This window comes from Bos taurus, chromosome X, assembly GCF_002263795.3.
Source record: "Bos taurus isolate L1 Dominette 01449 registration number 42190680 breed Hereford chromosome X, ARS-UCD2.0, whole genome shotgun sequence".
Taxonomy (NCBI): domain Eukaryota; kingdom Metazoa; phylum Chordata; class Mammalia; order Artiodactyla; family Bovidae; genus Bos; species Bos taurus.
This window is the reverse complement of record NC_037357.1, coordinates 22992980-23137158: the sequence shown is the minus strand read 5'-3', so window position 1 is coordinate 23137158 and position 144179 is coordinate 22992980. Positions and strand designations below refer to the sequence as shown.

Below are 144179 nucleotides of genomic sequence, written 5' to 3'. Positions count from 1 at the left end.
TCTTTAAAAATGATAATGAATGAAAAGATTTCTGTGGAATTTCCTGAGGAGGGATTAATTTTAAGTCATGTCCAGCAGGGCCTGGGCTCAGATCAGTTAGTTTATAATATTTTGGAGGTCTGGTGTCAAAGGGATGTCTCTATGTTCAACATGCTTTTGTGGGTTTATGCATACATACAGAAGGTGCCCTGATGCCAACCCAGAATTAGATGAGATTATGTGTTAGCATATTAGTTGGGTTTGTTTGGTTGCAAATGAAAGAAATCCAATTGCAAATAGTTTTAAGCACAGAAGAAAATGGCTTTATCTGTGCAACTGCAGGCTCTCTTTGACTCTCAGACTTACCTCACTCTTAGAACTGACAATTCCAGCAAAGATTTACTCTCCCTTTCACTGGCTCCAGAAAGTCCTGGGATACTATCTTACTGGTTTACACCTATCAAAGTGGCCAAGGAAACAGAATACACTGAGCTACTAGGCCTGGGTCACCTTTCCACCCTGGAATGGGTGGTGGGCATGAGGTTACTGGCAGTCTTATGTGCACCACGTAGATTTAGAGTGGAACAGGGATGGTTCTGCATAGAAATACTGAAGTACACAGGTGCTAAGCAGACAAAAATAGCAGATACACCTTATTGTACAAAGAAAAGAACCTATCACAGTGTGCAACTTGATACAGTCCGTTGTATAATATAATCACATCTAATCTCTACACTATGGACAGAGGTTCATGACATTGTACAGGAGACAGGGATCAAGACCATCCCCAAGAAAAATGCAAAAAAGGCAAAATGGCTGTCTGAGAAGGCCTTACAAATAGCTGTGAAAGAAGAGAAGCCAAAAGCAAAGGAGAAAAGGAAAGATATACCCATTTGAATGCAGAGTTCCAAAGAATAGCAAGGAGAGATAAGAAAGCCTTCCTCAGTGATCAGTGCAAAGAAATAGAGGAAAACAATAGAATTGGAAAGACTAGAGATCTCATTAAGAAAATTAGCGATACCAAGGCACATTTCATGCAAAGATGGGCTCAATAAAGGACAGAAATGGTATAGACCTAACAGAAGCAGAAGATATGAAGAAGAACAGGCAAGAATACACAGAAGAACTGTACAAAAAAAGATCTTCATGACCCAGATAATCACGATGGTGTGATCACTCACCTAGAGCCAGACATGCTGGAATGTGAAGTCAAGTGGGCCTTAGAAAGCATCACTACGAACAAAGCTAGTGGAGGTGATGGAATTCCAGTTAAGCTATTTCAAATCCTGAAAGATGATGCTGTAAAAGTGCTGTACTCAATATGCCAGCAAATTTGGAAAACTTAGCAGTGGCCATGGAACTGGAAAAGGTCAGTTTTCATTGCAATCCCAAAGAAAGGCAATGTGAAAGAATGCTCAAACTACTGCGCAATTGCACTCAAGGAAATGGCAACCCACTCCAGTATTCTTGCCTGGAAAATCCCATGGACGGAGGAACCAGGGATCGCAAAGAGTCGGACACAACTGAGCAACTTCACTTTCACACGTTAGTAAAGTTATGCTCAAAATTCTCCAAGCCAGGCTTCAACAATATGTGAACTGTGAACTTCCAGATGTTCAAGTTGGTTTTAGAAAAGGCAGAGGAACCAGAGATCAAATTGAAAACATGCACTGGATCATCAAAAAAGCAAGAGAATTCCAGAAAAACATCTATTTCTTCTTTATTGACTAGGCCAAAGCCTTTGACTGTGTGGATCACAAAGAATTGTGGAAAATTCTGAAAGAGATGGGAATAGCAGACCACCTGACCTGCCTCTTGAGAAATGTGTATGCAGGTCAGGAAGCAACAGTTAGAACTGGACATGGAACAACAGACTGATTCCAAATAGGAAAAGGAGTACGTCAAGGCTGTATATTGTCACCCTGCTTATTTAACTTAAATGCAGAGTACATCATGAGAAATGCTGAGCTCAAGGAAGCACAAGCTGGAATCAAGATTGCTGGGAGAAATATCAATAACCTCAGATATGCAGATGACACCACCCTTATGGCAGAAAGTGAAGAAGAACTAAAGAGCCTCTTGATGAAAGTGAAAGAGGAGAGTGAAAAAGTTGGCTTAAAGCTCAACATTCAGAAAACTAAGATCATGGCATCTGGTCCCATAACTTCGTGGCAAATAGATGGGGAAACAGTGTCAGCCTTTATTTTTCTGGGCTCCAAAATCACTGCAGATGGTGACTGCAGCCATGAAATTAAAAGACGCTTGCTCCTTGGAACAAAAGTTATGACCAACCTAGACAGCATATTAAAAAGCAGAGACATTACTTTGCCATCAAAGGTCCTTCTAGTCAAGGCTTTGGTTTTTCCTGTAGTCATGTATGGATGTGAGAGTTGGACTATGAAGAAAGCTGAGTGCCAAAGAATTGATGCTTTTGAACTGTGGTGTTGGAAGAAGACTCTTGAGAGTCCCTTGGACTGCAAGGAGATCCAACCAGTCCATCCTAAAGGAGACCAGTCCTGGGGTGTTCATTGGAAGGACTGATGCTGAAGCCGAAACTCCAATACTTTGGCTACCTCATGTGAAGAGTTGACTCATTGGAAAAGACCCTGATGCTGGAGGGATTGGGGGCAGGAGGAGAAGGGGACGACAGAGGATGAGATGGCTAGATGGCATCACTGACTGAATGGACATAAGTTTGGGTAAACTCTGGGAGTTGGTGATGGACAGGGAGGCCTGGCATGCTGCGATTCATGGGGTTGCAAAGAGTCAGAAACGACTGAGTGACTGAACTGAACTGAACTGGGTAACTAAGAGGCTGTGTGGTACAACCAAAAAATTAAAAAAAAAATCAGCCATGACTGAGCCACTGAACTGAACTGAATCTCTACAGATTGTGAGGTTGCTATTATTCCTATTCTGCAAATGAGTTTTTATTTGGTAATCCTCACACATGTCAACAGAACATCTCAAAATCAAAGGTAGTAAGAAGCAACTAAGGGCGCCTTTGAATGTCTTGTCCCCTTCCACTTTCAGCATTTCAGAGATTCTGGTTTCTCAAAGCCTCTGCCTAATTTACTATTCCTGTTACTCAGAGACATTATTTTGCTAACAAAGGTCTGTGTAGTCAAAGCTATGTTTTTTTCAGTAGTCATGTATGGATGTGAGAGTTGGACTGTAAAGAAAACTGAGCGCCAAAGATTTGATGCTTTTGAACTGTGGTGTTGGAGAAGACTCTTGAGAGTCCCTTGGACAGCAAGGAGATCCAACCAGTCCATCCTAAAGGAAATCAGTCCTGAATATTCATTGGAAGGGCTGATGCTGAAGCTGAAACTCCAATACTTTGGCCACCTGATATGAAGAACTGACTCATTTGAAAGGACCCTGATGCTGGGAAAGATTGAAGGCTGGAGGAGAAGGGGACAACAGAGGATGAGACGGTTGGATGGCATCACTGTCTCAATGGACATGAGTTTTGAGTAAGCTCCAGGAGTTGGTGATGGACAGGGAGGCCTGGCGTCCTACAGCCCATGGGGTCTCAAAGAGTTGGACACGACTGAGTGACTGAACTGAACTGATTTGTGTTACTCAGATTCCCTCTGTTTTACCTAGAATGGGTGAGATTTATGGATTTAGGCAAATGGGATGAAAGCTTATCTCATCACTGTTATTAGAGAGAGGAATTTGTTATAAGCCTAGTTCATCCTCAGCCTTCATCCAAGGACATTAAGGAAATACCAAATGACCTGATTTCCAATCATATTCTATTGTTTGACCTGTAGCAAGGGCCCCAACAATTGCACCTAAGAGCAGTTGCACGAAGGTGGATCTGAATGTGTTCTGCAAATTGAAGAATAGAGTCATGCATTTTCTTCTTTTTTATTGAAATGTAGTTGATTTATAATACTGTGTTAGTTTCAGATGTGCAGCATAGTGATTCAGTATTTTTGCAAATTATACTCCATTAGAGGTTATTATATGATATTGGGCATAATTCTCTGTGCTGTACAGTAGATTTTTGTTGCTTGTCTATTTTATACATACTAGTTTGTTACATTTTCTTCTTTTAGCCTTGAGAAACCCTGAGATTATGTTTTTTCCAGTAATGGTCTACAGTAAATTAAAAAACTGTTATTCATCCATTATTACTTTATTCACCCATTCAATTAACTGATATTTCAAGTGTCACCTATATTCCAGGCCCTGGAAGACAGTGCTTAATAAGCTCTTTTTCCTGTCCTCATACTGATGAGAATCAGTGATAGGACAAAGGATCGTGACAGAAGGGGAGTGGCTCAGAAACTGTGGCCAAGCTTTACAGAGGAGGTAATGTGAAGGAGGTAGTCATTTCTAATGACTGTGGAATCCATGGTATGGATGACATACAAGGAGCTCATGTAATCCCAGCCTTCTCTCTCTTTTATCAATTTGCTTGGCTGGCTGTTTATCTTCTGATCATCTATCCATCTACCTACCTACCTACCTCCTCAATGTTTCTTCCAACATTTTCTCAATGCTTACAGATGGCATGCAGTTGAGATTACAGTGTATATTCACTTTGCATACAGACAACCCAATCACCATCAGATCATGAATGTTTTCTCATGGTCTGAAAAATTCCTCAAGGCACTTCCTGGTGGTCTAGGGTTTAAGAATCTGCCAGCCATGCAGGGTACATGGGTTCGCTTCCTGGTCCAGGAAGATTCCACATTTCTCGGAGCAACTAAACCCATGCACCACAGCTATTGAAGCTGCAACTAGAGAAATCCTGAGCACAGCAACAAAAACCCAGTGCAGCCAAAAATAAAAATAAAATAAATTCTTCAAGAATGTCAATTTGAAAAAATGAGAATTTTTATTTGAAGATGATTGTAGATCTATAAGCAGTTATAAGAAATAATGCAGAGAGATCTCATATACCCTTCACCCAGTTTCCCCTAATGACAGTATCTTGTAACATTATTGTATGATATCACAACCAGCATATTGACATTAGTACAATCAAGATACAGAACAGTTCCATCTCAAGGGAATGTCATTTTTGATAACTGCATAATTGATTTTGGAATGTATCATAATTTATTAATCTTGCTATTGTTTGAAATGTAGGTTGCTTCCAATTTGGGAATATAATAAATAATGATATAGAGAATGTCTTTGTATATAAATCTTTGCCAAAATCTCTGATTAATTCTGTAGGGGAAATTCCTGGGAGATTTGCTGAGTCAAAGGATATGTACATTTTTAGGGTCTCAATACTGATTGCCAAACTGCTTTCCAGAAAGTTTGTGTCAACTTACACTCCTGTAGTACATGAAAGTGCTTGGCAGGCCACATTAACTGATGATGTTCAGTATTGTAAAAATCTTTGCCAATTCTGCAAGTGAAAATGATATTTTGAGACTTTTTTGGTGTATTTTTACAAATATGAACATAAAAAATTTATATATATATATGCTTATGTATATATTAGGTTTAAAAATTTTTTAGAGTTATCTCCTATCTTTTGACCATTGCATTTTTCTTATTAATTTATAAATACTCTTTACATGTTAAGGATATTATTTTTAACACCTTTATTGAAATAAAATTAAAATACCATACATTTTGCTCACTTAAACTATACATTTCGGATTTCCCTGGTGGTCCTGTGGTTAAGATTTCACACTTCCACTTCAGGGTGGTTCCCTGATCAGGAAACTAAAATCCTGTCCATCAACAGAGGAATGGATAAAGAATATGTGGTATATATATATGCAATGAACTACATCTCACATAAAAAAGAATGAGATTTTGCCATTTGCAACAACATGAACGGACCTGGAGGGTATTATGTTTAGTGAGATGTCAGACAGAGAAAGACAAATACTGTATGTGAAACCTAAAAAACTAAAACAATATATAAAAAAATTAAAAAAAACAATATACAAAAAATATAATAAAACTCACAGATATAAGAACAAACTATAGTTATGTGTGGGGAAAGGTAAGGTGGGAGGGGAACAATAGGTGGGGGATTAAGAGGTACAAGCTATTATGTATAAAATAAATAAGCAACAAGTATATATAGGGAACACACAGCACAGGGAATATAGCCAATATTTATAATAAGTATATATGACATATAATCTATATAATTTTTGAATCACTATGTTGTATACTTAATACTAATATAATGTTGTAAATCAACTATACCTCAAGAAAAATAGTTCAATGGCTTTTAGCATAGTCACATACTTGAGCATCCTTCTGCACAGCACAATGAATTTTGAAATATTTCATCTCCCGAAAAAGGAATTCTAATCCCTTTAGTTGTTACCCATACTCCCTCCATCCTCCCATTCATTGGCAATCATTATTCTATTTCTGTCTTTATATATTTGCCTATTCTGGACATGTCACATAAATGGGATTATAAAACATGTGGTTTTTGGGACTAGCTTCTTTCACTTAAGCATCTTGTTTTCAAGGTTCATCCTCATTGTAGTATGTACAAGAATTTCATTCCTTTTTAAAGCTCAATAATAATCCAGTGTATGGATATATCACATTTTGTTTATCCATTCATCTATTGATGGACATTTAAGTTGTTTCAACCTTTTGGCTATTATGAATAATGCTGCTCTGAACATTCATGTACAGCTCTCTGTGTGAACACTTCTTCATTCCTCCTGGGTAGATTCATGGGTGTGAGATTGCTGAGGTTATATGGTAATTCTATATTTAACTTTTTGAGGAACTGCTAGACTGTTTTCCACAGTGGCTGCACCATTTTACATTCTCATCAACAATGAATGAGGGTTCCATTTCCTCTACTGTTTTACCAATGCCTGTTATTGTCTGTCTTTTTTGTAATATAATCATTCTAGTGGACTTGAAGTGGTATCTCATTGTGGTTTTGACTTGGATTTACCTGATGGCTAATGATGTTGAACATCTTTCCACCTCTTTCTTGACTATTTGTATATCTTCTTTGGAGAAATGTCTATTTAAATCCTTTGTCCACTTTGAAATTGGCTTGTCTTTTTTATCTTAGAGTTCTAGGAATTGTTTATATATTCTGGACAGTAGACTCTTGACAGATACATGATTTCCAAATATCTTCTCCCATTCTGTGAGTTGTCTTTTTATTTTCCTGATAGTATCTCTCTCTCCTTTTTTTTTTTTTTTTGGCTGTACCACATGGCTTGTAGAATTCTTAGTTATCTAACCAGAGTCTGAACCCACCCCACAGCAGTGAAAGCCTGGAGTTCTAAAAACTGGACTCCCAGGGGAGTCTCCCTGATAGTGTTTTTGAATGATGATTAAAAAAAAAAATTATGATACTTAGTTTCTCTGCTTTTTTGTTGCTGTGTTTTTGGTGTGATATCTAAGAAACAATTGCCAAATTCAAGGTGATAAAGATTATGCCTCTGTTATTTTCTAACAGTTTTGTAGTTTTAGCTTTTACATTTAGATCATTAATATACTTTGAATACTTTTTGTATATGATGTAAAGTACAGGTCCAAATTCATTCTTCTGCTCATAGATATCCAGTTGTCTCAGTACCATTTGTTAAAAAAATTTTTTTCTTTCTCCATTGAATTGTCTTGGCATCATGGTCAAAAACAAATTGACTCTAGGTCTGGGCTTCCCTGGTAGCTCAGTTGGTAAAGAATCTGCCTGCAAGGAGACCCCAGTTCAATTCCTGGGTCAGGAAGATCCCCTGGAGAAGGTACAGGCTATCCACTCCAGTATTCTTGGGCTTCCTTCATGGCTCAGCCACTAAAGAATCTGCCCCCAATGCGGGAGATCTGGGTTAGATTTCTGGGTTGGGAAGATCCCCTGGAGAAAGAAATGGCAACCCACTCCAGTATTCTTTCCTGGAGAATCCCACGGACAGAGGAGCCTTTCGGGCTGCAGTCCCCAAGGGGTCGCAAAGAGTTGGAGCCAACTGAAGCGACTTAGCACTTAGCACTAGGTGTAAGGGTTTGTTTCTGGACTCTCAGTTATATTCCACTGACCTATAAGTCTGTTCTAATGTTGGTATCATATTGTTTCCACTTTATTATTGAAGCTTTGTAGTAAGTTGTGAAACTGGCAAGTGTGAGTCCTCCAACAGTATTTTTTTCAAGATTGTTTTGGCTATTCTATATCTCTTGAATCTTATTGTTTTGGAAACTATGTCTTTACTAAAGACTTCCCATTTGTGGTTTGACTTTTTTAATGAGTTTTAATTACACAGAAGTTTTAAATTTTATGTCAGTTTATTGATCTTTTTATTTTTAATGATGATGATCCTTTTTTTCTTCCAGTTTTATTGAGATATAATTGCCATGCAGCACTATATAAGTTTAAGGTATACAGTGTAATGATTTGACTTATATACATCATGAAATGATGACCACAATGAGTTTAGTGAATATTCATCTCATATAGATACAAAATTTTAAAAACAGAGAAAAATATTTTTCCTTGTGATGAGAACTGTTAGAATTTACTCTTTTAACAACTTTTTATGCAACATATAGCAGTGTACTACCTATGTTTTCTTGTAGGAGGTCAGGTCTTACATTTAAGTCTTTAGTCCATTTTGAGTTTATTTTTGTATATGGTGTGAGAAAGTGGTCCAGGTTTCCCAGCACCATTTACTGAAGTGAAGTGAAGTGAAAGTTGCTCAGTCATGTCCGACTCTTTGCAAGCCCATGGACTATACAGTCCATGGGATTCTCCAGGCTAGACTACTGGTGCAGGTAGCCTTTTCCTTCTCCAGGGGATCTTCCTAACCCAGGGATCGAACCCAGGTCTCCTGCATTGTAGGCAGATTGTTTCCCAGATGAGCCACAAGGGAAGCCCACCATTTACTGAAGAGGCTCTTTTCTCCATTGTATATTTTTGCCTCCTGTGTCATAGATTAATTGCCTATATAAGTATGGATTCACTTCTGGGCTCTATTCTGTTCCATTGATCTATGTGTCTGTTTTTGCATTAGTACCATAGTGTTTTGATTACTATTGCTTTGTAGCATAATGTGAAATCAGGGCATCTATTCCTTTTATAATTAGAAAGTTCTTTTTCATTGTTAATTTTCTAATACCCTTCAGAACCTAAATTTATTTTTTTGTTTCCTTCTTTATTTAGAAAATGTGTTACAAAAAAAAATTGCCCATTGTGAAAATTTTAATATAATTACCTATGAAGCAAAAAGTGATAGCTCCCCGTAATTAGTTGATTCCTAATTTTACCCTCCGGAGATAACTGCTGTTAGCAATTTGTATCCTTCCTAACCACTTTCTAAGCATAAACATAGGTATAGTGTTTAAGAAGTGGGATCAAACTATAAATATCTTTTTGCATCTTTCTTCACTTGACAGTACAGCAAGGCATCTTTCCATATGTGGATCAATCTCATACTTTTTTTGTTATGCTAAGTAAAGCCTTCTCCACCCTATGATTATAAAAAATATCCTCCTATATAGTCATTTTAGTAGTTTTAGAAACTGCTATTTTTATTTATCTTTAACTTAGTTATTAAAATAAAGTTGTTGTAAAAGAACAACTGTGGTGTCAGTGTAATTCTTAATGTCATCTTGTCCACAGTGTAGAGGGGGGACGTCTCCACACATTCAAGAGAGGGGCTGGAAAACATTGTGCCTGTTAACTTGACACATTTAGATAGAACTTAAACTGCCTAGAGGAAGAGGGTGTGTGTGTGTGTGTGTGTGTGTGTGTGTGTGTGTGTGTGTGTGAATGTGTGTATATTTGCCTTCCTTTCGTAACTCTTGCCTTTTGTATTTGGCTGCACGCATTCTCAAGAGGTGTAGATCAGTGATTTCCCATAGAGCCTTTAAAAGATGGACCAGGAATAATTGGCCTATGTAATATCAGACCACTCTCTTGCCAGAACATTTTGAGAAGAATAAGGATTCAACAAGAAAGAAATGGCAGTTGCAATTCCCATAAAGACTTGTAGCGCTGAAGCAAACTCGTGGTGAATTCCAATGGCACTAACTCAGTTTCAGACTTGCAATTTTTATGCTGACATCCCCAGGCCTCTCCCCCAGTGGCCACAGCTTTCTGAGCAGCAACCGCCCCCACCCCCGCCCACCCCGCCACCCCCCACCCCCACCACGGCTCTGCGGAGTCCGGTAGTTCATCGACCCCATCTCCGGGGGCTTTGGGACAAGGAAGAGGTCGACTCCTTTCCTTCCCACTTCTTGCTTCTTTAAGGGGTCGCCTCCTCTTGCCTTCCGGTTTTCTTCTGGGTTCCGGAGCCCTCTAGGACACGCCAAGATTCCAAAGCCAGAGAGGGATGGCAGCCCAGGTATCTCTACAGGGCGCTTCCTGAGACCCCAGCGTTTGAGAATCAGGACTCAGGACTTAGCACCCCCAAGGGGGCGGGATGTGTGGGTGTGGGTGTTTGCGTTGGGGGTGGGGGGGAGGGCACAGACCCGTTCAGACCCTCCAGGGCTATACCACACTCTTGGCTCCGGCAAGGGTAGGCAATCTTGGCAGGGCCACGAGCAAGCTTTCTCATTGAGCCACTCCCGCGCGTGGCGAATCTGTCTTGGCCAGGGCTAGCCGGATGGGATGCTAGAGTTTCAAGAGTTACCCTGGGAGTGCAAGGCCGGGCCGTCTCCTCCCACCACTTGTGCTCGCCCCGGCCGCCTCCCCTCCCCCGACAATGGGCGTCTCTGCAGGGGTTCTCCCTTTGGGCTACCGGAGTCCCTCCTCCACATCCCCGCCCCCCATCCTTCGGGAAGCTAAAAGGGGGCGTGTGTGCGTTCCCGGGAGGAGTCGCCCTCTGCGGCCACGGCCAGAAGCGCCCCGCTGGAGCCCCAAAGTCCGAGCAAGTTCCCGGCCTCCGGGCGCGCCGCGCTCTCAGCCTCTGGCGCCCACGTCCCCACGAGAGGGCTCGGGGTCGTCGGGCTGTGGTGGCGTCGGCAACGAGCCGGCGGGCAGCTGAACGCCCCCGCCGGAGCCCGGACCAGCGGGGCCGGACGCACGGTGGAGGTCGGCGGCGGCGGTGGCGGGCCGGGCCAGCTGTCCCAGTCGAGCTCCCCGCTGAGGATGGCGGCAGCGGCGGGATCCCGGTACCACCTGGGCACGGCCCCCGGGCACGCGCTGGGGATACCGGAGCCCCGGACCCTGGCGCCGAGTGGCAGTACCTGGGAACTGCCCCGGAACCGGGACGGCGGCGTGTTAGTGCATGCTACCCAGGACATCCCTCTGCAGGTGGACATGTCCATGGCTCTGCGGCGCGTGCGGATTTCAGATAAGTACAGCAAGAGCTACTTCAGCCTGCTGCAAGCAGCTTCCGTCGCAAGTAAGTTCCCCCCTAGCGCCCGCCGCCCCCCGCCCGGCTCGCGCGCCCCTCTCCTCGCGCGCTCCAGCCCCGGCCGCCGGGCTGCCGGGCGCACTTTGTCCTTCCTCCACTGGCGCCCGATCGCTCGCCCTCCCCTGCCGCCCGCGCCCTTGGCTGGCCCGCCGTTTTCCTCCGGCCCGGGGCTGCGCTGCCGCGGGACCGTGAGAAGGTCCGGGTGGTGCGAGGACGTCTCCGGGGCGGGCGAGGAGCGGAGAAGGGACCTGAACCAGCCCGCCGGGGGAGGTGGGGCTGCGCGGTATCTTCCAACTCCGCATCCCGCCGACCAGATGCTCCCCGCCCCCGCCTCCCGAAAGTGCATTTCCTTTGTATGAATGCTGGAAAAGCGGGGCTGGGGGTTGGATCTCACGTTTGGGGAAAGCAAATCCAAAAAAAAAAAAAAAAAAAACCTCGGATTCGGAGACCTTTGGCACCGCGCTGGGAGGGGGCGTTGTAGAGAAAGCGTGCCGCCGGTGCCTTGGCTTTCTCACTCGGACTAGTGCGTCCTTACAGCTGGGTCCACGAGTTTCCTGTCTCCCCGGGGTCCTCACTATAAAGGCAGAAGTTTTCGTCTGCCACTTCCGCGGTGTGGGTGAGGGATGAGAGCGGCGATTGGGGGACCGTGGACGCGGTCACTTGGCGGCCGTGGTGCACACACCGATGCACACGCGTTTACCCCGCCAGAGGGGCCCTGCGATGGGGAGGGTGCAGCTCTGCTATCTTACGTTCAGCCAGGGCTTTTCAGGCAAGTTTTTGAGGTACTGCAATTCACGGATGTGTCTTCCTCGGCAGCCCGTGGTGCTTTTGCCTTAGCAGGTGCTCAGCCTGGCCCAGGAAGTTTTGGCATCCCCAGAAATAGACTTGGAGACAATTTTCTGAAAAATCAGATAGCCGCCACACATGTTCAGAATACTCTGCCTCCTTCTTCTAGGCCAACCCCTGTAGTTAGACTGCAGTAAGCCAAGGCAGCAGCTTATTCTCTTTCAGAAGCCCTCCACGTTTGATTTTTGGGGGTGGGCACTATTGGTTTCCGAGTCTTTCCAGGTGGCACTAGTGGTAACGAACCTGCCTGTCATTGCAAGAGGTGTGAGAAACGCAGGTTCCATCCCTGGGTCTGGAAGATCCCTTGGAGGAGGGCATGGCAACCCACTTCAGTATTCTTGCCCGGAGAATCCCTATGGACAGAGGAACCTGGCGGGCTGCAGCCCTTGGGGGTCGCACAGAGTCCGGCGTGATTGAAGCAACTTAGCATACATACGTACTATGGGTTTCCAGGTGTGATCAAGCAGTAAGGGGAGTGTGGTAATGGGGCACGTGCTCCTTCTTCAGGTGTTGAGCGTCTGAAATGGCTTGAAATGCTTACACCAGACCCTCACTGGAACCTGGGCAGCTCAGGAAAGTGTGGGGAGTCCTTTGTGTCTTGTGTTTGCCTCTTGCATCTTCCTGAGAGTGAAAAAAAATCTCCATAGAAGAAATGTATGCTTTCTTAACAAACATCAAATTAGCTGTGCTATGAACTCGAAGTTGACATTTCTACTCCAGTGATTTCTCTGTTTCTATAGTTGGGTGCGGTGTTTCATCCTCCTTACCTCTGTAGGCTCTAGCATGTTGGCAGGCTTCTGTCGCCTCAGCATTATAAGTCACAGCACCTGAATGACACCGGTTGCTGTGCTGTGTTTTTACACGGGCAAACGGTGCTGTTTTGCCTTTCAGCATTTTTAGTAGCTGGCTGGACCAACAGAACATCCTGGGAGTGGTCTGTAGCTAGCTTGGCTGTTAAGACATACACCCTAGGATGATAGTTTTATGTGTGGAAAGGATTTCATCTATTTAAAAATTATTCATCCATTTAAAACATATATTTACAAGGCTTTTCATCGCAGGACAGAACTTTCCAAGAGATCATTTCAAGGATGATCATTTAGAGCCTGCTCGCTACCAGGATGTGCCAAGGTGTAATAAACAAATTACACCTGTTTGTGCAGGATCCGTTGTGGGGTAGCCAGAAAAGGCTCTGCTGACTCGACAGAGGAAGTTAAGGGAAGACTTCAGGGAGAGGGTGAAGAAGGATCTGCAACTTTAAGGATGCAGCCAAATGTCCAGGTGGATCGGAGACTGAGCACGGAATGTGGTGGGGAAAGGTAGGGAGAGGTCATCTAGGCAAAGGAGGAAATAAGATGTAGGCAAAGGAGGAAATAAGATGTGGCCAAAAGAGTAGAAAGGGGACAGCATCGTAGGTTGGGGGAGTCTTTTTTGTAATGATGGGAGTGGAAAGTGTGGGAAACACAGGAGATCAATTTGGAGGAGTAGGCAGAGGCTGGATCAGGCATGTTAAAGGGCTTTACTTTGTAGGGCAGTGGGGAGCCGTCAGAGCATTGTGAATAGAGGAATAGAGCAAGGCTGCTGCATAGGGTTGTACGGGCGCACAGGGCGCACAGTAGTGGGCTGTATTAGTGTGTGGTAGAGCTTCTTACTTTTGCAAATATGACTCTGGAGGTTGTAGGGAGGACCCAGTGTGTGGCATATGGAGCAGAGGAGGAAGTACAAAAATAGGGCTGCCAGTTAGAGGGCAGTTGGAACAAGCTGGGCGAGAGTGGACGAAGGCATGGACTGAGTCAGTTCAGGGAATGGGGAGAAGGAGAGAAGCTCAGTTCAGTTTAGTCAGTCGCTCAGTCGTGTCTGACTCTTTGCGACCCCATGAATCGCAGCAGACCAGGCCTCCCTGTCCATCACCAACTCCCGGAGTTCACTCAAACTCATGTCCATCGAGTTGGTGATGCCATCCAGCCATCTTATCCTCTGTCGTCCCCTTCTCCTCCTGCCCCCAATCCCTCCCAGCATCAGAGTCTTTTCCAATGAGTCAACTCTTTGCATGAGGTGGCCAAAGTACTGGAGTTTCAGCTTTAACATCATTCCTTCCAAAGAACACCCAGGGCTGATCTCCTTTAGAATGGACTGGTTGGATCTCCTTGCAGTCCAAGGGACTCTCAAGAGTCTTCTCCAACACCACAGTTCAAAAGTATCAATTCTTCGGCGCTCAGCTTTCTTCACAGTCCAACTCTCACATCCATACATGACCACAGGAAAAACCATAGCCTTGACTAGAAGGACCTTTGATGGCAAAGTAATGTCTCTACTTTTTAATATGCTCTCTAGGTTGGTCATAACTTTTCTTCCAAGGAGCAAGCATCTTTTAATTTCATGGCTGCAGTCACCATCTGCAGTGATTTTGGAGCCCCCAAAAATAAAGTCTGCCACTGTTTACCCATCTATTTCCCATGAAGTGATGGGACCAGATGCCATGATCTTCGTTTTCTGAATGTTGAGCTTTAAGCCAACTTTTTCACTCTCCTCTTTCACTTTCATCAAGAGGCTTTTGAGTTCCTCTTCACTTTCTGCCAGAAGGGTGGTGTCATCTGCATATCTGAGGTTATTGATATTTCTCCCAGCAATCTTGATTCCAGCTTGTGCTTCTCCCAGCCCAGCATTTCTCATGATGTACTCTGCATATAAGTTAAATAAGCAGGGTGACAATATACAGCCTTGACATACTCCTTTTTGGGAATTGAAAGAGTAGAATTGATTTGACTTGGTGGCTAGTTGTGAGGTTTGAGGAACAGTGCAGGAGATTAGGTCGTTGCAGGTTTCTCATTAAAGTGATGAGGCAGGGAGAGAGAAAAGACCAGGAATGGAGGAGGGAGAGGAAATTTGGGGTTCAGTTTTGGATATGTGGTTTCTTCATTCAGGGAGAGTGAACCCATAGGTCTAGAGCTGGGAAGAAGTGAAATTATTTCTTATAGTCATCCGTGGCACCCATCAAACAATTCCTGGCATGCAAGTTCTTTCCTTAAATGACTTCTTTGGGTTATCTTCATCACTCAGAAAATCTAGCCTAGATGGAGCCCATACTTAGTATAAAATTACCTTTTGAACTTGCCCTTGAATAGAGGTGTCTTCCCCCCTCACACTTTCCTTACCCGATGACGGAGAAAAAAAGAAAAAAAAAGAAAGAAATGTTTTTCGTTCCTTGTAGTCCAAAAGAAGGCAAACTGTCTCTGTAACAGAGAAGTAGTTGTGAAAACTTGTTCACTGCAAATTTGATTTTGTCAGAGTTTAGCTGTGTAAATCACAACAACAAAAAAGATCTGTAAATCACAACAAAAGTTAATTATTTAATATACGTTGCAATATGGTATAAAATGGATTCCAAATGATAATGGGTTACTTACTGCTACTGCTACTGCTAAGTCAATTCAGTCGTGTCCGACTCTGTGCGACCCCATAGGCGGCAGCCCACCAGGCTCCCCTGTCCCCGGGATTCTTCAGGCAAGAACACTGGAGTGGGTTGCCATTTCCTTCTCCAATGCATGAAAGTGAAAAGTGAAAGTGAAGTCACTCAGTCGTATCCGACTCTTAGTGACCCCATGGACTGCAGCCTTCCAGGCTCCTCCGCCCATGGGATTTTCCAGGCAAGAGTACTGGAGTGGGGAGCCATTGCCTTCTCCAGGGTCACTTACTGGGTAACACTAATTTCTCAGTGATTCCACATAAATGATTTTCTGGGTAACTGAAGTTTCAGCACTTTTAGAGCTTGATTTTTTTCCCTCTTTCCAATCTAACCATTTTAGATGGAAAGCTTTTCAAAAAGATTATTTACCTTCCTGACTCCTGAACCTGGAAATAATTGCATCTTTTCCTGATGTTTCAAGATTATCCTTATAATAGCATTAGTTATTTTAATTTGTTCTATATAGTGTTGCCTCAAGGGCTCCTAAACCGTGATGGGTCTGTTTGTCCTCATATTAAATTGGGCACAGATTGTTCTGCCTCTTAATTTGCAATGCCTGGTTTTCTAATCTTTCCATATATCCCCTCTCTGTTAGCTGCCGTTTCTTTTTCCTTCTTTTTTTTTTTTTTTTGAGGCGTAGTTGCCTTACAATGTTGTGTTAGTTTCTGCGCTACAACAAAGTGCATCAGCTATATGTATACCTATATCCCCTCCCTCTTGTGCCTTCCTCCCACCCCTCATAGCTGCCATTTCTTGCTGCTGTTATTTTAACTGTTTCTACCAGCCAGCAGTTACTGCCTGATCCTCTAATCTCCCTCCTTCATTGCCCATTCTGGTGTGTTATGAGCTAGAAAACGAGAGAACCACACCTGTTAGTGTTGTTTGCAAAATATGAGTAAATAGACTATGAGTACGGTTGTGGGGATTCTGCTTCTATTAATAGTAATGTATATGAACTTTAGTATGATCTCTTCAGGTTGCATAAAAGCTTTTTTTTTTAAGATTGAAGTATACTTGACTTATCCAATATTATGTTAGTTTTGATAGTACAACATAGTGATTCAGTATTTTTATAAATTATTCTGCAAATAAAGTTATTACAAAATATTGGTTGTGTTCCCCGTACTGTACTTCTTTTATACCTAGTACTTTGCACCTCTCAATCCCCTTCCCCATCTTGCTCCTCCTTCCTTCCCACTCCCCCTGGTAACCACTAGTTTACCTAGTATCTATATCTGTGTGTCTATTTCTGTTCCTAAAAGCTGTTTGTTTTTTCCCTAGTTCTTAGTTGTGTCCTGGAGGGTTGAGGCTGTTAAATCAGTTATGACTGAAACCTGTGTTCTCTTACAATTTGAACTATTACAATTTGTGAAATTGTAAGTTTACTTTCTTATAAAGGAAACAGATAAACATATTAAAAATCCATCAGAAAATTGAGATTCATTTTATTCATTGCATTTCTTGGGCATGCCTGCAAATGCTTGGCACTAGGAGGCATTTCAGTCTTAGGAGTTGCTCCCAAGGATTGAAAGCAAAAGTCCCTCTATGGTATCTTCTCAACCAAGCACTCTCTGAAGGCTCAATAAAAAACCTGCTCCTCACCTGCTCCAGCACAGAAGCAGAGGTCGGCCCCCTAAGAGAGATACCTCCTTTCTGATCCAGGTCTTATTCCGAACCCAGCAAGAGGCCGTCCTCTCATTTCTTTTTCACCCAAAGCCCACCCCTCACTGTGTATGTATGGCGAATGTAAGGCTTTGACTGGCTTCTTGTTCATTTCAGCACTGGCAAGGTGACAGTGAACAAAGACCTAAGAGAGGGTAGGATGTCACCAGAGGGGTCTGAGGGAGTGTTCTAGGCAGAAGGGACAATAAGTATAAAAGCCTTGAGATGGAAAAATACTGACAAATTCAAGGAATGGGAAGAGAACCAGTGTGGCAGAAGTTACGTGTGTGCGTGTGTGTGAGAGAGAGAGACAGAGACAGAGACAGACAGAGATGAAGCCAGAGAAGTAACAGGTCTGAATCATAAAGGGCATGGTAAGGACCTTGGCTTTTACTCTGAGTCACATGAGGAGCCATAGGCAGGTTCTGAGCAAAGGAGAGACAAACTTACCTCACATCCAGAACAAGTTCACCAATTTGGAGGCTGCAAAGATTGATGATGGTGGGTTGAACCAGAGAGGTAATGATGGAAGTGGTGAGCGTCTGGGTATATTTTGAAAGTAGACCCAAAATTATTTGCTCATGGTTTGGATGTGGGCCCTGAGAGCAAGGCTGCATCAAGGATGACTGAAAATTTGGGCCTGAGCAAGCGGATGGAAGGAATTGTCATCGATGGAGATGCCTGCAGGTGGAGCAGGGTGTGGCGAAATCATGAGGATTAGAAGTTTGCTTTGAGGGGGAATTCCCTGGTGGTCCAGTGGTTAGGACTCAATGCTTTCACTGCTATAGGTCCAGGTTCAATCCCATGAGCCATGTGGCACAGCCCAAAAAAGAGTTTGGTTTAGGACCTAATAATTTTGAGGTGTCTATTCAGTGTCCGTGCAGAGTTGTTGAGTTGGCAAATGGATATAGAAATCTGGTCTTCAGGGAAGGGATCTGGCTTGGGGATATCAACTTGGGAGTCATCAGCCTCGTAGGTGGTATTTAAAGCCTGGATGAATGAGTCTAGAGATCAGTGAGAAGGGACAGTTGTTTGTTTCCCTCAATAAAGACTTGGGGATAACCTTTTCCCCAGATCTTATTTAATAGAGCACAAGTGGAAGCCATGCTCCAAAGAGTCAAATCATTTCTGTGGTTTGTTGTTCAAATGTTTGCACTGTCTGATTTGCTCACAGGTCACTTTGACTCACGTTCCTTTGCTCAGAATCTGGAACCAGAATAATCTATTCCTGGAGGTAAAGAAGTCTGAAGGCAAAAGGAGAAGGGGGCGACAGAGGATGAGATGGTTAGATAGTATTACCAACTCAATGGACATGAATTTGAGCAAACTTTGGTAGACAGTGGAGGACAGAGGAGCCTGGCATGCTACAGTCCATGGGATCGCAACTCTTACAGTTCTAAGAGTCAGACATGACTTAGTGACTTGACAACAACAAAGAAGAGGTCTAGGAGAGCTCTCCAAAGAGAAACTACAATTTCAGTGCTGCTGCTGCTGCTACTAACTCACTTCGGTCGTGTCTGACTCTGTGCGACCCCATAGACGGCAGCCCACCAGGCTCCCCTGTCCCTGGGATTCTCCAGGCAAGAACACTGGATTGGGTTGCCATTTCCTTCTCCAATGCATGAAAGTGAAAAGTGAAAGTGAAGTCGCTCAGTCGTGTCTGACTCTTAGCGACCCCATGGGCTGCAGCCTACCAGGCTCCTCTGTCCATGGGATTTTCCAGGCAAGAGTACTGGAGTGGGGTGCCATCGCCTTAATATTTATGGGCATAAGAAATCTTCAGTTTAGTCATTCGTGACTTAAATTCCTGAGGCAGATGAATTCCTTCCCATATTATTCTTTCTTCAGCAGAAATACCAAGGAGCCACTATTGCTTTCCAATTGAGAAGACCTTTATCAGTTACTTCCTATCATTTTCAATTCATGGTATAATTTTTTAAAAAACAATCATATGTTAATGGAAGGGCTTCCCTGTTAGCTCAGATGGTAAAGTATCCACGTGCAATGCAGGAGACCTGGGTTCAATCCCTGGTTTGGGAAGATCCCGTGGAGTAGGGCATGGCAACTCACTCCAGTATTCTTGCCTGGAGAATCCCATGGACAGAGGAGCCTGGCAGGCTACAGTCTATCGGGCTGAAAGGAGTCGAACACGATTGAGGGACTAAGCACATGTACATGCACGTGTTAATGAAAAAATAAAAAGCTCATGGCATATTAGAAAGAAGGAACAGTTTATACTTACAATAAAGTTTGGGGCTTTATAAAATAGTTGAATTAGCAAATATAGTGACATTTTAATATGCTGAAATGTACTTCGAAAAGTAATTATCTCCTTTCTGACTTTCAAATATTTACCAGTGATATTGCTGCCTTTGCCAGGAAGAAGTTAAGTTGTCTGGTTCACCCCGCAGATACTGGGAAACCAGACTTATTAACAGCACTTATAATTTACATTTGTGTATTCATCTCTGGAAAATTATGAGCCAGCAACTTAATGGAGATTTGTCTGCTCCGTTTTCAGATAATTTTTGCATTAATCTGAAAAGGGAAGGTGGAAAAAGTTTTGTCAGCAAGAGGCAGATGGGAAAAATAGGATCCCTTCTAGTTTTTTTTTTTAAACAGCGTTAAGAAAGATAGTGCTAAGTCGTGTCCAACTCTTGTGATCCCATGAACTGTAGCCTGCCAGGCTCCTCTGTCCATGGGATTCTCCAGGCAAGAATACTTGAGTGGGTTGCCATTTCCTGCTCCGGGAGAACTTACCGACCCAGGAATTGAACCCAGGTCTCCCTCATTGCAGGCAGATGCTTTACCAACTGAACTATGTGAGAAGCCCACATGCCATACAATTAACCCACTGAAAGTATACATTTCAGTAGGTTTTAGTATAGTCACAGTCGTGCATTCATTACCACAAGTTTAGAACATTCCCATCACCCCCAAAAGAAACCTTCATGCCCATTAGCCATGACCCCTCATTTCCTCCCCTCGGCCCTTCCCACCAGCCCCTGGCAGCCACTCATATCCTTTCTATCTTTAAAGATGTGCCTATTCTGGACATTTCAGATAAATAGAATATATGATCTTTTGTGTCTGGCTTCTTTCACTTAACATAATGTTCTCAAGTTTCATCCGTATTGTAGCATGTGCCAGTATTCATTCTTCTGTCTGACTGCATATTTTAATTATCGGTTCTTCAGTTGATGGACATTTGAATTATTTCCATCTTTATCTGTTATGAATAATGTTACTATGAATATTTTTATACAAGTTTCTGTGTGGACATGTTTTCACTTCTCTTGAGTATATATGGAGGAGTGGATTTGCTAGGTCATAGAGTCACTGTTGAGTTTTATCATTGAGGAACTCCCTGACTTCCAAAGCAGCTGTAACATTTCATTCGTATCATCATTGTAGGAGGGTTCCATTTTCTCCACATCTTCTGAGGACTTGTTTGATTCCAGCCATTCTAGTGGGTGTGAAGTGGTTTCACATTGTGGTTTTGATTTGCATTTCCCGAATGGCTAGTGAAACTGAGGACATTTTCATGTGTTTATTGGCCACTTGTATGCTGTATCTTTTTTGGATAAATGTGCAGATTCTCGGCCCATTTTTAAATTGGGCTATTTCTCTTTTTACTGTTTAGTTGTAAGAGTTCTTTATGTAGTCTGGATTCAAGGATCCTTATAAAATATTAATTTGCAAATATTTTCTCCTGTTCTGTGAATTATCTTTCATTTAATTGATGGTTTCATTTGAAGCACAAGCCTTTTTAACTTAGGAGTCAAATTTACCTATTTCTCTCTTTTTTTTGAGTTTCTGTTTTCAATTCTCTTTTAAAATTGAGATATAATCGACATATTAGTTTCAGGTATATGATATAATGATTCAGTAGTTGTATATTTGGAAATGATTACCTAAATAAGCCTAATTAACGTCTATCACCACACTTTGATTTGCTCTGTTAGCAACTTTCAAGTGTGCAGTAAAATGTTTTTAACTATAGTCACTCTGCTGTACATTACACCCCCATGACTTATTTATTTCATAACTTACAATTTGTACCTTTTTACTTCCTTCACCCACGTCTCCCACCCACATTCCATCTCCCACCTCTGGCAACCATCAGTCTGTTCGCTTTGGTTTTTTTTTTTTAAGATTCCACATATAAGTGGAATCATTATATGATATTTGTCTTTCTCTGTCTAACTTACTTCACTTAGCATAATACCCTCAAATCCATCTATGTTGTCTCAAATGGCAAGATTTCCTTCTTTTCTATGGCTGAATAATATTCCATTGTACATATATACCATAGCTTCTTTATCTGTTTATCCATTGATGGACACTTAGGTTTTTCTGTCTTGGCTATTTGTAAATAATGTTGCAATGAACATGAGGGTGCATATATCTTTTTGAGTTGTTGTTTTCATTTTCTTTGGATAAATATCCAGAATTTATCCAGAAATAAAAAATCCAGAATTGCTGGATCATATGGCAATTTCATTTTTAATTAATTTTTAAAAATTTTTGGTTGCACTGGATCTTCATTGCTGCGAGAGGGCTTTCTCTGTTTGTAGAGAGTGGGGGTTACTCTGTAGTTGTGGTGTACGGGCTTAGTTGCTCCTCAGCATGTGGAATCTTCCTCTACCAGGGATCAAACCTATATACCCTACATTGGCACATGGATTCCTATCCACTGTACCACCAGGGAAATCTTCATTTTTAATTTTTTGAGGAACATCCATCCTGTTTTCCATAGTGACTGCACCAGTTTACATTAACACAAGGGTTCCTTTTTCTCCTCATCCTCTCCAACATTTGTTATTTCTTCTCTTTTTGATAATAGCTATTCTTACAAAGTGTGAGGTTATATCTCACTGTGGTTTTGATTTACATTTTCCTTGTGCCTAGTGATGTTAAACATCTTTTCTTGTGTGTACCTGTTGGCTTGTTTTTTTCTCTTGTTTTTTGTGCTTTGGGTGTCATATATAGTATTACCTAATCATTGTGCTGTGTTACTTGCTCAGTTGTGTCTGACTCTTTGCGACCCCAGGCTCCTCTGTCTATGGGATTCTTCAGGGAAGAATACTGGAGTCGGTTGCCAGGGGATCTTCCCAACCCAGAGATTGAATCCAGGTCTCCTGCATTGTAGGCAGATTCTTTACCGTCTGAACCACCCGGGAAGCCCCACCTAATCCTAGATCACAAAGAACTCCACTTATATTTTCATCTGAGTTTTATAGTTCTAGGTCTTACATTTTGGTCTTTGATAGATTTTTTTAGTTGATTTTTGTATACGATGTGAGCTATGGGTTCAATTTCATCCTTTTAACCATGTGCCTATACACAGGTGTTCCTAGCACCATTTATTGAAAAAAACATTATTTCCCCGCTAAAATGTCTTGGTACCTTGGTTTAAAATGAGTTGACCATAGATGTAAGGGTTTATTTCTGGACAATTCCATTCCACTGATCTATCTGTAAGTCTGTCATTATACTTGTATCATACTGTCTTGATTATTGTAACTGTGTACTCAATTTTGAAATCAGAAACTGTGAGTTTTCCCACTTTGTTCTTTTTCAAGATTGTTTTGGCTATCTTGGGACACTGGCATTTCCATATTAATTTTAAGATTAGCTTGTCATTTTCTGCATAAAAAAACTAGCTAGAATTTTAGTAGGGATTGCATTGACTCTATAGATCAATTTAGGGAATGTCTGAATCTCATTTTTGTGTTGTGCAAATTGAGGTTTCCCCCCAATGTAGTGCATTCATACTTAAGATATTTGATAATTATGTACTCTAATGCTTTTCTGGCCTATCAGTGCTCACATTAGATGGTTATTCATGTGTAGATTTTCAAGAATTTAGTTAGAGTTATGATATATTAATATGATTATTAATATGATATATTAATTCATTCTTATTATGGTAATTCTAGAGATCTTGCTAACAGTTTAAGGAGCAAAAAAAGAAAAAAAACATAAATATCCACAGGAGTTCTCCTGAAGAAAAAAAAAATCACAATGAAAACAAAAGCAACAACAAAATATAATCACAAACTCAGTTGCCTTAGTGTTTGTGATTCAGCATTTGATGTGTGCGTTTGTGTGTGACTGGAGTGGGTTAACATAGGGAAAATGAGAAGCATGTGTTTTTATACCATATTGACCAGGAATCTGCAAAAGACCTTCTCATGCTGGACAATACCATTTGTCCATCAAATGTATAATCCACTTCCCTTGGCAGCAGATATCTTTTAGGAAAATAGATTGCAGTGGCTGGACAGTTAAGCTTGTGCCAACTCTGCCATGGATTTGCTGATGCTTTAAGCAGGAAAAACATTTACTTATCCATATTTTTACATATAGTTCTCTTTATGGTAAGATTCAGTCCCTCTCAAAATTTACCTATATGTATTGGGTTCCCAAGTAATGAATTGACTAGGCCTTGATCCTTAGGCAGGTTCCCCAGACAATCACAGCTCCAGCTGTTGTACTAGGAAAATGAGCAGTCTCTGTTGTCAAAGTGGGCTTCCTTGGTGGCTCTGTGGTGAAGAATCTGCCTGCCAATGCAGGAGACATGGGTTCGATCCCCAATCTGGGAAGATCCCACATACCATGGAACAACGAAGCCTGAGTACCATAACTATTGAGCCTGTGCTCTAGAGCCTGGGAGCCTCAACTACTCAGCCCGTGTGCCACAACTGTTGAAGTTGGCACACCCTGGAGCCCATGCTCTGAAACAAGAGAAGCCATTGCAATGAGAAGCCTGGGCACTGTAACTAGAGAGTAACCCCTGCTTACCACAGCTAGACAAAAAGCCTACCCAGCAATGAAGACACAGCAAAAATAAATAAATAAAATTATAAGAATAAGAATTATAAATTATAATTATATAATATCATGATTCACAATTTTTAAAAATATTTTAAAAATGAAAGTTATTATAGAATACGGACTCTATTCCCTGTGTTGTACGATATATCCTTGTTGCTTATCTTATCCATAATAGTTTGTTCCTCTTGATCCCCTAAGCCTATATTGCCCCTCCCCCTTTCTTTCTCCCCACTGGTAACCATTAGTTGGTTCTCTGTATCTGTGGGTCTGTTTCTTTTATTATATTCACTAGTTTGTCTATTTTTTAGATTCTACCTATAAGCAATACCATACAGTATGGTACTGACACAAAAAAAGACACATAGATCAATGGAACAGAATTCAGAGCCCAGAAATAAGCTCATGCACCTATGATCAATGAATCTACAACAAAGGAGACAATAATATACAATGGAGAAAAGACAATCTCTTCAATAAGTGGTGCTAAGAAACTGGACAGCTACCTATAAAAGAATGAAATCAGAATATTCTCTAACACTATAGACAAAAATAAACTCAAAATGGATTAAAGACCTAAATGTAAGAGGAAAAACCATAAGACTCCTAGAGGAAAACGTAGGCAGAACACTCTTTGACATAAATCATAGCAATATTTTTTTGGATGTCTCCTAAAGTAAAGGAAATAAAAGTAAAAATAAACAAACGGGACCTAATTAAACTTAAAAGCTTTTGCACAGCAAATCAAGAAGGCAACCTACAGAATAGGGGAAAACATTTGCAAATCATATAACCAATAAGGGGTTAATATCCAAAATATATTGAGTTGGTCAAAAGGTTCATTTGAGTTTTTCCATAGCATCTTATGGAAAACCCAAATGAACCTTTTGGCCAACCTAATGTAAATAGCTCATACAACTCAACATCAAAAAAAAAGAACAACCCAACAATCCCATTACTGGGCATATACCCTGAGGAAGCCATAATTGAGAAAGACGCATGTACCCAATGTTCATTGTTCCACTGTTTACAATAGCTAGGACATGGAAGCAACTTAGATGTCTATCAAGAGATGAATAGATAAAGAAGTTGTGGTATATATGCACAAGGGAATATTACTCAGCTATAAAAAGGAATGCATTTGAGTCTGTTCTAATGAGGTGGATGAGCCTAGAGCCTATTATACAGAGTGAAGTAAGTCAGAAAGAGAAAGACAAATATCATATATTAATGCATATATATGGAATCTAGAAGGATGGTGCTGATGAGCCTGTCTGCAGGGCAGCAATGGAGATGCAGACATAGAGAACAGACTTGTGGACACAGTGGGGGTGGAGGGGGTGGAACGAATTGAGAGAGTAACTTTGAAACATATACTTTACCATGTGCAAAATTAGATAGCCAGTGGAAATTTGCTGTATGACTCAGGGAACTCAAACTGGGGCTCTGTAACAACCTGGAGGAGTGGGGTGGGGAGGGAGATGGGAGGGAGGTTCAAGAGGGAGGGGACATATGTATACCTATGACTGATTCATGTTAATGTATAGCAGAAACCAACACAATATTGTAAAGCAGTTATCCTCCAGTTAAAAATAAATAATAAAAAAAGTGAACAACCTGATTAAAGAGTGGGCAGAAGACTTGAATAGACATTTTTAAAAAGAGGATGTGCAGATGGACGACAGGAACATAAACAGATGCTCAACATTGCTAATCATCAGAGAAATGCAAATCAAAACAACAATGAGGTATCACGTCACTCCTGTCGAAGTGGCTATTGTCAAAAAGACCATGAATAACAAATGTTAGTGAGGATGTGGGGTACTGAGGAAAACGGTATGGAGGTTTCTTGAAAAACTAAAAAAAAAAAAAAAAAAGAATTACCATATGACCTAGCAATTCAACCCCTGGGTGTATATCCAAAGGAAACAAAAATACTAATTAGAAAATATACATGCACCCTCAGTGTTCATAGCAGCATTATTTACAATAGCCAAGACATGGAAGCAACCTAAGTGTCAACAGATGAATGGATAAAGAATATGTGATACACACACACAGACATACACACACTGGAGTATTACTCAGTCATAAAAAAGAATGAAATTTTGCTATTTGCAGCAAAGTGGATGGACCTGAAGGGTATTATGCTAAGTGAAATAAGAGAAAGAAATTGTCTTTGGTTTTTAAGTTATTTATAAGCAGTCAGTTTGGATGTGTGGACATTTTTTGTGGATGTAGATACATAAATTCAACATGAGTAGATCACCTCCTGTGTGCTAGGTACTGTTGGGGTATTTCAGTGAACAAAACACAAAAATCCCTGCCCACAAAGAGCTTATTTCTAAATAAATGATGAGAAAAACAAAGAATCCATGTATGGGTCTTCCCTGGTAGTCCAGTGGCTAAGACTCTGTGCTCTCAATGCAAGGGCGTGGGTTTGATCCCTAGTCAGGGAACTAGATCCCTCTTGCTGCAACTAAAAAAAGATCTCACATGCCGCAACCAAGACCTTGTTCAGCCAAATAAATAAGTAAATAGTTGTTTTTTTTTAGAAGAGCTAACTTAAAAAAAATAGAATCCATGTATATCTGAGCATTTTACCAAATTGTAATCGTCCCCCTTATGTTGAACTGTGACTTGAGTTTGAATGGGTTTACTTAGAAGTGATTTCATTATAAAATGTGTGATACACACAGGAGTACAGGAAATATAAGATATATAAAATCCTGTTGTTATTTTTTTTCCTTTCATAGAAGACAGGCTTCTACACATTCAAGGCAGTGGGTTCTCTGTTCATCAAACCTTCACTTGTACTCCTGTGCCACTGTTAGTGAAGTTGAAGAATTAGCTGCTCAATATGCAGCCTGAAGACAAGAAAAACCATAGGAAGTTAGTCTTTGATGACACTGAAAAGTAATGTGTGTATTTGCAGGACTTCTTTGTGTTTGTACGTGCCAGCCTGATCATGTGATTAGTCACAGCGCAAAAAGCAGCCGCCCTGGTTTTCTTTGCCATTTTGTACTTGTCAGTTTCCAAAAAAGGGTCAATTTTACTTCCTTCCTTTTACACTTTCCAAGGACCATTGACAGATGTTGTGTGTTTTTTTTTGCATGCCTTATAAGCTAAAATAAGTAATCGTAATTGGATTTACCATTGCAGATGCTATGTATTTCAAAATTAGATTTTCTGAACCTAAGAAGAGATGAATAGCCATGGAATAGGAGATCTGGCACTTAGTCATATGCCTACATGGATATTGTGAGTTTTGACATTAGTGGGTTGTCTTGTCTTATTTTATAGCTTGTGCTTTAAATAGCTGCTTTCGAAAGGCCTGATGTTATAATACAAATTTTAAAAAGAGGCTAATTTAATATTTACCTGTTACTAAGCCACTGTGTTTAGAATTATCTAGTGGTGGCAGTGACTGTGGTGGTTGGGGACTGTGATTTGATTTTAAGCTCATGTTCTAACCTGTCCCTGATCATTTGCACTGTGGGTACTTGAATGAATATGATTTAGATGAATAAAGTGATGGCCCTTTGATTTACATGCTTTTTTTCCCCCAAAATTTCTCTTGCTAAGAAATAATCTGGAACATTAAAATTGTGTGATGAAGAGGTTTTTTAAAATTTTTTTTAAATTTAAATTTATTTATTTTAATTAGAGGCTAATTACTTTACAATATTATATTGGTTTTGCCATACATCAATATGAATCTGCCACGAGTGTACATGTGTTCCCAATCCTGAACCCCCCTCCCACTTCCCTCCCCATACCATCCCTCTGGGTCATCCCAGTGCACCAGCCCCGAGCATCCTGTATCCTGCATCGAACCTGGACTGGCGATTGGTTTCTTATATGATATTATACATGTTTCAGTGCCATTCTCCCAAATCATCCCCCCCCCCCCACAGAGTGCAAACTAGGACAACTATGGAGAACAGTGTGGAGATTCCTTAAAAACTGGAAATAGAACTGCCATACGACCCAGCAATCCCACTGCTGGGCATACACACCAAGGAAACCAGAACTGAAAGAGACACGTGTACCCCAATGTTCATCGCAGCACTGTTTATAATAGCCAGGACATGGAAACAACCTAGATGTCCATCAGCAGATGAATGGATAAGAAAGCTATGGTACATATACACAATGGAGTATTACTTAGCCATTAAAAGGAATACATTTGAATCAGTTCTAATGAGGTGGATGAAACTGGAGCCGATTATACAGAGTGAAGTAAGCCAGAAAGAAAAACACCAATACAGTATACTAACGCATATGTATGGAATTTAGAAAGATGGTAACGATAACCCTGTATGTGAGATAGCAAAAGAGACACAGATGTATAGAAGAGGTTTTTTTTAAACCTGTGCTTTCCAAAGTACTCATGGAAGCTAATTCTTAAAGACATTTATTTTCATGACAGGTAATGTATAGTTTTGAAGATGATGTAGAATTGTATAAAACATATATGAAAAATGTATATAATATATATACCCATGGCCAATTTAAAGAGCCCTTTACTAGAGTTCTGACATTTAGCAAAGATCTTGTCAATTTTTATGGAGTGTAAATTTTAAAAGGCACATGATCAAGTCACAAAAGAGCTTTCACAGTGGAGAAGAGTAAATAAAGGCTCTACGCTGCAGTTTTTAACATTTTCTTATCAGTGTAAGCCTCTTCATATTGCCTATCGACTTTACAAGTGATTTGGTTTTTTTTTTAAATTGGAGTATAATTGCTTTACAATGTTGTGTTAGTTTCTGCTATACAACAAAGTGAATAAGATACACACACACACACACACACACACACACACACATTCTCCTCGCTCTTGAGCCTCCCTCCCGACAAGTTATTTGAAAGATGCTAGAATGACCTTTCAAAATCAGCCATTTTAATTGCATACTTATTATTTCCAGTTCTGTGGACTAGACGCATGTGCAGAAACATGTAAATATTGGTGTTGACAAAAGTTACAGAAATGAATGGCTCCCCTTCATTTATCTTATCCATGACAGGATGAGGGAGCTTGCCACCACTTACTCTCCTCCTTGGAAGCAGGTCAGAGACCATCGACCTTGGTATAATGTTGAGTCATGACTGCAAACTGAACATGCTGAAAATGAACGCCAGGAGGTATTCAGCATAGGTTAGGCCACAAAACGTTTTTTTTTTCCTCTCCCATTTTTCAGACACGATCTATTTCATCAGTTTAGTACTCCATGTCATTTCTCTGTGTGCTCACGCTGTCCTGGGCTCCACGCTATTGTAACACTTAGTACTCTGAGCTGTCACTGCATTCTCGCAGATGACGAGGGCCCGAGGCAGGGCCAGTGAGTCACTGATTTTGTGTGTCCCCCATCGCTGCACAGGGCCTGGCAACAGATGGGAGTCTAACAAAAGTTTGTTGAAAGAAGAAATACACAGATGATGAGAGTGGCTGGTGCCTAAATGAAGAAGGCACTTAAGTGGTTTTGCAATGTGGATTCCTCATTTATATCCCCGTTTTCTCCTTCCAGCCTCTCATTTCTTCCTTCCCTTTCCTGGCTTCCCTTAGAAATCCACTTTGTGTTACTAGGGGTTGGTATAACCCAACGATCTGTACTTTTCTGGGTGTGATAGCTTAGGAGTGAATATGATTTGAACTTAATGCCTTTTTACAGAGTGTCAAATTCAGAACCAGACAGACCCATCTCCTGACCCTAAATGTGGTCCTAAAGTGAATTGCTTGAGGAAATTGGATCCCAAAGATTATAGGTGGGGAATTTTGAAGTGTGTCTATTTCCATTGGAGATCAGAGAAGCCCAACTAAAAGAATTGTGGACTAATTGACATGACAGCTGTGGACTGAGCAAGACTTCTTTTTGAAAGGACTGTCTTATCTTGTTTTTGACATTGGAGGAATTAAGGTGATTGGCAATGAGAACATGTGCAATTCCTTAAAAGTTTATTGACTTAAATAATTTTGCCTATGTTACATATAATTAAAAAGCCCCTATACTTTATGCTAAAATAAAATTTTTGTTTAAGCATTGGGTATAAAAGATTATCTTACTGTCCTTGAAATTTGTATTTCACACTTTACAAATGTTTTGGAAGATCTTTTCAAATGTTTATTGACCATTCCTCTTTCGTTTTCTGTGAAATGCTTGTTCCTGTTATTTTGTTTTCCATTTTTCTGTCATGTTGTTTGTCTCTTTTTAAAATTGACTTACAATCTTTTATATATCCTTGATATTATTTGTCACATATGTATTGAAGTGTCTGCTTGTAATTTGTCTTGTCATCACTTTCTTTGTGATGTCTTTTGATGAAAGAAAATTTTACCTTTAGTATAGCCTAAAATATCAGTCTTTTCCTTTAAGCTCTGTGCTTCTTGTATCCTGTTTAGAAACCTCTATCCTACCCATAGATTATACACATTTTCTCTGATCTGATTCCCAATGCTGAAGGCTTTGACTCTCCATCAATGCATGACCATTAAAACCAGGTTTTAAGTCACCTGTGGTTTAGCAGCTGCCCTGGGGCAACTACTATTCTCTGTTAGATTCTCTCAGGATATTTGCCCTCATAATGGTTTTGGCCTTTGAAGATTTCCTTGTCTTTCCTGCCAACTGAGCAGAAAAATAAATTAGGAATAATTTACTTTTGTTTTTTCCACTATGTTTTTATGTTTTGTAGCAAGAAGATTTTTTAGGATTTTTAGTCCCCCATGAGACCAATAAGGGAAAACTCCTCCCTGTTTTTCAAACTCGAAAGTTCCATTTTTATATTCAAAGATGATACCATCTCAGAGTTTTCCTTGTATACAAAACCCTAGATATGGATAAGGAACCGTGACCTACTCCCCTATTTGCAGATGAACTGAAAGATGGAAGTGGTATTCTGGCCAGGAACAGCTGTGGCTATTTGGGGAGGGGTGGGAATGAAGCTCTTTGCAGAACCATAATGCTAACCTAGTTATTATCTACCACTGCCTGAATGCTCACTTGTACAGTAAAACTTTTAAATTGTAATCTTATTTTTTTTCCTCTGTAACAATGGCCAGCATGTATTGAGTAATTACCATATATTAGACACTACTCCAAGACTTTGCATATTAACAACTTTACTTATTACAATAACACAATGAAATAGTTACTGTCATTTTTCTCCATTTTACCAATAAAGGAAATTGAGACACTGAGAGTATAAGCAGCTTGTCCTTGGTGATACAGCTTGTAAGTGGTAGAGCTGGAATTGGAATATAGACAGTCTGCCTTTGAAGCATGCACTCAAAAGTACTGTGCTATATTAACTCTATAAGAAATATTTGTGTGTATGAAAGTATCAGAATTTTATATTTCTATATCACCCAAGATAATAATGAAATATAAGCACTGTGTGAACTTACTGATTGTGTGATGTCATTGTGGTTTACCTTTATGCACAACCTTTAACTTTTGTAAAAAAAATCCCTTTATTGTTATTATTATTTTGCTTAGTTGCTTAGTGGTGTCTGACTCTCTGCGATCCCGTGGACTATAGCCCTCCAGTCTCTTCTGTCCATGAAATTCTCCAGGCAAGAATACTAGAGTGGATTGCCACTTGCTTCTCCAGGGGATCTTCCCCACCCAGGGATCAAACCCAGGTCTCCTGCATTGCAGGCGGATTCTTTACCATCTGAGCCACCAGGGAGGCCCCACAGCCTTCATCTTTTTTCCTTAACACACGTTTTCAAAAGTTGAACCCACTTCTATTTGTTTTTCCATGTTCAAATTCCTTTGGAAGGAGAGGTAGAAAACAGGCATCCTTTACTCAGATGATTCAAATGAACATTTTTCTTACAAACAATGATTCTTTCCTTGATTTATTATTTTTTAACAACTTTATTACAATACACTTAACATACCATGGGCTTCCCTGGTGGCTCAGCTGGTAAAGAATCTGCATGCAATGTGGGAGACCTGGGTTTGATCCCTGATTTGGGAAGATCCCCTGGAGAAGGGAACGGCTACCCACTCCAGTAATCTGGCCTGGAGAATTCCATGGACTTTATAGTCCATGGGGTTGCAAAGAGACACGACTAAGTGACTTTCACTTCACTGACATACCATACATGTAATGTACCCATTTAAAGTGTTAAATTCAATGTTTTTAGCACATTCAGATTTGTGTCACCATCACTGAAACCAATGCTGGGGCACTTCATTATAGAAGAAACCCTATACCCTTTGGCTAGGATCCTCCCAGTTTCTCCATTCCCCAGCCCTAAGCAACCACTTTAAGAAACCAGGATTTCAAATCCTGAAAGATGATGCTGTGAAAGTGCTGCACTCAATATGCCAGCAAATTTGGAAAACTCAGCAGTGGCCACAGGAAAAGGTCAGTTTTCATTTCAATCCCAAAGACAGGCAATGCCAAAGAATGCTCAAACTACTGCACAATTGCACTCATCTCACACGCTAGTAAAATAATGCTTAAAATTCTCCAAGTCAGGCTTCAGCAATACGTGAACGGTGAATCCAGATGTTCAAGCTGGTTTTAGAAAAGGCAGAGGAACTAGAGATGAAATTGCCAACATCTGCTGGATCATCAAAAAAGCAAGAGAGTTCCAGAAAAACATCTACTTCTGCTTTATTGACTAGGCCAAAGCCTTTGACTGTGTGGATCACAATAAACTGTGGAAAATTCTGAAAGAGATGGGAATACCACACCACTTGACCTGCCTCTTGAGAAATCTGTATGCAGGTCAGGAAGCAACAGTTAGAACTGGACATGGAACATCAGACTGGTTCCAAATAGGAAAAGGAGTTCATCAAGGCTGTATATGGTCACCCTGCTTATTTAACTTAAATGCAGAGTACATCATGAGAAACACTGGGCTGGAGGAAGCACAAGTTGGAATCAGGATTGCCTAGAGAAATATCAGTAACCTCAGATATGCAGATGACACCACCCTTATGGCAGAAAGTGAAGAACTAAAGAGAAAGAGGAGAGTGAAAAAGTTGGCTTAAAGCTCAACATTCAGAAAACTAAGATCGTGGCATCTGGTCCCATCATTTCATAGATGGGGAATAGATGGGGAAACAGTGGAAACAGTGTCAGACTTTATCTTTTTGGGCTCCAAAATCACTGTAGATGGTGATTGCAGCCATGAAATTTAAAGACACTTGCTCCTTGGAAGGAAAGTTATGACCAACCTAGACAGCATATTCGGAGAAGGCAATGGCAACCCACTCCAGTGTTCTTGCCTGGAGAGTCCCAGGCACGGGGGAGCCTGGTGGGCTGCCCTCTATGGTGTTGCACAGAGTCAGATGTGACTGAAGTGACTTAGCAACAGCAGCAGCAGCAGCAGACAGCATATTGTAAAGCAGAGACATTACTTTGTCAACAAAGGTCCGTCTAGTCAAGGCTATGGTTTTTCCAGTGGTCATGTATGGATGTGAGAGTTGGACTATAAAGAAAGCTGAGCACTGAGGAATTGATGCTTTTGGAGAAGACTCTTGAGAGTCCCTTGGACTGCAAGGAGATCCAACCAGTCCACCCTAAAGGAGATCAGTCCTGCGTGTTCATTGGAGGGACTGATGTTGAAGCTGAAACTCCAATATTTTGGCCACCTGATGCGAAGAGCTGACTCATTTGAGAAGACCCTGGTGCTGGGAAAGGTTGAGGGCAGGAGAAGAAGGGGACGACAGAGGATGAGATGGTTGGATGGCATAACCAACTCAATGGACATGGGTTTGGGTGAACTCTGGGTGTTGCTGATGGACAGGGAGGCCTGGTGTGCTGCAGTTCATGGGGTCACAAAGAGTCGGACACGACCGAGCCACTGAACAGAACTGAACTGAAGCAAGCACTAGTCTACTTACTATCTCTCTCTCAATGCCTATTCAGGATATTTCATAAAATGAAATCTTAGAATTTGTGGCTTCTTTCACTTAGCAAAATGTTTTCAAGATCCATTCATGTTGTAGCATGTATCAGTCCTTTACTACTTTTTATTGTTGAATAATATTCCATCACATGGATATATCACATTTGTTTACCCATTCTTCAGTTGATAGACATTTCTGTTTCTACTTTTGGTTTTTATGAATAATGCTATTGAGATTTCTGTACATGTTTTGTGTAGATGTTTTCATTTCCTTCAGGTATATACTTAGGAGTAAAGTTGCTAGGTCATATGGTTTAACTTTTTGAGAAATTGCTCAACTGTTTTGCACAGGGGCTCAACCATTTTACATTCTCTTGAACACTATTAGGGTTTCTAATTTGTCCACATACTTGCTAACTTGGCTTCCCTGGTAGCTCAGCTGGTAAAAAATCCTCCTGCAGTGCAGGAGACCCTGGTTCGATCCTGGGTCAGGAAGATCCACTGGAGAAGGGATTGGCTACCCACTCCAGTGTTCTTGGGCTTCCCTGGTGGCTGAGCTGGTAAAGAATCCGCCTGCAATGTGGGAGACCTGGGTTCGATCCCTGGGTTGGGAAGATCCCCTGGAGAAGGGAACAGCTACCCACTCCAGTATTCTGGCCTGGAGAATTCCATGGACTGTATAGTCCATGGGGTTGCAAAGAGTCAGACACTACTGAGTGACTTTTACTTGCTAATACTTGTTATTGTCCATCTTTTTTCATTATTGCCATTCCTGTGGGAGTGAAGTGTTATCTGATTGTAGTCTTGATATGTATTTCCATAATGAATAAATGATGTTGAGCATCTTTGCATGTGCTTATTGGTCAGTTTTATACCTTCTTTGGAGATGTGTCTATTCAAATCCACTTTGCCCACTTTTAATTGTATTTGCCTTTTTATTATTGATTACTAAATGTTCTTTATGGTTAGCTTTCTGAGATTTTGGTTTTTGTTCTGGAGGCTGTGAGATTGTAGTTCTTGCCTCTTCTGTCTGCCCGCTCGTGGGTAAGGATAAGAGGCTTGTGCAAGCTTCCTGATGGGAGGGACTGGCTGTGGGGAAAACTGGGTCTTGCTTTGGTGGGCAGGGCCAGGCTCAGTAAATCTTCAGCCCAGGTTTCTACTAATGGGTGGGGCTGTGCTCCCTCCTGTTAGTTGTTTGGCCTGAGGCAACCCAGTCCTGAGGTCTATAGGCTCTTTGTTGTTTTTCAGTCACTAAGTTGTATCCAACTCTTTGAGACCCCATGGACTGTAGAATTCCAGGCTTCCCTGTCCTTCACTATCTCTTGGAGTTTGCTCAAATTCATGTCCATTGAGTCATTGATGCCATCCAACCATCTCATCCTCTGTCACTCCTCTCTCCTCCTGCCCTCAATCTTTCCCAGCATCAGTGTCTTTTCCAATGAGTCGGCTCTTCTTATAAGGTGACCAAAGTATTAGGGCTTTAGCTTCAGCATCAGCATCAGTCCTTCCAGTGAATATTCAGGGTTGATTTCCTTTACGATTGACTGGTTTGATCTCCTTGCTGTCCAAGGGACTCTGAAGAGTCTTCTTCAGCACCACAATTCAAAAGCATCAATTCTTCATCACTCAGCCTTCTTTATGGTTCAACTCTCACATCCATACGTGGCTACTGGAAAAACCAAAGCTTTGACTAGACAGACCTTTGTCAGCAAAGTGATATCTCTGCTTTTTAATGTGCTGTCTAGGTTTGTCATAGCTTTTCTTACAAGGACAAGCATCTTTTAATTTCATGGCTGCAGTCATTTTGGAGCCCAAGAAAATAAAATCTGTCGCTGCTTCCACTTTTTCTCTATTTGCCGTGAAGTGATGGGACCAGATGCCTTGGTCTTAGTTTTTTGAATGTTGAATTTTAAGCCAGCTTTTTCACTCTCCTCTTTCACATTCATCAATAGGCTCTTTAGTTCCTCTTTGCTTTCTGTTATTAGGGTGGTTTCATATGCAAATCTGAGGTTGTTGATATTTCTCCTGGCAATTTTGATTCCAGCTTGTGACTCTTCCAGCACGGCATTTCACATAACTCTGCATCGACGTTAAACAATATACAGCCTTGATGTACTCCTTCCCCAATTTTGAACCAGTCAATTGTTCCCTGTCCAGTTCTAACTGTTGCTTCTTGACCTGCATACAGATTTCTCAGGAGGCAGGTAAGTTGGCCTGGTATTCCCATCTCTTTAAGAATTTTCACAGTTTGTTGTGATCCACACAGTCAAAGGCTTTAGTGTAATCAGTGAAGCAGATGTTTTTCTGGAATTCCCTTGCTTTTTATATGATCCAACGGATGTTGGCAGTTTGATCTCTGGTTCCTTTGCCTTTTCTAAATCTAGCTTGAACATCTGAAACTCCTCAGTTCACATAGTGTTGAAGCCTAGCTTGAAGGATTTTGAGCATTACCTAGCTAGCATGTGAAATGAGTACAGTTGTACAGTAATTTGAACATTCTTTGGCATTCCCCTTCTTTGGGATTGGAAGGAAAACTGATCTTTTCCCAGTCCTGTGGCCATTGCTGAGTTTTCCAAATTTGCTGGCATATTGAGTTCAGCACTTTAACAGCATCATCTTTTAGGATTTTAAGTAGCTCAGCTAGAATATACTATAATAATATACTATACTCTTGTTGAACTTGCTTATTAATACTAAAATGCTTTATTGTTTTTGTGTCTGTGTATGTTAATTTCTTATTATTTTCTACATTCAAGTCATTTGCAAATAGAGATAGTTTTACTTCTTCCTTTGGGGAAATGACTGTGTGTTGGGTATCACCAAGACCACTCCAGGTTTAATCACTTTCTAGGCAGAATCACAGGACTCAAGCTTATTTTGTGCTCATAGCTGGTGTTTATTACAACAAACAGATACAAAGCAAAATCAGCAAGAGGCAAGGCACACAATATAAAGTCTGGAGAAAACCAGGCACAAGCTTTCAAGGGTTCTCTTCCAAGTGGAGTCACAAAGAATGTGCTTAAATAGTTCCTCCAGCAACAAGTTGTGACACATATGAAATGTTGCCCATCAGGGACTCTTCAGAGGCTCCTTGCAGGGTTGGTAGTGGTGGGTAGTCACATAGGCACTCTATCACTAGCAGGTACCAACATTTCCTTGCTCCCTAAAGGAAAGCAGGTGTTTAGCATAATCCGCATTGTTTACTTCCTGAATCAAAGTTCCCAGATGCCAGCCAAAGGCTTACTTTGCAATTCTGCCTTTCTAAGGATAAGCAGTGGAGGCCTGCTATGTTAACTCTTTCTGTACTGGCTTCTAATGCTACAGGGATTCTTTTTTTTTTCCCAGAAAGTTTTAAAAAATTATTTTGAAAATTTGATACAATTTTTCTATTTACACCTATTACAAAATACTGGATATATTCTCCATGCTGTACAGTACATCCTTGAGCCTATCCTACAACCAATAGTTTGTACCTCCAACTTCCCCACCCCTGTATTGCCTCTCTCCCCAATAGCCACTAGTTTCTTCTCAAGGTATGTATTTCTGCTTTTTTTTTGTTTTAGACACTAGTTCATTGTATTTTTAAATTTTTTATTTTTTCTTGTATTTTCTAGATTCCACATATAAGTAATATCATATAGCATATGTCTTTGTCTGACTTATTTCACTTAGCATTACCCTCCAAGTCTATCCATGTTGCTGCAAATGGCAAAAATCTCATTTTTTAATGGATGATTAATATTTCATTTTATTTCATATATATATATATATATATATATATATCATATATATATGCTGCTAAGTCACTTCAGTTGTGTCTGACTCTGTGCAACCCCATAGATGGCAGCCCACCAGGCTCCCCCATCCCTGGGATTCTCCAGGCAACAACACTGGAGTGGGTTGCCATTTCCTTCTCCAGTGCTTGAAAGTGAAAAGTGAAAGTGAAGTCAGTCAGTCATGTCCCACTCTTCGCGACCCCATAGACTGCAGCCTACCAGGCTCCTCCATCCATGGGATTTTCCAGGCAAGAACACCGGAGTGGGTTGCCGTTGCCTTCTCCGATATATATACACACATACAAATCACATCTTCTTTATCCATTCATCTGTTGATGGACATTTAGGTTGCTTCCATACCTTGGCAATTGTAAATAAGGCTGCTGTGATCTTTGGGGCTTCCAAGGTGGCACTAGTGGTAAAGAACCCACCTGCCAATGCAGGAAACATAAGAGACTTGGGTTCGATCCCTGGATCGGGAAGATCCCCTGGAGGAGGAAATGGCAACCCACTCCAGTATTCTTCCTGGAGAATTCCGTGGCCAGAGGAGCCTGGTGGACTATGGTCTGTAGGGTCACAAAGAATCAGGCACAACCGAAGTGACTTAACACATACACATGAACATTGGGGTACATGTATGTTTTCTAATTAGTGTTTTAGTTTCTTTTGGATATACACCTTGGAGTGGAATTGCTGGGTCACATGGTAGTCCTTTTTTTTACATTTTCATTTTTTGAGAAACCTCCATACAGTTTTCCACAGTGGCTGCACCAATTTACCTTCTTACCAATAGTGCTTGAGGGTTCCCATTTTTCCACATCCTCACCAACATTTGTTATTGGTGTTCTTTTTGATTATGGCCATTTTGACAGGTGTAGGTGGTATCTCACTGTGGTTTTGTTTTGCATTTTACAGGATTCCGTTTTGAAACGATGAAAATGTTCTGGAGTTAAATTGAGGTGATGACACAATGGGGGAAAGTGAGCGTGGGATGAACTGAGAGAGTAGCACTGACATATATACACTACCATGTGTAAAGTAGATAGCTAGTGGGAAGCTGCTATACAGCACAGGGAGCTCAGCTTGGTGCTCTGTGATGACATAGAGGGGTGGGATGGGGGGTGCTAGGAGGGAGGCTCAAGAGGGAAGTGATATATGTATACTTATAAGTGATTCATGTTGTTGTACAGCAGAAACCAACACAGCATTGTAAAGCAATTATTCTCCAATTAAAAAAAATAAAAATAGCAGTGACGGTTTCAACATTTTTTAAATATACTAAAATATACCGAATTGTACACTTTAAAAGGATGAATTTTTGGTATGTGATTTATAGTTCAATAAATATAAATAAATATATAATTAAAAAGTGATTCTTTTCAGGCTCATAGGGAATATTGACCACAATGTACCACCTTAACACATTTAAAAGAGTATAAATCAAATAATGGCTGTTCTTAGACCACAGTGGAATTAAACTAGAAACCAATGTCAGAAAGATAACTGGAAAATTCTAAAATACATGGATATTAAGAAAATACCTCTAAATAACACATGGGTCAATGAAGAAATCTCAAAGCAATTTTAGAAAAATATTTTGAATTAAATGAAAATGAAAACACAACTTATCAAAAAAGGAAAATAGAATGGATAAATAAAAAGTGGTACAGCCAGGGAATGGAATATTATTCAGTGCTAAAAAGAAATTAGCTAGCAAGCCATGAAAAGACTTAGAGGAACCTAAAATGCATATTGCTAAGTGAAAGAAACCAATCTGAAAGGGCTACATACTGTATGATTCCAACAATAAGACATTCTGGAAAAGGCAAAACTATGTAGACAATTTAAAAAACCCACTGATTGCCACGGGTTGTGTGTGGGAGAGATGAATAGGTGGACACAGAGGAATTTTAGGGCAGTGAAAATACTCTGCATGACACCATAATGATGGATACATGTCATTATACTTTTGTCTAAACTTATAGAATTTACATCACCAAAAGTGAATCCTAATGTAAACTATGGACTTTGGGTGACAATGATGTGTCAGTGAAGGTTCATGAGTTGTAACAAATGTACTTTTCTGATGAGTGATGTTGATTTAGGGGGCTATGCATATGTAGGGGCAGAGCGTATATAGGAGATTGCTGTACTTACCCTTCAATTATGCTGTTAACCTTAAAACTGCTCTTAAAAAAGTGAACATGATCATTACCCCAAAAAAGTGAAAAATATACCAAAAAAAATTTTATGGCCCAGAAGAAAAGCCCTGTTACATTGAAGTTAGTTTTTTTATTTATTTTTTTGTTAATTATATAGATGACATCATACTGGATAAACAGTTTTGTTAAAAATTGCAGTATAATTGATTTACAATGTTCTGTTGGTTTCTGGTGTAAGGCAAAGTGATTCAGATATACAAATATGTACATACTTTTTTTCATATTCTTTTCTATTTAGTTATCACAAGATATGAAATGTAGTTCCCTGTACTATACAGTGGGTCCTTGTTTTTGTATTTTTTTATAGATTCTTTTTAAAAAATTGATTAATTTTTGATTTATTTTTTGGCTGTACTTCGTTTTCATTACTGTGCGTGAGCTTTCTCTAATTTCATCCAGTGGGGGCTGTTCTCTAGTTGGCCGTATGCAGGCTTCTCATTGTGGTGGCTTCACTGGTCGCAGAGCACGGTCTCTAGGTGCATGGGCTCAGCAGTCACGGTGAACAGGCTTGTTGCCCTGCAGCCTGTGTGATCTTCTCGGACCAAGTCCAAGTCATATCTCCTGCATTGGCAGGCAGATTCTTAACCACTGGACCACCAGGGAAGCCTCCTCTTGTTTTTTAAAATCTATTTTATATGTAGTAGTTTGTGTCCAAACTCCCAATCCAGCCCTCCCCCATCCCCCCTTGGCAACCACAAGTCTGTTCCTGTTTTATAAATAAGTTCATTTGTATCTTTTTTTTTTTTAGATTACACATATAAGTGACAACATATGATACTTGTCTTTCTCTGGCAAACCTCACTCAGTATGATAATCTCTAGGTCCATCCATGTCGCTGCAAATGGCATGATTTCATTCTTTTTTTGTGGCTGAGTAATATTCCATTGTGTGTGTATTTATATATGTGTGTGTATATATAAATATATATATATATATATATATATAATATATATATATATAAATACATATATAAATACACACACTACATATATACACACACATATATAAATATATATATATATATCTCTATATCTCCTGCAACATCACAGCCTGCATATGACATTACACACCCTGTGTGCATGCATGCTAAGTCACTTCAGTCATGTCTGACTCTGTGTGACCCTATGGACTGTAGCCCACCAGACTCCTCTGTCCATGGGATTCTCCAGGCAGAAATACTGGAATGGGTTGCCATGCCTTCCTCCAGGGGATCTTCCCAATCCAGGGATTGAACCTGCATCTCTTTTGTCTCCTGGATTTGCAGGCAGGTTCTTTACCTCTAACGCCACCTGGGAAGCCCATCTTGGACTATATGACATCTAAAATGACAATTGTGAAATCTAATGATGTATATATGTCTATACCAGCTACAAAGAGTTTTGGAATTAATTTTTAAAATTTTATTTCTTCATTTTATTATTTATTTATTTTTGGCTGTGCTGGGTCTTTGTTGCTTTGCATGGGCTTTTTCTAGGTGGGGTGAGGGGGTCTATTCTCTTTAGTTGCCATGCACGGGCTTCTCATTGTGGTGGCTTCTCTTGTGGAACACGGCCTCTAGAGCGCAGGCTCAATAGTTGTGGTGCACTTGCCTCACAGCATGTGGAATCTTCCGGAGATCAAAGCCATGTCCCTTCCATCAGCAGGTGGATTCTTATCCACTGCGCCACCAGGGAAGTCTGGGAATTAATTTTTTTAATTTCCTGTTTTTCCTTTTACGACTTTAATTAATTTGTTCTAAGGTGCTTAAGATTGGGTTTGGGGTAGAAGAATGAAAAAGAGTCAAATGTGAGATTTCAAAATGTTAACTTTTGAAAAAAAAATGGGCATCTTAGTACTCAGGCCAAGTTTTCTTTGGAGTTTATACTACAGGAGAGCGGGCCTTGGACTTCCCTTTCCCTTTTCCTTCCTGCACGTTTTGTTGCACACACGCTTATCAACAACCTGAGTCTTGGGGCATCTTGAGGTTATACCCAGACTTGGTAGTTGACTCGAGACTCTGCCAGTTTCTCCAGCCCCACCACTGTGTTGTAGGTGTTGCCTGCTTGGAAAATACCTTTGTGCTACGGCAGAGATCCTGGATCAGAGGCATTCCAGAAGCTTGCTCTCCACTGGAGGCTTGGAAAAGTTCTCCACTTTTTGTTTCCAGTCTTGCTGTCTGGCTTTAGTTAGATTATCCCATTCTCTGAACTCAACCCATATCAAGACATATACAGTCCATGATGCCTTCACCTACTCCTGTGTTGGTGCCTCATTTCTATGTCATTTTTTATTCCCCTGTCTGTGTATTTGAATCCCACCCAGTTTTCCAAGCTCAGCTCAGATGTCACCTCATCTATGAAATCCTCGTTTTTCTTTTTTTTTCTTCCTTTTTCTTAATCTCTCAATTTCAATGCAATAATTTCTCCCTTCCTTTACTCTATATTGTGTATTTCTATTATAGCACATACTGTACTACATATTATGGCCAGTTGTTTAGATGTTGTATCTTCTGTTAATTTTTAAGCTTGTGGTGAGACACTCTTTCATATTCCAGTGGGCCACAGCACCTAGCAGGAGGAACAAATAAAAACCCAGTAGATGTTTGGTGAGTTGAATAAAATAGATTGGAGAATGTTGTGAGCAGAGGGGTTTAGCAAGAATCTTGGTTTTCCTTCGTTAGTGCAGGATTATGTGAGTCTTTTATACTGTACCTTTATGGCAGAAATGGACTTCCCTGGCTCAGAGGTTAAAGCATCTGCCTACAATGCTGGAGACCCAGGTCCGATCCCTGGGTCGGGAAGATCCCCTAGAGAAGGAAATGGCAACCCACTCCAGTACTCTTGCCTGGAGAATCCCATGGACGGAGAAGCCTGGTAGGCTACAGTCTGTGGAGTCACAGAGAGTCGGACACGACTGAGTGACTTCACTTTCACTTTATGAAACAACAAAGTACTGCATAGTTTGTTCTACTGTAGTCTAATGGGAATTCATTTTGTGATGGTTTCAGAATTACCCTTTTATTTGTTCCACCTTTTAAAGCATAACACTTGTCAAGACAGCACTTGAATTTGTTGCATGTCAGAGTCATTACATTTACAGATGGTACAGTATATCTGATGTTCATATTGAAAGGAAAGAATTACACACATAGACTCCCATCTGCCTTGCAACAGGATTTAGGACTCAAAACAAAACCAAGTTTTATTTGAGTCGTGAAACCAGCAATAGTGAACCTTCAAAAAGAATTTCAGTCTGTAAGAATAATGGCATTTCTGGCAAAAGATTGTGTTATAAACATTCCTGATATGGTTTGGGATGAAACTCTTCCTGGAAGAAAATGTGAGGTTAATAAACCATATCTAGTTAGTAATTTGCATTAGAGCTGATTGTATTCTTCTGCCTGTCTGAAGGTTAGGGAACCAAATGGATGACACTGTGAAAACTTCTTCTGAATCTTCTACTAGGGTCTGAACAGTGCCTGTGCCTAGCAATTGTTCTGTGTGAATTTCTTAAATAAATAAGTGATGAATGGGAGCCTCTCGGAGCCTGTTACTTCATCTGTAAGGTGATGGTTTTAATATCCATCTTGGAGGACTGTTGTAAGATCAGAGAAAATGCATACAAAGTACTTTATGCATACTTCGCAAGTACTGTGTATTAGTCCCTCAGTCGTGTTAGGCGCTTTGCGATCCTATTGACTGTAACCTGTCAGGCTTCCTCTGTCCATGTGGTTCCTGGTGTCTCAGATGATAAAGAATCTGCCTGTCAAGCAGGAGATGTGGGTTTGATCCCTGGATTGGGAAGATCCTCTGGAGAAGGAAATAGCAAGCCATTCCATTATTCTTGCCTGGGAAATCCCATGAAACCTAGCAAGTACTAGGTGCTCAGTAAGTAGCTACTTCTAATCATTCACAGCACTTTTTCCCTCTATTTTCATATTGGTGGTGGCAAAGAGATTATAACTTTCTGGTTGACATTTCCTTTATTTCCTTTTCTATTTTAATTTGTTTCCCATTTTAAAACATTTTTTTATTGAAGTATATTTGCTTTACAATGTTGTGTTACTTTCTGCTATACAGCAAAGTGAATCAGCTCTCAGTCAGTTAGTTCAGTTGCTCAGTCATGTCCAACTCTTTGTGACCCCATGGACTGCAGCACTCCAGGCTTCCCTGTCCATCACCAACTCCCAGAGGTTGCTCAAACTTATGTCCATTGAGTTGGTGATGCCATCCAACCATCTCATCTTCTGTCGTCCCCTTCTCCTCCAGCCTTCAATCTTTCCCAGCATCAGGGTCTTTTCAAATGAGTTGGTTCTTCGCATCAGGTGGCCAAAGTATTGGAGTTTCAGCTTCAGTATCAGTCCTTCCAATGAATATTCATGACTGATTTCCTTTAGGATTCACTGGTTTGATCTACTTGCAGTCCAAGGTACTCTCAAGAGTCTTCTCCAGCACCACAATTCAAAAGCATCAATTCTTTGGCACTCAGCTTTCTTTATAGTCCAACTCTCACATCCATACATGACTACTAGACATATATGCCCTCTCTTTTGGATCTTATTTTTCAGAAAAGATGAAAGCAGAGGTATCTGCTGTTTTAAGCAGTTAATATTTGCCCTGGTTCTCTGGTGCTTGGACAGAATGGCATATTATGCAGCATGGTTCAGAACTCATATTCTTCTATGGGATAGGAACAGAACCCCCAGGGAAGGGATAAATGTACATGAGAGGATGTCACCAGGAAGTAAAGCTCAATGGCTGGAATTATTGCTGTTATACACCAGAATCTGGAGTAAAAACGCTTTCTATCAAATGAGAATGCTTGTAGATATCAAATAAACCATCATTTTTCCTGTAAGAGTCAATAATAAACTCAGTAGAATTTAAATGCCTTGGAATGGTGGCACACATTCAGTTCATGGAGGCATAGACTCTTGGAGAAGTATGACACGAAAGATCATTTACTCAAATCCACCTATATGCTCCACTGTTCTCTCTAGTCTCCTTTCTACAGAGTTGCTTGGCCCTTGTTTCAATGCTCTTAGTGATGGGAAAGGGCTTCTCTAGCTACCATGGCAGTCGTTTCGTCTATGGAGTGTTCTGACTTTTAAAACAAGTGCTTTACATGGAGTCGGTGTAGCTCTCTGTTGCTTTCTGTTTGTCTTCTCTTTTACTCTGAAGGGAAAAAACTAACCAACTAACCAATCAACCAACCAACTATCCAACCAACCAACGAAAGAAATACCTGAACGAATAGGTTTGGGAAACACTGCACACATAGCCCATACCCAAGGAGGAGTTGCATGCAGTGTGTTTGTGTTTCCTGGGGGATGTTGCAGTATGCTTAAACCCCAGTAGTTCACAACATTTTTTAATTGTAAATCTTTACTGTTACCCAGAACATCTGTCCACAGTTTAGAATAGAATCTGGCACTTAGTAAGTGCTCAAGAAATATTTGTTTTTAAAAAATAAATGGATGCAAAAGAAATCTTTAAAAACTATAAAGGGCACCCTGTATTAAGGTGACAAGTTTTTTTTTTTTTTTTTTTTTTTAATGCAAGTGACACCACCAAAATGAATCAACTAATTGGATGGGTTTACCTTCCTCCTCTGCAAACCATCCTAAATATATTATTTATTTCCACACCTTTTAGGGCTTCTAAAATTCTTCATATTTGAATTCTGAGCTTGTATTCTCATTTGCACAACTACCTTTTATATTATAAAAGAAATATTAGAGATTGAGTTTGCACTTGATAGCCAAGGCAATAAAAGCTTGCTCCTGTTGCTTCCTGATCAAATGTGTGGAATGAACGAGATGACAAGCACTCTCTTTGTCTTGTCTTCAATTTGTCCTTGATTGTGTTTGACTTTGCAATTACATGGTTCTTCAGCAGAGCTTTTCAAGGAAGACTGTTCCACGAGGGTGTTTTTGAGGGTGTTTGTCAAATTACCTATTGAGTTAAAGTTAAGTGAAGTCGCTCAGTCGTGTCCAACTCTTTGAGACCCCATGGACTATAGCCTATCAGGCTCCTCCATCCATGGAATTTTCCAGGCAAGAGTACTGGAGTGGGTTGCCATTTCCTTCTCTAGGGGATCTTCCCGACCCAGGGATTGAACCCAGGTCTCCTGCATTGCAGGCAGATGCTTTACTGTCTGAGCCACCAGGGAAGCCTGTTGAGTTAGTGCCCTTTTAAAAAAAGTTTTTTATTGGAGTGTAGTTGCTTTGCAGTGTTGTATTGGTTTCTACTATACAGCAAAGTGAATCAGCTATAAGTAAATATACATCCCCTCTTTTTAGATTTCCTTCCCACTTAGGTCACTACAGAGCATTGAGTAGAGTTCCCTGAGCTATACAGTAGGTTCTCATTAGTTATCTTTTTTATACATGTGCTGCTATGCTAAGTAGCTTCGGTTGTGTCTGACTCTTTGCGACCCCATGGACTGTAGCCCTCCAGACTCCTCTGTCCATGGGATTCTCCAGGCTCCTCTGTCCATGGGATTCTCCAGGCAAGAATACTGGAGTGGGTTGCCATGCCCTCCTCCAGGATTTTATACATAGTAGTGTATATATCGGAGAAGGCAATGGCACCCCACTCCAGTACTCTTGCCTGGAAAATCCCACAGATGGAGGAGCCTGGTGGGCTATAGTCTATGGGGTCGAGAAGAGTCAGACACGACTGAGTGACTTCACTTTCACTTTTCACTTTCATGCATTGGAGAAGGAAATGGCAACCCGCTCCAGTATTCTTGCCTAGAGAATCCCAGGGACAGGGGAGCCTGGTGGGCTGCCGTCTATGGGGTTGCTCAGAGTCGGACACGACTGAAGCGACTTAGCAGCAGCAGCAGCAGTGTATATATGTCAATCCCAATCTCCCAGGTTATCCTGTTAGTGCCTTTTGTTTTGTTTTCCCAACCAGTCCTTTTGGGGTTTCATAACTAGTCCAAAGTAAGGAGAATGCACGCCTTTCATTTTTGAGCAATTGAATTTTCCCACATGGGGCAGCTCTGCAAGTTTTATATCAAATATAAATCTGGTCAACAAGGAACACGCTGTAATGTGGATCTGATCCAGCTTTAGTGACCTAGGCTTTTATTTCTCATGCTCTGGAGTAAGAGTTTAAAGGGTCATCAAGAAGAACATCCTAAACCATCTGTTCTCATTTTTACATTTCTGAGGGAAATCTGTGTGGAAATTCAAGAGGTTAGAATGCAAAGTTGGGTTTAACTCAGTGTCGGCTTTCTCCTGAACTCTATTTCTTTGTTCTTACCAATAAGCCCACCGTGTCTTTTGTGGCTGCTCAGTGATAACCTCGTGGCTTCTCTTTCGTTTTCCTGCTATCTCCTCTCCTTCACCCTGTTTTTCAACCGAGAATGTGATCATTCCCTAAAATGTTGGGGTTGGCTAAAAAGTTTCTTTGGGTTTTTCTGTAAGATGCCATGGAAAAACCCAAACGAACTTTTGACCAGCCCAATAGTACCATCTCTCTTTTAACCATTTTTTTTTTATTGAGGTGTAGTTGATTTATAATACAAGTTTCAGGTGAAAAATATAGTGATTCACAAATTTTAAAGGGTATACTGGGTATACTGCATTTAAAGTTATTATAAATATTGGCTGCATTTCCTGTGCTAATTATTTATTTATATACATACTGGTTTTTACCTCTTAATCCCCTCCCCTCTGTTGCCCCTCCCTCTTCCTCCTCCCCACTGGTAACAACTAGTTTGTTCTCTATCCTGTGAGTCTGTTTCTTTTAACTATTATTTTGTCCTTTTGTGTTAGTGTTGAAATGTGATTTTGTCGGCACAGTTGTGGAAGACATTTTATGATAGAAACATCAGGGTGTTTTCCTTCTGTCTATGGATTTTACCTGTTGTTGAATCTCAGGATGTCTGGGGCCTTGGAGTACTTGTTGTATTGCCTGTGGTGGGTAATGAGTGAGGGTGGAGGTAACTTGCCCCAGACTCTAGAGCTGCTCAGTGCCCGAGCCAGCATCAGGTCCAATCCTCCCACTCCCAGCCCTCAGCCTTTTATTTTATGCCCTGATGCCTCTCTTACTACATGAATGGATTTTTTAAAAAATGTAGAGTAAATAGACATAGTTTCTGTAACTATGGCAACAGCCTGAATGATATGGGAGGAATCAGGTTGTAGATATTAGTGTTTCCAGATCTGCCACCTGACATCAAATTTATCCATTTATCTTGATAGTTATTTCTACTGATCAGAGCAGGGAGGAAATTGGGTCTTATTATGTAGGAATATTTAATGCCTAATCAGTTCAGTTCAGTTCAGTCTCTCAGTCGTGTCCGACTCTTTGCAACCCCATGAATTGCTGCACGCCAGGCCTCCCTGTCCATTACCTAACTCCCGGAGTTCACTCCAACTCACGTCCATCGAGTCGGTGGTGCCATCCAGCCACCTCATCCTTTGTCGTCCCCTTCTCCTCCTGTCCCCAATCCCTCCCAGCATTTGAGTCTTTTTCCAATGAGTCAGTTCTCATCTAAATGATAGAACATTGCCACTTGTGCAGGCCTCTGAGAGGCAGAGAAAGTTCTAGTCCTCTTGCACTATCTCCCATCTCATCCTTCATTGGAAGGACTGATGTTGAAGCTGAAGCTCCAATACTTTGGCCACCTGATGTGAAGAAACTGACTCCTTGGAAAAGACCCTGATGCTGGGAAAGATTGAAGGCAGGAGGAGAAGGGGACAACAGAGGATGAGATGGTTGGATGGCATCACCGACTAGATGGACATGAGTTTGAGCAAGCTCTGGAGTTGGTGATGGACAGGAAAGCCTGGCGTGCTGCAGTCCATGGGGTCACAAAGATTCAGACATTGACTGAGCAACTGAACTGATCTTATGAAAATAAATTGGTCAATGCATTTCTTTATGTTTCAAATTTTTGTATGTGTGTGTATGGCTCTGTAACAGAGCCCCTGTTCCATTTTCTAGTGTGGGTCATTTGAGAACTTGTGTGTGCGATGCCCTTGAGCAGGATGGGCCTGGATACAAGCCCTCCATATGCTATGATCTGAAGAGCACCAAGAAGGGGAATGTGTCATCAAGCCTGAACACCATCAGAGACCAGGTCTTTAAAGGCCCTCTGTATCAGTGAGCAAGGGGGAAAACATGGTTTCTCTGAGAAATGTGGAACCACAGGCATTAAAAACCAACGATCCAGAATAGCTGAGTTTGATGGCCCGTTTTCTTTGAAAAAAGTTATCCTGGCTCATGGACCAAGAGGCAGGTAGTAGACTTTGATCTGGGGCCCCTGTGTAGTTCACTAGAATTGAACATTACAAATTAGCACTTAAGATCTGGGACAACTAAAATATATTGAAGATCACATGGATGTGTCCCCACCTCTAATGGCAAAGATGAGTTAATAGGGCTGCTGTTCAAGAAACATTGACTCTTATGCCAGTTATTTTGCATTTGGTTCGCACAGCACCCTGTGAGGTATATATTATTATGGCCAGTTTACAGGTAAGGAAACTTGAGACTCTAAGAGGCTAAGTAACTTGTACATGTTTTTATAGCCAGTATATGCAGCAGGCTGGGGTTGGAATTCAGGTCTCTTGGACTCAAAAGCTGTATGTTTAACCACTGCTTTATACTCGATCTCTGACACTTTTTCCTGACCTTTAAGATGGGAAAATAATAGCTTTCTCCAGGGTTTTTCAAGGATCCAATGAGATAAAGGACCCAAAAAATGCTTTGTAATCACTCATAAAGCTTTGCAGAGAGAAGGGTACTATCAGAAGAGGAAGACACTATGCTACAATGTCTCTTCATGACTCTCTACCCTTTAGATAAATCCGGATGTACTAAAGTTTGGACTTTTGCCCCTGGCTTTTTGGTCACTGAGAGTAGTTTATGTCCCAGGCTAGATTCTGAGAATGAGGATAACTGGTCTTATTTATACAATGACACTGTCCAGAGTGTGATTTCCTTCTTAGGTGGATGAGAGGAGTAAAGATAAGGTCGGCCTTGCACCTGCGGAGGCAGATCTTCGGAACCCCCAGAGTTCTTTTCTGCATGCTAAGAAATACCCTGTGCGTTTCTGGCTGTTCTTTAATGTGACTATTGTTTCTCTCCCTTTCTCATTCTCAATAGAAGACGAAGTGCTTCTCTGTGTAAAGGACGTCAGCCACTTCTTAATGCAAGACATTGCCTTCCTGTCTGGTAAGCAGACATTTTCATATATTAAGATCAGACAAATGTTTGAATCCATTAGCAAAGTTAATTTGGTCCTTCTTATAGGTGGCTATATAATTTTTATATTTCAGTAAACTACATGTAGTTGCTAAAAAATTGGACATTTAGAGAATAACTAGAGGTTTTAAATATGTTTAGATATGTGATTAAAACCAGGCTTACCAGCCTTGTACACTGGACATTCGGAAACATCTTTAGCAATCCATGATGAGTGAAAGTGGGATCCATCTCCTAGGTGGGAGCAGGCTGAGTGAGAGGGCAGCCACAGACTTCTCTGAGGTTTTCGCTGCCACCATAGCTCTGATGACTTAAATGTTCATTAAAAATGCTGTGAGTCACCCTAATTAAGCAGTGTACACACTATAAAAATTTGACTTTTCAAAAATGTATATGCATTTGTATATTATTTCTAAAATTTGTGAATAATGTATTATGAAATACATCTAACATAAAATTTACCTTCTCAACTATTTTTAAGTGTATAGTTCATTGGTGTTAAATACATTCACATTGTTATATAGCCATCCATCCACCATCCATTTCTAGAACTCTTCTTGTCTTGTAAAACTGAAACTCTCTGCTGCCGCTGCTGCTGCTAAGTTGCTTCAGTCCCGACTCTGTGCGACCCCGTAGACAGCAGCCCACCAGGCTCCCCCGTCCCTGGGGTTCTCCAGGCAAGAACACTGGATTGGGTTGCCATTTCCTTCTCCAATGCGTGAAAGTGAAAAGTGAAAGTGAAGTCGCTCAGTCGTGTCTGACTCTTTGCGACCCCATGGACTGCAGCCTACAAGGCTCCTCTGCCCATGGGATTTTCCAGGCAAGAGTACTGGAGTGGGTTGCCATTGCCTTCTCCATGAACTGGTTAAAAAATAACCCCTCATTCCCTCCTCCCTATAACACCTAGCAATTACCATTATATTGATACTTTCTGTATCTTCATATTTGACTATTTTTGGTGACTCATATGAGTGGACTCATGCTATATTTGTCTTTTTGTGACTAGCTTTTTTTATTTCGCATAATGTCCTCCAGGTCTTTCTATGTTGTAGCATATATCAGAATTTCCTTCCTTTTTTAAGGCTGAAGAATATGCCATTGTATGATGAGTTAATTTGTTTACCCATTCATCCATTGGTGGACATTTGGGTTGCTTGCACCTTTTGGCTCTTGTGAATAAAGCTGCTCAATAGCATTACATATTTTTAGAGATACAGCAATAGGAAACCATCCCTCTTGTTTTAATCTGGCCAGATATCTGGGGGAAACTTTGCTTAAAGACAAGCAAATTCCTTTCAGGTGTTAGAGTAACTTGAACTATGCCATTAAACATTATAGTTATTGTATTAAATGGATAAGAACAGTTTACAAGTATATGTGTTGTTTGTATGAAAATCCTTCTTAGGTGTTGAGAGTACAAGAGACAATCTTATTCCTTTTAAGTAGTTAAGTTATTTCTCCTAAAGTGATACCTACATGCTTGGTTTACCAAATGAGCATTTACTTTATAGATGATCCTAATTGGACACTTCAATCTGGCTTCTGCTTTAATGATTAGAATTAGCAGTAATTGTGAATTAGTGGTGACTTAATGAGGTTTTATGTTTTTATTTTATAAGTGGTATAAATGTGCGATAGGCTTTCACTATTGAGATTAAGGGATGTTACTACTGAGATTAAGGGATTTTACTGAAGCTCCTCAGTGTTTTTAAAATTATGTTCAAATAGAAACACCCTTGGGACCTGTTTCCCGATCTAGATCACTCTCCATAATTTCCTTTCTTATCTGATCTTTGTAGTTTTCAAAATACGTCTTGCCTATCATTTCTTTTGAAGAAAGGGTTCCCAATGTTAAAAATAACAAAAACCTTCCTATTTAGAATATCAATATCTCCTTTCTTTTCTCACATGTTTACTACCTAGTACATACAGCACTTGTGCTTCCCTGATGGGTCAGTGGTAAAGAACCTGCCTGCCAATGAAGGAGATGTGGGTTCGATCCCTGATCTGGGAAGACCCCCTGGAGGAGGAAATGGCAACCCACTCCAGTGTTCTTGCCCGGGAAGTCCACGGACAGAGGAGCCTGGTGGGCTGTGGTCTATGGGTCGCAAAGACTCAGACATGACTTAGCGACTAAACAACAACAGCAACACTCGTGGGTACTCAGTGGTGATAAACAGTTTATTGATTAGTTGATGAGAATCTACCCTTATAAGAACAACATTCTCTCCTTTGATAGGTATGACAGTGAAAGTGAAAGTGAAGTGGATCAGTCGTGTCTGACTCTTTTCAACCCCATAGACTGTAGCCTACCAGGCTCCTCTGTCCATGGGATTTTCCAGGCAATAGTACTGGAGTGGATTGCCATTTCCTTCTCCAGGGGATCTTTGCCTAAATACTGCCCGGCAAGTCTAACTTATATATATGTTGCATTATAATGTTATATATTACTTATATTCCTAATTCTAACACATACCCTATCTATAGAGGCCCCTTGTTTCATGCTTGGCTAAATCTCTTGTTCAGAGTTGTACAGCTTCTTACTTTGAGTTCCTTTAAAAATTCTGGGTGGATGCCATCATTTTCCATGAATTATCTTTCTCATCTTGCTCTTTACGTCTAGAATGTTATAAAGATTTATCATCGATTTGATTTATTATTTTGGTCTAGTTTGATTCATTACTTTGGCCTAGTCTGATTAAAAAGTATTATGGGAAATGGGGACCCTCCCTTAAGTTTCTGTTGAGAGAAAGATTAAGGCAAGGAATAATTTGACCTTTTCCCAAGTGCTCTAGTGGAGAGTGGGTGTTCTGCTTTTGTTGGATAGAGTATTCTAGAAACATTACTTAAGTCACTGTCGTGAAATTGTTGTTCAGGTGTACTGTTTCCTAGTGAATTTCCCAGCTACTTCTTCTATCAGTAATGCAGAGGAGTGGTGAAATTTCTTAACTAAAATTGTGAATTTGTTTATTTCTCCTGGAGCTCTATCCATTTTGTTTCTTTTTTTAAAATATAAATTTATTTTAATTGGAGGCTAATTACTTTACATTATTGTATTTGTTTTGCCATACATCAAATGAATCCGCCACGGGTGTCATGTGTTCCCACCATCCTGAACCCCCTCCCACCTCCCTCCCCATACCATCCATCTTTCTTGTATTTTGAAGCTCTGTTATCAGATACATAAGCAACTTAGGAATGTTATGTCCTCTTAATGAATTACCACCGTTGATTATCAAATGAGATCTCCTAATTTTGACAAATCTATTTGGGTCTGATATTAGACAGTCTCTTTGAACTAATTAGCATGATATATCTTTTTCATCTTTTTCCCTTTTAATGCATTGTGCCTTTATATTTAAAGTCTGTTTCTCGTAGACAGTATATAGTTGGGTCTTGATTGTTTATTCAATTAGACTATCTCTAACTTTTAATTGAAGTGTCAAATATTCATTTACACTTCACATTTACAATCACATTATAATGTGATTATGCATATGGCTTGGTTTAAATCTATCATTTTACTATTTGTTTTCTATTTGTCCTGTTCTTTGTTTTTTCCTTCCATTTTTGCTTTCTTTTGGAAATTAGTTGTTTATCATTCTACTTTATCCCTTTGCCTTTGTCATAGTTTTATTGCATATTGAATTTTTTTATATCTTATATCTCTATTCACTTAAATTCAGCCAAATAAGAATTACAACAAAATCTCTCAGAAATTTTCTTTTAGCAAGCCAGATTCAAAGGCCACCCTGCAACTTGCCGCCTAAAATAATCCTTCAACTTCCATTTAACACTAAATATGTATTGAGCACCTACTCTGTGCCCAGGTGTTAGGCTGACTATAGAGTGGGACCTTAGGCACATGGAATTTTCACCCCTGCACTTAAGTGGCTTTCATTCTCAATCCTCCAGGCTGTGTAGAGGACTGTAGAGTGGGATGAACACTGAATTTTATACTTTGTGGTCTTTCTTTCTTTGCATTAGTAAGATTCCTATACCATTGTCGCTATTATTCCTTATGTTGTTTCTTCCACCAATCTATTAGAACATTACTTATTACCTGTAGTTTGTATACTATATTCTTCCATGTTCACCATGACTCTAAGTGGTCACTTTTTTCAAGGTTTCCACTTGTTATCAAGCTGTCAGTGACTCACTTTGAATTTAAACTCATAGTATTGGTATAGAAACATTTATTTCCCAATACCCATGGTTGTCCAATATGAGGGAACAGTGATATTTTCAACTATGTTTATTACACACATTCCGTGACATTTTTTGCTCATTTTGCTCTTATTCCTTCCTCCTTCCCCTCTTCCTTTCTTTTCTTCTGTCTTTCCCCCCTCTCTCTTTTCTTTCTTTCTTCTTTTCAATTTCAAAAACCACCCTGTTGCATTTTTAAAAAGATGTTTTGGCCATGCCACATGGCACATGGGATATTAGTTCCCCGACCAGAGATTGAAACTCTCACCCTCTGCGTCGGAAACGTGGAGTCTTAATCATTGGCCCCCGGGTAAGTGCCCCACCCTGCCACTTTTGCACTTAAGCAGGAGCATGGTGCCATTTGGTTTCTGTGGAGGTCATCATCCTTATAAAAAGTTGCATTGGCCCCAACCTGTCTTCTTATCACCTCTCTCAAATCTAAAATCTTCTTTTTTACATTGTTATGACATAAATGTTAATGTGGTTTTTTATACTGTTTTAGGTGGCCGGGGAAAGGATGATGCTTGGATCATTACGTTTCCAGAAAATTGTAATTTCAAATGCATACCAGAAGAAGTTATAGCAAAAGTACTGACTTACTTGACATCTGTTGCAAGGTACAGCATTTCATTACACTGTTTTCTTCAATTTGGTTTCTTTTTTGGATACCTATTTGAATGTAATAACAAGAAAATGATGTTTTAGTGTGGCTATTATTATTGTAAATGATTTGTAAGACTCACTTTCAAAATAGATAAGAAATAACTTTAGAAGCTGAAGCTGACTCAACTTAAATTGCTAATAAAATTATACTGAGGATCTATGAAAACAAAATTGGGGGCCAAGAAGTATTTGTCCCCATGCAGAAGAACATAGGTTGAAACTGATGATCATACTTTAAAGTCTAAAAGAAACTGTCACTAGCTAATAGCTAGACAGATATTCTTCATTTCTTTCCAAGGATAAAATAAGAAGACAAAGTTAAATAGACTCAAAAGTGATATTGAAATGGATTAGGAGTAACTTCTTGATATTAGAAATCATTTGAGATGAGGAATGCTTTAAGGGAAAGTTTCCAAGCTCCCTTAAAGATTTTATTTAGTTTGCAAACAAGTTTCTAAAGGAAATGTTTTCTGTTATTAATCCTGAAAACTAAGAAGGGCATTAATCTAAAATGGTAATATTATGAAGAGTCTCATGAACAAAGTGGAGAAGGAAATGGCAACCCACTCTAGTACTCTTGCCTGGAAAAATCCCATGGACAGAGGAGCCTGGTAGGATACAGTCCATGGGGTCGCAAAGAGGTCGGACACGACTGAGTGACGTTACTTCACTCACTTCATACTTTATCATTGGAGAAGGAAATGGCAACCCGCTCCAGTATTCTTGCCTGGAGAATCCCATGGACAGAGGAGCCTGGCGGGCCATGGTCCACGCGGTCACAGAGAGTTTGGACACGACTGATGTGACTAAGCATGCATGAACAAAAATCAAATCTCAGAAAACAAAATTTACACTGTACCTCTTAAAGCTTGAAAGTGGTCGCTTTAGGGCAAATAAAAGTTTTATTATCCATTACACTGCCTTCCCTCAAGGAACAGGTAAGAGATGTAACAGTGTTTTTCTGAATGAATTAATGGATCATTGACTTATGATGGATTGCCGTGAAGTTAAATCTGATGTCCATGAAGGAGAGCTGTCTACAATGTTGACCCATGCCCAAATCACAGTATTCCAAATCCATTTAGTGGCATTTGCCTGTTTAAAAGATTGACGTAAGTGGCAAAAAGAAATTTTAAAATGTAGTAGAATATCAATATATCAATCATATCAATAACTTCAGATATGCAGATGACACCACCCTTATGGCAGAAAGTGAAGAGGAACTAAAAAAGCCTCTTGATGAAAGTGAAAGATGGAGAGTGAAAAAGTTGGCTTAAAGCTCAACATTCAGAAAACGAAGATCATGGCATCTGGTCCCATCACTTCATTGGGAAATAGATGGGGAAACAGTGGAAACAGTGTCAGACTTTATTTTTCTGGGCTTCAAAATCACTGCAGATGGTTGATTGCAGCCATGAAATTAAAAGACACTTACTCCTTGGAAGGGAAAGGTATGGCCAACCTAGATAGCATATTAAAAAGCAGAAGATATTACTTTGCCAACAAAGGTCCTTCTTAGTCAGGGCTATGGTTTTTCCAGTGTTATGTATAGATGTGAGAGTTGGTACTGTGAAGAAAGCTGAGCGCCATATAATGTGATGCTTTTGAACTGTGTTGGAGAAGATTCTGAGAGTCCCTTGGACTGCAAGGAGATCCAACCAGTCCATCCTAAAGGAGATCAATCCTGGGTGTTCTTTGGAAGGACTGATGCTAAAGCTGAAACTCTAATACTTTGGCCACCTCATGTGAAGAGTTGACTCATTGGGAAAAGATTCTGATGCTGGGAGGGATTGAGGGCAGGAGAAGAAGGGGATGACCGAGGATGAGATGGCTGGATGGCATCACCGACTTGATGGACATGAGTTTGAGTGAACTCCAGGAATTGGTGATGGACAGGAGGCCTGGCATGCTCTAATTCATGGGGTCGCAAAGAATCGGACATGGCTGAGTGACTGAACTGAACTGGTTCTGATGGAATTAAATTGATTTTCCATTGTAGCACACTGTGATAGCTTTTCCAAATCTTGTCTTCGGGCCAGATATCACATGTAAATGTAAATCAGAAGGTAAGGACATATTTAGCAAAGTTGGATTACTATTAAGAAAAACATATTTACTTCCTCTTTATCTTCTAGGCAAAATGATCTGACTCCCCGATTTACCATTATTCTTGATCGAAGATTGGATACCTGGTCTTCTCTCAAAATGTCTCTCCAAAAAATCTCAGTAAGTACCAATTTATTCTATAATAACTTCTTATTTTTGTTTTGCATTTTACTTTCTGTTTGTGAGGGTACAGATTATTTTTTATTCTGATGGAGGCTAAAAAAATAGATGGAACAGAGAGGTGGGAAACTAGAGAGAAGAATTGGTAAAGGAGATTGAGCTGAACAACTCTACTCAATAGAAAACCTTATAGGAAAGAATGAAGTAGTTAATGGTTCAAGTTGAGTGAGAAGAGATTCATAGTCTCCTATGCCTTTCAAAGGAAGGCAGTTTTTTATGGGAACTTTTTATAAAACAGCAATAGCCTTGTTGTATACACATTGTATATTGAAAAGTATAAAGAAGGAGGTTTAAAACAATAGTTAATAATCTAACCATCCAGAAATAAGCATTTTTTTAACATTTTGGTGCGTATCTTTTCTAGATTTTCTTTCCCCTGGGATAGAGAGGGTAGGGAGTCACCTGCAAAATGACATATCTCCCTGATAAGAGTCTAGTCCCTAGCTCCCCAAGACCCAGAGAGTCTCTAAAGGAGAAGTATGAGAGATGTGGTCTTGCCCACAGCTGAGATGATCTTTTTACATTATTAGGCTCATCTGGATATTGTCTGATAGTTCTTTCATAGAAAAGAGGGAGGTGAGGAACCCATAGGCTGTTCCTGAGCTGGTAAGAGTGGGGCTGTCCTGTGGAAGTGCCATGTGGTCAACTTGCTCTATCAGACAGAGAAGCTGGGAATCAATCCATGTTTTTCTTTGAGAGTTCAGTATCATCAACCAATGAAATTCTTCCTTCATCTCACAACCGACACGGAGGCCACACCCACCAGAGGCAGTTGGTTAGTTGTGAAAGCAGACAGAAATCTAAGTTGTTGGACTTCTGAACCAGTGTTCTTTTTTGTTCTACTAACTTGCTGACGAGTATAAGAAATACACTGACACTCACACGGTATCATGAATGAGATCATTATTGTTTTCATACCCATTATGAATTATTCCTCATCTTGGGCAAGTCAGTATGGTAGTTTTTCTGTTTATTTCTTAAAACAGAGGTGTTTAATCATAAGCAATGGAGAGAAGAATTAATACCAGATTCATGAAAATCACCAAAATAGTAAAACGTCGACTTTAATATAATATATTTTTGCTTTTTCAAACACTTTCACATTTATTAAGTAATGTTGATTCTCTTTGTTTCCTGATTAAGTCCTGTGGGTGGATGTCTTTATAAATTGTCCTATAGATGAGGGAATTATATTGATATGCGATATGCATTTTGGAAAGGTTATGTGATGAATCCAAGGTCAGATAGCTACGTAACCAAAAGAGTGGGAGCAAGAATTGAATTTTCATGAATTCCAGTTGGTGACCTTTCCACTTGCTGCTTCCTATCATTTTCCAAAGGACTTGTGGATAGACAAATACATTAATAATTTTTTTTAGAAAAAGGTAAAATTCCTTTGGAGAGAATACATCTGCCCTCTATGTACTGAAGACTCCTATCAGTGGGGCTGAATGATACTTATCCAGGTATTTATCATGCCCTGGCCTTTAGTATCAGTCCTTAGGCTTGTTGAACAAACTTTAGTTCATGATAAGAATCAAATATTTAACACTAAATATAGCACTTGTTATAATAAGGCATTTTTAAAATCCCCCAGCCCAGCTTTTTTTTTTTTTCTTTTTGGCCAAAACTACCAGTTTGATGAAATTAATTTTCATTGAGTGACTGGTTGGCATATGGCATCAGTTTTGGAATTGGGTCTTGATACTGCTTCGCTCGTGGCTCAGATGGTAAAGAATCTGCCTGCAATGCTGGAGACCTGGTTCAATCCCTGGGTTGGGAGGATCCCCTGGAGAAGGAACGGCTACCCACTCCAGTATTCTTGCCTGGAGAATCCCCATGGACAGAGGAGCCTAGAGGGCTACAGTGCATAAGGTCACAAAGAGTCGGCCACGACTGAGTGACTAAGTACAGTACAGCACAGCACTACTGATTTGGGGTCAATAAAGGAATAATGACTTGTTTCTTGGGAGGTGAAGCTCCCCTTTCTGTTTCCTAGGGATGCTGTCTCAGTGGGGAATTGAGAAGTCTGCCCAGCAAAAGAGCTCTGCATCAAGGTCCCCTTTATTTGCATAATTGCCAGGCAGGAGTGGGGGTGCAGGTGATGAGGACATCTGACTGGCTATAGATTAGTTTCAGCATTGTTTTATTTAAATATTTTAAATGTTTCTGCTTATGGTATAGTTTCTATACCCATACTCAAAAGCACATCAATTATATCTCAACCATTAATAGCCCATTGGACACTGTTTGCAATAGAGGTAAATATCGAATACAAGCTAATTTCAAGAGTAAAAGTTGACATTCAGAAAGACTTTCTTGGTGAAACAGCCATTGTATAAATAGATCTAATTGTCTTCATATATTATTTTAAACTAGTGTCTGTGAAGTAATTATATAATTTGATTTTGAAGACCTAATTTCTAGATTTTTAAAGAAACTATGCAGTTAGGCTATACTTCATAATGATAGGAGACTATATATATATATATATATATTTTTTTTTTTTTTTAGTTACACGTTTTGGGGAAATGTTCCTTCGGGAAAGAATCCTACCCGTCTCAGAAAGTTTGCATGTTCTGTCTTTTTAGATTATCATCAGGACAAAATCCCACAAACTATTAACCTTTCCCAGGCTTAAAACCCAGAATAGAATTTAATAATAATAATAAAAAACAGAATTGAATTTCAAGTTACATAGCGGGGTAGGGCAAGAATAAAGATATCAGTTAATACTACCTTCACAAAGATTCTTAGCATTCCACCTTAAAAATCAAATTGCGCAGAGAAAGCCAGCCCCATCTAGCCCCTAGGAGGAGAGTTTTTTTTTTTTTTCTTCCTCCACTCTTAGGAAAAGCCTGATCTTCCTGAGAAGTCCAGCACCAGCTAATCCATGAGGTTCAATCAGGCTAAGTAATTGGGGGAATGTGTGGACTCTGAATTACAATGAGCAGTAGGAAGGGATCTGTCAGCTGACTAATCAGAGACAGTGGGTTTTTTTTTTTGCAGCGCTGCCAGGGTGGTAATGGAAGCAGCCACAGTAGCTTTGTTTGATAGAGATTTTGGCTGCCGCTTTTAAATACTACCTAAGACGCAGCTCATATTTCATCAATGTTGCATTGACAATTGGAAAAGAAGCCTGTTATTGTGTATAGGCGAGATGGCAGAAGCAACTCCCCCGAGAGGCAAGATGAGGTTCAGAAGGAATGCGGTAAGGGCTCTGCCTGCAGTCCTGGAAAGCCTGTTCCCAAGTTGAAGTGCAGGAATGCTGCAGCATGGTGCTATAGCACAAACTGCTGAATGGGGCTTTTCAGGACGGAGGGCGAAAATGGAGACTTGGATTTACGTGGATTTTATTGATGTGATTACTGTGATATGGACATAGGGGCACTGTGATCTTAACAGTGATCACATAAATGTGATCAAATTTATGAGGAAGCATCCTTCGTCATGGTATTTATTTAAGAGTGTATGAACAATATTGACTCACTTGGCAGAGTAGCTTAAAGTCACTAGTTATCAATTAAATAATATTGAACAAAAGGATTCATCCTTCTTTTACCATGGACAAGTAGATTATGGTATCATGGACAGATCTGCAGATGACTTTATCAGTGTTTAAAAAGGCTACGTGTTACTGGATAAGTGAAAAAATGTTAAGTGTGATGATTTGAATTCTTTCTGATTTCAGTTTTTCCTCAAATTAAAAAAAAATATTCCCAAATTCAAATGTTAAAGATGCAGAATTGTAGCCCGTTGACTACCTTTTTTTAAAGGAAAAAAAGAGTGACTCACTGTTATTTATAAGCTAGAATTTAGAAATCTCTTCTTTCAGATACATTTTCAATTTTTCCCATCATTGGTTCACTTATATACCAAATTCCCAGCAAATTTCAGAAGGGCTATTTAGATGTCGTTTGGAGAAATGTGAAATAACACTAGCTAATTTAATAATTAACTGGTCATCAGTCCAGTTTTCGGTGCTGCTCTTTTTCTTTCAAAACTTAAGATAATGTTATTGATGCTATGATTTAAAAGCTTGTTTAAATAATCAAGACAACACACACAAAAAATGTGAGAGTGACAATCAGTCATAGAACAGAATGACATTTGGAATCAAAAGTAAGATCAGGGAAATAAACCAGTAGGAATTTTATTCTTGTTGAATGTCAGTGAACATCCATGGGTGAGTAACTGGTTTATTTCTAATAAAGCTCTTAGCACAAGATAGTATTTTAAAATTACAGTTTAGGATATGAATCTTTTATTTTGAAAAAATTGTATCTCCAGCTCTACACATGATTTTGTATTATGGGAATAATAACTTCAGATTTTTAAACAGAGAGTTTATGGTGCACAAGAGATACCTGTGTGCACCTCACACAATACAATATTGGGTGCAACTGACATTAGTACTTTTGTTATGAAAAGTAATTGACTTAAGTGTTAAGAAGATTCCTAATTCCTTTATATGCATAGATGTTTTCTCAGTTCTGAACTTCGTTTCCTATATATGCATGCATACATGCTCAGTCACTTTAGTCCTGTCCGACTGTTTGTGACCCCATGGATTGTAGCCTGCCAGGCTCCTCTGTCCATGGGGTTCTCTAGGCAGGAATACTGGAGTGAGTTACCATATCCTCTCTAGGGGATCTTCCCGACCCAGGGATTGAAGCTTCATCTCATATGTCTCCTGCATTGTCACACAGGCTCTTTACCACTAGTGCCACCTGGGAAGCCCTTTCTGTTTATACACATACCTTAATATACACAAAAATTAATGCAACACACAAGTACTTAATGAGTAGGTATATCTAGTATTGTGCTACAGACAATATGGGTTACACAGGTAAACATGGAATGGCTACAGAGCTGAAAGAGCTGTCAATCTAGTAGAGAAGGCGGAACATGTTCATAAATAACTATTAAATAACTATTATGAAAGAACTTCTAGCTGGTGGGGAAGGCCTCGCAAAGGAGATGACATTTGTTTCGACCTTAAGGAATAGCATGCTGCTGCTGCTGCTGTTGCTAAGTCGCTTCAGTTGTGTCCCACTCTGTGCGACCCCATAGACGGCAGCCCACCAGGCTCCCCCGTCCCTGGGATTCTCCAGGCAAGAATACTGGAGTGGGTTGCCATTTCCTTCTCCAGTGCATGAAAGTGAAAAGTGAAAGTGAAGTCGCTCAGTTGTGTCCGACTCTTAGCGACCCCATGGACTGCAGCCTACCAGCCTCCTCCGTCCATGGGATTTTCCAGGCAAGAATACTGGAGTGGGGTGCCATGGCCTTCTCCAAGGCATAGCATATGTGTCTGTTATCTTTCTTGGTGTCTTTCCTCTCTTTTTCTCTCAAATTAATTACTTGAAGTTGTTCGTAGGAACAGCTAGCTTGAAATGAAATTGATTGGATTAAGTCTAAAGCCTAGAACTATAGTGGAAGACAGATTTGTTCTGCTTGCATGGATACAACTTGACCAGAGTGAAAATTTGCAACTCAGCTGGTGACTCCATGGTTTGACTTGGAAGAATCTCTGGTGTTGGGCTGATTCTGGAGGCTACGATAGGTGGCACCTGGGAGGATGGTAAAGTGGCCTTAGAGACCACAGATAGGCTTCAGCTGGCTACTTGATGGCAATTGCAATGACTGTGAACAAGTGAGGGAGGTTGTTGAGAATGGATATGGGACAAGAAGGGTGAGCCACAAGGAAAGAGCATTGCTGGGGAGTATCCTACGCCTGAGGTCACTTGGCAAGGGATTTGGTGATCCGTGGAGTAACTCTTCCTTTCTGTACCCTTTCAGTGTGGGAAGAATGAGTACAGAAGTAGCTCACAGCATTGGAAACTCTTCTCTATAGCTTGAGGTCATAAGATTTTTCTCAGCATATTCTAAAGTGATAGTTCCCACCTTACTGAGGTCAATCACATGCTAGCAACTCAGTATTAATACTCTGTAATGATATGAAATTGTAATGGTTTTGTTCAGTAGGCTCCGTGATGCTAAATTGTTTCAAACATTTGTTTTGACTGTTAGTTTTTGTCCCATTTTGTAGGTGTCAAGGTCAAGTTATTCCTAAAGGTAAGGCAGCCAGTCTGAGCATGCAGTCAGAGTGTGCGTTGTGAAGGACGTGTCTGAAAAGGGTTAAGTGTCCTGAAAAGAGCTTGGCTTTAGGATTCAGATTGGCCTGTGTCCTCCTGCTCCTTAGCAGGTAGCTGTAGCAAGTAGTTAGTGTACCATGCTGTGCTTCAGTTTGCCCATCTGTGGAAAGGCCATAACACCTACTTCACTGCAATGTTACAAAGGCTACATAGGATAATATACATAACAAGCCTGGAGCATATGTCCTAGGCTTTCAGTAAAGGGTTCCTTTCTTATTGTGACCCCATTTCTTTGCCCTAAAGATGCTCTAGGAGTATAAATTGTTTTTATAGTAAAATAATCAAACTTTTATGTGGTATCAGCCACTTGTAAAAGTTTTTGAAGAAGTAGCTAGGATAACTGAAAAGGGGGCAGAGAGTGTGTGAATTGCCTGTTTTAGATTCTGCATAAAATAACATTAAACAAGGTTAGTTTCCAGGCTTCAGCAGTGAAATGTATCAAGTGATGCCTTCGGTCCTTGTTATTGCTGTGCTAACTGTCGTGAGGCCATATAGTCGGGTGATCTGAAGGCAGGCATGAGGAGAAGGGATTCAGTGTCTTCTCTGGGAGGAGAAGAGGAGAGAAAGCGAATTATCTGCCCCTGAATTTGAAGAACCAGTAGGAGCTGCTTGCCAGGGCTGGGGTGGGGCTGGGCTCAGAGATGGAGAAATGGCTCTGAGCCCTGTGAAGATGGGCAACATGTTCATTTTTACCAAGGCGCCTTTAAGCAGTCACATGTTGGAACTACAAAAAAGAAAAAAAAATCTCCTTCAACCAGTGCCTAAAACCAATGTCGTTTCCTCTCTCATGCTGCATGCTTTTTTTTCTGTAAAGAAAAAAGCAATCAAAGAAAACAAGGCTGACCCTTGCTCACATCCTTTTGCTTTTTTGACAAGCTCTCGAAACGATTTATAGTTTTAAAATCTAGGGTTTATTTGGGCGAAAATAGAAACTGTGCCTTTTCATGTTTATATAACCAACCAGATTAGAGGTCTGTAAGGCAGCATGCTAGAGAATGTAGAACATCATTTCCCCAAACCGAATGGGAAAGCTCAAAGGTCTGGAGCTGTATTTGCTGTAAGCTAGAATTTCTTGAAGAATTACTTAGCATCACAAAAACTTAGCATATTAGTTCCCAGTTGCTACTGTAACTAACTACAAACTCAGTAGCTCAAAATAACCCAAATGTATTACAGTTCTGGAGGTCAGAAGTCCAACTGAGTCTCACTGGGCTAAGACCAAGATATCAACCGGGCTTCTGAGGCTTTAGAGGATAATCAATTTTCTTGACATTCTAGTTTCTAGAAGCTGCCCACATTTCTTAGCTCATGGCCCTGTATCACTCTGACCTCTGCTTCTGTTGTTATATCTTCTCTGATTCTCGTCCCTCCCTCTGTTTAATAACTCTACTTGTGATTGCATTGTTCCCACCCAATAATCCAGGATTATTTCCCCATCAGAAGGTGAGGTGAGGTGTTAGTCGCTCAGTCATGTCCAACTCTTTGCGACTCCATGGACTGTAGCCCTCCAGGCTCCTCTGTCCATGGAGTTCTCCAGGCAGGAATACTGGAGTGGGTTGCCATGCCCTTCTCCAGGGGATCTTCCCAACACAGGGATCAAAACTGGGTCTCCTGCATTGCAGGTAGTTTCTTTACCACTTGAACTACCAGGGAAGCTCTGAAGATTCTTAACTTGATCACATTTACAGAGTCCCTTTTGCCTTGTAACATATTCACAGGTTCCAGGGATTAGGATGTAGACATCTTTGGGGAACCTTTATTCTGCCTACTACACTCAATTCCTCCAGTTGTGAAATGAGGGTAAAAACAGAATCTACTGCAGATAAAATACTTAGCATAATGTCAGAGTAATGTTCACAATGAGGAAAATTCTCATAGTAGTCACTCAATAAAAAGCAACACTCCAACCCATGGCCATCAAGCCAATCTCCTGTTCCTACCATAAGGTTTTGAGAGGCCCTGAAGACATAAAAATGTATGTACATGTGTGTATATATATATATATGTGTGTGTGTGTGTGTGTGTATGTTTGCTGGAGAGAAGCTATGAAAAGTCATTCATATGAAGTTGTGGATTTACTGCAATTAGTTTGGCAGTCACATATTTAAATCTGGGATAAGTGAGTGGGACTGGGATTAAAAAGTCAAGTGTATCTGATTCATACGTGGGATCTAATGGACATGAGGGATAGAAACAGTATACTTGGTGTGAACTGTATAATTTAGTTTTCTAAAAAATGTAACTCTGACAAATCAAATGAATTGTTTGAGTGCCACCCAGTTGTTTAGTAGTTTTGCCTACTAAATAATAGCTGTTGCCTACAAGTTATTTGTTCCTTCAAATGGCTTAGATTTGAGAGTAGCTATCAGTTTAATGGATCCGTGTATTCAAGGAAGATTTGCATGGTGGCTCAATAAAATTATCCTATAATGAACAACATTGCAAATGTGATTATACAGGCAATAAATGAAGTGTTCATCCTTGATAGTGCTTTTTCTTTAGAAATGCAAATTTGGTAGGCTTTTTGTGATAAGCAAATCACTGAACATTTTGAAGGAATTAAGGGAGGAGAAGGTATGATAAAATAATCAGGAAGTTTTACTTAAGAATGATCTGATTAGAATGTAGAAATATTTTTAGAAGCATTTTATTCAGCTTTGAATGTTTATAACTATTTTATCAAATAGACAGAATAACTGATTTAATAAAACAACCAACATGAAACCTCTGACTTAGGAGCAGCTGAACACCCCCAAACCCTGCCTGAACTCTCTTTCCCATGGATTCTGTGGACAGTGATTCTGCGTCTCTCTCTTTTCTGCTTTGTCCCCTATTGTGTCATCAGAGGCCTGACTACTGGGACAGCCTTGTTCTCCTAGGAGTGGCAGGGTAGAGACCAGGGCCTGACCTCGGGCAGAGAGTCACCACATGGTTTTCTCTATTCCTGTAGTATCCTCCCCTACCCCCACCCCCAGTTTTGGATGGGGGCGAGTATACCAGGCTTTAAGTTGGTCATCCCTGGGGTCGGTCGCACATCTAGAGATTTCTAATGCAATACCAGAAAATATGACATTAAGGAAAGTCAGAAAAAGACAATGAAGCCATATCAACCTAGAGTCCATGAAAGAATAAAAATAAGAGTACTTTAAGCGCTTTAAGTGTTGGCAAAAGTAGGATGCTTTCCATTTCATTTATTTATTTTTCATTGCACTGGGTCTTTATTGCTGCTTGGGCTACTCTCTAGTTGCAGTGAGTGAGGCCTACTCTTCACTGACGTGTGTGGGCTTCTCATTGCAGGGGCGTGTCTTGTTGCAGAGCACAGGTTCTAGGTGCTTCACAGCCGAGCACAGGCATGGGCTTCAGTAGTTGCAACACATGAGTTCAGTAGTTGTGCCTCCCGGGTTCTAGAGCAAAGGCTCAACAGTTGTGGCACACGACATGTGGGATCTTCCTGGACCAGGGATTGAATCCGTGTCTCCTGCATTGGCAGACAGATTCTTCACCACTGAGCCACTAGGATAGCCCCTTGATTCCATTTAAAAGTGAAAAAATAAGCTGAGTCAAGGCAGTTAAGTATAATACTAATACTGGTAATTTGCCCATGTGAAGAAGGAAAGACTTAACTCCTAAAATGAATTCTATTTCAGGGTAGAAGTAGAATTAGTGCTCTCAGTCTAGAAATAGGTCCAGAGTTCTCACAAGTCCCTGTCTGAGTTTCCCTTAAGCAAGCCTTTATCCATAGCCTGAAAAACCTTTTGTCTAAGTCTACTTGTGCATAAGTCCAAGAACCCTAAGTAAATTAAAAAAAAAAAAAAAACTATCTTATTAGTTTTTTCTAGGGTTGACAAAGTAGCTTTATATTTATTATTTCTTTTAATTTTTATAACAACTATGGGAGATATTATACCATTCTTAGCATAAACTAAAGTATACATTTGTACATAATAGACAGTGAAGAACAGGGAAGCCTGGTGTGCTGCAGTCCATGAGGTCACAAAGGGTTAGACATGACTTAGCAACTGAAAAACAACATAATAGACAGTAGGATATACAGTATCATTGGGACTCTCTGTTTCTGTTTCCAGTTCTCTATACTTGTTTGCTTTGTTCTTTGAAATAAGCTTCCTCTGGCTGTAGGGGTCATGGCTAACCAGTGGCCCTGGAACTGCACCCTCTAAGTTTCCTTCCCTTAGTGCTAGTTCAAAAAATGCTAGTGTGAGACTTGGATTCTGCTTACATCAAATTTTCATCCCATGACAAATCATTGTGTGTTAGGAGGGCAAGGTCATGTAGAAAGATAACAGTTCTCATTAGGAACCAATATTAAGATTAATAAGAGACTGTCTTAGTCTTTATGGGCTGCTATAACAGAATACCATAGACTGTGTGACTTATAAACAACAGAATTTACTTCTCACAGTTCTAGAGTCTGAAGTCCAAGGTCAGGTTGCTGGCAAATTCTGTATCTGGTGAGAGCTCATAGATGGCCTGCTTCCTTCCTGCTTCATAGATGGCCATCTTTTCTGTGTCCTCACATGGCTGAAGGAGTGAAGGAGCTCTCTGGGGTCTCTTTCTTAAGGGCACTAATCCCATTCATGAGGGCTCCATCCTCATGACCTCGTCATCTCCTGAACACTCCACCACCAAATACCTTCACATTGTGGCTTAAGTTTCAACATAGGAATTTGGTGGGGAGAGGATGTAGAATCTCATGGGAGGGGAGGGTAGTGCAGACATGGCCCCCTTGGGGAGTGATCAGTTGGATAGACATCCCAATTTGTGTCTGTTTGTAATCATTGTTTAATTTACTGATTTAAGCTTGTGCTCCTTTCTTTTCCCTATTTGTGTCACATTCAGTTCTCTTTCCCTCACTTTAGTTGTCATTGCTACTTGTTTATGGTTTTATCACCATCTCGAATTAAATTTTAAAAATTTCCACTTTTGAATGTCATTTCAGAGTCTAGGTCTTATCCCTCTATGAAAGTTATTCTTTTTTTAAAAATAGACTGTATTGTTTAGTGCAGATTTAGGTTCACAGTAGAAAGTACAGACTTTCCATATATACCTGCCCCCACAGTATCTTATTAATTTTTCTTTTATAGTTTTTCTCAATTATTAGTATTTCAGCATTCCTGAAAGATGACTGTATTTAAAGCATTTTGAGCATATTTTGCTTTATTATGCTTCACTCTGCTCTTTTGAGGCTGATGACTCCCAATTCTAGAAGAAGTCTAGGCTTCTTTCCCTCCTTCCTTGTACATCCATTTGTCTGATGGACATCATCTGGTTGTCCTGCTGACCCTTCCAACCCAATAGGTCCAGGAATAAGAATCAGTATCTTATCCCCCTCCTGAAAGCCTGCTTCTCTTGTGTTCCCATGTCAATGAGGGTTGTACCATTCACCCAGTTAATTACTCAAGCCAGAAATCTGGAAATTGACTGTCATAGTCATTCTTTTCTCATCAGACATATCCAGTTATCATACTTTGCACATTATACCTCCTAAATTCTACCCTTATCCCTGTTGTTGTTGCTGTAGTTCAGAAACTCATCATCTCTTGCTTAGATGACTGTTCCAGCATGCAAACTCATCTGTTTGCTTCCATTCTTGTGCATATCCAGTCCATTCCCAAAGCCAAAGTGATCCTCCTAAAATGCAAATCTAATTATGTCGCTCTGCTACTTAAAAACCCTTAAGAGTCTCCCCTTGCATCCAGGAAAAGACCCAAGATCTTTCCTGGTCTGGATCCTGCTCATCTTTCTAGCACCATCTCCCATGACTACATCTCTCCACCCTCCGGCAGCATCTTCCTCTAGCTTTCCTGACTGGGACCTCTTGATGTAATACAGTCTTGGGTACCAATTCAGACTTCACCAGTTGAGCCAAGTTATACTTAAACTCTCTGAGCCTCACTTTCTTTATTTGTAAAAGTGGATTGCCTAACTACTTCACAGGATTGTTATGAAGAGGAACTGTGATGATGTTAGCAAAATACTTGGCATACAGTAAGCATTTGAATGTGGTACTTTATTACTTATATCAGGCCATATTATTCCAGCCCTTGTGAATTTTGCATAGGGTCCTCCTTGTCTTTTGCACTCTTTCATTTAACAGTTACTTCTTGACCACCTACTATATGCCAGTATTCTAAGAAGTTGGAAAACATGGATACACCAGAAAAACAGTCTGATCCACTTTATTCCTCTTTAGGCAAGTCCTTTTTGACATTCCTAGGTCTAGGATGCTCTGTGCTACACCTTCCTGTTGTATATTATTCTAATTCCCTTGTTTCATTTATCAACTTATCATGCTATAGAGTAAATGACGCTAATGGACTCTAGACTATCATTTTCTTACAAGCTGGGTAGGGACTGTATGTTATTAATTGGTGTACACTGAATGCTAACAGTGCCTGATAATCATTCACTTAAATATGTGGAGGAAACATGTAGAAGATATTTGGTGAATGTCTCTTGGATGAAATAAAAATACAAGTCCACAAAATAGTTTTCTTCCATTGTTTACTGCAGGTATTCACTATTTCAGCTCCCTTTAGGCTTTTAGGGCTATCCTAGAAATCTGCCTCCTGATTCTGTTTTGCAAGGATTAAAAACAATTTGAGTACAAAAACAATCATGTTTAAAATGAAGCTTAAGAGTGTAATTCAGTGTGAGAAAATTCCAGGCCACAAGCACTGCAAGGATCTGACCTGATGACCTTACATTCATTTCATTTCTATTTTCGTGTTTTAAGATGTTATCAGCATCCATTTTTTAAATTTTATCTTTTCAGTGGATTTTATGACTTTAGAATTTGTTTTCTTTGATTATATATTTTTTGCCGTGTGCTCACTCGAGTGCATGTTTTGACAATTTTTTCTTTTTTCCTGTGCTGTTTTTTTCCCTATAGTCTTCATTCCCTGGGAACTTGCACTTGGTTTTGGTCCTTCGTCCCACCAGTTTTCTCCAACGAACTTTCACAGACATTGGATTTCGATTTAGTCAGGAAGATTTCATGCTCAAATTACCGGTAAGAATATATTATTTAAGTGTTTTGACCCTTTCTCATGAAGAATTTGTATCATGTTGTTGTTATTTTACATGTGGTCACAAGTGCATGTAAAAGAAAAAAAATTTAGATTTTGTCTTCCAAAAATGTAAATTCAAAATGCCTTAAAGTCTTCTGCTCCTACTGTTAAAGTAAAGGAAAAGATTAGTCAATTTGTAACAAAGCAGTTCGTTTTGAAAAAAGATGTAAATCCCATATGTTATATATGTGTGTGTGTGTATATATATATGTGTATGTATTTGTGTGTGTGTATAAAATCAGGACATTTTATTTTTAGAGAATAAAATGAATGTGTGTTTTATGTATTTGACCTCCCATGAACTTACATCCTGAGCAGTTCAGAGTAGCTTTTTTTTTTTTTTTTCCAGAAGATATTTTTATACACTTTTAGTGTAGGAAATAAGAGTGCTCATAAATTTTGCTACTTTTGCAAAGATCAGTCCCTCATGATAAATTATAATTTACTATAGAAAGCCCTTCCTTTGTCATGGGCTTAACATTCTTTCAGAGGGTTGACCACAGACAGTGCAAAATTTTTAGGTCAGAGAGAATCAGGTGTTTGGGTTTCTATGGAGATTACTTTCATTTTACAGAGAATGTTTTGTAAATGAAAACTATTATTCCTTGAGGGAAGGTAGTGTATCCATGTGTGTGGGGATGTACAGGAGAGAGTTGTTAGAACCATTTATAAAAGATAAATTTCTGCTAAACGAATGCTGAAGTTCATTGTACAGTTGGCTGTGTGGAGGAGTGCCATGGAGGGCAGTTAACGGTATCTTTCTCGCTTATTTGTATAGGTTGTTATGCTGAGCTCAGTTAGTGATTTGCTGACATACATTGATGACAAGCAGTTAACCACTGAGTTAGGCGGCACCTTGCAGTACAGCCACAGTGAATGGATCACCTTCAGAAATGTATGTTTCTTTTGCCCTTACTGTAGAGCCTGTAGTTCATTTTGAAATCTAGTTCTAGAATTTTTTTTTTTCTTCCTTGGGAAAAACAGATTTCTGGGGTTCCTATTTTTCAAAAACATATAATTCAACGTCTTGATTTTCTTGCTTAGGAAATATCTAGAAATGATGAAGAGTCACTGAGGATGGCATTTAAATGAGAGGCCTAGGGAATAAGGAGACCTTACTCTGCCCACCCTCTCCTGTGGCCGTGTAGTAACTTGAAGAAACCAAGGGTTTGGGTTCAAATCCTAGCACTGCTGATTTTTATCAGTATAACTTTGTGCAAGTTGTAAAAGCTCTCTCAGCCTCAGTTTTTCCAACTATACAGTGGGAAGAATAAGACTTGACCTCATTGGGTTATTGAGAAGATTAAATAAGATTACAGATGTACCATGTTTGACACTGTGCCTGGCCTATGGCTTGCCCTCAGAAAATGAGAGTCATCTTATTAATCTCATCAGTCTAGTGATTCTGCTGGGGGCAGTTAAATTTGTAGCAAAAATGCCTTCTGTTCTAGAAATGTATGGATAAGCAAGGGCTCTGTGCCTCACTAGAGTGAATTTGTCATATAAGAGTCTTCTAATTCCAGAGGGATGGGAACCCTTCTGAAGGAAATAATGATATTTACTTAAATCAGGATTTTATTTTCCTCATCTTTATTTTCATTCAGCAGTCCTGTTCATTCATATGAAAGTGAGTCGTCAAAATAAGCAGTGGCTTGCCTTTAATAACCTAGAAAGCTAAAAATAAAAGAGCAGATGCCTTGAGTTACATGGTAAACAGAGGGTTTATATAGTCTCTAAATGTTGTCCTTTCTCTAAGTCACTGATTTTGGAAACAAAATGAACAACCAAACGTTACTTGACATTTTAGGGCAGCAGAGCCTTTGGGGTCATAACTTCAAATCTTCTCCAGAACTTGAAATGAATTATTGTGACTAATGTTCCTCTGTCATCTTAGTCCATCAAATGCTAACACTTGTTCATAAATGATGATAAAGTGGCTTTGATGTTCTCATATCTCTTCAGAAGTAGTTATTATTAAAACAGTTGTGCAATTCCAAAATTAAATAGAATAAGGAACACACAATGTTTTGCCAGATAATAAAACAAATTACTCAGTACGTGGCATATTTAAGAAACGGTTTTCATCATTGTTTGAGAAATAAGTACAGATGTTTAGATATTCAAGAAGTCTCTTCACCTCACTAAGTTTCTTAGGGGCTTAGATGCAAAGTTAGGGTTCATTGTCAAGGCCAATGCTAACTTTCCTTGCAGAGGAGAGGTCATAGTATATGTCTTGGCTGTCATATCTAAATGAAAGTTAATATAGTTGCTGGTCTAGGTTTTGATATGCTGGCCAAGTTACCACAGAATTAAGAGAATCATGCCCGGGCTCTTTGCAGGCTATAGAAAATTTTGCCCTCACAGTGAAAGATACGGCTCAGATGTTACAGTCCTTTGGAACTGAACTGGCTGAGACAGAACTACCAGGTGACATTCCTGCAATGGAAGAAATTCTTGCAATTCGTGCTGAAAGGTACCACCTGTTAAAGGTATGTCTGATAGGGGAGACAAACCAAAATTTTCCATGGTCTTTCTTTTGATAGAGAGGTGTTGAGTGTGTCTTATTTCACACAGATTGCTGGGTAGGGAGACAAAAAGAGATGTTTATATGGTGTAAAGCACAATATTAAAAAAAGAGTACGAGAGGAGGATGTCCTGGATATGTTGAATTTAAGTGGCCCTTTTTTTGAAATGGTGCCCCTCCTCCTTCCCTATCCCCATCCATAACCACTAGTTCTCTGTTTCTTTTTTCACTAGTTTGTTTTACTTTTTAGATTCCACATATAAGTGACATCATATGGTATTTGTCTTTCTCTGTCTGACTTATTTCACTTAGCATAATACCCTCCCAGTCCATCCATGTCGTTGCAAATGGCAAGATTCTATTCTTTAATGGCCGAGTAGTTTTCCATTGTATATATATATATGTATGTATACCATATCTTCTTTATCCAGTCATCTGTTGTTGGATGCTTAGGTTGCTTCCATATTAAATTAGAACTTTCTACCAGTGAGAGGAAGCTACAAACTGAGCCTTGGGGTACTTGTGCCTATAAAATTGGGGACTGTAAATCTGTCTCAATAGGCAGAGGCTTCTTGGAGATCCTTGCAGCTTTTGGATTCCATGGTACTGAGGTAGTTCTTGACTTTTCAGTGATGAAAGCAAAGGCTGTGCTAGAACTATGCTATTCTGCATCTGTTGCTGTATGCTGCCTTCTACCCAGCTCATTCAGAATAGGTGCCCGGCAGGCTGACACTTCCTATTTTGCCTTTGTACAGAAGGATATCACAGCTGTAACCAAAGAAGGAAAATTTCTGCTAAACAAATCTGGAAGTGCCTGATGCTGAGGGTGCTGTGAGTTCAAGACTTGAAAATGATCAGCCGACTAGTGGTGACTGGCAAACTATTAATAAGTAAGTAGTATTCTTTGGGGTTTAGAGTTACTTATCTTATACTTTTGATAGGGAATTATATATTTTTGTGGCTACCTGTTAACCTGCAAAAGTATTCCTGGACCTCTGGCATTCAAGCTGAGAACTCCTCCCCGTGTTGACCCACAGATATTAGTTTGCTCATAGGGGAGATTCTGTGGACACTGATAGTCTCTACCTGGACCAAATGTCATGGCTGTGACTTTGCCTATAATTCTTAACATCCAAAGCAGGGTTATCTACCTACCTGCAATACAAATCATTGGTTTAATGATGATTTTGCTTTGTTAAGATTGCTGACTCAAGTACATGATATGGAAATAGCTTTTGATGGATTTTGGGAAAAACACCAGCTAAAAATGGAGCAGTATTTGCAACTCTGGAAGTTTGAGCAGGATTTTCAAGAGGTCAGTTAAAACTTTTCTTGGGTACAGTTTCTTTTGTTATGCTGGAGGTTCTTACTCCTTGATCATCAGAAACACAGTCTCACAAGATGCAGGATGCCCATGTATACCCCCAGAGAGGTGAAAAGGAGGCAAGTGTGAGTGTGCTTTGACTTAGAATGAAGAAAACAGCTACGAAAATGCCAACACTTATACTTCTCTGGCTCAGGCTCATTTCTTATGGGAAAGCACTTAAGGAGCTAACGTAGATGACAGGGGTAAAGTTGCTGTCTGCGTTGATGTTTGATATTCAAATGTATTTTAGATGTAAAATACTTTCAGACTATGGGAAATCTACCAAGGGAATAATACTAACTTCCTTCATGATTTTTAAACTACCATCTACCTATACTGACGATATTTAATATGATCTAACAAAACATTTTTTTCTGATTCAGCGACTTATTTCTATAAAAAAGCCTGATGGATGAGATTAAATTGTGTTTAATTATACATTATTTAAAAGGTTATAAGTATATTCTAGTTCTGTCCTTCTGGAAAATCCATCCTATATGGTCAAGAGACATAGCTTCATTTTCCTTTCCCTTTATAGTCGGCCTCCATGCTTCTACCAGTCTCTGTCATAGTATTTTCCCAGGGATCCAAGGAAAAGTCACTTCTCTCTCTTACATGTGGTCAGCCTGTTTCTGCCCATGAATGGCTGACTTGCCTAGTATTCCATTTGTTCTAGCCAAATCAGTTGGGGGAGGGGACCCAGGGCTCAGTTATTACCAGCCTTTTCCCTCTGGTGATTCAGATTTTGAAGTGTCAGGCTCTCGGTAAAACTTTTCTTAAAGAAAGAATAGGTATAGAACAGTCTTTTGGACTCTGTGGGAGAGGGTGAGGGTGGGATGATATGGGAGAATGGCATTGAAACATGTATAATATCATATGTGAAACGAATCATCAGTCCAGGTTTGATGCATGATACAGGATGCTCGGGGCTGGTGCACTGGGATGACCCAGAGGGATGGTATGGGGAGGGAGGTGGGAGTGGGGGTCAGGATGGAGAACACACGTACACCCGTGGTGGATTAATGTTGATGTATGGCAAAACCAATACAATATTGTAAAGGAATTAGCCTCCAATTAAAATAAATAAATTTATATTTAAAAAAATGAAAGAATAGGTCAGATTACTCTTGGGGCCTTCCAGATATTAATGTCTGTCCCTCCTCTCCAACCAAACACATGTAGCAACATTACTTTTCCTGAACAAACCCATTGTGCCTCTACTTATATGTTAATTTGCCTCCAGGTTGCATTGTCATCCTGTGGTTATAGTCTGTTCTGTGAAGTCATTGTTGCCTCTGATCACTATTATTGTTTGTCATGAGTCCGAATCTCACTGACGCAATCTGTCTCTCATAGTGACATAGGCTCTGATAGGTTCATAGCAGATAGGTTCTGAATATTTAGGCATTTAACTAAATAAAAGCATATGTGGGAATTTAAACTTGTAAGAAAAAAACTTGAATATTCTCAAACTTGAGATCCTCTTGAACACACAAAATAGGAATATTTTCTTGCATAATCACAGTACAGTGGCCATATTTTTTACATTTATGAATAATGTAATACTTTTCTATTATCTGCAATCAGCATTCCAATTTTCTCAATTGACTCAATCATGTCCTTTATATCATTTTCCTGCCTCAGCACAGGATCCAGTCTAGAGGGTCAGGTATTGCATTAAGTTGTCATGTGTCTTTAGTCTCCTTTAATCTCTAATGTTTTTGTAGCCTTTCTTTGTCTTTTATGACACTGACATTTTGGAAAAATACAGTCGTTTTTAAAATAAAATGTTCACCATTTGAGTATGTCTGACATTGTCTCATGATTGGATTAACCTGCATATGACCAGCAAGAATACTGCATATGTGATGTGTCCTTTGGAGGGTTTTGGTCACCCTTTCAGGGTGCTGTTGAATTTCTCCATGCTACAGTTACTTCCCCCCACCACCCCTGCCTGCCCTTGCAACTGGTCGGAAATATTGGGTTGGCCAAAGGTTCATTCAGGTTTTCCTGGAAGATGTTATGGAAAAACCCGAATGAACTTTTCGGCCAACCCAATATGTAGGGAAAAAATGTAAGGCCATGCAATTATCTTGCTCCTCATCAAAAATTCATCAGTGTATCATCAGTTGATGATTCTTGCTCCAACCAATCTTTACTATGATAGTTGTGAAATGCTGATTTTTTGTGTAGATATGTCATGAGGTTGTAGCTGTTTTAGGCCCCACCAATAGGAACAAGAGCACAAGTCATTTTGAAGATGCTAGAAAAATGTCTGTCAAAAATGCCCTTTAGTACAATATTTATCTACTTATTGGGCTTAGGACTTCATAGCTTTTAATTCATTATGTTCTTGACTGTTCTGTTGTTTGCACCTGGCTGTTGTGTCCTTGTGACATGTCCAGATATTTTTATCAGTTCTTTACTTTCTGGCATAAAGAGATGTTCCAAGCTTATCGTATTCCTGTTCTGTCTCAGCCCTGGAATCAGCCAATTTCCTATGAAGCCCCAATTTCTTTTTCTGGAAAATGATTTTCAAAACCAAGGTCTGGGTATTAGATGTGCTCATTGCTACTGAAGGGTCTTTGTTTCTAGAGCCACTCACCATACAGCTAGGGAATATATGTGCATGTATATGCACGTATGTATACCTCTATACATGTCCACATACAAATGCCTTCACATGTACATTGTGGTCTTTTATAAATCATGAGTGCACACTGATGTCTAGCAGGTTAAATTTTAACAGATTATATTGATTTCTGTGAATAAGATATCTGAAAACATTTTCCGTATGTGTGATTTTTCCATGTTGAGGTTCTTAATTAATAGCATTTACTACAAAGCTTGATTATTAGGTGAAAAGGCTTAATAATTTGCGTGCTTTGAAGACTTTTTCTCCTCCCCTACTTTTAGCTCGTGAGTGAAGCTGAACTTATACTAAATCAACAAGCGGAGTTGGCAGATGTAACAGGGACTATAGCTCAAGTGAAACAAAAAATTAAAAAGTTGGAAAACTTGGATGAAAATTCTCAGGTAAGATTATATTTTAGATATGCAGTGTCTCTAAAGAGTATAATAGTTACATTTTGATGTCTTTTGGTAGTATAAACCCTTATGACTAGTCTCTTGTAACAACAGTCTGTATGATGGGCTCAACAATATTTGTCTATTCTGTTCAGTGTGGGCCTGAGATGAACTTGCAGACATCTCATATAGTTGTAACTGTTTCAGGCCCATCCATAGGAACAAGAGCATACATCATTTTGAAGAAGCTAGAAAAATGTCTATCAAGAATGCTGTTTGGTATTTGGAAACGATGGAAACCTTAAAAATATAATTCCTTAAATAACCATCATTTGATATATGCAACTGAATCAGACACAGATTCATATAGATAGGTCTATTTAGCCTTACCAGCTGTGTGGCCTTGGGTAAACTAAGTTTTCTAAACCTCTGTGTCCTTATCTATAAATTGGGGATGTGATGACCTACTTTGCAGAGTGATTATTAGGAATTATGTGGATGCTGTGGATAAAACACTTAGCACAGTACCTGGGATATATGGACATAAAGCATAAATACTCACAAGAGCCAGCTGTCATTTATTCTGCTGGTCTTAAAGCTTGAACTCAAGGCTTTACACTCAACGCATTCTAGCTTTGCTCTCCTGTCTTGTATGTGAGAGCGAGGCTGTTGTTTTTAAGGTGAGAAAGTGAAAGTAGCTCAGTCATGTCTGACTCTCTGCGACCCCATGGACTATACAGTCCATGGAATTCTCCAGGCCAGAATACTGGAGTGGGTAGCCTTTCCCTTCTCCAGGGGACCTTCCCAACCCAGGGATCAAACCCAGGTCTCCTGCATGACAGGCAGATTCTTTACCAGCTGAGCCACCAGGTAAGCCCTTTTAAGGTGTATTCTCAACAAATAAGTGGATTTCTCGGTAGCATAAGCATCTAAAAACAAAATTGAGAGGCAGTGGTTGTGGTGCTCAGTTCTGGAATTTTACTTGTAGATCTTTGTGATCATGGGGCAAGTTCCAGATCTCTTTGGTTTGGAAAAAAAGAGAAGGCAAACTGGCTTCAGAGCTTTGAATTTTTTGTCTGTTTTTGTTTTGTTTGTTTTCATTTTGTTGTGTTTTGAATATTTTTTAGTTTTAATTGTGGTAAGACACTCAAAATATAATTCACCATCTTAACCATTTTGAAGTGTATGGTTCAACAGTATTGAGGATATCTGCATTATTGTGTAACACATCTCCAGATCTTTTTCATCTTGCAAAACAATGTGAATACACTCAACACTGCTTAACTGTACACTTCAAAATGGATAAGATGGTAAATTTTATGTTTCAGTCACAACACAGGGTTGAGACAGTCAGTAGTTAGAATGGAGACTAAGCTTTGAGTTCCTTTTTGACAGGGAAACCCTGTGGCGGTCTCTTCAAATCTGTCAAGTCCTCAAAAAAGTGAAGTGAAGTGAAGTTGTTCAGTCGTGTCTGACTCTTTGTGACCCTGTGGACTGTAGCCTACCAGGCTCCATCCATGGGATTTTCCAGGCAAGAATACTGGAGTGGGTTTGCCATTTCCTTCTCCAGGGGATCTTCCCGACCCAGGGATTGAACCCGGGTCTCCCGCATTGCAGGCAGATGCTTTACTGTCTGAGCCGTCAAGTCCTCAAGTAGATGGCAACTAGATCTAACAGGATTTCCATGGCTGAGGTGATATGAAATCCCTTAGCTTTCACTTGGCTGGTTTGCATCTCATTGATTATATTTTGTTCTGTTCTAAATCTGTACCTCCCAGGAGGAGCAAATCTCATCCACCTTCTGGGTGGGCTGGTTAATTTTCTGTTTCTGTGACCAGAAGTGCATGAGCTTCCGATAACACCGCTGCCATAGCTAATGACATTAGGCTTTTCAGGTGGCACTAGTGGTAAATGACCTGCCTGCTGATGCAGGAGACATAAGAGATGCAGGGTCAATCCCTGGGTCGAGAAGATCCCCTGGAGGAGGGCATGGCAACTCACTCCAGTATTCTTGCCTGGAGAATCCCATGGATAGAGGAGCATGGTGGGCTACAGTCCATGGGCTTGCAAAGAGTCAGACACAACTGAAGCAACTTAGCATGCACATGCACGTATAGCTAATGACTATAACTGGAAGCTTTTTTGCAGCTGGCAGAAGTATGACATCAAACCGTACACTTGGCAATATCTCCCTCTGGCTCAACCAATTTCCTTTTTAATTACATTTTCTCCCCCTCTATTCAGATAGAGATCTCGCAGTTATTATTTTCCTTCTTTCTTAAAATCAGGACCTGTTAGCAAAGGCCCGGTTCGTAATAATACATGGACATAGGCTCGCAGCAAGTCATCATTATGCCCTGGATTTGATCTGTCAGAGGTGCAATGAACTACGTTACCTTTCTGATATTTTGGTAAATGAAATCAGAACCAAACGGATACAGCTCAACAGGACCTTTAAAATGCATAAACTCCTACAGCAGGTAACGTCACAGGACATGGTGCATTTCTGAAAGATAAATTATATATTTTTTTCTACCCGAGTCCTTCTCAGAGGCTATAGGGCCAGGGTTTGGCATAGCTTTGAAATTAGATTTGTAAGAAGTCTGAATAACTGAGTTTGATTATGCCTATTTCATTCGTCCACTTTGCAGTATTCACGGCCGGTCCAAGATTAAGGACCATAAGGATTTTGGCCCCTGTTCTGAATATGAGCATGGTGGTAGTGATGGCTTCCTCTGTTTTAGGTTCATCTCTGAAGCCTCTGCTCTGGTGATAGTTTGCAGTTAGAACACTTTGAAAAACCATGGGGGCCATTTTGCTCAAGTCTGACTCTTATTCCACATTTCATAGTTACAGCAATGTAACTGTGAGCAACAGTGATTAGAAACTGTTCTAACAACAAACAGTGATTAGAAACTGTTCCTCCATGGAATAAGAGTCTGACCCCTTTGATGATTAGGCAGTGAAGAGAAGTTTTGATCATGGCAGTGGAATGTAAAATAGGGGTATCACATATAGGCATTGGATCTGAACATGAGCATTCTAATCTGTACATCTTCTGTGGCGAGGAAACTTTTTCTTTGTGCTAGGCGATCATCATGCATTTTTATTACACTTGAGATTTTGCAAAGAATTTCATATTTCAGTTATTGATTTTTGGGAAAGAATGTGCAGCTGGTGTTGAGAGAATGGTCAGAATGAATTCCTTGTTATGAAATGAGTGCAGGGCTTCCCAGCCTTGGCCGTGCCTCTGAAGTACCTGTGGAGATACAGAGAAGAGATTTCTGGTTGCCAAGGGGGAGGTTCGTCAGGGAGGGATGGAATAGGAGATTGGGGTGAGCAGATGCAAACTATTACATACAGGATGGATAAACAACAAAGTTCTACTCTATACCACAGGGAACTATATTCAATATCCTGTGATAAACCGTAATGGAAAAGGATATGAAAAAGAATATATATGTATATATATAACTGAATCACTTGAATCACTTTGCTATGCAGCAGAAATTAGTACAACATTGTAAATCAGCTATATTTCAAAAAAAAAAAAAGAAAGAAAGAAAGAAAGAAATACCTGTGGAGCCTGGCTTACAGCCCAGAGCTACTGAATTAGAATTTCTGGGAGTAGAGATTTTTTTTTTCTTTTTAACAGCTCTGAAAACAACTCTGATTCATAGCAGCCAGGGCTGATAAACACTCTCCTAAGGGACAAACAGATTTCTCATTTATTCATTCATGGTTTGTGTGTGTGTGGGATTTGCTTACCAGGCTCTCCAGTGCTGTGATGAAGGAGAGTGCCTTCTGGCTAATCAAGAAATAGACAAGTTTCAGTCTAAAGAAGATGCACAGAAGGCCCTCCAAGACATTGAAAATTTTCTTGAAATGGCTCTACCCTTTATAAATTATGATCCTGAAACCCTACAGTATGAATTTGGTATAATTTTATCTCCTGAACTCAAGGTAAGAGACTTGGGGGGGCATGGAAACAAATTTTTAAAAGCTATGATTGTGTTAGTGTTGATAAGAGTTTTACTGCTTCACAGGCAACTTTACATCACGTTGCAATTACAGAGTTCTCTTAACGATCGGGGTTATATCAGAGCCACTGTTACGTGTCAAAGAATCCTAATATTTATATTTGCCTTATAATGAGTAATTTCCTACCTGGAATGTTAGGTCCATGAATCAAAGTAAATCAGAAGTGCTCAAACAGGAGATAGCAAGAGTGAACATTGACATTTTAGTAATCAGTTAACTAAAATGGACTGGAATGGGCGAATTTAATTCAGATGACTATTATATCTACTACTGTGGGCAAGGATCCCTTGGAAGAAATAGAGTAGCCTTCGTGGTCAATGAAAGAGTCCAAAGTGCAGTACTTGGGTGCACTCTCAAAAATGACAGAATGATCTCAGTTCATTTCCAAGGCAAACCATTCAACATCACAGTAATCCAAGTCTATGCCCCAACCACTGATGCTGTAGAAGATGAAATTGATCAGATCTATGAAGACCTACAAGACCTTCCAGAACTAACATGATATGAAAGATGTCCTTATCATCATAGGGGATTGGAATGCAAAAGTAGGAAGTCAAGAGATACCTGGAGTAACAGGCAAGATTGGCCTTGGAATACAAAATGAAGCAGGGCAAAGGCTAACAGAGTTTACCAAGAGAACACACTGGTCATAGCAAACAACCTCTTCCAATAACACAAGAGAGGACTCTACACAAGGACATTACCATATGGTCAACACTGAAATCAGATTGATTACATTCTTTGCAGCTGAAGATGGAGAAGCTCTGTACAGTCAGCAAAAACAAGACCAGGTGCTGACTGTGGCTCAGATCATGAACTCCTTATTGCAAAATTCAGACTTCAATTGAAGAAAGTAGGGGAAACCACTAGACCATTCAGGTATGATCTAAATCAAATCTCTTACTATTATACAGTAGAAGTGAGAAATAGATTCAAGGGATTAGATTTGATAAATAGAGCACCTGAAGAACTATGGACAGAGGTTCATGACATTGTACAGGAGGTGGGGTTCAAAACCATCCCCAAGAAGAAGAAATGCAGAAAGGCAAAATGGTTGTCTGAGGAGGCCTTACAGATAGCTGAGAAAAGAAGAGAAGTAAAAGGCAAGGGAGAAAAGGAAAGATATATCCATCTGAATGCAGAGTTACAGAGATTAGAAGGAGAAATAAGAAAGCCTACCTAAGTGATCAATGTAAAGAGAGGAAAACAAGAGAATGGGAAAGACTAGAGATCTCTTCAAGAAAATTAGAGACTCCAAGGGAACATTTCATGCAAAGATGGGCACAATAAAGGGCAGAAATGGTATGGACCGAACAGAAGCAGAATATATTAAGAAGAGGTAGCAAGAATACACAGAAGAACTGTACAGAAAAGATCTTCATGACCCAGATAACCACCATGGTATGGTCACTCATCTAGAGCCAGACATCCTGGAATGTGAAGTCAAATGGGCCTTAGGAAGCATCACTATGAACAAAGCTAGTGGAGGTGATGGAATTCCAGTTCAGCTATTTCAAATCCTAAGATGCTGTGAAAGTGCTGCACTCAATATGCCAGCAAATTTGGAAAACTCAGCAGTGGCCATGGGACTGGAAAAGGTCAGTTTTCATTCCAATCCCAAAGAAATACAATGCCAAAGAATGTTCAAACTATTGCACAATCTCACTCATCTCACACACTAGCAAAGTAATGTTCAAAATTCTCCAAGCTGGGCTTCAACAGTACATAAACTGAGAATTTCCAAATGTTCAAGCTGGATTTAGAAAAGGCAGAGGAACCAGAGATCAAATTGCCAACATCATTGGATCATAGCAAAAGCAAGAGAATTCCAGAAAAACATCTACTTCTGCTTCATTGACTGTGCTAAAGCCTTTCACTCTGTGGATCACAACAAACTGGAAAATTCTTAGAGATGGGAATACCAGGCCATCTTACCTGACTCCTGAGAAATCTGTATGCAGGTCAAGAGGCAACAGTTAGAACCAGACATGGAACAATGGCCTGGTTCCAAATTGGGAAAGGAGTACATCAAGGCTATATATTGTCATCTTGCTTATTTAACTTATATGCAGAGTACATCATGCGAAATACTGGACTGGATGAAGCATAAGCTGGAATCAAGATTGCAGACAGAAATATCAATAACCTCAGATACGCAGATGACACCACCCTTATGGCAGAAAGCGAAGAACTAAAGAGCCTCTTGATGAAAGTTAAAGAGGAGAGTGAAAAAGCTGGCTTCAAACTCAACATTCCAAAAATGAAGATCATGGCATCCTGTCCCATCACTTCGTGGCAAATGTATGGGGAAACAATGGAAACAGTAACAGACTATTTTCTTGCGCTTCAGAATCACTGCAGATGGTGACTGCAGCCATGAAATTAAAAGACGCTTGCTCCTTAGGAGAAAAGTTATGACAAACCTAGACAGCATATTAAAAAGCAGAGACAATCCTTTACCCTCAAAGAACTGTCTTGGCAAAGCTATGGTTTTTCCAGTAGTGATGTATGGATATGAGAGTTGGACCATAAAGAAAGTTGAGCACTGCAGAATTGATGCTTTTGAACTGTGGTGTTGGAGAAGACTCTTGAGAATCCCTTGGACTGCAAGGAGATCAAGCCAGTCAATCCTAAATGAAATCAGTCCTGAATATTCATTGGAAGGATTGATACTGAAGCTGAGGCTCCAATACTTCAGCCACATAATGCGAAGAGCTGACTCATTGGAAAAGACCCTGATGCTGGGAAAGATTGAAGACAAAGGAGAAGGAGATGACAGAGAATGAGATGGTTGGATGGCATCACCGATTCAATGGACATGAGTTTGAGCAAGCTCCAGGAGTTGGTGATGGACAGAGAAGCCTAGCATGCTGTAGTCCATGAGGTTGCAAAGAGGCAGACACGACTGGGCGACTGAACCAAACTCAACTGAATTTCCTTTTTGAGCTTTGAATGATTTTTAATTAAAAACATTTTTTTTTTTTGGCTGAATGGCATGTGACATCTTAGTTCTTCCACTGGGGGTTGAACCTATGTAGCCTGCAGTGGGAGTGCAGAATCTTAACCACTGGATCACCAGGGAAGTCCCATGACTGCATCACTTTTAAACTCTTTTCACTTACTAGCAGCTTTCACATATATTTTCTTGTGCATCCTTCGAGAAATGTCCAAAACTGTCATAGGATATTGGGCCCATATCAAGAACAGTCTACGCCTATCATCTTTCCTTCCTGCTGCAGTGACCACCAGAAGATGCTCTGTAGACACAGATCCAGCTTTCCCACTCAGTTTGAGGATAAAGTGATAAAGGAAGGATATGGGTCTACCTGGGGAATGGGGAGCAGTAGAAGCTCGTGTTGGCAGGGTAGAGAGCTTAGGTTAGTTCAGCACCACCCCCTTGCAGCTGCCATCAAGCTCTCTCTCCACAGTATAGATAAGAGCATCTTGTGATGTTATTTGCTGCTAAAGTGTCTCATTGACTCCAAAGTTTAGAATAGTATTTAAATCCATGTTTAGCTTCAGATCTTAGGGGCATGCCGCAGAAGATCAGAAACATAGCCTTGGCGATAACCAAGTGAGTCTAGAAGCAACGAAGCCTAACTCTTGCTGCCTCAAATCATATAGGAGGGCCAGAAGGGTACATTATCCATCAGTGACTCTGAGGAGCCTTTTACTGAGTTAGACAAAAAGTTCATTCCAGTTTTTCCATACCATCTTACAGAAAAACCCAAACGAACTTTTTGACCAACCCAGTATAACATGGTGAACTGTAGAATGTCCTGCAGGCTAAAACATAACAAACTACTGTGACAGCGCTTAACTTGGTAGCTTTCTTGTGCTCAACACACCCTCTTTTCTAGCTGTTATCCCCTTTCAGCCAATGAAGGGTAAATCACCTATTCAGTGACTGACTTATTTGATGATTGCTTGATAAATTTCTTCTTCAAGTTGTTTTGGTCGAGACCTTCTGGTTTTGTAACCATGTGAAATAATGCCTTAATCTGTTCCCCATTACTTTCCTAAATTTCTTCTAGTTGTATATTAAAGTCTAAATTAATTTTGTATCTGTCTGAGACTGAGAAATGTAATAGGATTTGTTATGACCCCCATTTCAGAAAATATTTCATAGATTTCTTGTGTAACCTGCAGGTTCAAATGCAGACCATCCAACTCAAGCTTGAAAACATCCGAAGTATATTTGAGAACCAACAGGCTGGTTTCAGAAACCTGACAGATAAACATGTGAGGCCGATTCCGTTTGTAGTATCTGCTTCTGACAATTTGGTCAGATCTGGAGCACCATTTTTTTCACCTACACAAGGTAGAGTATCTTAGATTCCCCTTTTCTCTCTCTTTTCTTCTTGCTGTTGTTTACTTTGTTACTTTTAATGTAAATACTGAACTCATTCTTCAATCCTGAGAAATAGGAATTGTTTTTTTTAAGCATCCTTGGTCATGTGCAGATTGTATTGCAGAAGGCAGGAGTCATGATAGAGATTATTGTACAATAATTAAACATAGTAGTAATATAGTACAGTACAGGATGATGAAAATCTGGGCTGAATTTCCCAATTTTGCAGTGAATATGAACTTTATACTAGCATCAAACTCACAATTCACCCTTTTCTTCAGCAGGTGCAAGGAAGCATATGAAAATAGTATATACATACATGCGTTTACCACTTATAGGGATAAACTATTATTTGGTTCTTATAGGCTTCTAATAAGTGAATGGCTTAGATAATCAAATAGATTGACTTTTCTAAAGACGTACAGGTAAATCAAATAATTTTGCTAGTAATTAACTGTTAGAGAGTTCATTTACTTGTTTTAATCTTTGTAGACGATTTTAAACATGTAATATTTATTTCTATTTTCTAAGTTCTGTGGGATAAAATAATGATGCTCTCTGTGGTATTGAGCTACTCTGGAAATAAGATGACTATTGCCCCAAGGTTTTCCTTGAGCTGCCTCTGGAGCCCCTTAGGGGAAAGTAGTTTGGTCTTTGGGGCCCTAAGTTAGTTAAGTTTGTGAAGGTGGGCCTAAATTCCATCTCTTTGATCTGAGAGAATCAGAGACTTCATTAATATATGGGAACTGCTTTGAAAATCAGAGAAAGCCTGAGCCAGGCATAATGAATATAAAAGTCCAGCTCAGCTCCAGCAGAGATCATATTAAAACCAAGTGATGAAAGCAGGTAACTAAGCTAAGATGATAAAAGTCATGTAGTTAATGGTTATTAAATATAAAAATATACTCACAAATAAAACTATAAGCATTGCCATAAATGAATAATACTAAGAAGATACTAGGAAAAAAAGAATAAGAAGAACAAAAACCAATAGGGGATCAAAACCAACAGCTATGAGAATAAAAATAGAATAGGTTGATATTCCTAAGCAGAAGACAGAACTCAGTTGCATTTCTGGCTCCATTCCTGGGGTGTGTGACCAGGGACAGTTCACTTAACCTGTTTTGTTGATTTTGCCTTGTTTTGTTTGTCTATAAATTAGGAATAATAATGCCTATTGATTTCAAAGTGAAATACCTACTGAAGGCAAAGTTAAAAAATTGTAGAATACTTAAAAATACTCAATAAACCAGACTATTCCTTCCCTCTTATGAAGGCCTCTTGCTTTATGGTTCTCTAAAAGCTCAACTCCTCTGAACAGTTGAAGAACAGAGCTCTGAAAAGACTGCCCAAGATCCGTTCAAGGCCTTAGTCACTAAAAGTACATTTTGTTTTGTGTTGTTTCATTTTTTTTCTTTCTGATATTCTTATTTAATGGCATTACACTTTCTTTCTGCAGTGGGAGTTGGATATTCTTTCTTTCAAGCATGTAAACTTTTTTCAAAAGGTACCCATCTTTATTACTTTTCATCAGTACATTTTCTGAGTTTGTGTACATGTGAAAAATCAGTTTGGCACCTAAAACCAGCAACAGTTCCTTCTCACATTCTACTTAAGGTTAACTTTCTCATTTTTTTCATCATAAGCATCCATTAGCTTTCATAATAAGCAATCCACTTATATTGGAAAATAACTATATAAAAAGTGGATTATTCTCTTTTATCAGATGACCACTCGTAAGACAAAAACAAAGAAAACAATTGGCTTTTAACTTAAATTTGTTAAAATAAATTTGCTTTCATTTTAGAGACTGTGTCACCCACAGTAAGCCTATTTGTTGGGAGTAGCTTGAATTTGCCTAAGGTATTTATGAGGAAGATGGCAGCTTACTGAATAAATGACATGGATGGATAAATGATTATATCAGTTATCTATCATGGTTCCTAAATTAAATCAGAGCATCATTTATGCTACAAACACGGTTCATTTTACCTACTTGGTCTGTGAGTAATGGAAATTATAACAATCAGGTCCAAATAATTCTTCAAAACTTTTAATTGCTAAGTCAAATATATAAGATTTGGTTAAAAAAAAATATGAGATTTGGTCAAATCAACACGGAAGTGTTAATTTTTTTTTAATAAAATAAGTCAACCATACTAAACCAAAAAAAAAAAAGTCAAACTGTTTTTTTTGTTGTTTTTGTTTATCTTTATTAATTTGCATCAAATAGAATCTTTTGTCTGGCACCTAGAAAGATGTAATAAATATTTTGCTGAATTAATATTTCATATAGAGGGAAGTTATGAAAGAACATTGTGTGTGAGAGATAAAATGGTTTGAGCTCCTAAACCTGTAGCTCTAGTCTCGATCTTTCTCCTAAACTTCAGAGTCTGTATTTACAATTTGCCTCCTTGAATTTCCTATTGGCAGCTCAGTCTCAGCATACCCCAAAAGGATGCCATTTTTTCTGCTCCTCTTTCTCACTCATCCCCACCTCTAATCAGTCCAAAATTCCACTTCTTCGAATCCGCCCTGCTAGCCCTCACTGCCACTTTCCTAATCCAAGCTAACACCCATCCATTGCCTTGACAACTATAGCAGTCTCCCTGTTTCCCACTTTCCCTTCTTAAATGCCCCTAGTTGTCTTGCCCTTTGGACTTTACACCTAGTGTTCTCTTCTCTTGCTTAAGGTAAGTTCTTCCTTCCTGCCTCTCCTCCTCTCCTGCACCCCAGTTTGGTCAGGTGTTATACTATGGGATATCAAGCCCCTCTTCATATCTTCCTAGCTTTAGTATAATTGCCTGTTTTCTGTTTCTTTTGCTAGAATGTAAGCTCAGTTCTGGAGAAGGCAATGGCAACCCACTCCAGTACTCTTGCCTGGAAAATCCCATGGACGGAGGAGCCTGGTAGGCTGCAGTCCATGCGGTCATGAAGAGTTGGACACAACTGAGCGACTTCACTTTCACTTTTCACTTTCATGCATTGGAGAAGGAAATGGCAACCCACTCCAGTGTTCTTGCCTGGAGAATCCCAGGGACGGTGGAGCCTGGTGGGCTGCCATCTGTGGGGTCGCACAGAGTTGGACATGACTGAAGCGACTTAGCAGCAGCAGCAGCATAGTCACATTATTAAAAGAATGAAGACATCTATTGGGTTGGCCAAAAAGTTCAGGTCAGATTTTTCTGTAACGTCTTACAGAAACACCTGAACAAACTTTTTGACCAACCCAATACCTTGCTTTTCAAAAAAGATATACTTCTCATAAATTTTGTATGCACTCCTTTTTCATCTCTTAATGTATTTGCAAAGAATTAATTAGTAAAAGCTAGTTTGTAAAGCTCCCTAAGTTTGCTTTATAAGTAACTTTGGATCTCTGGATATCAAGTTTCTTTAAAGTGATGGACATCAATATTTATTGAGAAACTAATTTTATATGGTAATTGCCACTAAGTCTAATTTATATTTATCCATTTACATATATATTATATAAAGGTAAAAATTCCTGTATAGAATATATTTTAAGTAAATGGAGAGAAGGATAAAGTTTAGAGAACTCATTAACGGCAGAGTCTTTCCCTGAGTGGGCCTTGCAGTGGCTCCCAGTAGAGGCAGAAAGGACAAGAAATCTGTTCCTTTCATGGTGAGAAGTGATGCACACAGCCCTTCTGGGCAGGGTTCTTTTCAGCAGCCCTGAGACTTAGGAACTTGAATGGCCTAGTCTTTGACTGGACCATGCCCTGGACTCTGGAGGAGCATGTGGACTCCTTGCTTGGTAATACAAGGGCTCACCCTTTGTAAATGAAACAGAAAGATTGAACAGAACAAAAAGAAAGATTACACAGGAAGAACAGAAAGATGGAAGCTTGGAATTTTGATGAAGTTGGGTTTTTTTTTTTTAATTTGGTTTTGTTTTAGCATTTTAATGTGCTTCAGTAATGTTGTTTTATATAGAGTGCTTAGAAACATGAATTCTGACAGTAGATTATACAGATTTGTGTACCACTTCTGCTTCTTGGACATCTTATGCTTAACCTATATAATGGGAAAGTAGTACTTATCTTCAAGGGTCAATTTGAGAGGTAAAAAAGCAAATGCACATATAGGGCTTAGAATAGTGTCCAGCATATAGTAAGTGCCAAATAAATGTCAGATGCTCTAATTATTAGTTAAATTGAGATTTTATCCTGAAACTCTTTTTGATTCAGTTAATCAGTGAGCTACAATTTGATTAAATGCTTATATATTAGAATGATAACTAAATCTGCAAATAGTCATAGGTACTAACACCTAACTTCATGCTTGCTCAGCAATCCAGTGAGTGTTCAATGAATGAGAGAATGGGTGAATACATGGCAAAATCATGCTCTATGAGAAGTTGAAATCATATAAATAAGTCTAACCAATCATCTGTTATATATAGTGTGATTTTAAAATACTAATATAAACATGTTGGCACATTAATCTCTCTTTTTAATACACATGCACATATTTTTATGAAAGTATTGATTTTAATTTTTGTTTGAAATTCTTCTCTTATATTTCTCTATCAGGGAAGAAGACTTGGAGACAAAATCAGAGCAACACAAAAGTAAATATCATTAATTAATTCAAAATTGGCTTTATTGCTGTAGTTGCAGAAGCAGGATGGGGCTAAAACCGTATTTTTCATTCACTGAACCAATATTGTGCATTTGAAAGCCCATTATATCTAGAAGAAAAAGGTGCTGCTGTGTTATGTCTAATTACAGTACTGGCCTAGCCCCAGTTGTATGAGCAGTTTCTCAAGTCTTGACTCCAGTTCAGAATAAATGCTGTAGAACATCTCATATAAGTTCTAGTTTCTCTTTCCTGCCTGCACCTCAATTCAGCTGAATAAGTGCTGCACCTTTTTACAAAATGAAATTCCTTTCATAAGTGATTCCAGTCCTGCAAGTAGAAAGCATGGACAAAGGACAGGTTCTAATGGACTCCCTGCTAGGCTAAAAAAACACACCTATTCTTTTCTTGGTAGATTCAAGTTTCCTTCTGAGTTATTCATGACAATCTGGTATCTGCAGAGAGTAGTCGCCTCATAACTGCAGCATCTTACGTTTTCTTTGTATGTTCTTGATGGTAAATAAGGCCAAGAATGTATCTCCCAGAGGCAGGATAGCATGTGATACAGATTGTGTGGCTAGAATGCCTGACTTCAGCCCACCTCCATCACTTACTGGCTGCATAACCTTGGGCAAATTCTCTGGAAGTCAGTTTCCTTATCTATAAAATGGAGGTAATAAGAGAACACCCTCATTATGGAGTTAGTATAACTAAGATAAAATAATCTAGTCTTTATGAAGTACTTTGAGTATTGTGTGGTGCATGGTAATGCTCTAAGTGTTTTATGTAGTTGTTAGCAGGCTAGCAAATGACCCATACTGACACACCATGTCGATTATCATGTTCTACAGCCACAGTTTCTGGTTTCAAGAAGGAAACAGGCTGAATGCCAAATTCCTTAGTCTGCTGTGTCTTTTGGTTCTGGTTTCAAGTCATGCCTGCCTTAATAGCTATGTGGATTTATTCATTTGCATATCCCCAGGGTAAAAATAGAAGGCTGTGATTCTGTACATTTCATTGGTGAGATACCTAGCTAGTCATTCCAGTTCCCAAATGCACATATACTTCCAAGTCAAGTCAATTTGCACAATCCTTAGGCATTTAAAATTTGATGGTTCAAAACTTTTCAGCCTTGTATTACAGAACCCTCTTAGGAGTGGATGGCACATACCTATCTGAGAAGTACAGTATGCAGTATTTTCAGTCTTAATTATAGTAGTTAAAATGATAACACTTGGTACATGGAGCATACAGAAATTAAAGTACACTTTTAAAGAGGGAATATGAGGGACTTCCCTGGTGGTCCAGTGGTTAAGACTGTGCTTCCAGTGCAGGGAGTGTGGGTTTGATCCTGGTTGGGGATCTAGGATCCCACATGCCTCGCAGCACCACCCCCCCCAAAAAAAAAAAAAAAACAAAGCTTAAGACAGAAGCAATATTGTAACAAATTCAGAAAAGACCTTAAAAAATGGTACACACACACACACACACACAAATCCAAAAAAAGAGGGAATGTAATAATGGTGGCTGACCATGGGTTTGGCAGTTTTATCACTTACTAGGTGACCTTGGCCCTTTGTGAAAGCTCTCTGAAACTCGGTTTTCCCTTTCCTGGACAGTCAACTTTTTTTTCCCTTTGGGTCCAGATCTTAGTTCCCCAACCAGGAATGGAACCCATGCCCCCTGCAATGGAAGTGCAGAGTCTTAACTGCTGACCCATCAGGGAAGTCCCAGGACAATCAACTTTTTAGGAATTAACCTCATTTCCCTGAAGTGCTACAGAGATGAAACATTACTTAATGTATAAAGTAAATTGTAATGAATATCTTAAATCTGTCCTCTTAGGCAACTAAAATAATTTTAACTAGTATATATCAAAGTTATTTCTGAGAAAAATCATAATCATAGTGTTACTTTTTAGTTTATATAGTTAGAATGTAGAAAGAAGAAAACTTAATTTGGGCTACATTTCCATGAAGAAGAACTATACCTACATAGATGCTAATTTCACTTTTCTTTTCATTTCAGACTGAAGCAGTGTATGATTGTCAGGAGAAGAGAAGTTCTGCTCAGTCCTCCAATTTGGACAATGACAATAGCTTGGATATTTTAAAGAAGTATCTTTTATTTATTAACATACACCCATATACATATCTACCAGTAGGAGGCTCTGATTCAGTGTTCAAAGCAAATGTACTTAGAATTTTGAGTTCCTAGAATATGGTTCTGCTGGGTTTGATCAAATGTGCACTAGAGAAGGTGTCAGAAGTCCTGGCCAACCTATGCTCTGTTTATGTGACTTGAAAATTAACTAGATCTTTTCAGATTCATAGTCTCCTCTTTTATGAAAGAGGTGAGAGTGAATGGGTCAATGTTTCAAAAACTACAGAAGATTATGTAGATATACAATATGATTTTATAGGTACTAATAAAAATCGTTTCATTCACTTTCATATCATTATGTTAACATTCCACACATATGAAGTCACCTTTTAAATTTTATATCACAGAGTTTTGAGTAAGTAACCAGTAGTTTGGAGCAAGTAACAAATAATTTGAAACAGAGTTATATGCAAAGATTGTTAAATGTTAGTTAAATTTATAAAAGTGTAAAAATTAAATTAAAAAGAGGCCAAGGATAAAAGTTAAATTAGGGACTTCCCTGGTGGTTCAGAAGTTAAGATTCTAAGCTTCCACTGCAGCAGGTATGGCTTCAATCCCTAGTCAGGGAATGAAGATCCTGCCTGCTGTGTGGTGCTGCCAAAACACAAAAAACAAAGAAAAAGAAGTTACATTAAATGGATAACATTGGGGAGTGAGGAAATAAATTTTAAATACAATGTCAATTGGAAATCACATTGGAAGGAAAATGTATTTTATTTTATTTTAAAGAGATAGTAAACAAAGTTACTACAGAAAGTTAAGTATGATCTATATTTGGGAAAACCAGTATTATAAATTCATATCATGTCTTGGAAAACTTCAAAACATTACTGAGGAAAAAGGGAAAATTGTGTCTAAAATGCTTATATGATTTTTTTCTGAGAGAGAGAGAGGGAGAACAATAGCACAGAAATTGTGCTGTCCAAGAAAGTATTTTAGGAATAGATTTGTGAGTTTTTAGTAAATGATTCTTAAGCTTAGTGAGTTGGAAATAAAATTAGTTTTGTTTTTTTTTCCTCATTTAAAAATGACTCCTGAGCCCCACTCCTCTTTTTTTTTTTTTTTTTAAATACATTTTAAAGAGTCTTGTGGGTAGTACTTATTCTACAAACCATAGAATTAATTTTTTATTTTGATGATAAAACCAAACCATGGGTAGTTCCTCTGCACTGCTAATTTTCATCTTAGACAATTTATCATGATAATAAATGAAATGTTACAATACAATTCTAAAGCCATAAAATAACTGACAAATACGGTCCTTTCATTTTAGCCACGTCCTAAATGAGCTGATACAGACGGAGAGGGCATATGTTAGGGAACTGTTTACTGTTTTGTTGGTAAGTGACTCATATTGTATTTTCCTGTCTTTTTTTAAAAATTAATTTATTTATTTTAATTGGAGGCTAATTACTTCACAATATTGTAGTGGTTTTTGCCATACATTGACATGAATCAGCCATGGGTGTACATGTATTCCCCATCCTGAACCCCACTCCCACCTCCCTTCCCATCCCATCCCTCTGGGTCATCCCAATGCACCAGCCCTGAGCACCCTGTCTCATGCATTGAACCTGGACTGGTGATCTGTTTCACACATGATAATATACATGCTTCAATGCCATTCCCTCAAATCATCCCACCCTCGCCTTCTCCCACAGAGTCCAAAAGACTGTTCTTTACATCTGTGTCTCTTTTGCTGCCTTGCATATAGTGTCATCGTTACCATCTTTCTAAATTCCATATATATGCGTTAACATACTGTATTGGTGTTTTTCTTTCTGACTTACTTCACTGTGTATAATAGGCTCCAACTTCATCTACCTCATTAGAACTGATTCACATGCATTCTTTTTCTGGAATTCATTAGGAAGTGCAAACTTAGCTTTTTGTCTCCTTCCTTGATTGTTAAATGTGTGCATTCAGGTTCTCCCTCTGTAGTGAGGATTGTGGCTTCAGAATTCATTACAGAAGAGATAAGCTGTTCTGTTAGGAATACAGTGGATTGTTATAATTATTCCCAGGGTGCTATTTAGAGATCATAAGATAAAGCCCTAAGTATGGAGAAAAGCATTCACTTGTTACAAATGTCATATTAGTAATATTAATTTGGTCTGGCAAAACTCAAACACTTATTCCATGTTTAAGGAGAAGTTAATGACCTGTAATATCATCTTTCATACCTGGTTTGTATTTTCTTTCATTTTAGCTACACTAAAGGCCAAAAAGTTGTCCCTTTCTTCTACCCACTGAGTAGAAAACCTGAACTTCCTTGTCCTGCTATTGAAAATAATAATAATAGTGGATAACTTGGGGGAACTAGAAGATATGAATAATAAAATTACAAACAACTTTACCCTCTAATCCCATATACATTCTGCTGTACTTGTATCTTTGGTGGCCCAATCGAATGATGATGTGACTATTTTTTAAATGAATAAATATATTTATTTTGGGTAGGGCTATAGAGCGGAGATGGATAATCCAGAGATGTTTGTTCTTATGCCACCTCTCCTGAGAAGTAAAAGGGATGTTCTCTTTGGAAACATGGCAGAAATATATGAATTCCATAACAAGTATGTAATTGCTGAATTGAATTTTCTTTTTTTGTGATTATTATTTAAATGGTTGTTGACCAATATAGCATATTTCACATAAAATCATATTTTTTTCTTTGAAATTTTTACAGCATTTTCATGAGCAGTCTGGAAAATTGTGTTGATGCTCCAGAAAGAGTGGGATCTTGTTTCCTGGAAAGGGTTAGTTCAATGATTATTTCAAAATATATAAATATATAGGCCACCAACATAGCATGTCATTTTCTAGATTTGGAGACAAGGTAGGCATCATTTTTTATATCCTTTTATTTTTGCAGGCGACACATCACTCCAGCAAGTATTTAATGCTAAATCAAGTTTTGTTACAGGAATGGTGTATTGGAGCATACAAATGGCTATTGTATTCTGTGGCATCAAATGCTACAGTGGCTCAGCTTGTGACCTCTGACCCCTGGGTGATCCCAGGAGTCCAGGGACCATCCTGACTATGAAGATGCAAGAGTTGGAATCATCTTGGCACACCATTCTTGGCTTGGTTAATTTCTAGCCTGAGAGATGCCCTGATAGTCCCCTCTAATGTATGTGAAGTCTTCAAATCAAATATTTGGCTTTCAGACACCAAGGCATCTATCACAGGAACTTTGCAAAACAGGGAGCTGTGTGTTCTTGTTGTTCTACAATATCTTTCAAGGAGGCTCATGTCTCTGTGTCCCACGGGTGTGCTTAGTATAATTGACTTCCCAGGCTCTATAATCACACTCTCCTCCATTAGAGTTTTCTCTCACAATATTCTCTGCTTATCTAGCTCCTCCACTTCCTGAAAGATCACTTTTGTTTTGACTTGAGAGTCAGTTTGATAGAGGTGATCACTGAAAGTGTCCAAGGAGATATCTTATCTCAGGAAGTGTTTATGGAGTGAGAAGATAGTAAGGATAAGGCAGAACCTTTCTCAATATATCCTAACATTTAAAGGCATTTAAATCATGGTCACCTTATGAGAAGAGCTGACTTATTTGAAAAGACCCTGATGCTGGGAAAGATTGAAGGCAGGAGGAGAAGGGGACGACAGAGGATGAGATGGTTGGATGGCATCACCAACTCAATGGACATGAGTCTGAGTAAACTCCAGGAGTTGGTGATGGACAGGGAGGCCTGGTGTGCTGCAGTTAATGGGGCTGCAAAGAGTTGGACACGACTGAGCGACTGAACTGAACTGAACTGAACTGAAACCATGGCCAGATTCTTCCCTAATTCTTCCCTAATTCCCTAAGCAACAGCAGCTCCTCTTGCCTTTGAACTTATATGGTACTTAATGTCTGTGCTACTCATTGGGAATTTTACATGTACTACGCATGTTTACACATGAATTTCATGAATTCTTTCTCCAACTAGATGGAAAACTGATTGAGGCAGGGTCCATATCCTATATATTTTTCTATCTCTAGTAAGGTCAGCAGAGTTCTTGGAAACCAGTAGTTTAATAAATGCCTATTGATCTGTTCATTCATTCAGCAGTCATCAACTATTAAGTACCTAGTTTGAGCCAAGCACTGAACTAGACAATGTGGAATATCAAGACTATTCACATAGGAAAAGAGGGATTCCACTGTGTCCAGTGTCAGTTGTGCTGTATTAATGTAGTACAAAGGGTCTTATAGGAGCCAAGAAGAAGTGCATCTGATATTGATTGGAGGTATAAATGATGGCTGTATAGAAGAGATGACTCATGAGATGAGTGTTAATGACTGAGTAGGAGGTAGCCCATTAGATGAGGGTCAAATGAACAGGGAGAGAGAAGAGGGTGAGCAGATACTGCACAGGGTTCTGGTACAATGATGATGGTCCAATGGGGACCCAAGGACCTTGGGAGTTACTATTAAGTTCATTCATTAGGGAACGGAGTAACTGAGAGCAAAGAAAGAGTGTATCTCTTGGTACCTGGTTAGCTCATAGTAATCAAAAAAGTAGTCTGTTTTCATAGTTCATTCAGAGAAAGCTTTTTTCCCTCTAACTCTCAAACTTGATAAGTGGAAGTTATGAAATTGCTTGCATAATTATGTGTCCCTCTCCCCGGTTTGCTGGGCATGCTGGTCTTGGAATATAAAGAAGGCTTCTAACCTGGCCCTTTAAGCCACATTCCCTGTGATGCTTGACCACACTCACTCTTGCTCAGCCTTTCTTGATAAGAAAAGGACATATTCACAAATCGCTAATACATTTGCATTTTCTTTTTATCACAGAAAGATGATTTTCAAATGTATGCGAAGTATTGTCAGAATAAGCCCAGGTCAGAGGCAATTTGGAAGAAGTATTCAGAATGCGCCTTTTTCCAGGTATAGTAATTGTTCAAGTATTGGATAAAGTCTCTGTGGAAGACACTGGGATATTTCTTATTTATAAATTCATTTTCTGCTTTCAGTAAGTTATATATATGTGTGTGTGTGTGTGTGTGTGTGTGTGTGTGTGTGTGTGTGTGTTAGTCGCTCAGTCATGTCTGACTCTGTGCAACGTTATAGAGTATAGCCCAGCAGACTCCTCTGTCCATGGGATTCTCCAGGCAAGAATACTGGAGTGGGTAGCCATTCCCTTCTCCAGGGGATCTTCCTGACCAAGGGATCAATCCTGGATCTCCTGTATTGCAGGCAGGTTCTTTACCATCTGAGGAAGCCTTTTATATATATATTTAAAGGTGCTGTTTGACCTTCCCCAAAATATACATATATGTATACCAACATATTTGCCACTCCCTAGAGGCAACTACTTTCTGCTTTTTTAGCTATCTCTTTCATTATTTACCTCCATATCTCCAAATATCATACTTATATTGCTGCTTCCCACGAAAGAAGATGAGAATTTAGCTTTCTTTCATTGTTCTTGCCTCCCTGCAGAATTTCTGTTGTCTTCACATTGGTTATGGCCTAATAATATTCCATAGTATGGATATTCCACATTTTATTTACCCATTCATCACCTGATAGACATTTGAGTTGTCTCTACCTTTTGTGTGGGCTTCCCTTGTGGCTCAGCTGGTAAAGAAGCCACGTGCAATGCAGGAGACCTGGGTTCATTCCCTGGGTTGGGGAGATCCCTTGGAGAAGGGAAAGGCTACCCACTCCAGTATTCTGGCCTGGAGAATTCCATGGACTGTATAGTCCATGGGGTCACAAAGAGTCAGACACGACTGAGTGACTTTCACTTCACTTCACCTTTTGTGTACAAGCTTTTGTGTGAACATTATTTTCTTTTCTCTTTTCCATTAACCTGGGTATGAAACTGCTAAGTCAATTCTGTTTAACTTTTTGAAGAACCATTAGATTGTTTTCCAAAGTTGCTGCACCATTTTATATTCCTACAAGCAGTGTATGAGGGACCTAATTGCCCCACATCCCCGCCAACAATTGTTTGTATCTAATTACTTCTTAAACAAGCATTTATTTTTATTTCTTTATGTTCTTATATTTGTATTTTTTATTTTTTTAATATAAATTTATTTATTTTAATTGGAGGCTAATTACTTTACAATATTGCAGTGGTTTTGCCGTACACTGACATGAATCTGCCACGGGTGTACATGTGTTCCCTATCCTGAAACCCCCTCCCACCTCCTTCCCCATCCCATCTCTCTGGGTCATCCCAGTGCACCAGCCCCAAACACCCTATATCATGCACTGAAACTGGACTGGCAATCTATTTCACATATGATAATATACATGTTTCAATGCCATTCTCCCAAATCATCCCACCCTCGCCCTCTCCCACAGAGTTCAAAAGACTGTTCTATACATCTGTGTCTCTTTTGCTATCTCACATACAGGGTTATCGTTACCATCTTTCTAAATTCCATATATATGCGTTAGTATACTGTATTGGTGTTTTTCTTTCTGGCTTACTTCAGTCTGTTTAATAGGCTCTAGTTTCATCCACCTCATTAGAACTGATTCAAATGCATTCTTTTTAATGGCTGAGTAATACTCCATTGTGTATATGTAGCACAGCTTTCTTATCCATTCATCTGCTGATGGACATCTAGGTTGCTTCCATGTCCTGGCTATTATAAACAGTGCTGCGATGAACACTGGGGTACACGTGTCTCTTTCCATTCTGGTTTCCTCAGTGTGTATGCCCAGCAGTGGGATTGCTGGGTCGTATGGCAGTTCTATTTCCAGTTTTTTAAGGAATCTCCACACTGTTCTCCATAGTGGCTGTACTAGTTTGCATTCCCACCAACAGTGTAAGGGGGTTCCCTTTTCTCCACACCCTCTCCAGCATTTATTGCTTGTAGACTTTTGGATAGCAGCCATTCTGACTGGCATGAAATGGTACCTCATTGTGGTTTTGATTTGCATTTCTCTGATAATGAGTGATGTTGAGCATCTTTTCATGTGTTTGTTAGCCATCTGTATGTCTTCTTTGGAGAAATGTCTGTTTAGTTCTTTGGCCCATTTTTTGATTGGGTCGTTTATTTTTCTGGAATTGAGCTGCAGGAGTTGCTTGTATATTTTTGAAATTAATTCTTGTCCATTGCTTTGTTTCCTATTATTTTCTCCCATTCTGAAGGCTGTCTTTTCACCTTGCTTATAGTTTCCTTTGTTGTGCAGAAGCTTTTAATTTTAATTAGGCCTCATTTGTTTAGTTTTACTTTTATTTCCAATATTCTGGGAAGTGGGTCCTAGAGGATCGTGCTGTGGTTTATGTCGGAGAGTGTTTTGCCTATGTTTTCCTCTAGGAGTTTTATAGTTTCTGGTCTAATGTTTAGACCTTTTATCCATTTTGAGTTTATTTTTGTGTATGGTGTTAGAACGTGTTCTAGTTTCATCCTTTTATAAGTGGCTCTCCAGGTTTCCCAACACCAGTTGTTAGAGAGATTGTCTTTTCTCCATTGTATATTCTTGCCTCACTTGTCAAAGATAAGGTGTCCATAGGTGCGTGGATTTATCTCTGGGCTTTCTACTTTGTTCTATCGATGTATATTTCTGTCTTTGTGCCAGTACCATACTGTCTTGATGACTGTGGCTCTGTAGTAGAGCCTAAAGTCAGGCAGGTTGATTCCTCCAGGTCCATTCTTCTTTCTCAAGATTGCTTTGGCTATTCGAGATTTTTTGCATTTCCATACAAATTATGAAATTATTTGTTCTAGCTCTGTGAAAAATACCGTTAGTAGCTTGATAGGGATTGCATTGAATCTATGGATTGCTTTGGGTTGTATACTCATTTTCACTATATTGATTCTTCGAATCCATGAACATGGGATATTTCTCCATCTATTAGTGTCCTCTTTGACTTCTTTCACCAGTGTTTTATATATAGGTATTTTGTTTCTTTAGGTAGATATATTCCAAAGTATTTTATTCTTTTTGTTGCAATGGTGAATGGAATTGTTTCCTTAATTTCTCTTTCTGTTTTCTCATTATTAGTGTATAGGAATGCAAGGGATTTCTGTGTGTCAATTTTTTATTCTGCAACTTGACTATATTCATTGATTAGCTCTAGTAATTTTCTGGTGGAGGCTTTAGGGTTTTCTGTGTAGAGGATCATGTCATCTGCAAACAGTGAGAGTTTTACTTCTTCTTTTCCAATCTGGATTCCTTTTATTTCTTTTTCTGCTCTGATTGCTGTGGCCAAAACTTCCAAAACCATGTTGAATAGTAGCGGTGAGAGTGGGCACCTTTGTCTTGTTCCTGACTTTAGGGGAAATGCTTTCAGTTTTTCGCCATTGAGGATGTTTGCTGTGGGTTTGTCATATATAGCTTTTATTATGCTGAGGTATGTTCCTTCTATTCCTGCTTTCTGGAGGGTTTTTATGATAAATGGATGTTGAATTTTGTCAAAGGCTTTCTCTGCATCTATTGAGATAATCATATGGTTTTTATCTTTCAGTTTGTTAATGTGGTGTATTACATTGATTGATTTGTGGATATTGAAGAATCCTTGCATCCCTGGGATCAAGCCCACTTGGTCATGATGTATGATCTTTTTAATATGTTGTTGGATTCTGTTTGCTAGAATTTTGTTAAGGATTTTTGCATTTATGTTCACCAGTGATATTGGCCTATACTTTTCTTATTTTATGGCATCTTTGTCAGATTTTGGTATTAGGGTGATGGTGGCCTCATAGAATGAGTTTGGAAGTTTACCTTCCTCTGAAATTTTCTGGAAGAGTTTGAGTAGGATAGGTGTTAGCCCTTCTCTAAATTTTTGGTCGAATTCAGCTGTGAAGCCGTCTGGTCCTAGGCTTTTGTTTGCTGGAAGATTTCTGATTACAGTTTCACTTTCCGTGCTTGTGATGGGTCTGTTAAGATTTTCTATTTCTTCCTGGTTCAGTTTTGGAAAGTTGTACTTTTCTAAGAATTTGTCCATTTCTTCCAGGTTGTCCATTTTATTGGCATATAGTTGCTGATAGTAGTCTTGTATGATCCTTTGTATTTCTATGTTGTCTGTTGTGATCTCTCCATTTTCATTTCTAATTTTGTTGATTTGATTCTTCTTCTTTTGTTTCTTTATGAGTCTTGCTAATGGTTTCTCAATTTTATTTATCTTCTCAAAGAACCAGCTTTTGGCTTTGTTGATTTTTGCTATGGTCTCTTTTGTTTCTTTTGCATTTATTTCTGCCCTAATTTTTAAGATTTCTTTCCTTCTACTAACCCTGGGGTTCTTCATTTCTTCCTTTTCTAGTTGCTTAGTGTAGAGTTAAGTTATTTATTTGACTTTTCTCTTGTTTCTTGAGGTAAGCCTGTATTGCTATGAATCTTCCCCTTAGCACTGCTTTTACAGTGTCCCACAGGTTTTGGGTTGTTGTGTTTTCATTTTCACTCATTTCTATGCATATTTTGATTTCTTTTTTGATTTCTTCTGTGATTTGTTGGTTATTCAGCCGCGTGTTGTTTACCCTCCATAGGTTGGAATTTTTAAGTTTTTCTCCTGTAATTGAGATCTAATCTTACTGCATTGTGGTCAGAAAAGATACTTGGAATGATTTCTGTTTTTTTTTTTTTTAATTTACCAAGGCTAGATTTATGGCCTAGGATGTGATCTATCCTGGAGAAGTTTCCATGTGCAGTTGACAAAAAGGTGAAATTCATTGTTTTGGGGTGAAATGTCCTATAGATATCAATTAGGTCTAACTGGTCTATTGTATCATTTAAAGTTTGTGTTTCCTTGTTAATTTTCTGTTTAGTTGATCTATCCATAGGTGTGAGTGGGGTATTAAAGTCTCCCACTATTATTGTGTTATTGTTAATTTCCCTTTTCATACTTGTTAGCATTTGCCTTACATATTGTAGTGTTCCTATTTTGGGTGCATATATTTTTATAATTGTTCTATCTTCTTCTTAGATTGATCCTTTGATCACTATGTAGCATCTTTCTTTGTCTCTTTTCACAGCCTTTTTTTTTAAAGTCTATTTTATCTGATATGATTATTGCTACTCCTGCTTTCTTTTGGTCTCTATTTGCATGGAATATCTTTTTCTAGCCCTTCACTTTCAGTCTGTATGTGTCCTTTGCTTTGAGGTGGGTCTCTTGTAGACAACAGATATAGGGGTCTTGTTTTTTTATCCATTCAGCCAGTCTTTGTCATTTGGTTGGGGTATTCAACCAATTTACATAAGGTAATTATTGATAAGTATGATCCCATTGCCATGGGTTCGAGTTTATACACCCTTTCTGTGTTTCCTGTCTAGTGAAGATCCTTTAGCATTTGTTGGAGAGCTGGTTTGGTGGTGCTGAATTCTCTCAGCTTTTGCTTGTCTGTAAAACTTTTGATTTCTCCTTCATATTTGAATAAGATCCTTGCTGGGTACAGTAATCTGGGTTGTAGGTTTTTCTCTTTCATCACTTTAAGTATGTCCTACCATTCCCTTCTGACCTGAAGAGTTTCTATTGAAAGATCAGCTGTTATCCTTATGGGAATCCCCTTGTGTGTTATTTGTTGTTTTTCCTTGCTGCTTTTAATATTTGTTCTTTGTGTTTGATCTTTGTTAATTTGATTAATATGTGTCTTGGGGTGTTTTGCCTTGCATTTATCCTGTTTGGGACTCTCAGGGTTTCTTGGACTTGGGTAACTGTTTCCGTCCCCATTGTTTGGGACTCTCAGGGTTTCTTGGACCTGGGTGACTATTTCCTTCCCCATTTTAGGGAAGTTTTCAACTATTATCTCCTCAAGTATTTTCTCATGGTCTTTCTTTTTGTCTTCTTCTGGGACTCCTATGATTCGAATGTTGGGGCATTTAACATTATCCCAGAGGTCTCTGAGGTTGTCCTCATTTCTTTTAATTCTTTTTTCTTTTTCCCTCTCTGCTTCATTTATTTCTACCATTCTATCTTCTGCCTCACTAATTCTATCTTCTGCCTCCATTATTCTACTGTTGGTTCCATCCAGAGTGTTTTTGACCTCATTTATTGCATTATTCATTATATATTGACTCTTTTTTATTTCTTCTAGGTCCTTGTTAAACATTTCTTGCATCTTCTCAGTCCTTGTCTCCAGGCTATTCCTCTGTAACTCCATTTTGTTTTCAAGATTTTGGATCATTTTCACTATCATTATTCAGAATTCTTTATCAGGTAGATTCCCTATCTGTTCCTCTTTCGTTTGGTTTGATGGGCATTTATCCTGTTCCTTTGCCTGCTGTGTATTTCTCTGCCTTTTCCTGTTGTTTATATTGCTGAGTTTGGGGTGGCCTTTCTGTATTCTGGCAGTTTGTAGAGTTCTCTTTATTGTGGAGTTTTCTCCCTGTGGGTGGGGTTGTACTGGTGGCTTGTCAAGGTTTCCTGGTTAGGGGAGCTTGTGTCGGTGTTCTGGTGGGTGGAGCTGGATTTCTTCTCTCTGGAGTGCAATGAAGTGTCCAGTAATGAGTTATGAGATGTCTGGTTTTGGAGTAACTTTGGGCAGCCTGTATATTGAAGCTCAGGGCTGTGTTCCTGTGTTGCTGGAGAATGTGCATGGTATGTCTTGCTCTGGAACTTGTTGGCCCTTGGGTGGTGCTTGGTTTTAGTGTAGGTATGGAGGTGTTTGATGAGCTCCTGTCAATTAATGTTCCCTGGAGTCAGGAGTTCTCTGGTGTTCTCAGGATTTGGACTTAAGCCTCCTGCTTCTGGTTTTCAGTCTTTTCCTTACAGTAGCCTCAAGAGTTCTCCATCTTTACAACACTGATAATAAAACATCTAGGTTAATAATGAAAAGTTTCTCCACAATGAGGGACACCCGGAGAGGTACACAGTTACATGGAAAAGAGAAGAGGAAAGAGGGAGATAGAGGTGAGCAGGAGTAGAAGAGGGGGAATCAAAAGGGGAGAGAGCAAGCTAGCCAGTAATCACTTCTCTATGTGCTCTGCACAGTCTGGACCACTCAGAGATGTTCACGGAGTTACAGAGAGAAGAGAAGAGGGAGGAAGGAGACAGAGGTGGCCAGGAGGATAAAAGGGGGAATCAAAAGGAGGGAGACAGATCTAGCCAGTAATCAGTTCCCTAAGTGTTCTCCACAGCCCGGAACACACAAAGAGATTCACAGAGTTGGATAGAGAAGAGAAAGGGGAGGGAGGAATTAGAGGCGACCTGGTTGAGAAAAAGGAGAGTTAAAAGGGGGAAAGAGCAATCAAGCCAGTAATCTCACTCCCAAGTAAAAATGAGTAATGAAGATTGAGTTCTTAAAGGTACAAAATTGATAACAAATACCAAAAAGGAAAGATTAAAAATCTAGAGTGGAGGTTAGATTCTCAAAAATACAATATTAAAAAAAAAAACAAATTCACAAACATTATAAAATATATATATGAAGTTTGCTTCCCTGGTTGCACAGACTGTAAAGCATCTGCCTGCAGTGCAGGTGACCGGGTTTGATCCCTGGGTGGGGAAGATCCCCTGGAGAAGGAAATGGCAACCCGCTCCAGTACTCTTGTCTGAAAAATTCCATGGACTGAGGGTCCTGGTAGGCTACAGTCCATGGGGTCGCAAAAAGTCGGACACGACTGAGTGACTTCACTTCACTTTGCTTTAAAAATAGGGTCCTTTTTTTTTACAAAGTAATAGTAGGTTATAAAAATGAAAATTAAAGGATTAATAGAGGATGTAAAAGTAAAAAAAAATTAATTTAAAAATGATAATAAAAAATATATCTAGGACTTTCTCTGGTGTTGTTGTGGACAGTGTGGGGTCAGTTCATTTCTGATAGTTCCCTGATCTGGCTTATACTCTCAAGATCTATAGATCCCTCCCTATGCAGTCATTGCTAACTACAGGGTTTTAATCTATTGCACTTGTCATTTCCAAAGCTGTTCCCTCTGTTGATTTTAGCTTTTTCTGTTTGCTGGTCTTTTCAGTGTCTCATTTCCACCCTGACACAAGTGGGCAGTGGTGGTCCCTTTTTTAGGCTCACTTATTCAGTCTTGATGTGGGGAGGGAGGAACACTGCAAACAAATATTACTGGAGTGTGTGGGGAGTGCTCACAGTGTTTCAGCAGCACTGGGTTTGCCCCCACTCACAGTGTGTGTGCTTTCCCAGTCTACACTTCTCAGGCTTTAGGTTGCTCTGCTGGAAACTGTCTGATGTGGGCCCTGGGTTGCATGCACTTCCCCCGTCTAAGCCACTCAGGTTCAGGTTCTTGGGTACTCTACAAAGGTGTAGACTTGGTTGGGCCTGCGTTTTGTGCCCTTCCCAGGTCCGAGCAGCTCAGGTGACCAGGTGCTTGCCCAGCGCAGTCACCCCCAGTTGGAGGTGCATCTTATTGCCTCCCCTGTCCCTCCACTCAGTTTTCTGGGTGTACAATGGGCGTGCCTTCTCAGGTGTGCCGTGTGTCTCTTCTGGAGAGCTGATCTCTGGCTGCGACCCTCCTGGTGGATGTCAATCATCCAGAATCCCAAGAAGTCTTGGTTAGCAACGAAGCCTGCTTGCAGTTTGGTAGAGGATGCCTCTCCCAGGCTGCGATTGCACGCTTCCAGCTCTGGCTGGCTGCCCTCTCCTGCCTGTCTCCGGTGGGGGATGGGCCGGTCCACAGCTGGCTAGCTGTGCTCAGTCCTTTGTTCTGTGAGTGGGCCTGGCAGTGTCTTAGGTTAGGGCTTTTCGTGGGATAGCTATCCCACAGTCTGGGTTGCTATCTCAAATTAGTTTCCTCAGATTGCCCTTGGGGCATTTAGGCCTGGTCCTTATCCTAAGCAGTGCAGCCCGTGCCTCCCTGTCCAGGCCCCGCTTGCTAGTGGCAGATGCGAGCGTCTGGGCTGCTTCTCTGTTGGGAGTTGCTGTTAGCCACGTAATCTGTGGGTTTTGATTATTTATTTATTTACTTTTCCTCCCAGTTATGTTGCCCTCTGAGATCCCAAGACTCGCAATAGACCTGCCGGTGAGAGTGTTTCCTGGTGTTTGGAAACTTCTTTCTTTTTTAAGATTCCCTTCCTGGGACGGATCTCCGTCCTAACTCTTTTGTCTCTCTTTCTATCTTTTATATTTTGTCCTACCTCCTTTCGAAGACAATGGGCTGCCTTTCTGGGTGCCTAATGTCCTTTGCCAACAAAGGTTCGTCTAGTCAAGGCTATGGTTTTTCCTGGATGTGAGAGTTGGACTGTGAAGAAGGCTGAGCGCCGAAGAATTGATGCTTTTGAACTGTGGTGTTGGAGAAGACTCTCGAGAGTCCCTTGGACTGCAAGGAGATCCAACCAGTCCATTCTAAAGGAGATCAGCCCTGGGATTTCTTTGGAAGGAATGATGCTAAAGCTGAAATTCCAGTACTTTGGCCACCTCATGCGAAGAGTTGACTCATTGGAAAAGACTCTGATGCTGGGAGGGATTGGGGGCAAGAGGAGAAGGGGACGACAGAGGATGAGGTGGCTGGATGGCGTCACTGACTCGATGGACATGAGTCTGAGTGAACTCCGGGAGTTGGTGATGGACAGGGAGGCCTGGCGTGCTGTGATTCATGGGTTGCAAAGAGTCAGACATGACTGAGCGACTGATCTGATCTGATCTGATCTGAATGTCCTCTGCCAGCATTCAGAAGTTGTTTTGTGGAATTTGCTCAGCGTTCAAATGTTTTGTTGATGAATTTGTGTTCGAGAAACTGGTCTATCTGTCCTATTCCTCTGCCATCTTAGGACCACCCCTTAAACAAGCATTTAAAATTACTTCTTATACAACCATCTTTTTCTTAAACCCCACCTTCATCTCCAACTTTCAGAGGAGGAAGGCATTCTTGGAGGAGGGGGAAAGGTGTTCTTGAACATAAATTGAGTTATTCCTTGGGGTTGCCCTTTGCCAGTTTCCAAATTTTGTAGATGTTTTCCCTTCTCTCAGCTTGTAACTTTAGGTTTTGCCTTGTAAAAATGTTTCCATCGTGTTAGTTGTATTTCATGAGTGAGAAGAGCCAAATACATGTATCAGTTCACCATTTTTAACCATAAATTGATAATTGAATTAGATGTATTGAATTTTACCCATATATAGAGGAGGGTCCTGGATCTTACATAGGTATATCCTCTCCCATTCCCTTTGTGTTCTGCACTTCCTATATGCACATTTCATCCCAAATAGCTTCATTTTGCCCTAAATATGGACTCTACAATGTTCCCAGGACCCAGAGTCATGACTCCTATATTTATAGTGGCAGCAAGCCAGTAATCAGATGAAATATAGCACTAGTTGATAAAGGCTATATTTTTCTTGTGACATTTAGGAAACTCTTCTCATACCCAGTCTGATTTATATTCAGTGCAACCTATTTCTTTTCTGGGTCTTGTCATGTGGAACTGAGCCTTTTGTTAATTTTCTTGGATACTCTGAAGAACTTTCTGGTCATGTTAACCTAGGATCATTCATTGCTTTCTGACTTTTTAAGCATTCCACATGATTGTGAATTTATACATAATTTTTTTTTGTCTTTGAAATTTGGGGATTTTCTCTCTCTCCAATCCTTGAAATAATGTTCACTGTAGTTTTCCAGATATACTGCCTCTTAAAATTTCCATACCATATAGGACAGCGATCTTTCTGGTAAATTTTCCTTGAGATGTAAGAAACATCCATGCATTGGGTCTAATCAGTGAACATTTGGCATTTTCATAGGCAAATGTCTTAATTTAAACTTATTAATAATTCTATTTTAATGACAGGAATGTCAAAGAAAATTGAAACACAGACTTGGTCTGGATTCCTATTTACTGAAACCAGTGCAACGTATCACTAAATACCAGTTACTGTTGAAGGTAATTACATGAAGCATTTCTTTCTTTACTTACTTTTTTGGGTCAGATGTAGCAAAGCCATTAAAAAGGAAGTACTAGAAATAGGTAGGCTCCCTGACTGGGAGGGCTAGATATAGCAGTAGAATCTATGCTTTTAGCTGTTTCTGTCCATACAAGTTACAGTGATACATGGACAAGATTGACTGCAGAAGGTTTACTGTTGTTAAGTGGAACTAAACAAATACTTCTTACAGTTTTGAGACTGTATTTCCTATGAGCCTTCTCAGTGAAAAATAAAGATAGAATATCCCTCAGTAATGTGAAAGGATTCCTAAAATGTCATGTTAGGTATAAATACAACATTGTTTTAAAATGTCTTTTCACAATGTTCTATGGTGTACGCATGGTGAATAAAATTAATTGCTCTACATGGAGGACCAAAAAGATGTGTAATTGTTTTAAAAACGAATCTCTAGTGTGTCCTAATAGCTATTGTTTGCCAGTATTGAATGTTCTTTACTTTCTACTGTTTAGTCACTATTCCATTTCTTCCCCAGTTTTGACATTGTTATTAAATATAGTATTAATGTGACAAATAGCATGTGAAAGAAATTACTCAAAAAAGTGCCATTATCTTTGGATTCCTCCTTGAAAGCATGTTAGCGAAAAATATATTCATTTTCTCCAGCTATTAATATCTGCCTAATATTAAGTTTAACTCTTGACTTCTAATTACAGGAGCTATTAAAATATAGCAAAGACTGTGTCGGATCTGTAGAATTAAAGGAGGCACTTGACACAATGCTGGATTTACTGAAGTCAGTTAATGACTTAATGCATCAGACTGCAATAAATGGCTATATCGTAAGTAGATCTTCATGATTGTTGCAGTTTTACAGGGTAAGCATGTTAACATCTCTTTCTTCCTCTCCTGGAACAACTGAGAAATAAGACGTGAGAGGCAGACAAACGAAGGATCTAAATGTCAGCATTATTACTTATGATGCTAAGTGGAAAATTGGCTTCAGATCAGCAGCCAGATGGATTTACGACATTCCCCTTGTACCTAACAAGGCCTACCCCCAAGTGCAGACCTTGGGAGATCCCACGTGATGGGATATTTGGGTCTATTCTAAGGAGACATATGGTCTCAGAAGTGCTCTTTGCCCAGGTCCAAGATAGAGAGATGGAAGAAAGAGATCAAATCTTTAGGAGTTAGCTCCACCCCGTGGGAAAACTTGGACTGGAAGAGCTCACTCGCCAATCAGGACTGAGGAAGCCATGGGGAGAGTTGGCCCAGCTGAAATACCTCCACATTGGAGACATGAAGCCAGGGAAAAGAAGGTTTCTTCTATCTCCCAGTCCCACAGTCATTTTGTAACTGGCTGACACATGGCATGTTTTCATGTGAAAAGTTATGATGAATGAAACTTTTAAAACTATAAATTATGCTTCAGGGTTTTAGTAGCTTAAACTAAACACTGTAATGATGCTGTCAGATCTGAATGCCCTTCTGCCCTGTACTAATGAGCTGAGGTTTTCTGTTCCAGGGAAACTTAAATGAGCTGGGCAAGATGATAATGCAGGGTGCGTTCAGTGTTTGGATTGGACACAAGAAAGGTACTACAAAGATGAAGGATTTTGCTAGATTCAAACCAATGCAGCGGCACCTTTTCCTGTATGAAAAAGCCGTCGTATTTTGTAAAAGGCGTGTTGAAAGTGGAGAAGGTGGTGATCGATACCCATCATACAGTTTTAAGCACTGTTTGAAAGTAAGACCTTTTGAATTGTATAATGTAATAGTTTCTCGTGTATGCATATATTGTATTCAAATTTGTGTACTTTTTCAGTTCAGATGACTGGGTTTTATACTTTACTCACACACATTTGTATATTTTTTTCTAAACAAAATCTTTTGTTTTAAACTGAAGTATAATTGGCCTATAACATTGTATTTGTTTCAGGTATATAGTGTAATGAGTCAATATTTGTACATATTGTGAAATGATCGCCACAAATAACATCCATCACCACACAGTTAAAAACATTTTTTTTCTTGTGATAACTTTTAAGATCTACTCTCTTAGCAAGTTTCAAATATGAAGTACAGTATTATTAATCATGGTCACCATAGTTACCATGCTATACATTTCATCCCTGGGGTTTATTTATTTTACAACTGGAAGTTTGTACCCTTTGACCCCCTTCTCTACTCATTTCTCAAGCTCTCACCCATGAAACCTTAAGTAGGAGTCATATAGAGATGTCAGGTGAAGCAGAACTTGTCTGCCTGAAGTGAGAACCAGAAAGGGCAGAATGTAACCTTCTCTTCCTCTCTCACTTCAGTCCCAGGCATTCCTCAAGGGGGCGCCCTAGTGTCCTGCCTGGTGCAGGAAGAGACCCAGGCTCCCCCATTTGCCCTGTCTTACCAATGACACCAGGTGGAGTTCTTGGTCTTGGTAGCAAGGACTTTTTATCACACAGGAGAGTCAAAGAGGAAAGAGTTTTTTCCTTTTTTTTTTCAATGTAATTAAAAAATGGATCACTTTTTTTGTTGTTGTTTTTCTTGGCCTCGCCACTCAGCTTAGTTCCCCAACTAGGGATTGATTCTGTGGCCCCCTTGCACTGGAAGCACAGAGTCTTAACCACTGGACTACCAGATCACTTTTATGTCTAGCATATTCCCATCATATTCCTTCTCCATCCCCTCTCTTCCTGGGTGTTCCAAAGCCACCTATTGCTGAATCTTGCCCACACCTGTCCTGTCTGATCCTTAGAAATTGCTTTCTTCTCTCCCATAACCCAAACCACCATTCTGTCCTACAGTTAGTTTGGTATTCAAATGAGAGCAGTATTGTGTGAGGAAGTTATTGGCAATTCAGTGCCATTCCCAGCTGGTTTTGACATTTGAGAAGAGGAACTTCCAATCCACAGGAGTCTGTAATTGGCAAATTTGATTTTTTTCACACCTAATTAATTTTATCTTTCAAGTTCTACATTGTAAAAGCAGTATAGCATTTGTTAAAGAAAATTTGGGGACTTCCATGATGGTGCAGTGGTTAAGACTCTGAGCTCCCACCGGGAGGGGCAGAGGTTTGATCCCTGGTCAAGGAAGATACTACATGTTGTGCAGTGTGACCAAAAAAAAGAAAAGAAAAGAAAATTTGGAAAATGGAGAAAATTGTTACCCTCAACTTCCCAGCCACTATCATTTTGGCTATTTCTCATGAGCCTGTTGTTTCTTGGTTGTTAGCAAGTTGAGAATTGATGAGATATCCAGCAGTGGTAATAAAGGGGATGGGCCATATGTCCTGAGCAGGCACGAGGGCTTTGTGTCAGCAGGCCCCCTGAGAAGCAGACCCTGCTTTTGATTCTTCCCAGATGCCAACAACTGTATACTGTTCCTGACAGAATTCCTAACCACAGTTAGGTCTCTGATCTTTTCCTATGGTCTACTTTCCCTGCTGAACCCACAGCTATGGCTCTTCAAAACTCTCACTGTTTTCATAACAAATGTCCTGTTGCTCTTTTGATATTAGCCACCCATCTCCAAGCCCCTAAAATCTCCAAGGGTCTTTTATGTCTCTAATAAACTTTGGTTGAAAATCAAGAGTTTGTAATCGACATCAAACAGGGTTCAGGTTTCCTGCTCTCTGTATATCTGTTCCCCGGGAAGGTACTTTATCTTCATAGACTAGTTGGACCCAAATCCATTTGATTCACTTTTTATTTGTAGAGTGACCTAGTTACTACTAATGGACTATTTCTGGCTTGTACTGATTTTTCTTTTTTTACTTTTCTCTCTCTCTCTTTTTTACTTTTAATTTATCACAAATTGGACACACTAACAGAGTAGTTTAGTATTTCTAAAGTATATCAGAGTGAGGATGGATTGGTATGTGGTAACCAGTTCATGAGAATGCAAACAGTGGTTACCATGGACACAGAGGGTGGGATAGATGCAAGAAACATTTCCATGGCAGGTAAACAGGAAGGCTTGTTGACTTACTAGATGCAGAAAATAAATAATAACTGACATTGGAAGGAAAAAAATCAGCCTGTTTTTTCTTTGATTCCACAGTAACACCTAGTGTCCTTAATAAAAGACATTAGTCACTGATGCCTGCAAGGATTGAGACCAGCATTATTAGGAAAATGGTGATGTTGCTCACAGAGAAAGATCGAAATTAAGCTATTTCTTATAAGCCTCACTATGCTTTCTTCCTCTTGCTTACATGAAATTCTGGAATTAAATAATTGCTGGTAGGACTAGTCGGTGTGTTACATAAGAGTTTGGATTCCTGGTTTCAGAATCTTCCCCTTGGTAGAGAGGATCAACGTGGAAGCACTTTCAAGGAACTGTTGCCTTGACTTCATCATATCAAGCTGGAATTTCATGGCCTGACAGCTGTATGATGACTGCGTGCTATATTTTAAGTTGACAGCTCCTGTGCAAAGGAAAGGCCCTAAAGTACACACACACAGTCAGTCAAATGGAGACATTCGAGTTCTTCAGATTCCTTAGTTCATGCGTTTATTATTTTCATCTATGTTTTTAAGTGTAACAAATATATGCGTCATGCTATTTTGCTAGGAGCTGTTTAAATGTTATCAGTGTTAATTCATTTAATCTACATAGCAACTTTATATGAAGTAGGAATTATTATAAACCCCATTTGAGGATAGGCAAGCCAAGTTCCAGAGAGGTGAATATTTCATCCAAGGGCATAGAGTCACACCCAGGCAGATGGCCTCGAACTCCATGATCATAACACCTGCACCATGCTGGCAGGTCTTGTTCTTGCTTGTTTATTTCATTCCTTCATTCCTTTTTATCTCTATCCTCTGCACTTCATCTCCTCTCTACCCCTGTAGCAACCATTCTAATTTATTTGATGTACATCCTTCAGTTTGTGTGTTCTTTTTAAATACATACTAATGTTCTGTGCCCATTTAGTTTTTTTTAATATAAATTTATTTATTTTAATTGGAGGCTAGTTACTTTACAATATTGTATTGGTTTTGCCATACATCAACATGAATCCACAGCAGGTGTACACGTGTTCCCCATCCTGAACCCCCCTCCCACATCCCTCCCCATATCATCCCTCTGGGTCACCCCAGTGCACCAGCCCCGAGCATCCTGTATCATGTATCGAACCTGGACTGGCGATTCGTTTCACATATGATATTATACATGTTTCAATGCCATTCTCCCAAATCATCCCACCCTTGCCCTCTCCCACAGAGTCCAAAAGACTGTTCTATACATCTGTGTCTCTTTTGCTGTCTCGCATACAGGGTTATTGTTACTATCTTTCTAAATTCCATATATATGCATTAGTATACTGTATTGGTGTTTTTCTTTCTGGCTTACTTCACTCTGTATAGTAGGCTCCAGTTTCATCCACCTCATTAGAACTGATTCAAATGTATTCTTTTTAATGGCTGAGTAATACTCCATTGTGTATATGTAGCACAGCTTTCTTATCCATTCGTCTGCTGACGGACATCTAGGTTGCTTCCATGTCCTGGCTATTATAAACAGTGCTGCAATGAACATTGGGGTACACTTGTCTCTTTCAATTCTGGTTTCCTCAGTGTGTATGCCCAGCAGTGGGATTGCTGGGTCATATGGCAGTTCTATTTCCAGCTTTTTAAGGAATCTCCACACTGTTCTCCATAGTGGCTGTACTAGTTTGCATTCCCACCAACAGTGTAAGAGAGTTCCCTTTTCTCCACACCCTCTCCAGCATTTATTGCCAATTTTTATAAATTGTATTCTGATATAATCCTCATTTTCTTTCTTTTTTGATCCCAGAAACTGTTTTCAAGATACAGTTATGTTACTGTTTTATACCCAATACCTTGCTTGTAATTGCCTCACGGCAGTTCAGCCTTGCTGCATTTTTTGTTTTGTTAATATGAAGATAAATTTTTAAATAATACTAACTCAAGAGGTAACTATTATGTATCCCAGATACATAAATATAAGTCTTAAAATTTGTAGTTATTGGTTATAATCCCAGAGTTCTTGACCCACTGGGAGACTTTTTAACAAGGTAGTTGACATCATTGTACTGCCCTGAAGACAGAAAATTAGTTTAAAAGTCGGGGCCCTGAGTACTTGATGCAGCAAGATGTCTTCAGATAAAATGCTTTGTAGTAAAGAAAATAAATTCACAGCTGTCAGAAATCATCAATGAAAATGTGAAGGATGAGGCAGAGATCACAGTTACGGTATAACTATAGAATCAGCTTTGTTCTTTTGTTTTATATATATATTATTTATTACATAGTATATCATATGACTGATAGAACTTTAACTCTGCCTCTATTCTTAAAAATCTTTCAATAAAATCTTTATATTTTATTATTTGAGAAAATATGTACAATCCATGAATTGCAAATAGATTGTATTACAGTGGATCATTTGTAGTGAATTGCTTAGAGCTAAGAAGGCAATGGCACCCCACTCTAGCACTCTTGCCTGGAAAATCCCATGGACGGAGGAGCCTGGTAGGCTGCAGTCCATGGGGTCGCGAAGAGTCGGATACGACTGAGTGACTTCTCTTTCACTTTTTACTTTCATGCGTTGGAGAAGGAAATGGCAACCTACTCCAGTATTCTTGCCTGAAGAAGCCCAGGGACGGGGGAGCCTGGTGGGCTGCCGCCTATGGGGTCACACAGAGTCGGACACGACTGAAGTGACTTAGCAGCAGCAGCAGCAAGAACAATATTGGAGAAGGAAATGTCAGCCCATTCCAGTATTCTTGCCTGGGAAATGCCATGGACAGAGGAGCCTGGCATGCTACAGTCCATAGGGTCGCAAAAGAGTTGGGCACAACTTATCTACTAAACAACAAGAGCAAGAACAATATAGTTTGATAGAGATAATTGTTAGATTTCCAGAGTAACTCAAAAGATTTATTTAATCTATAATGCTGTGCTTTATGTAGGCAGTGAAAAAATAGCAAAACTGTTGCTATTCAAATAAGGAGAAGCTGAGAAAGCAAACTCATACTTTAAAAAAACTCATCGTATTATCTAAGCCTTTAATGCATGCTATATAATCCTTCTATCAACTCTATGAAATAGGTACTCTTCCTATTTTATAGTCAACACAAGTTCAGAATGATTAAGCAACTTGCACCAAGACACTTAGCTAGCTCATGGGCTTTCCATCTTACCATGCTGTTAGGACAAAACCATGTATTGAAACAAAATCAGTTTAAATAGAGCTTGAATATGAGATTATTATTTATCTTAAAATCTGATGTTTGAACAAAAGTAGTTTAGTTAGAGTGGTTGAGTAGGAATATAAAGATGATTTTTGATCATTCTGAAAGTAACTTCTGAGTACATTCAGGGTAGATATCACAGGCTTTTTCATTTCTAAGTATAATCCCTTTTCTTTTTCTTGGTATGGGGATCTCACTAAGCACTACTCTTAATGCTTATCAGCTCTAATTAGGATCATTTGGGACACATGTAAATGGAACAGAGTGTGAGATATTCCTTTAGATAATTAGGCAAGAATTGAAAGAAAAGAAGGCAGAAGGAGACTAAAAGAGAATGTGTACAAGGGAGTGAAATTGCTCAAAATGGAATTAACCAAGCTACTAGCAGCACAGGATAAAAGAAAATGGAAAAGTTTGTGCTTTGCACAATCATGTGAAAGAGAAGAAAAACTATGGTAAGGAAGGATTATTGCATGTCAAAGTTTCCCTGGCTACAAGAAGACATCACTCTCCCGTGACAGATTATTTATTTTCCAGAGAGGCTGAGAGATTGGTGGAAATAGAGGGGATTTTTGTGTAGCTAATTGGTTCCTGCCTGACCTGTAAATTGGATGTCTATAACATGTAGGATTTCTATAGACATAAGTAATAATTTATGAGATTAACTTATCTGGCCTATGATTATTAAAAATAAACCATTTAAATTAGTTTTGGATGACCTTGTTCACTGATATTTAACTACTTTTACTTCTGTGTTTGACACAATTCGTTTTTATAGTGTACTGTTAATTTATAACAGAATTCAATCTTAGGTGGACTACTTGGATGTTCAAATTTATAACAATTTGTTTCAGTCACTGGAATGGAACGTGTAGTCTGTACTATAAGTGCATAGTTCAGTGAAACCATATAAATATTCAGGTCTGTGATTGAATTCATCATTTCATATTTTTTGAATGTAAAAGTATATTTTGCACAAATGAGAAATTCTGTTTCATTTAGAATATGATGGGTATGACGGGAATAGATTTAATGTAACTTCATTTTCAGAATAAAATGCTCATAAAAATCATGACATATATTGTAGATGGATGAACTTGGAATCACTGAATATGTAAAAGGAGATAACCGCAAGTTTGAAATCTGGAATGCTGGAAAGGAAGAAGTTTATATTGTCCAGGTTGGTCATTTAAGAATTGTTCTAGAAACTCTACCTGCCTTAAGATACAAAAGTCTGAATTTGCAAACAAAAATAATTTTGGTTACATTACAGAAATTCTCAGTCCTTTCCTATAGGTCACCTAAATATTATTTGATAATTATTCTTTGTGATACAGTTAAACATGTTATCAGTTAGCAAATTTTCTTTGATTCTTTTATTTAAATATAGTTGGTATACAATATTATATGTTATAGGTATACAATATAGTGATTCATAATTTTTAAAGATTATTTTCCATTTATAGTTATTATAAAATATTGGATATAGTCCCCAAGTGATTCAATAAATCCTTGTAGTTTATTTTATACTTAATAGTTTATAGCTCTTAATTCCCTACCCCCACATTGCCCCTCTACACTTCCGTCTCCCAGCTGGTAACCACTAGTTTGTTCTCTGTATCTGTGAATCTGCTTCTTTTTTGTTATATTCACTAGTTTGTTTTATTTTTTGGATTCCACATACAAGTGATATCATACACATGATATCATATTTGTCTTTCTCTGACTTATTTCACTTGATATAATACCCTCCAAGTCCATCCTATTGTTGAAAATGGCAAAATTTCATTCCTCTTTATGACTGAGTAGTATTCCATTGTGTGTGTGTGTGTGTATATATATATATACTGCCTTTTAAATCCATTGATCTGTTGATGCACACTTAGGTTACTTCTGTTGGCAAAAGTTTTTTTAACTTGAGATGTGTCTGTGATGCTTTCTATGGCTTTAAGTTTTCACTGCTACATCAGGAGACTTATGAATAAGAACTGGAAGCCAAGAGCTTGGCTGGTGCTTTTCTGTCCCCATCAAATTTCTAGAGTTACAGATTGATAACAGTGCTGAATTCCTCTTGTGCTCAGCATTCAGAGAGGACCTGATTATGAGACAAGGTGATATGATGGTTCAGATGAGGTCGTTGTTTCTAAAGAATGTGGTTAAAGCTCTGGCCACACATGCTATAATGTTCAACCTGTATCAGGGAAGAGGAGAGAAATTAGAACATTTTAAGAGCCATTTCAAAAGTATTTGTATCATGACTTGTTATCTGTTGACAATGCTTGATGTTTTTTATTTGTTTTAACTCTGTCTTCATTCAGTTCAGTTCAGTCACTCAGTCGTGTCTGACTCTTTGCGACCCCATGAATCGCAGCACGCCAGGCCTCTCTGTCCATCACCAACTCCCAGAGTTCACTCAAACTCATGTCCATCGAGTCGGTGATGCCATCCAGCCATGTCATCCTCTGTCGTCCCCTTCTCCTCCTGCCCCCAATCCCTCCCAGCATCAGAGTCTTTTCCAATGAGTCAGCTCTTCGCATGAGGTGGCCAAAGTATTGGAGTTTCAGCTTTAGCATCAGTCCTTCCAAAGAACACCCAGGACTGATCTCCTTTAGGATGGACTGGTTGGATCTCCTTGCAGTCCAAGGAACTCTCAAGAGTCTTCTCCAACACCACAGTTCAAAAGCATCAATTCTTTGGTGCTCAGCTTTCTTCACAGTCCAACTCTCACATCCATACATGACCACTGGAAAAAACATAGCCTTGACTAGACGGACCTTTGTTGGCAAAATAATGTCTCTGCTTTTGAATATGCTATCTAGATTGGTCATAACTTTCCTTCCAAAGAGTAAGTGTCTTTTAATTTCATGGCTGCAATCACCATCTGCAGTGATTTTGGAGCCCCCCAAAAATAAAGTCTGACACTGTTTCCACTGGTTCCCCATCTATTTCCCATGAAGTGATGGGACCAAATGCCATGATCTTCGTTTTCTGAATGTTGAGCTTTAAGCCAACTTTTTCACTCTCTTCTTTCACTTTCATCTAGAGGCTTTTTAGTTCCTCTTCACTTTCTGCCATAAGGGTGGTGTTATCTGCATATCTGAGGTTATTGATATTTCTCCCGACAATCTTGATTCCAGCTGGTGCTTCTTCCAGCCCAGTGTTTCTCATGATGTACTCTGCATATAAGTCAAATAAGCAGGGTGACAATATACAGATAATTCATAAAAATATATGCTCTTGGCTTGATTTAGATGTAAGATTTTTCTTATGTATTAACAAACTTATCTTGTAAGTAATGGGAGGATATTTAAGGAGGGAAGATAACTATGCAAGCAATTGTTTTTAAATTTTTTTGGCTGCACTACGGTGTGGTATGTTGAATCTTGGTTTCTGAACCAGAGATCAAACCCAGGCCCTTAGCAGTGAAAGCACTGAGTCCTAACCCAGTAGTCCACCAGGGAATTCTGTGCAATAGATTGTCTTTTCAGAAACAATAGAGCTTGTTTTGTTTTACTAAAATTAAACATGAAAACATTTATATATTTTATTTTTTTATTTATTTTTATTTTTTTAATTTTATTTAATTTTTAAACTTTACATAATTGTATTAGTTTTGCCAAATATATTTTAAAAACCCTGCTACACAGAAAAGAATAAGTGAGATTTATATTTCACATTTCTCTAAGCATTGGGCTTCCCTAATGGCTCAGCTGGTAAAGAATCCACCTGCAATGTGGGAAACCTGGGTTCGATCGCTGGGTTGGGAAGATCCCCTGGAGAATGGAATGGCTATCCACTCCAGTATTCTTGCCTGGAGAATTCCATGGATTGTATAGTCCATGGGGTTGTAAAGATTCAGACATGGCTGAGTAACTTTCACTTTTCACTAAGCATTACTATTGAAGGGCAGTTTCAAATTAGTCTTGACTATTATTTCATCTAATCTGATGGCTGTTTATTTGCTTCTTGGAAGTTTAAGAATCAAAATGTTAGGGTAAGAATATGATAGTTCAGAATATAGATTATGTTTAATATAATAATGACCTTTGTTTTACTATAAAGCATCCTTTTAAAAAGGAAACATGTCTTCTCCTCCCTCATTTTTTAAATCTTTAGGCTTCAAATATAGATATGAAGATGATGTGGTTAAAAGAAATCAGAACTATTTTGTTGAAGCAACAGGAACTTTTGACAGGTAAATTCAAGCATGTATTCTCTAGAATGGGAAGTATAAGAACAATTCAGTGTCTCAGATTTGTGATAATTTTTACAAGGAATGGGGCTGATATTTACTTTCTACTATTTACAATTAAACTTGTTAGTAGGAGATCAAGATTCAGGGAGCTGTTTGAATTATTTCAGAAAATGAATTTTGCAGTAGAAGATGAGCTCTAATGCCTGGGAAGCAGTTTTGCAGTGATAAAGCAATCTGAATGTGTTAATTCTAAGTCCTTCCCATGAGGCAGCTCTGTGTGGGAACTCAGTAATCAGTGCCTAGTAATGTTGGCCTAAGAGGGGTGCTAGTTATAAACTTGAATGTCTTGAATAAAATACAGCATGGTTTGATCCTTTTCTATATTCCGAATTCAGACTGGCCTTCCCTCTGGCTGTTTTAAGTCTGTGAAGGTGAACTAGAATGGGATTGAGGTCTGTGTGTATGCACATGTGAAGGTTATTGGTCCTCAAGGAAGTAAGAAGCATGGCTTCCAAATGATGCTTATATAAGCTTTGTTTTATTTCACAGTTAAGAACCGAGAACAGCATAATCAGTTAACAGAGCAGAATCATTTTTCTTCTCAGCAGAATGACGAGTAAGTGATTCTTCTTTAAGAAATATCACTCTTCCAATCTTCTGTTTTCTGTGTGTAACATGAAACAATGTAATTAAACTATCAGACAAAAGATACCTTTTAGCAATATCTCATCAAATTCTATAAACACATCATTTTCTGGGTTCTATCCTTGGGCATGGAGCCTGATAGTCCTTAATAGTTATCCCACTGTTTCTCTGATGTTAAAGAAAATAATAGTTTGGGCTAATTTTTTAAATAAAATTATAAATGCTTTGTTCTCCTGGGGGGGAGTTACATGTAGGCTGGTAGCAAAAGCAGTTAAGCTCATGGCTTTCTCTTTAAAAATTTTCTGGACACCTTCAATCTGATTGGAGAAAGAGGGATATAAGAATGATGATGTACTGGCAGCTGATACTGGCCCATAGCTTTGTGGTCCCTTGACAGAGACCACATGCTGGTGACTTGGCCTCTCTATGTAGTTAGAGAAGAGGTATGGCTCCTGGGTGGCAGGGGCAGGGAGGAGGGATTATGCCTGGACACAGTCACAAAGTCTTTGAGGAAGGTAGCAGTTCTAAATGATAGCTATGCTGCTGGTTTAGAGATTTGGCCTTGTATTCTGCCTCTAGGAATCCTAGAAGTTGGAGTTTCCATAGAACATTTGCATATATGCCGAAAGAATCCCCACACTTATTTCAAAGCCTTGGCACAGATATTCACCATGCAGCATCTGCATGATGTAGGGATCATTGAAAGACTTATTAAAAATACTTTTTCAATGGTACAGATGAACTTATTTACAAAGTGGAAATAGAGTTAGAGATGTAGAAAACAATCTTGTGTTTACCGGGGGGAAAGAAAGGAAGGATAAATTGGGAGATTGGAATTGACATATACACATTACTATATATAAAATAGGTAACTAACAAGGACTTACTGTATAGCACAGGTCAATAGTAAGTAATGACCTATATGGGAAAAGAGTCTAAAAAAGAGTGAATATTTGTATATATATGTCTGATTCACTATGCTGTACAGCAGAAAGTAACACAACATTGTAAATCAACTATACTTCAGTAAGAAAATTTTTTAAAATGCTCTTTTTCTCTTTGTTGCACATCATCTTTCACAGGTAGCTAAGATCAGGTGATAAGTATGTTGATTTATCTGAGGCTTTAGGAGAACCATTTTTTAAAATTTATTTATTTTAATTGGAGGCTAATTACCCTACAATATTGTAGTGGTTTTTGCCATACATTGACATGAATCAGCCATGGGTATACATGTGTTCCCCATCCTGAACCCCCCTCCTACCTCCCTCCCCATCCCATCCCTCTGGGCCATCCCAGTGTACCAGCCCTGAGCACCCTGTCTCATGCATCGAACCTGGACCAGAGATCTGTTTCACATATGATGATATACATGTTTCAGTGCTATTCTCTCAGATCATCCCACCCTCGCCTTCTCCCACAGAGTCCAGAAGACTGTTCTATACATCTGTGTCTCTTTTGCTGTCTCACATATAGAGTTATCATTACCATCTTTCTATCCATATATATGCATTAGTATACTGTATTTATGTTTTTCCTTCTGGCTTACTTCACTCTATATAATAGGCTCCAGTTTCATCCACCTCATTAGAACTGATTCAAATGTATTATTCTTTTTAATGGCTGAGTAATATTCCATTGTGTATATGTAGCACAGCTTTCTTATCCATTCGTCTGCTGATGGACATCTAGGTTGCTTCCATGTCCTGGCTATTATAAACAGTGCTGCGATGAACATTGGGGTACATGTGTCTCTTTCCATTCTGGTTTCCTCGGTGTGTATGCTCAGCAGTGGGATTGCTGGGTCATATGGCAGTTCTAATTCCAGTTTTTTAAGGAATCTCCACACTGTTCTCCATAGTGGCCGTACTGGTTTGCATTCCCACCAACAGTGTAAGAGGGTTCCCTTTTCTCCACACCTTCTCCAGCATTTATTGTTTGTAGACTTTTGGATAGCAGCCATTCTGACTGGCATGAGATGGTACCTCATTGTGGTTTTGATTTGCATTTAAGAGAACCATTTTAAAAATCACAGTGGAAGTCTTTATTTTCCAGGGTTTACAGTACTCAATATTTTGTCATATATTCTAGAAGTCTTTACATTTCAGACAGTATTGACTCTATAGTAGCTGATTCACCTCAACAGTATTAATCAGATTAAGGTTTTAATCATCATTCATATATACCTTATATATGTATAAGTATATATATGTACATATATATAAGTATATATACATATAATGTATGTATGTATATATATATATATCTAATTCATTGAAGTTAAAAGTTCATAGAACAATAGTGATTTTTTGTTGTTCTTTATATTTTTCCAACTTATGGAGTATGGTTGACAATTAAAATTGTATACATTTAAAGAGTACAATTTGATGATTTGATATTGTGTGATTGCATGCATGCTCAGTTGTGTCCAACTCTTTGCAACCCCATGGACTATAGCCCACCAGGCTTCTCTGTACATTGAATTCTCTAGGCAAGAATACTGGAGTGGGTTGCCATTTCCTCCTTCAGGGCATCTTCCCAGCCCACAGATTAAACCTGTGTCTCCTGGGTCTTCCCCTTTGGCATGTGGATTCTTTTCCACTAGTGCCACCTGGGAAGCCTATGATTTTTTTATTAATATGTGTGTGTGTGTGTATATATATATATATGTATATATGTATGTGTGTGTATATATATATATATAGTGAAATAATCACCACAGTCAAACTGATTAACATATCCATCACCTTACATAGTTATCCTTTCCTGTGTCTGTAGTGAGAACATTTAGGATATACCTCCTAGCAAATTTTGGGTATACAATATAATATACAACAGGAATTTTATATAATATTACCTGCCTTGGGTTCAGAAGGGAATCATTTTTTTCCATGCTGGCTTTGATCCTAGGATATAAGCTTCTGTATATTATGAGCTATTATCACACAGACTTAAATACAGGGGAAAATCAGCTCTGCTTATGGATTCTTAGATTATATTCTTTTTTTTTTACAATTCATTTATTTTTGACTCTGCTGGGTCTTTGTTGTGCTGCAGGCTTTTCTCTAGTTGCAGTGATCAAGGGCTACTCTCTAGTTGCGGTGCACAGGTTTCTCATTGTGGTGGCTTCTCTTGTGGAGTACGCGCTCTAGGGCATGCAGACTTCAGTAGTTGCAGCACATGGGCTCAGTAGTTGGGGCTCCCAGGCTGTAAAGCACAACAAGTTCAGTAGTTGTGGTGCACAGGCTTAGTTGGTCTGAGGCATGTGGGATCTTCCCAGACCAGAGATCAAACCCAAGTCTCCGGCATTGGCAGATGGATTCTTTACCACCGAGCCACTAGGGAAGCCCCTAGATTATGTTCTTAACACATGGTATCAATGGAAGAAATACCATTTTAAATTTCTTATTACTCTTAGACTGTAAGAAAGCTCACTTTTTACATATTTACTATTTCAGAGGGCAACACAGAGGTTTTATAGGCGCTGAGGAACCTGAGTTGGGACATATCAGCACTATGGTGGAGGTCGGTGAGTCCATCACATCAGTTCAAGCAGAAGCAAATACAGGTATGTATAATGGTTATCTAAAGGGAGGATTCATGGTTGTGCAAATTGTTTTCTCTCATTGTTATTTTGAGAAATCTTTCCATCTATTCACTTTATACTGAAGAAAATAGAGTTAACCCATTTTTAGAAAGCTCCTCTGTCTTGTATATATATGCAAGTTTCTCTGGTGGGCACTGCCGAGTGGTCTGTGTATGGTCTGTGGACTGGTGTGGTCCGTGGACTAGTAGCATCAGCATCACGTGGGAACTTGTCAGGAAGGCAGGTACTTTGGCTCCATCCTGGACCTTCTGAATCAGAAACTCGAGGAGTGAGACCCAGCCAGCTGTGATGTCACAAATTCTCCATGTGATTCTTTCTGGCACCTGCTTAAGTTTGGAAGCCCCTTCTACACAGGATACAGAGGTGAATAGAACACATATACTGCATCAAGGGAGGCACTTGTGACTCAGTATAGGTGTAATGAATAGAAAAGAGTTATTTACAACTGGAATATTTTCTTTTCTTTTACACATTTGGTCATTTAAAGGGATTTAAAACAATTTGTTTACTTCAACAAACATAACAGCCTGATTGCCAGGAATCTTACAGTACTCTGGGCATATAGTCTAATTGAGATACACTCAGCTGCTATCCCAATAAAGCTAGGACTGTAGAAAGATAATGCAACAAGCAATGAAAATCCAACTTGATAGTGTGATAACAGGGAAGTAAAAGGTGCTTCAGAGGCATTCAAGAGGGTCACATTAACAACTCCGGGATCAACAGAATAGACTTCTCTGAAGAAATGGCTAATGGAGTACCTGATTCTCAGTGCTTAAACCTGATGGTCCTCAATCTGGAAGACTTCTCTACTAGCTGAGGAGAAACAGGAACAACAGCCTTGCTCAGCTTCAGCTCCATTTACAGGTCACTTCCCTCAGGTCCTCTATACTGTGGCCCCCTGAACCGTCAGGAGAGAGACTAGTATCACTGCTTTCATTCTACAGATGAGGAAACCAGGTCAGAGAAAGTTGACATGGCTTGTTCAAGGTTACATTCACAGTTTAGTGTGGCCAAGATGACATTCTGTTACTTCTTCGCCCCATCCAAGTGCTTCATTCATATCAGTTCAATGCATGCTATTAATTATTTTTATTAATTAAGCATCTCTTACAGGCAGGTTCTTATGAGACACACAGTGTGTAACACATGGTCCTTGCATAATAAAAGAGATAAGTCCAAAATAACCATATTACCAGGTAGAATGTTAGAAGTGTTATTAAAGTGGGACCAGGAAGAATGCTATAGAAAGAATTTTTGAAAGAGATGACGTTTCTGTAATAAGGAGTATAATAACTTGCACCAACCCCAACATGAAACCATCCTAAAAAGTTAAAGATGTGTAGATATTTCTGAAATATCAGAAATTCTAAACTAGTATAACCCAATTGGAGGTTTTGTTACAAAAGATAGTATTCTTGGACCATTGAAGTGTATAGCCTTGATTATTACAATTGGTTTTACTTCTCTCCTTGTGGTGTACCGGTAACTGCCATCCTGCATGATTTTCTTACAGTTTGGACTGAGATGTCATCACCTGCAAAAGTCTCTGATGAACCTGAGAAATGGTCCAGTAACTATTTCTACTCCTCTTATGATGGCCATGAAGAAGAAAGACCTCTAATGGTTAGTAATGACATATTAAGATAAATAAATAAAAACTCTTCAAGCAGTTTTATTGATGAAATAGATTAGGCACACAGGGGCAGTCTTTTGTCAGTGTCCTTGAGGTTATTAGAGGTGTTCCAAGGCCAAAAGACTTGAAATAAGTCTTACCGTGAACATTCAGTAAGCACTTCTCTCTGTGAGAACTTGTTTGAGCCATACATTGAGCCCCTACTGAAGTTAATGAGATAGTCAATCATTCCAAGTCTTATATCATGACCAATTTTATCTTCAGTTTTATTTTATTTTCAATCTGGGCATGTGCAATAAAATCAGAGCACAACAGGAAGTTCAGGTATACTTAGAATAGATTCCAGATTAGATATAGGAAATAAATATGACACATTTAAGAACTATTTAATTTCATCTGGGGAATATATTTTAGTAGACTGTCAAAAAACATGCTAATGCTACGAATCTTAGCATATTCGAGCAAGGAACACCCCATAAAAATAAAGGCTGCTTTAGGGTAAAAGTAAATGTTTTCTAGAAGAATTAGTTTTTGGTGTTATTAAGCTCCTAGTGGGTTATCCCAAGGAGTTAGGACTGTTTAGGATAAATCTCCAGTTTTCTGAAGTCACCAGTGTAGAGGGTAGGAATATTGCTTTTGTAGTGCACTGTTCCTTGGTGCTTTTCAGAGGAATACATTCAGTTGGGCAGTTCTGGTCTCAAAGCTCCATAGCATTGATGCTGGAATGCTTTCTTTAAAAAAGCAACAGAATATTTTTTCCATCAATAATACAATGACCACAATTCATATTTGTATGGTCATTTACAGTTGACAAAATGATTTCACACTGAATATTCATAGTCTTAGTGAGAAAAAGGGCAGGGTTTACTCCCTCCAACTGACAGGAGGAGACCGAGGCCCAGAGCTGGTAAGAGATTTGTCCAGAGTTCGTTGTGTAGACCAGTAGTACTCAAACTTTTTAGTGAATTTGCATTTTTCAAAAAAAGAAATGTAGTGAGAAGGGTAGCATGTGAAATATTTTTGCAACCAAAAAAAAATGAAGACATAAAGGACTTACCTGATGATCCAGGGGCTAGGACTTTGTGCTTCCACTGCAGTGGCACAGGTTTGATCCTTGGTTAGGGAACTAAGGTCTCTCAAGCTGCATGGTGCAACCAAAAAAATTTTTTTTTGCAAATCTATTTAACATCTGACTTCAGAAAAAACAGCTGGATTCTTGTACTGGCATTTGCATTCAGTCTGTTGTGCTATCACACATTTGGTGACCTCTTGAAAATGCCTTAGTAGACTTGTGAGAGGATGAGAATGAAAAAGGCAAATAATAGAACTTTGACTCTTGCAGGCCCTGGGAACCCCCCAACCTTGAGAATCACTGAAAAGAACTTTCATTTCCTGAAGTAACATTATCTGAGGACAGGAGGGGTCATTGTTCAGATGGGAGCAACAAGCCAGGGGAAGCTGGGTGGGGTTTCAATGTTTGCTGTAAATTATGCTCTATGAAGGGACGGTCAAGAACTGAGAAAGCTTTCACTAAGTATTTTTCCAGCTATCATGTCTGAACATAAAGCAAATATGCAAAATTAAAGAATGCTTTCATCTTAGGGGACGGGAATGGAGAAAACCCTAATAGCTCTTCTCCTTTCTCCCATGAATTCCCTGACTTGTGCTACTAAGGAAAATAGATACAAAGATAATACAGTGCATTCCACACCCCTCAATAAAATAACACCCAAACTAAATAGCAAAGCGAGTTGGAATGAGCTATCTTTTAGCCTCACTTTATCAAGTCAAAACCAAGAAATAATGGGTGCTGCTTCCCTTGGAGAAGCCCGAGTCGGAGATGGCTGTCCTGTTTTAATGAAGCTACTCTCTTGAATGGCGAGTAGCTCTTTCCTGCCTGCTTCTCAGCCCATTTGATAAAAATACTGCTCAAAAGACGTTCAGCCCAAGTGATGCGGATAATATTTTCAGGTTAATTCTTTTGGATGTGCAAAGGCTCGATACCGCATAATTCTTTCTTTCCTTTTTTTAAACCTTTTAAATTGTATCTTATATATAATTGGAGGATAATTACAGTATTGTGAATGGTTTCTGCCATATATAGACAACTTTCCTTTTATATTAAAAAAGCGTTTTTAATTATGGTACTCTTTTTCTATAAAATCATATATCCAATGTCTAAGATACTGTGCTGGAAAAACTCACATCTCACAATACATTTGGACTCGATTATTATTTCTTCTCTGTCTACCTTGTAACCAAATGCAATCTGTGTGCCTTGGATTATTTAGCTTATTAATGAATTAAGTTAACATTCTAGCTGCAAAATGATTAAGGCCAAGTAAAGCACAGCATTATGGTTTAATATGCTTTTATTGGACTAAGCTTTTGCGCCCATGATTTTTACCTGTGCAAAATGATATGAAGCACAGAAATCCTTTTGGGGACATTTGTAAATCTTTGTTCAGGGCCACTGCCTTTTTTATGTGCCAAGATAATTGTGTTTTATGAGAGTAATTTACAAGTAACAGTATTTAAATACTATTTTCATGCTTTTTTCTGGATTTATGTTTATTATTCATGTAACTTAAATTAATCGGGCTCTGTTATTTTCTGTGTCGTTCACACTGTAATTCTCTTCTCACAAATAAAAATGAATTCTTCAGGTTAAATAAACACATGTTCTGCTGTTTTGTTTTGTTTTTTTTTGCTATCGCAAACTGTTCAATGTTTGTTCCTACAAAGCTGCTGCAGCTAACCACATTTGCCATCGAGGAAAGAGCAAAGTCTTTATGTCACAGAACATGCAGTTATGCAAGTAGTTTTGCATTCAAATTTGTAATGTCATTTTTCAAAACAACCTTACAGTCTCCAGGCAAATATAAAGCCCTAGCAGATTGCAGGAAGAGAGGCTCAGAAGACCTCCTGATTAGAAATGGAGATGTCATTCAGCTTCTCCATGAGGATGCTGAGGGTCGATGGTAGGTGCATTTTCCATGGCTATGTTAACCTTCCCCTGGGGCACACAGATCTCTAATCAGATGTTCTGCTTTACTTGTATCTTTGTTATACAGTCTCAAGAAGCAGAAATATCACATTTCTTATCAGTGTTTCAATTTCATTGCTTCAGCCATGCCTATATAGCTCACTGAAAGGAATGTTAACCTTTGGTGAGTGAAGAATGCTTTGAAAGAATGAAATGCTTTGAGTCTGCATGCTCTTTTGTGGTTTACCTTTGACTCAGATGTTTCACCTGATATACTGGGCTTTGTAACAGCTACAAATCACATTACATTAGGTCAAGTCATTCATTAATTCATCACATGTTTAAATGCCCACTGTGTGCCAGGGACCATGTTCACTATTCTACAGCATAGCTGCACTTTGCTTTATTAGTTCAAATACTGACTTTTTAGTCTTATCATTTTGTGCTCATTCATCGGACTTTATATAGCACTCATTGAAAAGATGCTTCTGCCAAATATACTGTTTAATTACAGAGAACCCAAAGCAAGAAGGAAATATTGTTTGGGAGAAGACTGAATGAAACTTCCATAAAGCTTTTGGAAATTTTATATAAAATAATTTTGCCTTCATTGTATCAATAACTTTAACTGAAATGCTACATTGACTGTGTACTCTGACCCTAAAGGTGGAAGAGTGTACACATGAGAGTGAATTAATGATGGATCAGTAATGTAATAGCCTCTTTTGTTAGTAATCTAAGTCCTATGTAGATTACTCAAAGGACTCAAGCATAGTGTCATGAAGGTCTTTGAATACATGCAATAGTTTTGTGAAAATTTGAGCTTCAATGCATTGTATATGTCAATTTTATTACCTTCTACTACCATTATTGGCTACTAATTCACTTATTATTTAGGTTGGTGAAAAATCTAAACAGAAGAAAAGAAGGTCTGATTCCAGGGAACAGTTTGCAGATTTTAATCGGTGACTATAGGTTTCGGAATGCCAAAGGTACAGGTATAATATGAACTGGATTGTATGCTATTTGTTTAAAGCCTAAAAATGTTACAGCTCCACCAAGTGTAATTGGCATAGGATAAGAACCTCTCTGCTCTTTGAAATAAGCTGCAAGTTGACTTATTAATAATTTTCTTTTAATAGTTTTAAATTAATGAATAGAGATGTTTTAAACATGTCGAACTTTTCCCTACAAAATTGATAGGTTTGAAAGGAAAGTTCATATATAGTGCTGCCTTGTAAGAGATCCTTCAGAACTAAATATTGATGATATACTTTTAAGGATCCAGCCTTACTATCCAAGAATGCTTTACCAGTATGTTTTTACTCAGTTCTAAGAGCATATTCTTTCCTTATGGTAGGTTTCTACTGCACTTGTGTATTCATGAACACACATACACAAACACACTCTGTTTTGTGCCCGAGTTAATGTGTGAAGATATTATGAAGCAAGGAGAATGTTCCTTTCTATTAACCATTAGTTAATATTTAAAAACCATTGGTTAACAACCATTAGCACTTGAAATTTCTGTATACAAACCAATATTCTTATAACATTTTTACCTGATACTCAGCTATTTATACAAAGGCAGCACAAAAAACCCAGACTTGTTTGTGAACAAGATTATTATTATATGTACATATTTCTTTGCATTCCTAGTTTTGGACTTGTATTTGAATTCTAGGTGATATTATCTTGTGTTTAAATGAATCTAACAGGCCAGGAGTAACTAATTTGATTCCAAATTTCATTTATGGCGTGAAACAAAACCTAAGTGTGATAGGATTCACTATAAATATTGGGTCACATGGGAATCCCCAAAATGGAATCTCTTCTTGTTTTTTTGTTTGTTTTTGGTTCTCTCAATCTGGGCCACCTTTCAAAGGTTTTTTGATAATTATTGAATTGCTGAATTATATAGATAATTAGTAATCAGAAGAAGTTGCTAGACCAACAACCTGACCCAATTGGCATTTATTCAAAATCTATACCCAACAACTGTAGAATATACTATTATTTTTAAGTATACATGGAACATTCACCAAGATAGATCATACATTAGATCATGAAAGAAATCTCAATAAATTTCAGAAGATCAGAATCATACAGTCTCAAAAGATATTATGCTAGAAATAGATAATCCCTAAATATTTGGATATTAAATAATACACATGTAAACAACACATGGGACAAAGAGGAAATCACCACAGTAATTATGAATGAAAATGAAATGTGACATATCAAAATTCAGGGATACAGCTCAAGAGGGAGGGAAATGTAGGGAATTGTATAGGTTTAAGTACTTGTATTACACACTTAAAAAGTCAGTATAATTTGCCATATTAACATAATAAAGGGGGAAATTATGTAATCATTTCAGTAGATACAGAAAACCACTTGACAAAAGTCCATACACATTCATGATAACAACTCTGACTATGATAGGGATAAAGGGGAAAATGTGTGCTTGTAAAAAACCACAGTTAACCTCATACTTAATGCTAAAATATTGGAAGCTTTTCCCCTTAAGATTGGGAATAAGCCAAGGATATTCATTCTCACCATTTCTATTTAACCGTATACTGGGAGTGTTAGTCGGTGCCATAATTCAAGCTAAAGAGATAAGAAACAAAAGAAAAGAGACAATGTTCTCATGTTTAGCAGATCTTGTTATGTCCAAAACCATTGGAAATCTATACACAAAATGACTCTACTAGAAGTAATAAGTGAATTCTATAAGGCAATGGTATACAAAACCATTATACAAAAGTAAATTGTAATTCTGTATCCTAGTAACAAAGAATTGAAAAAAAGAAATAAAAATACCATTAGTGATTATATAAAGCATAAAATAAACAGGAATAAATCTAACAAATGTCCAAGGCTTCTATATTCAGATGAACAGATAATTGCTGGGATATATTTAAGATGACCTACTGGAAGGAGAGATATACCATGTTGGAAGATTGGAAATTTTATTGTTAAGAAATCCATTGTCCCCAAATTGACAGATAATTCAATCAAAATTTTAGCAAGCCCTTTTGAATAAAAAATAAGACAGGTTTATTATAAAATGGATGGCAAAAAAAAAAAAAAAAACCTAGAACAGAAGAATCTCAAAAATCTTGAGGATTTACATATCTGATTTCAAAACCTACTAAAAGGCTACAGTAGTGAATACAGTGGGTATTGGCTTGCTGCTGCTGCTGCTGTCACTTCAGTCGTGTCTAACTCTGTGTGACCCCATGGATGGCAGCCCACCAGGCTCCCCTGTCCCTGGGATTCTCCAGGCAAGAACACTGGAGTGGGTTGCCATTTCCTTCTCCAATGCATGAAAGTGAAAAGTGAAAGTGAAGTCACTCAGTCATGTCTGACTCCTAGCGACCCCATGGATTGCAGCCTACCAGGCTCCTCCATCCATGGGATTTTCCAGGCAAGAGTACTGGAGTGGGGTGCCATTGCCTTCTCCAGTGGGTATTGGCTTACGTATTGAAAAATGGAATTGAGAAATAGACCCACATATATTAATATATAACTGGTTAATGGGCTTCCCACGTGATGCAGCGGTAAAGAATCTGCCTGCCAATGCAGGAAACAGAGGTTTGATCCCTGGGTTGGGAAGATCCCCTGGAGAAGGGTATGGCAACCCACTCCAGTATTCTTGCCTGGAAAATTCCATGGACAGAGGAGCCTGGCGGGCTCCAGTCCATGAGGTCACAAAAGAGTTGGACACAACTGAGTAACTGAGCACACATGCAGTGTTTAATCAAAGTGTCAGCTGAATGGGGAAAGGAAGGTTGTTTTAGCAAATGGTGCAGGGTATCCACATGAAAAAATGAAGCTCCATCCCTACACCTCACTCCACACACAAAAATTAATTTGAGTGGGCATCATAGACCTAAACATAAAAGCTAGAAACATAAAGCTTCTAAGCATTCATGCCTGTGAGCAGTTAACCATTTCTTTCTTGTATTATACAGGACAGATACAGTGCTAACCATAAAGGAACAGTATCAGACAAAGAAACATTGCACATGCTGAATTGAGCACTTTACCCTTTAAAAATGTGTATGTATTGAAATAAGGTAAAATCCGAGATAGTGACATTTTGCACACTTTCAAAAGCCAAATAGTTGTAATGAATCATATTTTCCCCCCAAATTAACTGATTCCATCTTACACATTAAAGACTTAAGTTCGAAAATAAATAAGACCATCTTTCTGCCAACTGCTTTGTGCTTATTTAAGTCAGTAATGAGAGACAGAGAGAAAAGAAACACATGAATTACTTAAAATACATGCTCAAAGAACTGTGTAAATTAACATATATAAATCATTTTTAACGAAGCATATTTTAAAAGCCAATAAAACTATGAAATAACAGTGCAGTGTATATACTAGAAAATAATGGCTTCTCTTGTACTCAGGTCTCCAAAATTCAAAATTGAAAACACCAAGTGCATTCATCTAACTTCCATATAATATTAGCATTTCTATTCAACATTAGGAACACTCAGTAGATTTTCCATAACTTTTATCATCATCATTTAAATATAGAGCCAGATGTCCTCAAACTTAATTCAGGACAAAGTTAATTACATTCAATTTTAGCTAACTGTAATGCAGGACATGTACAATTACATATTTGATTAGTTTTAATTTGAAATGATTCCATTACTGTAACTAATCACAGTAGATTTAGGGCATATTACCATTCTTTGAAAAGTACATGACAAAACAACTTAAATCTACTTCAAGCCTGTGCTTATTTTTCAGGCAATAAAGGGCTTACCATACATTTGTTGATGTACGTACACTTTATTTGGGGAAAAAATCACACTATTCTTTCCATTTGTATTTTCTACTTTCTACCATCAGTACACTTTTCACTATCCTTTTCTTTCTTGCAGTGTCATTGGGAGAGTTACATGTAATGGATTGGTATATCATCTGCATTTAAAGCATGCATTACTCTCTTAGTGTGACATGCTACTAGATAAGGTGACATGGTTCCATGTGTCCCTGTTCTCTAGCAAGTTCTGACTTTAGATGTTTTAAAAATATACATTTCTTTCAAGTAACATGTATTTATGACAGATCGAATTAACAAAAATTAATACTTATTGGTAGATTTTGGTTGAATGCTATAATATCATGTGGTCCTGATTGAGATCTATCCTCATATTACATTGCATAGGACAAAATAGTATAATGTGGCCTCCAAAAATAGATTGTATTATGTGTCAGTTAATGGATTAGGAAATGAAAATTGACCACATATGCAACTGTCAACAGCACTTAGGTTTCAAAATATATATTATTTTATTTGTATTCTGGCAAATGGACTGTAAAAGTATTTCTGTGAATTATGTGCTTAACATGTTTCATCTGTATGTACACAGCATAATTCATACAATATTTGTGAAATCTGGTTGTATGTGATGTGAATTGTATTTATTTTGCTTAAATGGCAACCCACTCCAGTGTTCTTGCCTGGAGAATCCCAGGAACGGGAAGCCTGGTGGGCTGCCGTCTATGGGTCGCACAGAGTCGGACACGACTGAAGCGACTTAGCAGCAGTAGCAGCAGCAGTGAAGTTACGCTGTTCGTAAAATAGATGCTTTTTATAAACCATTATGTAACAGAATAACAACTTTCATATTAAAATAAACATCCAAAAGACATCACCTTTGAAATTAGGATGGACCTTTTGAATCCTCACATTTAGTGTTAGAAGTCGTAGCACGGGCAACATTTTGGCCTTAAAAGTCACTGGAGTATTAACATCATTCTTCATTATTTTGTAGATGCTGCTCTGAGTAACAAGGAAACTAAGTTCCCCTTGAATTAAAGGAGAATGAATAGACTTTAAAAAATAAGGTTTCCTTTGGAGGGTGAACTAGATTATAGCTCTAGTTCAGTGTTAACAGATAAACAGTACAAGAGTCAGATGATCCTATGCTGCCAATGACATTCACAGAATTTCCTCGGGACTGAGGTGGACTTTGTCGTTCACAGTTTGTGTCAGTCTTGCAAGAAGCCATCTTCACACCCTCCATCCCCTCAGGTGAAAAGTGCAGTGTTATTTTGTTTCCAAGTAGGGTTTTTCATGGCATGTATTCAGATTTCCATCTGAAAACCACATTATCAATTATTCTGAACATTTACAGGCAAAAATTGGGGGGGTAACTTTTCAGTAACAAAATAAAAATCCAAAGAGAGATGAGAGATAATCAGAGATTTTAAACCCCTTTGGTAATTGATAGTTTATTATTTAATTTCATTATCTTTGTGACTTTATTATACCAAAGGGATATGTTCTGAAGGACCTCTTTTGCACTTAGACTGGTATTTAGGGTTGTCAGAGCTGTCTTTGAAAGGCCCAAAGCTAAAAATCCTGCAGTTAGGATGTGGAAGTTTACATATTATGCATTGAAATTTAGAATACATCACAGCTTTAAGTTAAATATTAGTATTTGCACAAGAGGTGTTCTTGTAACAAAGCTCTGCTTTCCAGTGTCTTTACTTGCTTTTGAATTTTTTAGAAAAATCTATTCTAGTGCAGGGTTTCATAAGTTATATTGTATTTCTTTGTGTGCCTTTTCTTTAATAGTATATGTATATGTATGGATGTCCTTTTAAATATGTAAACGGTAAGATCACTTGTTTTAAAGCAGAGGCTCAGTTGTTGCATGCAATATTGAACTTAGGCTTGGAGTATTTTGTATTATGGGCCACTGAAGTCAGTGGTTTGAAATTGCTGCCTTTTGAATCATGGATCGTGAGTTTTACTATCAAGTTGGCATATTAGGTGCATGGTTTTTGATGACTGGTTTTACAAAAAATAACACAACTATATAATACACAAATTATTTATCTTTTAAAGTAGTTTTGTGTATTATGTCAAATCATAGTTTGTTTCAATGGTATCATTTGATGTAACCATTTATATGACAAACCAATTGTATTTTATTCAAAGGCACCTGTAAATTATAAATCTTCTAATGTCCAATTGCTAGAATTTGTGATGGCTGATTTATAACTAACTCATGAAACTGTCCATATGTTTGATATTTCACTTGATTAATGCTCCTGAAACAACAACAAAATATTAAAATACACTTACTTTGTTTGCTGATCCTGTGGCTAGAAGATAGAGTTAGGAGTGAAAACCTTCGAATAATGGTGCCCCTCTGCACAAAACATTTAATTTTCGTGGTATTAAATTAAGGATTTTAATCATTTAAGAAAATACTGAGTTCTATAGATTCAAACATACAGTATAGCCTTTTAATGTTTTAATCACTGGACAATGAATGCTATATTTGTACATGTATTTGTATATGTAACTGCACTGTATTGATTTTATTGGACTTATGTGTGTTACTATGAAACATAGCAGCAATTTCCCTTTAAGTCTTTGAATTTTAATTACATTATAAATATACTAAAAATGTTAATGTACTTGCATTAATTCCACATTAAAAATATCCAACCTTAAACTCGTATATTTTTTTCATTTAATATCATTGAAAAAGCTTTTCCTTTCTTTTTTTTTTAAATTGAAGTATAGTTGACTTACAATATTGTGTTAATTACTGCTGTACAACAAAGTAATTCAGTTATATACACACACACATATATATTTTTTTCCATTATGGTTTATCTTAAGATATTGAATACAGTTCTCTGTGCTATACAGCAGAACCTTGTTTATCCATTCTATATATAAAAGCTTACATCTGCTAACCCCAACCTTGCACTCAGTCCCTCCCCCAAGTCCCTCCCTGCTTGGCACCCCCAGTCTCTTCTCTAATCCATTATTCTGTTTCTGTTTCATAGATAGGTTCATTTGTGTCATATTTTAGATTCAACATACAAGTGATGTCACGTGGTATTTGTCTTTCTCTTTTTGACTTCACTTAGTGTGATAATCTCTAGTTGCGTCCATGTTGCTGCAAATAGCATTATTTCACTCTTTTTAATTGCTAAGTAATATTCCATTGCCTATATGTACCACATCTTCTTTATCCAGTCATCTGTCAATGGACATTTAGGTTGTTTCCACGTCTTGGCTGTTGTGAATAGTGCTGCTATGAACATAGAGGTGCATGTATGTTTTTGAATTATGGTTTTGTCCTGATATGTGCCCAGGAGTGGGATTGCTGGGTCATATGCTAACCGATTTTTAGTTTTCTGAGGAACCTCCATACTGCTTTTCACAGTGGCTGTGCCAACTTATGTTCCCACCTACAGTATAGGAGGGTTTCTTTTTCTCCACACCCTCCCCAGCATTTGTTATTTGTAGACTTTCTATGATTGCCCTTCTGACTGGTGGTACCTCATTGTAGTTTTGATTTGCATTTGTCTAATAATTAGTGATATTGAACATCTTTTTATGTGCCTGTTGGCCATCTATATTTCTTCTTTGGGGAAATGTCTATTTGGGTCTTCTGCCCATTTTTGAATTGAGTTTTTCTGGTTGTTGTTATTGTTGAGTTGTGTGAGCTGTTTGTATATGCTGGAAATTAAGCCCTTGTCTGTTGCATCGTTTGCAAATATTTTCTCCCATTCTATAGGTTGTCACCATTTTGTTTATGGTTTTCTTTGCTTCACAAAAGCTGATAAGTTTGATAGGTCCCATTTGTTTATTTATTTTTTAATTTCTATTGCCTGGAGGGAGTGACCTAAGAAAACATTGGTATGATTTGTCAGAGAATAGAAAACTCCTTTCCTTTCATTTATAGGTGATACACTAAAGACACCATAATTATTTTGAGTTACTTGCTTACCTTCACTTTTGTCATAACGTTGTAATAAATAAAGAAAATGAGCTCAATGATAGACAAAATACCATACAACAAAGAAAACCCAGAAACAGAGTCTTATATGTATGTTATTTGCTGTATTGATGGATGTAGCATTGCATGTGGGGAAATGAGAGACAGTTTAATACATAGTGCTAGGAAAGTTGTAAAAGCATGTTTACTTGTAGCCTTGCTTCTCTGAGAGAAACAGAGACATCTAACCAGACCTAGGGTAAAATATTTTGCTCAAAAAGTTTCTTTACCCAGATCTGTAGGATGGCAGTACATGAGGTTTCAGGGGTTAGATAGCCATAGTTGTGAGAGGGTATTTCCACACACTGAAAAAAATCTGCTTCCATTTGATGAAGACCAAGGAAAGCTGGAAAGCATCTAGATACCCACAGTTGTTTTATGAACTGTTGATTTTGCAAAGGGCTCTTAGCTGGGTTTGCTAGACTTAATCTTTTCCACAGCCCATTAGGGAGTTAGAACTTATGCATTAATATAGAAAGAGAATCAAAACCTATCACATTGGTTTGGTTGGGTTGTTTTAGTTGTTTTAATGACTATCCCATCACATATTCAGCTATTTCTTTTGGCCTTTAAATTTGTTTTTAGCTTTTTTGAGGAAGCACCAGCAGTGAACTGCTTAATCAAACATATAATTCATCTTCAAGAACTCCCTGAAAATTAAAATGTGTGTTCAAGTTTTTATTTATGCATTGGCTGAGGAATAAGTATTGGGCTGACCAGAAAGTTTGTTCAAATTTTTCTGTAAGAACTTAAGGAAAAACTTGAACAAACTTTATGGCCAACCCAATATTATTGTTGACATTTCCACAGTTACATATGAATCTCACAATATACAGTATGTAGTTGTTATAAAAGACTTCCCAACTTCTAGGCTATGGTATTCTCTTCAGAAGAGAGAAAATTTAAGAGTATATTTTTGAAAGTATAAGAGAGTATGAGAAATGCTCCACTTGAAGAGAAATTAGGTCAGTGATTTTGTTTGAGGTTTAGTCAGAAATCAATCCAGTTTCACTTAACAGACTTTCTCTGAGAAAAATGCTTGTTATTAGTAGGTATTAGAACACAGGAATGGTCTTCCCTTAGGAGCAGTAGACTCCAGAGTGCTCAGTGAATCAAGTCTCAAGCAATTAATTGTCAAAACAAGTCATTTTTATTACATTTCAGTACACTTACCCTTTGTTGATTTGGGATGATCAGTTTGTAGTTGGTCTTATGGGGTCTGCTCAAGGACAGCAAGCAAACCAACCAACCAATGTTACAGATAAAACTAAACCCTTAATATCATTCAAAAGGAAAATTAATAGAAGTGACAATTGGATTTTTTTTAAATTCTCTTTAGTTCAAAATGTATTTTCTATGTTAAAGCTCAAGACATAACTCAAGTCTAAAATTTTCCTTTAATAGAGTCACAGATGTAGAGAGCAAACTTAGGGTTACCAAGGGTGAAAGGGGGGAATGGGATAAACTGGGAGATAGAGATTGACATATATATACACTAATTATGTGTAAAATAAGTAACTAATAAGAACCTGCTGTATAGCACAGGGAACTCTACTCAATACTCTTTAATGGCCTATATGAGCTATATGGGAATAGAATCTTAAAAAGAGGATATATGCATATGTATAACTGATTCACTTTGCTTACTAACAACATTGTAAGGCAAGTATACTCCAGTAAAAATTAATTTAAAAATTTTAAAAGTTTTCCCTTGTACTTGATGAGAGGCTACCTTTTAATCGTTGATCACCTCATTTCACATATGTGAATTCACCATTAAATTCTGAAGTAAATGTATACAAAATAGGACTAATAATGTGTATTGAGAACAGCCCATGAAGCTGGACTTTGTGAAAAAGGTAAATGAAACTTTCCTTAAGCCCAAAGCAAATAAAATGTACACTGCTTCAAAGATACGTTTCGTCTAAGTATTCATGAGATAGACTCACTAACTCAGTTACTCCCAATATAACCAAACAAACAAAACTCAGGCTGGAGAATAAATTAAAACATCATAATAGAAAAGAGGAGCAGGGTAGAGTGAAAATCAGAAAGATCTGAAGCATGAAAAGAACGTGATGTGCTGAGAATTATCTTAGTGAATATTTTTTTTATCTCAGTTTGATAGTGAATGTGCTCTTTTACATGGCAAGCTACAAGAACAAATAAAATAAGTGAACTTTAACTTCTCAACCATAACAAAAATGACTTGGAAAAATCCTAGTGGATGTTTTGGAATCTAATATTAGAAGCTAAAGTGGTCTCTTTACTGACCTTGGGAAGACAAAGCTACACTTATAGATTTAGAGCTAGTTTCAAAATACCTGAATTCAATGCAAAACAGGCCATTTTACATATGAGAATTTGTAGCTTTAAAATCTGCTTGTGTTCCTCAAAATACCAAGTGTTGGAAAGGATGTGAAACAAGAACTCCTACATGATGTTACTGGCACATAAATTGGTACAACCCTTTGATGAACAGTTTGCTAATACCAAATAAAGTTGAAGTAAATGCTGTATAGCTTAGCAATTCCACTCTGAAGTATCTACCCCTGGGAAACACTGACACATTTGCTCAAGGAGCTCAAGACTATAACCACGGGCCTAAGGCTAATCTGTTTTACATTTCCTAGAAAGTAATGATACCGCCTCTCATATCCTTGGAAGGACATGAATGTAGGCATTCTATTTATCTGTCTCTTTTTCTATGGCATATTCCCTGTGTTCAGGGTGAATTTCTCATTCTTACCCTAGATGACTGTGTTTTGCTTTGATGTGGTCAGTAATAGGTTGTTTTTCTGCCATTTCATTTATCCATTGGTTCATTAATTTAACAAGCATGCACTGAGTTTCTCGGGGCTTCCCAGTAGCGCTAGTGGTCAAGAACCGCCTGCCAATGCAGGAGACAAGAGATAGGACTTCGATCCCTACGTCAGGAAGATCCCCTGGAGGAGGGCATGGCAACCCACTTCAGTATTCTTGCCTGGAGAATCCCCATGGGCAGTCCATAGGGTTGTAGAGTTGGACATGACTGAAGTGACAATGTGCTGTTTCTCAGAGACCTAGTGTATTCTTAATTTGGCTACTTACTTTCGAGCTGAGTTTTAATATCGTGAAAATGCATGCTTATTTTTGTCATATATTCCAAGAGGAAAACAGATTTTTATATACAGATCTTCACTAAAGCATGTCATGTGTAAATCCTGGGACCCTTTTAGCTTTATGAGGTCAACACCTGAGCCACTACATGATTATTGATTTGCAGAAGCTATCTACGACAGCATGCTGGAAGCATCAGCAAGTTTTTATAGATTAGGATCTCATATTTAACATTGCGAAGAAGCAACGTTTTGAAAAGAAGTCCTTGGAATCAGGAATATCCCTGTGCCTATTTCCATCCTTCTCTAACCAAGAGGTAACTCTCTGGGACAGGGTAGGGATCAGGATGGGGGGAAAAAGAGGTCAGTCTCCTACCAGGGTGAAATGATCTGGCCAGGAGTTCAAAATATTACTTTCATTCTGTGACAGGTCCTCAGCTCTGTTCTAGAAGCAATTGCCTCTTTATCTATAACAAAGTTTCTGCCTGCTGTTTTTCCCTTCTGATAACCTTATCCCTACTAGAGGCTGAAATTAACTGGAAATCTCTAGGCAAGCCATAACCCCACAGACACAGTGGAAACAGTCTACCTTGAAAGTACTCTTTGAGAAAATGAGTAATCTGGATACTTGGCTTGGTTGGAAGGACAGGGGTCCCAGGCCAAGTTTTTTGCCTGCTGTAACTTCAGCAGTCTCCATAGTTTCCAGAACATGATTTTTGTGGCTTTAACCATGAGATCCCCCACCCCCCACCCCCAGTTTTATTTTGTATTAATCCACTGACCCTAACATTCTTTTTTTAATCCTGAGATTTCTAAATGGCATCAGCCTCAGATTCAAAAAGAGCCCTGAGTGCTTTGCTCAGACAGGCCTGTCAGCTGCTGAAGTCTGTTTCCCTTGTCACCCAGGACTGTATGGCATTGTTAGCACCCCAGCTTCGGCTGGCTTTTGAAGCCTTCCTTCAGCTTTCAAACAACAACTTCTGCAGTAGCCTGCTGTCTTGGCGTGCTGCCTATGTTTTACCCCACACGGTTGCAAATCAATCGAGCTGAAATGTTTCCGGGATGACTGTGTGCCAGATGACAGTGATCAACTTGCTGTGGAAGTCAAATGTCACACCTGGTAGCCCAGTTCTCTCAGCTTGGCTAAAAGCCAGACACCAGCACTGCAGGTTCACTCCACAGGTGCTACCCTGAGTCCAGGACTGCGGTTCCAGTTTGTTATTGGACGGCCACTTTGCCTTCCCTGCTGCCCGATGGTCTTGTTGATTTGGTCACTTGTTTGTCAATTAGAGCATCACTAATAAGAATTTCAGTCAGTGTTCAGTCCCAGGTTTGCTGAAAGGGTTTCCACCAATGCAGAATGCCCCCCGCTGCCCTAAAAACACAGACAAAGCTCTAATTGAAAGCACTTCCATGTGCTTTTCACATTGTGGAAAGTACTTCCACATGTGAAGTGGAAGACCTGGGTCTGGCCTTATCTTGGCCTCAATTTCCTCATCTGTTAAATGGACAGAGTGATTTGGATGGTGTCTAAGGGGCCTTGCAGCTCCGACTTTCTTAGATTGGACTGTCAGCTTTCAGAAGTGGTTTAAGAATTATAATTAAGCAATTTTGTGAACTGGTCTGTCACAGTTCAGTAAAGTAAAGGAGAAAACCTTTCTCCCTTGGCAGAGAAAATTGGACATTTTGTTCCTGTCACCATTTAGCAACTAATATTCAAAAGAACCCAAAACAATCATACTTAAACAGCAACTTGAAATGACTGCACTACATTAACACACTTTTCTCCACTCAGCAAGAGTTTCTATTTAACCTGTCACTTCCAATATTGCAGCAGCATGTTTCAGCCCATTTAGACTAAGTAACTACAGCGATTTTGGAAAGCATTAATCATTCTTATATGGCGACTGTAAATGCTCTAGGTAGAATCTAGCGAGGGCCTGGCTCCAAAGCTCTTAGGTGGGTTTAAAGGCCCCAAATGTTTACTGGCAGCAACATGCCTCAGGTGGCTCTTAAAGAATGCAGTCATTTTTGAACTCAGGGGATAAAAGACTGTGGCTCGAGACTGGTGGGCCCAGGAGGCTCCTCCCTCTGCCACACGGAAGACCAATCACAGGAAGTGTAAGACCACGTCCCACATTGCTCTCTTTGTAAAGGGTGGTCTCCATGGCAACAAGCCAGTGGCTCTCTTTCACTGATCGCAGAGCGCTGGGGCTACAGACCTTGGCTTCCTTCAAATGTGAAGTAACGCGTTTTCCAACATGAATCAGTTCCTAACTGAAAACCTAAGGTGGATAATCACAGTGTCTCCTCTCTTCCTTTTACCAACCAATAAGCCAAATTGATTTTCTTTTGTTTGTTCATGAAACCTTAATGGTAGGCATTATTTTTATTTAAGTTTGGCCTCTTCTGATATTCAATACAAGAGTAATTCCTATTGTGGGATAAACATGGATTCAGATTTAGGCTAACATTTACTGAGGAACTATTGTGTAGTTGCATAGTAGACAACAAGGCAATTCACATACATTATTTTAGTTAACTCACAAACTATATAAATGTGAACTTAAATGTAATAAACACTATTGGAGGTTGGCATACAGTAATCACTCCTTGAATATTTATTGACTAAAAGAATGGAAGAACGTGAACTCACTGACTATCACAAGGTCAACAAGGGCCTTGGAGAGCATTCCTGTCAAACTCTATCATTACATAATGCAGAAGTCAAGGCACAAAATGTAGAGTGACTAGGACTTCCCTGGTGGTCTAGTGGCTAAGACTCTGTGCTCCCGATGCAGGAGACATGGGTTTGATCCCTGGTCAGGGAGTAAGACTTGACATGCTGCAACTAAGACCTGGCACAGCCAAGTAAATAAAAATCTCTTTTTAAAATGTGGAATGACTTATCCAAGGCCATATTCACAAATATTTAGACTCAATTCTGTTCTGTGTGGGATCCAGACCACTGTCCTCACCAGGACACAGCACACACTGCCTCCCATGAAAGCTGCGTGACAACAGAGCATCAAATCTCTGCTGTGTCATATGGCATTTGGATGCATTCTTTTGAGTGTCCTGCCAAATGTAGTATTTAGGAGCCCTTTCTTTGAATGATTCAACAAAAAACACTTTTGAGGAATTGAAAACTACATTTATTGGATATTTGTATTTTAAAAAACTCAAGGGAAAAAAAGGGATTAATGAGAGTAAGTTGAAATAAATCAGCAAGTGTGAGGCCTGGATGGGGGTAACATGTGGGCAGGGGCAGCAGCAGATTGGTTGGGTCAAAAGTGGTCCAAAACATGGTGTTGTCAGTAGTTTCGCATGTAATCACATGCAGGGTAAATTATTCACATCAACCAAATTAATGAAAAGCCAAGGTGTGAATCAGAACATCAATTTAATTCACAAAGGGAAATAGTCTAATAGATCAAAATATTGATGTGATTGATTGATATATTGGTTGGTCAATAACCCTCTAGAGAATATAATATAGAAGGCCTAATTATAATAATAAAAAAAAAAAAGTGGTCTGGTGAGCATGGAACCAGCAAAAGGAGTTTG

General features: G+C 39.0%; 2 protein-coding genes across 2 annotated transcripts; both read left to right on the top strand.

Moving 5' to 3' along the window:
• Window positions 1-9957: 9957 nt before the first annotated feature.
• On the top strand, window positions 9958-50347 carry LOC132344301 (protein enabled homolog). The gene is made up of 3 exons (XM_059883704.1): window positions 9958-10104; window positions 10751-11282; window positions 50072-50347. The coding sequence occupies exons 1-3, from the start codon at window positions 9958-9960 to the stop codon at window positions 50245-50247; spliced, it is 855 nt and encodes a 284-aa protein (XP_059739687.1). The 3' UTR covers window positions 50248-50347.
• A 10065-nt stretch (window positions 50348-60412) lies between these two features.
• On the top strand, window positions 60413-136175 carry MCF2 (MCF.2 cell line derived transforming sequence). The gene is given in 28 exon segments (XM_059883718.1): window positions 60413-60536; window positions 70391-70510; window positions 71347-71463; window positions 72908-73057; window positions 73848-73889; window positions 73891-73982; window positions 74293-74407; window positions 77375-77494; window positions 79774-79965; window positions 81257-81448; window positions 85676-85847; window positions 87337-87384; window positions 90431-90468; window positions 92505-92593; window positions 93913-93979; window positions 95100-95215; window positions 95329-95398; window positions 97438-97530; window positions 108293-108385; window positions 109103-109228; window positions 109915-110136; window positions 116693-116785; window positions 119722-119800; window positions 120350-120416; window positions 123904-124013; window positions 125569-125678; window positions 128557-128669; window positions 129572-136175. Coding segments are annotated over 28 exon segments (3009 nt in total). The 5' UTR covers window positions 60413-60485; the 3' UTR covers window positions 129684-136175.
• Window positions 136176-144179: the final 8004 nt, after the last annotated feature.

Bases quoted from the DNA above. Each gene is read 5' to 3' on its own strand.
- LOC132344301 (XM_059883704.1), top strand. From the start codon at position 9,958: ATGGCACTAACTCAGTTTCAGACTTGCAATTTTTATGCTGACATCCCC. The intron at 10,105-10,750 runs GTAGTTCATCGA...CGTTCCCGGGAG, and splicing joins CCACGGCTCTGCGGAGTCCG to GAGTCGCCCTCTGCGGCCAC. The intron at 11,283-50,071 runs GTAAGTTCCCCC...CATTCTCAATAG, and splicing joins GCAAGCAGCTTCCGTCGCAA to AAGACGAAGTGCTTCTCTGT.